Consider the following 116,964-nt stretch of genomic DNA (forward strand, 5'->3'; position numbering starts at 1 on the left):
CCTTCCTACGGGACGGTTTGCTGGCTTGCCAGCCAGCCAGCCGCGCGGGAACACGACAAAGATGATTCGTTTCGCCTCCAAATTCGACGTCCCGTAACGTCATCGTTTCGCCGTGTTGAAACGCGAGACACGTTTCGTGCCGCGTCTCGACGTCCGATTTTGACGGATCGTTACGGAACGAACATCTGGACCGGTTATAGAGGATGGTGAATCGGTTCTGGGGAAATGTTCCCATAGAAATAGAAGCAGGCTGGATCGTTTCGACGAAAATGGTTTTAATCGATTAGGTTCAAAAAGAGTATACAGAGAAATGGTGTAGACGAAATTTTGGGAAAAAGGAACTTTTGGATCTACTAGCTCTGATCATGGTTGACACAGAAAAAGGGTCTTAACCCTTCGATTTTCGGTTCCTTCGAACACAAAAATGTTTTTTATTATGTTTTTTATTGACATAGAAAGAAAGGCTCAGAGCTTCAATCCTTAGTTCAATCGACTGGTCTTAACCACCGTGATCGCGATGCCCCCAACACTTTCTTTATGTTTCCTCCTTTTCTTTAAAGAGATAAAGAGAAGGATTTACTGTATGTCTCTGGGAGAAGGTACGACGGATTCCGGAAGCGGAATGACCGAACTGACGAACCGATGTGTGTATCTCTAAATAAAGCAAGCACGACTTCGGGTGTACTGTCGATTGCAGTCGGTGGCCTGTGTCTAGTCCCCACATTGAATTATCTGTTGGTCTTGGAGCACGGCCAATCGCCGAGGAAAAAGTATGGGTGAAAATAAGATTGATGCCGTGCAACCGACTGAAACGAATCGTTTCGGACGTGCAAAATTAAGTCGGTTTACATTCGATTTTCTTACAAAGTAGGTAATGACCGCGAACGCACGCTGAAACAGCGATAGAACAATAACGTCCGCGACGGGACAATAAAATCTGGATCGTCGAAAATGGATAACTATGTATTTGTCCTTTTAGACAACTGAATGCATATCTCACTCGTGTTTCTAGGTCCTAATTTTTCTTTCGGTTTTTACAATATCTTCGTATGATTCTGCATGGACATCAAACGTTAACTATAATTGATATTATTTTGAAACTTATGTAACTCTTAATACAGAAAATGTAAATCCATTTTTATTTTCATTACTAGTCTGTGACAGATGATTTTTCATGAATATTCGTAGCATAATAATTATTAACGCCTGGACTGATATTTATTCATATATAACATCTCCTAACCTACGAAACGAAGTAAATTAAAGATTTCAATGAAAGATAATACAATTCATTATTCATGCATTATCATGATTCCATATGCTTATTATTAATACATATGTTGAACTCCCTAACACAAAAAGAAAAATTCTGTCCAATTTTACTTAATATATTCGTGAATAATTGCGAATTTATATAAATTCTAAAACCATTAGTAAAAGAACATTAATTACACTACCAAAAAATGTGCGTGCCATTTCGCTAAAACAAAATGGCGAATCATCTATTGGTACACGCCTAACAGTTCGTATAATAGAGGCTTCTATTGTAAATACATACAAGGAAGTCATGTCCCGTTCCAATTTGTCCATTTGATTTAACATTGACTACGTCAAGCAAAAATATTGACCTGGGAAATGGATATTGTCTGTTGAAAGTGGCCGGAAACCAAAGATAATAATCCTCAAACGGACTGTGCCATCTTTCGTTCATACGTGGCACACCTTTGTTCGCCATTGCACGTAAAACCGCGACACAGGCGAAGTACAGTAGACACTCGATAATTGTCGGTGCGTTAATTGATCACTGTCGCCCAGCACGTCCAGAACGCAATATACATATACGGTGTCGCGTTTAACTCGCATACAGTACCGGACAAATGTTTTCAGGCAAAAATCTGTATTATTTGAATTAAGGATACTACTGACGTTACATTAAATAATCAATGCCTGTCTTATATAATTGTTGTTTTCTTAGATCGACCACATTCGATATATTTTCTAAATGTCCTCCTCGGACAAATTGTTTATTTTGTTGAATATACCGTCTATTTAGGGATGTACACAGATCGAGAAACTATGGATGATGGCGCTCCATTTGAGCAGTCTATGATATTCTGTTTTAAAATTGTTGGTGAACTTTTACCAAGTACCAATCAATAATGGATAAAATAATGTGTATAATGGAGATGACTGAATGTCGCCGCAGCTCTAAACAACCTGAATGCTATCGCATAACCGTCAAAATTCCGTCTTGTTATCCCAGGACTTCCGTCTGTGAACGTCCCGCGCCGTGTTGCGCGCGAAATAATAAAGAAAATCATGGACGAAACGTGAAAAACTTCAACATAAGACATGATTTAAATCCCAGTAATCTTACCCAGTAATTAACCGGTCCATCCCCCAAGGTGAATTGCAGCGACAATGAGGAACGCGAAAATGGATTTTAAAAATCCTCGACAATAATCTTTTCACTAAGGAGGTTATAAAAATGTAAAAATTGGATCAAAGAAGGGACATTTTTGGAAATTTATTGAACAAATTACTATTATGTATTGTTTCTGTATTAATGTTTTAGGCAAAGAATGTTTACGCAAGTTCAAATTTTCGTAAACTGTTTTACAAAAGGATTAACGTAGTTGTTCTGGTAATGATTCTGTCAGGCATAACAGACACGAAACATCAGTTTGAAATTTTTATTCCATTGTATTTCCTTCAATTGTAGCCAACGGTAAATCTGTATATCCGAAATTAATAATTCTATATAGTTGACAGAGAATTGATCAATTTTCTAAAGTTTGTTTTGTTCTCAGTCATTAGTCAAACGTAATTGTATTATTTAGTTAAAATATTTTTATTAATACTGCTATTTACTATTATTTACTATATTTCGAACGTCTATAACGAAAATAATTCATCACTGAACTCAATTCCTCTACCTCATATACCCTGAATAATCAATCCTTTCTGCAACGAAATCTCACATGCCAAAACATTATTCCACAATATTCTTCTAAATATAGTGACCTATTATTAATTTCCCTCGCGTATTTTCCAGTACAGAACTATTCCCAACACTACAGCCTTCCACCAAACAGCAGGAAAAAATGGCCGACACCGAAGCAGCCTTTTTATATCAACAAAATTCCCACTTGTCGTTTCCGTGACACAAGAACAATACACACAGGACATTATGGATCAGTATATTTCAACGTATCAGAAAGATTACGCATGGCCGTCCAGGAAGATGCAGCACACGTCGCCAGAGTTGCGCGATGGCGGCTCCTGTCGCTGCAAACCGCGGCCCCCTGAGCTGAAAGTCACCAAAGTATGCGGGGACCAGATGGAGTGGAGCCGCCAGGGTCCCATGGGACGATTACTCGACCCGAAATTGTACCCAGCAAAAACTGGCCCCCACCCCGAATCGGAAGCGACGAAGTTTGACCAACCGGACACCTATCTGAAAAAGGTGAATCAACCCAGGGTAAAACTGTGTTTCGTATTTCTCACATGGTTGGATGAACGTTTCAGTTGGAGGAGAAGCACCCAAATCTCTATGGAATTGTACAGAGTACGACCGAGGACGAGGTAATGATGCGTGTAGATCAGGATCGACTGAAAACGACCTATCAAGTGGACTATGGCGGGGAAAAAAGCTCACAAATGTGTACATGTAAGGCTACTCGTCGATTTCGATGGTTACGAGCACATTTTCCTCGCAACAAATATTTAAAAGTGCTGCATTCGAATTTTATAAAATATTAGGTGCACCAATGAGTAATCTACTATTTAGGTGTACTAATAAGTACTCTATTATTTAGGTGTACCATTAAGTAATCTATTATTTAAGTGTACCAATAAGTAATCTACTATTGTTTATAACTGTTGCAACACAACGCAGGTAGATGATGGTTGCAACGTTCGTCGCGAGTTAAAATCTACGTATCAATGGGTGAACCTTATAGTGTAACAAAGACGACGTTAATATTATTATTTCTGTAACATTCTTAATCTAACTATTTTGTCTGTACCTACAAACTAAAGTTATAGTCCTGAAAATTCCTTATATCACAAGATTTTATTTGCCTGTTATCAAAATTAATCACAGAAATAGAATAATTTAGGATACTTCCAAACGCTAAATTCTTTGTTAGAGAATATTAAATGTAACATATGTAAAAATATGTAAAACAAAGTTCATCCAAATTTTTAAATCATTTACAGCAGACGATAGCACACTAAAGAGATCACAGAAAGAAGAAGTCAGCCCGCGATTGGAGCATATAAAAAAACAACGCGAAGAGAAGAAACACAAAAGTAAGATGAAGAGGAAGGATGAGGATGAGCCTCCGGAAACACGGATACCAGCCTGGCGTTCCGAGTACCAAGACAATATTAGTAAATTAGGCGGTGCCATAATGAAACACAGGTTACATCAGAGAAAAACTGCAGCGCCATCTTGGGCGATGGCGGTTTAATTAGGAAACAATATTAAATTTGATTACCCCACTGTCTCAACTGCATTGAATAAAGAATATGGAGGAACCCCTTCATCCTAATTTGTTAATCTATAATTTCAGTTTATCATACTGCCTCTTAAAAAATGTTTAAAAAACAATATTTTAGTCAGATACAAGATCGTTACAAATATTTTGAATAAATCTTTAAAAAATTTAACAACTTTTTACAGTCCGTATACTTTTATTAACTTTCCCTGAATTATTATTGTACGAAAAATTACACATAGGGTACATTCATCTATGAATGAACACTTAAAGAGATTCTGTAACCATTAAAGTCGACTTTTAAATGATAATAATATTAACAGATATTTAGCACATGAAAATTAGATTTTTTAATATCTATACCTTTTTATAACGTATAGATTTCAATTTGAGAAATTGGAAAAATATAATTAATTAAATCAAAACAAATAATACAGATTTTACCAGTGAATGAACAATATTAATACAAAATGAACATTTCTAACCAATGCGCGAAAATTGTTTCAATATGAAACGAGGAATTGAAAAAAAATCAATATTTAATCATTTACTTATTTGAATAACTTAATTTACTCGTTTTTATATATAACGTTCATTCACTGGTACGTGTTCATTTACTGGTGCGTCCACCCTATACAGATTACAAAAAAAAATTATTTTCGAAACACAAGTAATTGTACAGTCTACTAAACCAATAGTAATATATTATAAAAAATGTTTTTCACAGAAGAAAAGAGAATGATAAATGTTTATTTTATAAAAATTCCTTTCTGATTATTGTCTTAATAATTCGAATGAATTTCTCCCATGAAAATACGTTTTGTGCCAAACATCAAAGACTTTGAAGTTGCCCAAGTATCTGTGCCTTGTCGATTACAGTACGACGGATAAACAAATTATGTGAACCGTAAGTGGACCGTGTCGTGTAAAGAAATTCTACGTAATAATGCCCATATCGCTGTGCGCATCTCGACGGCGTGTCTCAAGGGGTGAATCGAAATGACGACCTTACCTCCGAGCCGTATTCGTGGCAAAATGTCCGACGAGTAATTGCTTTTCTTAACCCGCAACAATTTCTTACCACATTCGCTGATATCGTAGTGATTTAAATCGACCACGATAAATAATGTTTAACAACTAGACGTTAATATTTACGATTTCGTAAATTATAGTTAACGTTAAAATGATGGCATAAGTACAGTAAGACTTCATTTGTCCCAACTAATTTTGTATTTTAATTTATTTACCGAAGGAAAAAGCTTGTGATTAAATTATGCATTTTTAAGGAACTTTCTATTATGTTTCCTGTTTGCGTGATGTTCCTTAAAGTAATTTTGAAACATATTTCTGCTGCTTCTACAGTAGGTGCTATGTATATCGAGAGTTCTGCATCTATTAGACATTTATTATTAAACTACGGAAGTTTATGCATATTTACAATTTTAACTACTTGTACTTAAATGGTACAGAACTTTAAAGCCTGAATACTTAAGAAGTATCAATCTTTATTAAAACCTTCATTTTAAAGAGTTTTGCAAGTTAGAATATGCTATACATACATAAACATTCAAAGTCTATTCATCAGGGGTACTAATTCTACATTATCTATCGTCTTGCTCAGAACATCTAACATAACTAAGTTTTTTAAAAATATAAAAAACAAAGTAACATTCGATCCACTTTATTGTTTCGAACATTACTTATTATTCTGTAATTTCAAATAATTTACATCCATTTCCACCATATCTTACAATTAATACAGGCAACTCCCATACAACACAGTGGTTAAGTTCCTAAGAATTTCCGTATTACGAGAAAAGTCTCCAAGACTTTAGAAAATTTAAAAACTGTTTACAACAATCATTTTGTGTATCAATAATTATTATACTGGTCAAATTAATACATTTGGTGTATGTACACGGAAGTGCATATCAGAAACTACCACGGTAGATAAAATCTTTGCTATTATAAAATCCCTTTACACAGAATAAATAAATTTCCCCGTGCCTCCAGTTTTTGCAAATTAATCTGCAAAAGTACACAAATTTTCATAAGTATCTACGGTTTACCTATATTCCTCGTGACATTAACCGTCTGTTGGGACCAAGATGGCCGCCGAAGCTGACGGAGAACCGGCGAAAAACGTCGTCGAACACCACCACTCTCGTGGGGAACCATTGGCCGAGGGACACGCATCCTCCGTACGCCCCATCGAGGGCTTATCGACAAGGCGGTGGCAGCGAGTATGAGATCAAATATGTGAATGCGAGGACTTCCGACGAATCTGTCGGCGTGCCTGAGGACACCTACGTTAATAAGAGTCACGTATGCTTAATACATGTTTATTTTAACGTTTATACCAGTGTGACCACCACTAGTAGGTATTTTCGTACTACATCTAGTACTTTTTTTTTAATTTTTAATGTTCTAGTACGTTCACCAACCAATCTAGTACTTTCTTCCTTCCAAATAATAATAATAGTAACAACAATAACATGAGACATTAGTTTAATATTTTTCTCTTCTTCCATCCTCCCCCAAATGCCACATTAACACTTTGACTGCCACGTCACCCAAATATGGGTGACACGTACATTGAAAAGTGTCTGGATTATTTAAACACTGTTATAAAATGTTTGCATGAAATTAATATCACAGTATAATTTAAAACAAGACCTACAGCCTCTATTAACTAAACTCAAATATTTTCGACAATTTATGACTTAAAAACGAAATAAAGTGTGTCTGGCTACGTACGGCCTTTTTCACTGTGGCAGTCAACGTGTTAAATGAAAAAAAGTATGATTTCTTTTTTTTTCCTCTTTAACCCCTTTAACTCCCAGTGTTGCACCGGTCTAACACTCATTTTAAAGGGCGTCGAATTCTGTCACCAGTTAATATCTAACTTTTACATAGTTCAATCTAACGTTAATATAGATCACCACGCCTTCGGTTGAGAAATTCAAGTATTCCCTTCAAAGGTAAATAAAAAAACGAAGGAAAAATGAAACAAATAAATCTGTGTAATATCGATATTTTCGACTTCAACGTAACATGAAGCAACATATAATACCAGTCTCATAATTTTCAAATAACAATTTAAGATTCTGGGCTTTAAAGGGTTAAAGTTACATCCCTTACAATTTCGAAATCTGACGCAACACAATAAACAGACTGTAACTTCTTTATTCTTTGACATTCGACTTTCAAATTTCGAAAGCATATTGTTGAAACGTTGTACCTTTTATTCATATAAAAAAAAGTTTTTGATTTTTTGAACCTGTTACACGATAAATCCTCCCTTAATGCCTGCCACAGCGAATCTACGTAAACTGAAAGCTTCTTCCCCGTTGCTACAGAATCACCCAGACGAATCAGTGCCCGTGAACATCGTCCGGAGGCATGAGAACACGGGGTTACGCGATAACTACCAACGTTTCAACGACTACGCCGACATGTACGCGCCCGAAACGTTGCAGAAGTTGCGCAGGCTGAAGGAGCTGCAGATGAAACGGGACATAAACGAGAGATACTACTCGCAGGAGATCAAACGACTGATCGGCGAGTATTATTTCGCCAAGAGGATGCCCTCCCCTCTATTGAGGCCCCAAGGAAAAATGCAGAGCGCCAGCTTCCAGCATCATCCTGGACATCGAGCAAGAAATGTACTGAAACTATTGGGAAATGGCAGACGTAACGGAAACGAATATTTGAAACCTTTTGTGCTCGAGATCGTGTATCCTTGACATACTTAGCAACTAAAAATTAGTTAATTATAACCGTATTAAATTTTAGGAAAAACATAGAAAAAGAAAATGGGAATTAATCGACGGGAATTAATTCGTTTGCTACTGTAACATCAGTCGAGTACGGAAATATAGGATGATAGATTCTTTATTTTTCATATTTTCGAATAAAGGAAATTTTCAGGTACGGTAAACCAACTACTGAATGATCGAATTGTTGAATTTATAGATGTTTGAAAGTAACACTTAAATGTATTTATTTATAACAACGAAACAGCTGTTGAAATTGCTAGTACATTTATTTTTCTTGAAATTTTTATAAAAACAATTACTTATTCTTATCGTGATTTAAAAAAGAATCATTTGTAAAGTGCAAAACGTGTACAAGTCCAGTAATGACTACTACATTTCTGAAATATTCTAAATAACGTTGGCTGGCAGACTCGCGTTCCGATTGGTCGGGGGATTTCGTTAATATCTCGTTAACAATGCCTCGGATAACATTTTGGCTAAGGAAAAACTTGTTTCAAATCACCTCACGACTCTCCCGTTTCCGGGTTCTCCAACATTTTTCTTACACCCTGTATACGATATCAAAAATCCCGGTAATAAAACGGCCAATTTATGTGCAACTACTGAAATAATCACGTTTCAGAATATCGAACCGTGCGGCACCATGACGACAATCACGCGGCTGGATTGCGGGTGTATTCAAGAGACATCAAGGCCGATTTTCACGACGGCAAGGGGTCGCGTTCAACGGAGGAATTGCAGCCAATCACAAGACGAGGTGCTTTTGAAATTGACGTCCTCGAGCCCGCGGGAACACTTGTCCTTGACGATCGATCCGCGAAACGATCGTCAACAACGGGTACAATCGAAGAACCGGTGTACGTACGAGAAAATTACGCCGAACGGCGACGGTGGATTCGTGACGGAAACGGAGAACGGGAAACAGAGCGACGACGAGGAACAGAAAATTGAACGAGTCAGGAAAAATGGGACGCCTAATCGAAAGTTCAGCGACACCTCAGCGACCACTATTCATTGATGTTTTAATTTTTTGATTCTATATTTTGTACTTTATCGGTAGCAATAAATACATCTTGTATCTTGTATCATCGATTTTTTTTAGAGATTGTCGACGTAAGACTGTTTTGTTAAAATTTTAGGGGACATTGAATTTTAGCCCTTGACGCTAGAACTAACTCGGATTAATGAGCCTTTAGCCGAACAGTAAAGGCAATTAGTCTTTGGAAAAATATGGACGAATAATTTGTATATCTGTTTATTTATGTTCACAATTATTTTTATGATATTTCGATTTCAAGGAATAACACGAAGATTTGATATTAGAAATACCAAGACAGTAAATTTTGTAATAGTGCATTATAAAATTTACTGCCATCGTGTTCCTAGTATCAAATCCTTGTGCTATCCCTTGAAATTAAAATATATTCTAAAGTAACAGTATTCTGGCGTAAAAAGCTTAATACTTTTTTGTAGGGAACGACGAACTGCATTCGTTAAAAAATATATGATTCTCTTTAAAAGAACAAACTCGACCTTCACATGTCCTCTAACGGTCTACCTACAAAACAACTACTGCCGTTAAATTATTTCTCTCGCGAAACCATTCAACAAATTATTTGAAACATTTTTTTTATATCAACAACGGTTTTGAAGAAATTCGAGGGGATCGATTTAAATGACTCACGCTGTATAGAACGTTAATCGTAAGTTCATTTCAACAAACGTGAAACTATCCAACATGTATCGAATCCATTCATAACCCTGAGGTCAAATTTTTTTACAAAGAACAGTGTTCTTTTATAAATGTCGAGTCGATGGATAGAGATAATTTTGTCGAATTTTGGAATCAACTACAGGATACTTCGAACATCCTTCTGATGTGGATATATGAGTTACTGGCAGTGACTTCATGCCTTGAAGATGAACGGCTTGACGCTGACGACCGATTCTGTCGTCACGTGTACCGGCTATCGTGTTTTGAAGAACGACGCAAAGAAACGCTATGCTGGTTTTTTTTTCGGAAAATGACGAAATTCGGTGATACACCATCCATCTTTGCCATGTGACGCTCAGTCGCTGTTTTCTCGCAACAAAATTCCCGGTGAGTCCATCTTTGAGCAATTCCGAAATTACCATCGCGTTCATTTTTGTAACATCTTCCGTGACGCTCAAAATTCAACATTTTAACGAGCACATTAAACATTAGGTTTAATGCTGGACAACAATTTTTGTGCATTGGCATGCAAACGTTCGAAAACAAGAGATTCTGAGAATGTTTAATAAAACTGTTGTTTCACTTTCCATTTATTAATCCGATTTCCCTTCTTCGTTATTGAAAATGACTTTATTAAAATTAAAACTTTATTAAATATTTTACCATACTCGATTTTAGAAGATAGTTTAGGTTGGGTCATAAACTATTATAAATGATTTTACAGTTAACATTAATTCATCCTATATCCACGATCTCTATTAAGCTTAATAATTGTTGCTGAATTTAAAAATGTTTATAATTATAAGGTTTTAATTACAACCCAGTCACAATCAATTATGAATAAATTCGTAAAATTCGCATTTCAGTTGTAATATCACGGGTAGACATTTAGTAAAATTTCAATTTTATGTTTTTAATGTAGAAAATAAATCGATAATATCGGTCGAATAATTCTACAATTTTCCGAACAGATTTCTAGAAATTCTAGTGTCACGTTCGAGCCGTAATCGAATTACCTGACCCGCGATGGCCGCTGCGTTCGAAAATTTCACCACTACCACTCATGATGCCTTCATCTGGCCTTATCCGGTGCCGTTGATAGCAAAACCGGCCCAACCACCGATGAACACAGGATTGCGCGTGTTCACTCCTAGAATCGATCCCGAAGATTGTCCGTGTGACGTTCACAGCTATGAGAAAAGCAAAAATAGGTAGATAAATCCCGTCAGAACACGAACATCCAAATTGAAAGTTTCCATTGCCCGATTCGAAGTTTCTGAATGGTTCTAATAGACCTCGGATTTGCCCCTTTGAACGAAGCAATTTCCGTCTGCAACATTTCTTTTTATCTCCATCCTGTATTTACATGTTTTTTTTTTACGCAAATCACCCTGTATAATTCACAATGGAATAAATAACGATGTATTTGATGAATACTTGTAGATACAAATATCTAGCTGATAAGGAACGACAGATCGTGGATCAATTGGTAAAGGTTAACCGGGAAATGACCAATCTGGCGACGGCCATGTTGGACAGTAATTGCGAGTCAATGGACGAGACGATGAAGAGCGTTTATAAAACGGATTACTCGAAAAGAGGTACGAAATAGCTGTTAACGAGGCAAGTACTTTGTGTGTACCTGTTTATTTATTATAATTAATCTGTTTAATTATTGAAATGATACACGTTTCGATGTATTCAGGTTTACCGATCCAGGTGTACAGGCAGCTAAAAGCCGCGGTCGATTCGCCATATTGTTCACCGATTAAAACGGAAACTTTGGAAATAAAACGAGGATACAGGGATCCAAATAGGTTTCGATACTCCGCCATTGAAAGACCCCACATACAACCAGCTAAAACTATTAATCTTTTCGAAGGTGACGAATTTTTTTTTTCACGATAAGTTAATTATATGTATATCATACTTTGGATCTAGAAATACTTCCAGAATATAAAATATGTATATAATTTAAAGAAACATTGATATTGAAATGGTAGGAGTCATTATGTGACTCGTAAATTCACACTTCATCGAGCAATTTATGAGAACAGAATGTGAAAAGTTGGAAATAGACTGATGTTAGTTTATTACATCTTGTGACATTAAGCTTCAAAATATTTTCTTATGCATCATTCAGGCAAACAGTACAGAATTTCATTGTCAGATTTCAACTGTGTGTAAATGGTTATTCAGTTCCAGAAACTTTCTCTTTGTGGGAGGAACCTTTTACCAGTCGCTCGGAATACACGGTGACCATTAGTAAGATGGGTCTTAGTAACATGAAGAATCGTCAGCAATATCTTGAACCAATACCTTCTTCGAGAAGACGATTCGGCGATTGCAAACTGTGAGAACTCTAGCCCGTTAAATAAAGATGACTACGTAAAAATATAACTCAAATCTTTAGATACTGAATACTTAAGCAATTTTCCGTCTTCATATTCTATTTTGTAAAAATTGCTATAAATGTTTATAATCCATAATCTAATTACCAGCCGTCCCGACGAAAAGTCACTTTCCAATCGTAATTAAATTCCGCGCCAAAAATCAAATCGCGACAACTCTGTTTCACCGGCATTTGTTTTACCCAACGTAAAACATTCGTTCTTCGTTTCCGGTTTTCAAAGAGAATCGATCCACGGCGTTTACATTTAATTAGCGCGTATCTCTGAAAGTGATGTAGAAAGTGAAATTTATTGTAAATAGTCAATTTGCACTTTTCAATTTTTTGTATCCCATTTATGTAAATAGTAATTAAAAAAGTCGTTTTTTGTTTTATTGTACCTGAAATTTTATTGAATAAGAAGAGCCTACCGGAAAATAGTTGACGCCGAATGTTAACGTATCATTAACTATTAACGATGCTGTGGGAGCAATTTCAGATTCGGAACGAGCAAATTGGGAGCAATATTTTGAGATATAAATCGGTAAGATACGTTTACATTCGGCGCCAACTATTTTCCGGGGAAGAGCCTCCCGTCTCGAAGATCGTAGTCGATAAAGAAGAAATTATTCTTATCCCGTCGGAATACGCCACACGTCGAGTACGTAGACGCCATCTTTCGTTTATTGACTCGATAACCAAGTAAATTTTAAGTAGAAAAATTACAGAAAAGGGAGTTACGCTAATAGGATTATTAATAAATTTTCAACAATGCCACATTCTTGCAGATTGTTGCCCACCGAATACAGCCGGAATTATTTCAAAAGAAGACCAGTACCCGCGGAAATGTGAACAATAATTTTTTGTTAAATTTTATTTTCATGATTCATTATAAAATTTAAATCACACTTGCTGCAGAATCCTACCGAGAGATCGTTTCTCTGAGCGCATAGAAGATGGAGAGATCGATCCTCGTGTGGCATCGATCCCATCGAAACTCGACGGGGCCGCTGAACAATTAATCCACAAACATATTCTCGATCACCAACGAACCGTTTATCAAGTCAGCTACAAGAATCACTGTGAGCCGCGATCTTCGAAAAATCTGCTATACTTTATACATACACGAAATCGAAAGTCGTGAAAATAAATCTACGTTCAGTCACGATTTATTTGTGATTACAGGGGTTCGTAAGAAACGATCTCGAGAGGAACAGTCGGATGAAGAAACAGAGGTCAAGGAAAAGGATATCCAAAACGAATTATTAGCGTACATTCGTGAACTATATTTCAATCCTCATAACGAAAAAGTCCTCGCTCCGCCCGTTACGGCGAAACGAAGTAAGATTCATCGCGAGGAACTAAATATAATATATATTATGAGTAGACTCTGAATTTTATGCGTTTATAGCAACGTGGAATATACAAGACCCCAAAGTATAGATTTTAAGCATATTTTGGTATCTAGATTTTAATAGAAGCAATAATTAAAAAAATTAGTTTTCTATTTTTAAAAGTTTGAATTTAGGTACACATCCGTAATTTATTTACGAGAAATGTCTATCAGATATAAACAAAAAGAATGATTAAATATGTATACATTACTCTTTTTGCAATTTATTGTTTGAACAAGAAACTGGATGGCTTTGAAATCTGCTTTTCATCTTTCTGTACGAAAACAATATATTAACCCAAAAGGTGCGCCCTCTAAAGCATTTCAACTTAGCTTTAATAATATTGTTTTAATATCATGAATATTTTTGAAAGTATTGAATTTTCATGGACTATGTACCTAATCGTATACGATTCTGTCATCTACAAAAATCTTGAATTACTAATATTTTCCTTAATTATATCTAGTGCTTGGATATATAAGACCGAAACTATTGCATGCAACCCATTCTACGTACCAAGACACGTTTGGCCGTACAGGTGCGAGAGTTATGCTGGAAAATAACGATCAGATGACATTGGGAAAAGTCGAAACGACGGATACTGTGAAAAAGAACGATCCATGCGTCGAATTTAATACTAACAGCAACAGGAACTGAATAATTAGAAATGATCAACAACGGCGAGGAACGTTCAACAAATTTGACGCATACATTTCACGTATTACAACATTTTTAATTATTACAAGTTTGTTAATTTATAAAATTTTAAGTGAATTAAAAATTTATAGAAGTGATGATACGAATATAAAGACTTGGTTTTGCTACATATACTCTATACATTAGAAATCATTCTACATGTTTCCCCTCCAGTTAATGTGCAAGTGCTTCCCACTTACATATAGTTATATATTAGAAAGAGATGTCAACTCCTCCGAAAACTATCTACCTCTTTCTAAAGTTGGGACGTCCGTTTCAGGTTGACGCGCAGTCTATACTTCTATGTCTATGGATAGAACATTCTTCAAAAATATTCGATTTTACATTCATTCTTATAACTAGAGAAATTAATTTCAAATTCGCAGCCATTAACTCGGAAGGAAGTATTACAGAAATATTTCGTCGTTAGTTTGACAGATGGCGTGCCTGTATTGCAAAAAATCCGAACAATTAAACTTTTAAATTTAATTGGAAAAGATTATCTGTATCGAAATAGATAAAATAAATTCATGAACTAAAATATCGTTCTATATTTTACGAAAACAAAATGTTTAATTGATAATAGCTATCCACGTTCATCAAATCGTTTAGTGTCAGTTAATCGAAAAAGCCGTTCAAAATTTGAAATTGTATCCCCACGATTAATTAGAAACTGCATATTTTGTCCAAATCCAAAGTAATCACACATGCATTTTAGATATCTTCGTGACGTCAAAAGGAATTACTTTACTTATCTGTCTTCGGTATTTTAAGCATGCCTCCGATGCCTCCATTCCGTGCAGAAACTGGCAGATACGGACTTTCCCTATAACACGACGATACTGCACGATACTGCACGATACTGTAAGGTCAACTTATGTATTGCGTAGTGAAGTTGACGATTAAAAAATGTCACGGAATATTATAATACATTTAATAATAAGTGCTATCGGCGTTATTGTAGGTGTATCGGCATGCATTGTTTTGTTCGCTGTTTACAACAATCATGATGTTGGATTTTGGTCGATCTTGTCAGGTTAGCAATCCTTATAGAACGATAATCATTTCAATTTACCGACTATGCGAATTTTATATGCAATCGCTGATAACATAGCTTGTAATAAAAACCGCTAATTCTTCTGGCTAACATTATATATGGGAAAATTAAAAACTTTTATAGGAAGGAAGCATTATTTACTTGTCCATTGTACAAATCATTTTTGTTTATATTACAATCAACAATCACTATTTCTTGTTGGTATTTGTTATAATACTGATTTGTTACCTTCAAATATTGGTCACATATGATAAATAATACTTTGTTTTTTGTAAAGAACATTTCATTCTATGAACCCATATGCTTGTATATGTTGCTCAGCAATTTTAGCTGCAGTGTGTTTTCACTTGCACTGGGTCAGAGGAAGGGGAACTTTAGAAAGATGGCATACTAAAGTCACATTAAGAAATCTAAATATTATTGGTTTTGTGAGTGCTGTTGTCAGTATCACAGCGCTAATTTGGTACCTTTTTCTCACATGTTACTACCAGATTCGTAAGTATATTATTTAATTCTATAATATTCCAAAAAATATAATAGAAAATTAAAATACATATAGATTCTTTAAATTTCAGCCATTCATCCAATTTCAGAAAGCACTGCAATATCAGCTGTGTGGTCTATGATTTGTGGTAAATGGGGTATTTCATTAACATACCATACTTACAAATATGAATTAATTATTCAGGAAGATTCTGCACCAATAATGACAGAAAGTAATGCTTAAGATTTTTTATATTAACAAAGACAAACTGTTTTTTATAGACTGAATTTGATAAACGTTATTATAAAATAAAAGTAGAATCTCATATTAGTAAAAATATATTTCCATAAAAATATAACTCAAAATCTGTTACATGTATATACATTGTTCCTTATCCCAGCCCTTTATACAATGAATGAACTCCTTTTTTACTTTTATGTACTACATAATACGTTTAAAAAAAAAAAAAAAAGTTTCTTTAAAATTCATGAAAAATAGATCAAAATAATATAATTTAAATATCACAGTGATATTGTTATTAAATGATACGTAATATGTACGTTAACGTATAGAATACTTTATGACCCATATAAAAATGCTATATAGCTATCAACATATCATTTTTTCTTTAATTGAAAGATTTTGCTTGTGCACATATGCATATCATGTGTGTAAAAATGTAATACAATGTACAATTTAGTCTTAACATGGTGTTAACTTATACAATGGATGAATTATTGTATAAAGACCTACGAGTGAAGATATAATACCAAATATACCTATAGTTCCAGGAGTAAATTTTGTGAACCCCAATGCTGTCAATGGAATAAACAAATCACATCCGTTTTTAATTGTATCCATTACAACTTCTTTATGGTTTTTCAATTGAAGTAACACTTTATATTGTTTCCACGCATTAAACGAAACATTTGATGTTTTCAATAATGCATTCTTTCCTTCGTTCTCCAAAATTTTAATAATCTCATAAACGTCTCTTATAAGATTTATAATAATATTTATTAACCAATACTTATTAGCCGTTTTGCTCCACTTCTCTATGTTCACTTTGTGCAATCCCACACGACCAATCCAAATTATATGGTCTGTTAATAGAAATAAAGCATTAGCAATTTTTGATGCTGTCAAAAGGACCCTGATAGCGCCATCTGGATACTTCATCATTTTTACGGCTGCATATAAACTATCCAAACATCGCCCTAGGCGTAATACTAAAATAAAATTGAAGTAAATCATTAGTAACTGTGGTGATAGCTCTACAGTCTTCTTTAATATCAATGAGTGAATACATTTTCTAAATGAACTAAAGGTATACTCCAAACTTCTTAAAATTTCTGCAGAATGTTGTGTAGTACGGACATTTTGAGCATAGTACCAATAAGCACGACTTCCATATTGAAGTAACCTGTAGAATGCATATTTGAAAAGTTTCTTGCTTTAGTATTTGTATCAAGACCCGTCATTGTTATTAAATTATAATTTTATGAAAAAGGACATAATTTTGACTATTCTTTAACTGTTCGAAAAAGTTATAAATGCCGTGCATAAAGTATAAAACCGCATATTTATAACAGCAAAAATTAACTAGCAAGTTATATAGGTGCCTAATAAAAAACACTCAAAAATGTTCAAGGAGGTATAGTTATATAAATTACATACCTTATAAGTCTGTCTCTGCCTGCTGTCTGTTCGTTTAACTTTATTATTTTATCCATGATTCTCTTATGGAATATATTACGAATAATTCTTGTAAAATAGAAATTGAAAATTCTTCGAGTTAATACTCCGTCAATAGATAGTTTGTTTAAAATTATACATTTATAATCAACATAAATAATACCGAACAATAACAGACGGACTTAACCCAACTGAAAAACCGTATAAAATAAGTGCTTGCCACTTATGATTATTAAAAAGACTGTATTTACAACTACTCATGGCATAGTCACAAATTTCTTGTCATTCTACTATCTTGAGTATGGACTGGTGTGGACCAGGACAACAGTTCGGTCAAGGTGCGTGTATGATAAATGATAAAACTCAGTGTGTGCTATCAGCGCCATCTGATATACGTCACGGAATATATTTACAGTATTTGACTTAACCAGAAAAAATGAAGTAACTGAATAATTCAACGATTTTTTTGTTTTGCTGCTTCTTTATCTAACGGTTCTTGTATTTTAATGACGATCATAAATTGGTCTTGTAAATTATGCCCGCCCTGTGAAATTTATACACCTATAGCAAATGTAACTGAAAAAAAACAATGAAATATTAACTTGAATAAAGTTTACTGTATAAAAATGTCATTTTGCATAAAACTTCCTCAGTCCAATTATATTGTATTCGAATTTTTTCTGAGACTGATACATAAAATGTATCAAATCGGTTTTATTCATCATTAATTGTGTCTATACACATATTCAGGGTAGGAAATTATCCAGATAACACATTAAAAATTCTAAATAACATAGACATTATAAATATACTTAACATTTTATAATGTGTTTTGCAATACACATTACATGTAATAAAAATACATTAACGACTATTGAAACAACTTAAAATACTAAGAAAATTACCACAAACATCTTATTACTTGAGTATTATTTCGTTAACTTAAATAAATATTGGTAAAACACTATTAGCTAGTAATAAATAAGCACTTTATTACTAGTGACAAATAAAGAAACTATGTTATGATAAACAAAGAAACACGTTATAAATTAACGTTAATATTGACGTTATATAAGAACATTAAAAATGAGTTAAAATATCACATACTTTACACAATGACAAAAGGAAGAAAAGGCATAATTCATTTTTATGATATTTATGCTTCTTAAGAGCAGAAAGTCTATTTTTCCCTAGCTCTGAATGAGTATATAAAGTGTGCCTTTGTCTCTGATAAAAAGTTTTATAAAGAATACAGAGAAAGAATGATTGTACATACAAAATGAAGATTATGATTTTTTAGCATGAAACAAATAATCACGCACAAATGTTATAGCTGACATTGCATGTCCTTTATGTCTGAATCCTGGCAGAAGTAACAATGTGTTCACTGGAACATTTACACAGAGTAAAATTAACATAAAAATTTATACGCTGTAAAAGAAATGTATTGTATAATTAAGCAAACTTCTGAATAATTACCTGCAATGTAAAATAGAAGTAAGTTATTGATTGTACTGCCAATCCACATACAAATAACAAGACAAGTTATTATTCCTGCACAGTACTAGAACACAAAAATATACAGATTAAAGTAAGCTGTTTGTATGTATATTACAGATAATGTATCATTATTTCAGTACTACATATGTGACTTATCAGCTTACAATATTAGGACGATCATTTCTTATTTGTATCATTGATCCCCAAAGACTTTGTAACTGTAAGATTGTTGCAGACAGATTTTGACAAATCTCATTCAACTTTTTCTCCTTTTGGCCTGTCCAACCATTAGCAGTGCACAAAAGAGATGTCACTGGTGGTACAAGATAGTCAATCAAAGCCCACACAAGAAGGAATACAGATATTATTGTAAGAAAGGCAGGTTCCAACACCCACATTAAACTATAAAAAAAGAGAATTTAATGAATTAGAAAGCATTGAAAGACAATAATGAAATATTAAAAGAGTTCATGTTATAAATACATTAATAAATGTCACTATAAAAACTACAGTGACTACAAAAGATATATGCATAGAATTACTTTCTTAAATAATTCTTTAAATTCTTAGATTGTATTATATAAATTTCTATGATTCTGATAAGCCCTTGAATGGCTTTGAATTTTCACATAACAGATTTCTCACCGCTATATATCTTTTGTCTTTGTCAAGGTATTCATTAAAGCAATAGTGAGAGTCAAAATACTTTTTGTAATTCACTGTATATAAAAAGTGAACAAATAGTCATTATTTGTCAGGTTCAAATAATTCCTAAAGAAAAATAAAGAAATGTTTAATGAAGTATAGTTTCATTACAAGTAACAGTTTCACTTACAAGAATATTGTGCTTGTTATTCCAAGTATAAGCCCAGGGTACCAAGATCGTTCCCATAATAGAATGGAATTCAATGGAAGTATTACTTCACGCCAGCATTCCATTTGACGTTTTAATTGTTTCATGTGTTTCTCCTACAATAAATTAATATTGTGAGTGAGCAAAAATGAGTGTCACTGTCATTGATTTTTCTGTTTCAGTGAGATTGCATGTTTAGTGTTCAGGACAATGTCCGGTTAACAATTAAACATTACGTTAATTCTCTTCTCTGTAAATAAAATATAAGTAACATGATTAAAATCTTACTTTTTCTACCGCCGCAGTGTCGGTCATCCTGTCTGATGTTTAACGGAGTATTTAAATTCGCTCCGGGCGAAGATACGGCGTATTACGACGCAACTGTGTGATCAAGTGACAATTATTAGAGGTCAGAACCGGGGTTTGCTCGCATTATCTAAGCTTATGCTTCCTCAGATACGATCATTTTTCGATTCTTTAATTCGATTATTATTACGTCTCCTCGGAAAAAGTCCAGGACGCCGGATATCTTTTCGCTTGAAAACACACGGAACGGACGAAGAATCGACTTCTGCCTTCGAGATTGTTGGTAACTCGCACGCGATTGGCTGTCAGTTCAAAATGTTGGTTATTGCAGGCGATGCTGTGCTGATGTTGTGACGTTAAAGATTTTCTAACAGTATACGTTAAACAATCGCGTTCCAGGCGCGTTTAGTTGATATCTTCCTCAAAATTCGTTGAATATGGCTGCTGTAAGTTCTGTGAGTATTCAACGACGCATATTATTTTGTAACTGGGAACATTAACGGCGGTGCTTCTTGTTTATCTTCTTGTCGGGAGAACGGATATTTCCATCGAATATCGCCCCGCCTGTGTGTTCAACTGTGTAATTATGGTTTACATTTCAGAAATCAAATGTCGAAAATTTATCACCACAAATTATCCGGCGGGTGGCCAAGGAAATGAGTGAATTGGCTGCACAATCACCCGAGGGTATTCGTGTTATTTTGAACGAGGAGGATGTTACGGACATTCAAGCAATTATTGAAGGACCCTGTAAGATTAAAGCCCTCGTAATTGCTGTTCTAGTAAAATCTAGATCGTATTATATGTATTATTTCAACAATTCTACAATTATCGAATCACATAACCTATTCAGATGTCAGTTATACATGTATACGGGGTGGCTCACTAACTCTATTCACCCAAAGTATGTATCTGTGATTTTACATAACAAGAAAAATTGAAGTTACAAGATTTCATGGGGCAGATAAAGTGCCAAAATCAAAAGGCACTATAAATATAATTAATTTTGTTGTCCAAAATACCAGAGGTGTTTCGAATGGAAGAGTTAATAGACCATCCTGTATGAATATGTATGTATACTTGTAGGTTTGTTTTCATACGAACTATGTGAACAGATGTTCACATAATATATCAGATATTGCTTATATACAATATTTCTAAATTTAATTTGTAAAATGTAGCTTTTAAAAATCACATACACCAATCGAGGAACCATTATTAAGACTTTAATGAAAAGAAATATGGAACTAATGATTTTTTAACAAATTCTAGGTTTTATATATGATTTTTTCTTTGGCGTATTTTATATATTTTATGCGTATTGTAGTATTCATTGATTAAAATATGATTTCTTTATAATACTAGCTGGGACACCATATGCGGGTGGTTTCTTCAGAGTAAAGTTAGCTCTTGGTAAAGATTTTCCCCAAGGACCACCGAAGGCATTTTTCCTTACAAAGATTTTTCACCCAAATGTTGCGAAAAATGGTGAAATATGTGTTAATACGTTAAAAAAAGATTGGAAATCGGATCTCGGAATTAAACATATATTATTGGTAAATTCCTAATAAGCAAATAAATGTTTCGTTGCTTTCTATTAATATTTTCGTGCAGTAATGTTAAATTAATGAAGTCAGATACTAACATTCAAAATATAAACTTCAACTTTCAGACCATAAAGTGTCTCTTAATAGTGCCAAATGCAGAATCTGCTTTAAATGAAGAAGCAGGTAAATTACTTTTAGAAAGGTACGATGATTACTCCGAGCGAGCAAAAATGATGACAGAGATACATGCACAGGTGAAGTAATATTTAAAACATTAAATCAGTTCACACACGTACCCAGTAATAAAAAATGTGTGATGAACTTATGCTTCAGGGAGGTGGAAAAGGCAGCAAAGCAGGTCTGGAAAGTTGTGCTTCCTCTGAAGTCGGAGGACCACTCCCGAAAAAGCATGCAGGAGATAAAAAACTATCAGCGGAAAAGAAAAAAATGTTAAAAGATAAGAAAAGGACACTGAAAAGATTATAAGAGAGATCAACGTCATTCGTCTATCTTTTATAATTTAAAACACTGGTGTGGTAATGTTGCCTCATATTGTACACAATTATTGCATAGTAAAAGTTTATTATCTAAACTCGACTGATCTTATTATTAAGTATTTAGAAAATTAATAATTCCAGAAGCATTGAAGAATGACTTCCTAAGATGCAAACAAGTACAACTCTGTAGTGATCTACTTTACAATCAGGAGTGGAAAGTAATTTAGTCCACTCTGGTATCTATTAGCAAATATTTTTACATATGTACAAAATACCTCGTGTGATTATTTAAATAAATAAAGAATGTTCTTCGAGTAAACGTTTTGCTTTATAAACCTCAGTCTCACAAGCGGTGATTTAAGTAGGAAAGTCGAAATGACGATTAAGCATTTTAAAACAAAGCAGCATTTACGAACGAAATCTACAGTTAACAAAACAAAGGACAAAAGTAATCAAAATCCGAATCTTCGATTAGGTGGGAAATAAAAGTTATTTCATTCTCAAGATCAATGTTATTTATTAGGTAATGACTCGTCAGTTCGTTTGCTTCAGTCTTGCACCACTGCATTGCCATTCATACGCTGCATGATCAAAAGCGTATACATTATCTTACAAGCCCATTACTGCACAGTAAAATATTTCATTAGTTGTTGACTAGATAACAGTATGTCACAGCCTTATTCCACTATGAGCTATTACTACACATAGTGGTAAATTTCATGGTAAGAAAACAATTCAGTAAACATAATTCACAAAGGTATGTTACTATTAATATAGTAATTGACATATAGTATATAACAGGATGTTCTACAAGGTGTAAACTAAATTTATAGATGGATGTCTTTAAATTTTTCATTACTTCATGAATCATAAAGTAATTAGATTGAGGGCTAGAAGCACGTTCTGTACTTTGATAAACAACAACTTTTAAAGATGAATTTTACTGTATTTTTCATCTGATAATCACACACGCACGATAGTACATACAAATCCATACAGTCTTTACATCATAACGTTTTTATTATTCTTTCTTTTATGTTTGTTGCGGTACCATAAAAAAAAATCTACGAACTCCTATAAATCATCTTTCGTAAGAGCCTGTAAAATTTTGGTATGCCAATTTCCAGAGAAAACGTCAAAAATAAAAAAGACCCATTTAAAAGAAATTTGTTATAACATTTTGCTAATGATATACAGTTATACTTAATTTTATGTATTCTCATGAAAATTACGGAAACACATTGTATCGTGTTAAGTCAGATGAGAACAAAATCTTAAAGAGTGTGAAAGGTTTTGTGACGGTGTTACTTTACTTCCTTTACATAAGCTTCCAATTCGGCATCTAGTTCTTCAGCGGTGGGGGTTTTTGTTGCTTGTCGACTGCCTCCTCTGCCACCACGCCGACCGGTTCCACGTCCTTTGAATAAGAAGATTACAGCCCGTCAAGGTTTTCCGTTTCTTAAATACGTATTCATCTATTTCGACATGATTAAATTACATACCTCTAATGGATCCTGCTCCACGATTACCCCTAAAGCGGGTCTGAGGTCTCTGTGTATAACTACTGCCGGTAAGTCTCGGGCCTCCGCGGATAGATGTGACTGGTATTTCAGAGGTAGCAACTTGTATGTTCATTTCACGACCTGCCAATGTATATCACACATTGCAATAATAGATGCGAATAGTGGTGCGTAAATCATAATTCACTAGAACTTCTTTGAAATTGGTTTTTCTTTTAATGTCATCCCATGTCAGAGTGTTTATGGAAGAATAAAAGAAAAAATGCTCAAACTGTATGTCGTTAGGTATAAACTTGAGACCAGATTAATTAGTGATACTGAAACCCTAAATATAGGCGGAATTTTATAATTAAAAAGAGACATCCAAAGGAAAGACCGTAGCACAAATATAACTTCAACTACACACCATCCAAAGGTACACCGTTGTATTGTTTCATTGCTTTAATAGCATCTGCTCTTCTTTCAAATATAACATCTGCAGATCCTAAAGATCGACCTGACCTATCATAATGTACTGCTGCTGATTTCAAAGGCCCAAATTCACTAAATAATTCCTGAAAACACAGACAAACATCGAATTATTATAAATTTTTATGTTTATTCTGCTTCAATAAAAGGGATAATACTAATTTGTTTTTAACGGTATACATGTGATATTACACTATTGCGATAAACTATAGTGTTTGTAATATTGAACTTATATTTAATATTTGAATTTGAATGAATGATACAATAATAATTTGATATTAATGAATGATACAATATTATGTGTACATAAAAATATCAAAAGTGGTAAATAATAGTACCTGAATGTCTGAATCTGATACTCCAAAGTCCAAATTAGATACAAGAAGCTTGGTTGTTCCTGCACTACCTATTGCACTTCGGCCAACCTTTTTTACCCCATCGAACATGTCATGTTTCCATGCACTGTTTACATCACCCTATGAATGAAAGTGGCATTCGTTGCTTATTGTCTCAAGAATAAAATGATTTATTACAATTAAATGTCAGTTAGAGATGTATTTTTATAAAGTGAAAACAAAATATATAACAAAGATAATAATTATATCATTCAAGCAGTCATTTAAAAACAATACCGAAGTATTTTCCTTTCACATAACAGGAGAAATTCAGAGTGTTTACATTACTGGTCCACTAACATCGACCAAACGTATAAAAAACGATACACCCAGTCGTCCTTAAAATCCACCGTCTAATAAATGTGTTACAAAAACGCGGAATCACGGTAATTCTTAAGGATTGTCGAGGGTAAATAAAACGTTCCCGCCTAGAAATGTAAATAAAACGTATGAATGATACTCAGATCTCGCGAAATTGTTTTGCTTTGAAATACGATCGTTAATCCTACCCAAGTTCAAAGTATTTCATACATGAGCGTCTAAGGCGGAAGTAATGGGATACGAGGTTCTGATATAGAGTGCACGTGACACGGTATACACGATACGAATGCGAAAAAGTCGACGGAAAAAACAAACGAGCTCGATTTTCTTACCCTTGTGTACGGAAGAGAACTCCGTGTAATGCCACCACGATTGCGTCCCCGCATGACGCCACCACTAACTCTCTGAGGTCTGCGTGCTCCTCTACGAGGTGAGTTACCGGCACCTCTTCCGCGTCTGCCACCGCCGCCGCGCGGTCTAGTCCCTTTGTTTTGCTTGATAATGTCATCGAGGCTCATTTCTATCTTATCCACCATCTTCATTTGTGCTGGCTTTCGTAGAACGGCACTACCACGGGAAATTCAGTAAAACCAACCTCTTTCGTCTTCGTAATGATGGCGGCGAACGAAGACGAAACAAGCGCGCACAGAAACCTGGGTAGAAAGACCGTTGGTCATAAACCGATTCTATAGAGATGCAAATCGTATGCGGTAACGCCTTTCGAATTTGCCACCAGAGGTCTGCGAACAATAACAGCTTTTTACGATTGGCAAAAATATCAATAATAGAATATCCTCAATTGAGTATCATTGAAATAAAAATTTCTTTAAATAAAGTTTCGAATAAATTTTTATTTGAAAATTATTTAAATAAAGTCTGTATAAATCATATAAACCGAAATTATTAAGTTAAAATTTAGTACAATATTTAACAAGATACATGGCCAGATAATACGAGTCTCACAGAAGCTAAACTGATCAAATATTTATCTTTAAATATTGTTTTCCAAACATAAATCTTTCAGCCGGCGGACCGAGCTGTCCTTCTATGATGTTATTTAAATCTAACGATCAAAGCGCTCCCTATAGATCCATTATCGAAACAATTCGTTTTAACCGTTTATTTGAAATCGAAAAATGAGTGTAACGACTTTTGCAAGGATGTGTTTACGTCTATTCTTGATATGCATTACTTGTTATTCTTTGATTTATTGATGTTTGGTATTTAGCTCATCGGTCTTATAACGTAAAATCGGCAGTATATATTAAACATATATTTATTTTTCTTAAATGTACTGTGTATTTTATACTGTTATACTTTTTAGTTCCTTAAAATAAATGTAACAAACGTGTTAAGTAATGTTTAAATTAGTCATCTTTTGAATATCAAAAGTTTATTGACACAAGTGTATCAGTTTTCTTTTCTGTATAATATTATAATTCCTCATGTTCCACATCTGTGCCTTGCTCAATATCTTCATCATCTTCATCAGCAAAGTCTGTGTGGTTACAGAGCTTTGCAATATTTGTGCACATCTGGTGTTCGATATTATCTTCTTTACGAGTAAATAATGAAATTATAGCATCTTCATGTTCTCCCACTACACTTTCACACTGAAAAATGAAAAAACAAATAAGCTTCTCATTACATTTATCAATACAATGAACTCTGATTGGATAGAGGTACTCACATAAAATTTTAGACTTCTATTTAAATCACCATCTTGAATAATATCAACTTCAGCCATTTCACGATTCATAGTACCAGAGGGACCCATTAGATTTATGATTGTCAGTCGACCATTTGATTTATTGGTTGCTCTTACATAGTCTGACATTTTCTCACAAATAATGTCCAACACATCGGATATGTATACTTCAGATTGAACAAGGGGTATCTTCAATCAAAATATTATATCAACATATTAAAAGTCTTGTTTAGAGAAATATCTAAAATTAATCACTACCTTCTTCTGAATAGAATTTCCCTGTGCGTCTACTATGTAACTACCTATTTCAATTTCTCTTGAAGGATCAACTTTTGCTAATTCACCTTTAATTTCTTTTATGGTGGATCTGCAAACTATACATTATTCATATTAAGTTGTATTTGAATTAAAAGCAGTTAAAACCTTTCATTTATGTGAAGTTTCCTTACTCACCCAAGCATTTTAAATATTCATTACTCGCAACAGTGTATACATATAGAATAAAATATAGCACTATTAAACTCTTCATCTGTAAGAAAAATATATGTTAATGAACTATCACTAAAAAATGAAAAGTAAATACATTAAAAATATTAGATTTTAATGTATACTTACATTGTATTAAGTAAAAAAATAGCAACTATTCACTTGACTCACAAATCAACGGTATTGTAATCAAACGTCTACCTGCTAAACTCCTCTGAAAACGGGCACGTGTATGCATGCCTGATGAGCATATGTGTGTATGACATGTATGATCAGCAGTATGTATATGTATATTCTACAAACGTCACAATTGGAAACAATGTGCGGAACACGAATAAAAACTCAGCACGTGTGTCGAGGAAAGTACCAACATAAGACAGGAATATGTTCGGCGAAAAAAAAAAAATTTTCGGCTAACTTCACGGTCAAAGTTTGATCACTTAATTACAAAAGAACGCGTGACCACCAAATGTTCTAATTAGGCCATCAATGACCACCAAACGACCACCAATCGATTGGGTATAATGAAACGTTAAAAAGTTAAAGTTGTCCGATTAACTTCACAGAGGTCAACCAATAGGGTGTAGTATCACCGACGAGGTATAGGATAGACCTATCATCTTATGGGACTTCGTGTCTCATGTTCTGAAATACCGATAGTGTAAAAAGTCAGGGATTTTCTGCTGCCCTCTACGTTATGAGAACGGTGAATTTGTGAACTACGTTAAATCCATTCGAGCTCAACTAGTTTAACTTCTACAGTGTTGTCAAGTCTAAAATACAATGTTGTCAGATCATGAGTGTTCGGTACGTCGGAAAATCATCGAAGGGACCATGGTCGTGAACGGATTCTCTTCCGTCCGTTCACTGTAAAGTAGACGTATTAGAAAGGAGTCTTCGGTTCCAATCCCGACGGACCTATATTAGTTTTTCTTCGCGTACAAAAAAGTTATTGCGTTTAATATTGTTTTTATGTATATGTATATGTATTATTATGTACATTGGAGTAAATTATTTTATTATTCCATTGTTATTACAACAGTTTAACAGTGACAACGAACGCATGCATATTTTCAAATATCGGACTAATAGTATATTTTTATTCTATATTATTACATATAAGTGTAGTACACCACAAACATCGCATAAAAGATATTTCGTTATATTGACTTTTGTAATAATTGTGGATGTTGCAAGGAAATCAATATTATTGACATTATGGAACATATAACGAAATATCACTGTAACACTTTAAAAAGTTTTAAAGTTCCATTTATATCATTGTCCTGTGAAAATGTTCATACTTCCAGCAATATTCATATTCCAATTAAAGAATTTACAGAATAAGGAAAAGGAATCTAAAGTAATTTTCAGTAGTTCCATACATCTTTATCTCGAATACTTTTCTAAAACATTCAAAGTACTAGACATTTTTACACTTTGAATCTCATATCGATTTCTAAAATAATCCTAGTTCGACAGCCATTAGCTCGATATTGTCATCAGTTTAAAGTACTTTACCGATGATAATACCGATTGCCCAGGCCTCACCACGAGGAGGTTGCTGCGAGTGGAGGCCCAAGGCAGGTAGATGGAATCACAAGTTCTACATCTTCCCACCTTTCACAATAAACCTTATAAATAACTTAAATCTTAACTATGTAATACTATCGGTACTAAAATCCCTCGGTGGATGACTTCTTTCATGAGCCTAAACCTATAAAAAACTAAGTTCCCTCGTCGGTTGTCTTCGTTCTTCAGCTTAGAACTAATATTATCTTAATATTCTAATTAATACGAATTAATGCTATTATTGCTCCCACCAAATCATATTGTATTGAATTCATGCTTTATCGGTAACGTCGGGTATTGACACTAAAATGGTAACAGGGCTACGTAGCCCTATGAACGTGGGACAGAAAAAAGCATTGGATGATAGGTTCCTTCGGTGATTTTAGCCTGAATTAAACGAGGGCCTATGTATGACGTTATACCTAACCTGTATGCAACAACATTGTTTCAATTGCTCCTTGTTAATAGGTTGTTATTAAGATATGTGACCATTAAATATTATAAAACAACAAAGTTTTGCATTTTCATTTGCGAATATCTTATTAAATATAATAGTTGCGATGGGAGCAATTTTAAATTCCGAGGGAGCAAATTGGGAGCAATTTTTAAGATGAAAATTGTTAAGAAATACTAATATTCCGCGCCAACTATTTTTCTGTGTTGCCGCTCCATAAGAGAGGCATAAATAATTTTACTAATACTGGGGTTCTGCAGTATTGGGTCTATAGATTGAGCCCGTGAGCCGTCAGGAACAATTTAAGACTAATGATGTTCATTTTGAACGCCTAGATCCTAGATAATTACATACTGAGATATTGTAGGTTCCTACTATTATACCGAAATTGGCCACTTGATGCATACACACATTCGGGACAACGAATTCCCGAGCGTGAGCACTCTCATTTCCCCTCTGCATGTATGTATGTGTAAATAGAAATCTAGTAATAACAAGTGTTTTCTAGGGGAAAGAGACAATTTTAATCGCTATATTTTTAATATATTTAAACATTCATACTTTCTATTGTCTTGTATTCATTTTTTAAAAAACCAAAATATATAAATAATAAATAGTTTATCAAAAATATATGTTGTACAATCATATTTAATATTTATGAATGTTTAACACGCATTGCAATAATAATATTAGTCCAGAGGGAGTCACTTGACTAGTGAATACTTTAAAACTTTTAAGGTTATAGCGATTTTCTGCAAGGACAACATTCGTAGTTTTATCGTGATATAACAATATTTAAATAAGAAATCGTCCTTTCCTTCGGACGAGAGGTAGAGCCCTTAAATTAATTGTGTGAGCAGTGATAGCTCGCGGGTTAATTCTATGTCGATGATATGTCGGCTCCAAATAACGTTAAAACAATGCGGGCGCACAGATTGGCCTATCTGGCCGTCTGACAAATATGAATTTGTGGCATAATTTCGTAACTTTCATAATCGAACATGGTCAAAGAGAAACCAAATTCAATTCGTATTTACGATTCGGAAGGCTACAGGCGTAGGGCTGCATGTATATGCGTGAAAAACGATCTTGAGGATGAGGTAAGCCAGCAGATGGCAGCTGATATTTTTTCCTTTAAAATAACAGTATTTTTTACTTTGTTATTAATCGCTATTTTTCATTTTAATGTGCAAACCAAATATGAATAAACATTTTATGTGGCTTATAATGTATTAAAGGTACTTTTGGTTACATCAAGTAGAAGACCAGATAGTTGGATAGTGCCTGGTGGTGGCGTTGAACCAGAAGAGGAACCTGCAGTAACTGCATTAAGAGAAGTTAGGGAAGAGGCCGGTGTTTTAGGACAATTGGGCCGATGTCTTGGCATATTTGAGGTAATAAAATATATTGTACTTTGATCAGCATTACAATACTTTCTCCATAAGTGCTTGGTTAAGTTTATTCTACAAAAATTTCTATTTCATCCCCACTAATGGGAGGTATCCCACGGAATCAGTCAAATGAATAATGTGAGTAATATCAAGGGAGTTGAAAGCTGAAACTTTGGGAGTAAAAAAAAAATTAAAAGTCCTTGTTTTGCTAATACAACTAATGCAATGATAAAACTGTTTTATTCTTGATTCCTTGTTGTTAATGAAAATTTTATTAACTTATTGATGAGATTGTTTTGGTTAAAATGAGACTAAACATGATATAATTTGGATCATTTCTAATTTATCAGAAACAACAATGAAAGAATATATGTTATTAATTCTGTTAAATTAGAAATGATTTAAATTATATCGTGTTTGATCACAGTTTAATCAGAAAAATGTCACCAATATGATAATAAAAGTTTCATTAACAAAGAACCAAGAATGAAGAAATTTCATCGTTGCATTAGTGTTGTTTCACTGGAATCGTATGCATTGGAATCTATATTGGCAACCTTGACCCTTGATCCCTCTTTCTTTTTTCACTTAATGCCCTTTTCTGCGACCGTCACTGCTGCCACAAACAAAAACAGACTGCCAAGGATCAGTCCAAAATTTATGATGTGCGAAAATTATTAACTGGTTCCAGACCTGATGTTGGAATAGTAATGGAGAAAATATTGTAAAATGATAAAAATACAGTTAGTAACAGCGAGTAATGATAAACAATATAAATGGTAAGGATAATCTTCCTTTATAGAACGTGGAACATAAACATAGAACACAAGTGTGGGTTATGCGGGTAACAGAGGAACTACCAGAATGGGAAGATTCACGTGCTATTGGTCGAAAGCGAAAGTGGTTCACTATACCAGAGGCCTTACTTCAGCTTGCTCAGCACAAACCCGTCCAGCGTTCTTATATACACAGCCTCCACAACACTAATCCACGACATAATCCCAGTATCTCACCACCTCACCATTCACATACTACTGTAACATCCATTCAGTTAATGAATAATTCTAGTAACAATCCCCATCTTAATAAACACAGCTAATATTAAATACCATCCATTTGCGTGAACGATTGCCATCAAATGTTAAATATTTGTTGCTGCTCCTTTCCCTTTATGTGGCTATAGTAACCACAGCAGTTGTATTTTATATGTAAAAGAACACAGCTTGTATCTTGTCCCCTTTTTTTTCTTTTTTTTTCTGTTGTTAGTAGTACAATTGCTATGAATCTTGTTATTATAACTATTAGTACTAGTACTACTATTATACAATTACTACTACTATTACTATTCTCATTAATATTGCTACTATACTATTAATGCTATAATTATTACTACCAACATTGTTACTACTATTATCACAATTGCTATCATTGTCATTACTATTACCCCCATTCGATTCGTTTATATACATTAATTGATAAACTGATCCACAAAAGGAGCAGTTTTTCCAGCTCGAGTTTCATTTTTCTCATGATTTTACAAGGGAAGCAAATGCTTATACTAAATAAGTAAATAAGTACATAATTTTCATACGTTAAGTGGATGGTATTTCATGCAAAAAAAAAGATTCCAGAATTAGATTACCTCTCTCATGTTGTTTCCATATACTCAAAGAATGTTACAAATGTCATAATGAAACATATCTATACCTCATGAGTTTTTTTTCTTTTAAACACAGTTTTTGATGGTATGTGATACAGCTTTGTATTGGTTTCTGTAATCATTACAACTTTTTGCATACTACGAGTCGGTATGTAGTTTACAGACTGAATTGTTTAAAGAATCGCAATAGGGATTGTTTAGAATATACATTTGAAAAAAAAGCAAGAGTTTTCTCTTTATAAACCATGAAAATAATTAGTACGAAAATTATTTAATTGTAAAACGAAATATAGATACATGGTAGCACCATGGATTTTCTACGTTTTATTTCTTTTTTTGTAATTATGTATTTAAATTTTCTATGACTTCTCGAATGTTATCAGTCAAATATTATTGTAATTTCATTCTTATCATTGTTATTAACTTGTATTCTTTCAAATTGAAATGATTTGATTTCGCACAAAAGGTTGCCAATAAAGTACAATGAGAAAAATACTATCAGCACAAAACATTTTCGTATATAGAATTATTGAATAGAAATGCATACTTATGCAACTGTTTACTTTTGAGTGTGTACGTGCGTGCGTTGATCAGACATTGTGTGTCCACGTGCATCAGCTTCGTTTATTTAGAAGGTAACTTTCAAAACATTTTCTGCGATAACAATAAGACGTTCAATTTTATAGAGGTAATGTTTCTCATTTATACATCGTTGACAATGTATTTACACTTATACATCTTATAAAAAGATATTTTTATCAATATTAAACACTTGCGCAGTATAGAAAGTTAGGTTATGTATTGGAAAACTTTAATCATTTATATCTTTTGCTATTGAAACGTCACTTATGCTTCCATTATAGATGTACCTTTATTAAGATGACTATCTTTTATAAAGAAATTCCTGAGAACATGGAGCACGAACCAATGGATGGTATCACTATTGAGGATATGGATGAAAGTAGCAATGATAGCGATGAAGAAGATTCCATAGACAATGGAGATATCGAAGAAGAAGAAGAAGAAGAGGGTCAGGACAATAAACCCTCAGTGTATCTTCCTGGACAACCTTTAGAAAGTGGAGAGGAATTAGTTGTTGATAAAACAGCATACCAAATGTTACATCATGCACAATCTGGTGCACCTTGTCTTAGTTTTGATGTAATTTTGGATAATCTAGGTAGTAACAGAGAAGATTATCCTTTAACTATGTACCTTGTTGCTGGAACACAAGCTGCCAGGGCACATGTAAATAATCTTCTTGTTATGAAAATGAAAAATCTTCATGCTGCTAATGAAGATTCTGAAGACGAATCTGATGATAATGAATCAGACAGTGAAGATAACAAATCTCCAGTAATGTCTATTGCACCAATAAGACATCAGGGTTGTGTTAATAGAGTAAGGTAAATATATAAACTTCTCAGTTTAAAAAGGAAAAATTTATCCAAGTTACACTATATGTAATACGTGTAAAAAGTATATCACACAAATGGTGAAATATGGTCGTTTTTTTTTTGTAAACTCAAGTATAATTAGTAATTAATAAGCATGAAGTTAATAAATATTGTATTTCATAAATGAAACAATATTGATAATAGCAACCTAGCTTCTCAACTTGGAACGAAATAACTTCTACATGAGATCTCACATGTTACAAATGTTATCCTGTTATAAGTAAAAAATGGAAATTAAAAAGCAAACTGTTCATACACACTGTAAAAGGAATGTATAAATGTTACCATACTGGTTGGCCAATAGTAAATAATACTACCATTTGATTTATTGTCGGTTATTAAGTAAAATATGTTTATGGATTTCAATAGGTATACAAAAATTGATCAAACACCTTTAGCAGCAAGCTGGAGCGAATTAGGTCGTGTACACATTTGGAGTTTAAAGGAACAATTAGAAGTACTTGAAAACGAGGAGCAGCTTCATGCATATCGTAAAAAGAGTGAAAAGAATGATAGTGGCATTAAGCCATTATTTACTTTTAAAGGGCATCTTGCCGAGGGATATGGCCTCGATTGGTGTTCAACGGATACAGGTACCATAGCGTCCGGTGATTGTAAAGGAAATATTCATATATGGCGCATTGGTGACAATAATGGTTGTGCAACATGGCACGTGGATCAGAGACCCTATAGTTCGCATGCGCCATCCAGTGTTGAAGATCTTCAGTGGTCTCCTAATGAAAAACATGTATTGGCTTCGTGTTCTGTTGATAAGAGGTAATCCATGTGTTTATATCCAAGGAAAATACAATACTTCTACATGTTTTATGTAATAGTATAATATTGATATAACTTCAACAGCATTAAAATCTGGGACACAAGAGTAAGTCCACAATCTGCCTGTATGTTAACAGCAAGTGGCACTCATACTGCAGACATTAATGTTATCTCATGGAATCATAAAGAAAGTCAATTTCTTGTATCTGGCGGTGACGATGGTTTGATTTGTGTATGGGACTTGCGCCAATTTGGTCCTAATGCGAGGCCATTGGCTATGTTTAAGCAACATACTGCACCTGTCACGACAGTAGAGTGGCATCCTCAGGAAGCCACAGTTTTTGCTTCCGGCGGGGCTGACGACCAAATCGCGGAGTGGGATTTATCAGTAGAAGCTGATCAGTCGGAAGAAGTGGAAAGTAGTGAGCTGAAAGATTTACCTCCACAGTTGTTGTTTATACATCAAGGTCAAACAGACATTAAAGAACTACATTGGCATCCTCAATGTCCCGGTGTTATAATATCAACAGCTCATTCGGGATTTAACATATTCCGTACAATTAGTGTATGAAAAAGTTTACCTCTTTCGTAATATACTATTTATAGAATACTTCATCGGTCTAATATTATTTTACTGTATAAAAAAGTAATTTCGATTTTATTTACATTGGCTTTCTATATCGTTCATAAAGAATATTCATTAAGTTAAATATGATTAAAACCGTCTTTGTTATTACATATAACTTGTAAACTTTCTTTTCATACTGAGACTCAATGTTAAATGTTGCTTATATTTAAAATAAAATATTTTGTTTACTATATTAAAAAAATTGTATTCAGAGTATAATTCATTTGTGTGTAAGATGTAAAGATAACAGGTGCCTTATGGTTGGTCTACCGTGAGGACAACTCCAAGGATTCTCCATTTGTGCCATTTGCAATACTAACTTTTGCATTTCATTGTTGTTAAGAGCTGTGCCTATCATAACTGCACTGCGACAGGCTCTGGAGGCTAACATTTGTCTTACTCGAGATGGACGATATATGTGGTTTTCTTTATTTTCTATACCTCCTTCTCTAATTAGAAAAATTAATTCTTCTATATCGTCTTGTCCGAATTGCCAATAACCACTGACCGGTATACCTGTTAGATTTACACGATGCCCACATTCGGCTGAAATATAAAGTATTTGTTGTTACACTTGATATAATTGTATTACACCTTCTTAAGCATAACATTTTCTTAGTGAAAATTCCACAAGAAACACCTGCAGTTCAGTTATTACAGTTTAACAACATTTTAAACTTATATTTACCCAGAGAATCAATATTGAATGAAAAACCGTTGTCTTCAAATGTTTTCTGATGTTCGATTAATATTGTTTCATTTAATGATGAAAGATTTAAAGGTTTGGGAACAATTAATTTCTGCGTTTTCAACTGAGTTTCGTTATTTAATTTTTCAAAACGATATTTTTCATCTGTAGCATGCTGATCAATGATAAACAGATCCTCGTTTAAGCAAGCTATGATGAAACCAAGATTAAATTGACCTATAATCTCCATCTGTAATTAATTAATTTTCTTTTTTTAAGTTGTTCTTCAAAAATAGGTAGACAAATACAAAATATCATAAATATTACAACCTTATGAAAACATTCCTTTGTCAGTTCTCGTTTCAATTCGTTTTCAGCATGAGAATTTTGATTAGATTCCATTTTCGCTTTATATTTAATTCTTGTACTTGTGCTCGCATATTTCGGTGATACATTCTTACTTTCTTGAAGTTTTTGTTTTACTGTTAAAATATTGATTGTCATATCTACATCGTCTAATCTTCTTAGCAGACTTGTATCATTTTGTGTATCATTACTTTCATTGCCATAATTATCATCATATTGTACAGTCTTCTTTTCTTTACATTTTTCCTCATCTTTTGTTTCACTGTATGATTCAGAGTGTAAAGTTTGTAATCTTTTTGCTAGTGGAGCTGTATTCGTGGGTGAAATTGCTCTTTTTATTCGTAATTGTAATTCAGGTACTGTTTTTACAGTTAAATTTCCTTGTAGTTTATCCCATTTTGTTGTTAAACTATATTTTAACGTTGCTAATATTAGACTTTCTTGTATACAGAAAATAGTTCTTTTATCTGGAGTCACATTGATATCGGTCGACTGTTTGTTTAATTTTAAATTTAGAAAAACAAATGGATATTGTTTGTTATTGTATTTATGATAAATATGATTGATTAGTTTATTGATTTTTATGAGATCACACGGTCGTCCATTTACATAGAAAAATTGCCTATCAGGAGTAGAGCGTCCAACACCGTGTTCGCAACTACTAACATAGCAGTCCCATTCAAAGTCCACAACTACATTACTCGGTAAACTGTATTCTTGCGCTGTGTCTTCATCAGGAGGTAGCAATTCAAGTTTTACAAGTCCATTAGAAGACTTTTTACCGAATACTACATTAATATTATTCAAAATGTCATTAGAAGATACAGTGCTGACTACAAGATTAGAACATTTACCCGACACAGAATTGGAACATGTTATCTTTGTTTCAGTAGAAACCAAACAATAACTGTACAACACCTGAATAGCTCGAGCATATTCCCTTTTCAGATTTTTCTGAAATTCTTTTGCTCTTACTGGAAGACACTTAAAAATGTTTTGAACATGTATAGTAGTTCCAACTTCTCTTGCACATGCTTCTTTCTTTTCTAATATACCATCATGATCAAATTGTAATTTGAAACCATGTTCACTAGTCGCATGTCTCGTAATAATAGTTAACTCGGACAAAGAACACAGGGAACTGAGAGCTTCTCCACGAAAACCAAATGTGATTACTTCTGTTAAATCCGAAAATTCTCTAAGTTTAGATGTGTGATGTTTCAATCCTGGTTAATAGAAAAAGAATGTACTTTATACAAAAAACATATTTTCTTTCTTCTTAAAAAGTAATAAAGTCATTTTATCAAATAAACGTTATAGTCATACAATATACCTAATCCTTCAAAGTCCTTTTCTAAAACACCACTACCATTATCACTAACACTAATGCAGGTTTTGCCATGATCCTTTAATTTAATATCAATTAATGTCGCTCCACTATCTAAGCTATTTTCTACGAGTTCTTTTACAGCAGTTGCAAGATCTAGAACCACCTAAAAACAAGTAATGTTCATAATAAATTTATCTTGTACTATAGGTAGTATTAACAATGGATCTTAAATCTTACAATGTATATAAATATATTTCATTATGCTAGAATATGCTATTATCTATATATGCAGTATTTAATTCTAAAAAGTTAAAGGATCTTTAATGTTTTATATATACCAAACTTTATAAAAATGAAAGAAAACACTTTTTATTTATCTTTATACAGAAATATCTGAATTCACATAAAGCAAGTGAGGTTTTGTATTCATTACTAGTCTTTTAAAAATAGTAGTGATAAATAAAAGGTATGAGCACATAGTAAAATAAATAAATTTTTAATTTATTAAAATTTTAAAAACACAATATAGATATCAGTTCTATAAGTTAAAGCTCATGGAGTAAATAAAAAATAACAATATCATTTGTATGCTAATTTTTATCCAAGACATGAAGAGATATGTCAATGCAATGTGTTAAATGCATTAATATGTTTCAAAATCTACTTAACTTCGTTTATTAAATTTATAATATTGACTGTTAATGAACAAATCAGAATATTAATAGGTTAATCTTACCTGTCCAGAACAAATTTGATGAACTGTTTGTTTGTTTATAGCATTAATTTTCTTCGATTCTTCTGTTGTTGGAATTGGTTCTGTCATCGTTAATATTTCACTGTAAGTATGACAATACGTGAAAACAGAAATATTCGTTTTTTACGTTGTAAGTATAATCATTTCATATCATGCATACGTTTTTATTACAATAGACGACTATCTGTCATGCTAGACATCTTTTTAAAAAATCTGATTTTGCTTCAGTGTTTAGAATTAAATATTTTGAATTCACATTGTAGTCGAAAGTACTTTCCTTTAAGAGCGCTTCATTGTTTACAAAATTTTTAAATCTGATGGGTTGACATTTTAAGGGTGGCACACCCCATTTCTGTTATGGCGCGAAAATTCAGTGTAAACGATTCTGCCTCTCTGGAATCTGGAAAACACGTGAGTGCTGGAATTATTATTACTGATTGTTAAGTTTTTAGTACCAAGAATAAGAATAATTCCGTATTGTCGTGCATACTTATTAATTTAGTATATTCTTACGCGATTTTAATATTATTTTGCGACGACTACTATGGTAGTGAGCTGTCTGAACTTTCAATAAAATATATGCGTTCACAAATTATAATTATGAAAGTTGTTTTATCTATGGCACGAATTCAATGTTAATAAATACTTTTTTATTGTTTAAGTATCTATGTGCATTAAATAGGACATCTGAATGTATCCTATGGAAAAGTAAAAAATAAGGCTGTAAAATAATGGTTAGTGTCAAATATTTTCACTGTTCTATATTAATTTTTTTTTCTACTACTATCCACTTAAAATGTCACAGTGATTTTTAACGGAATAAGGGAACGTAGGATACGATTATGTTTTTCACTAGAATGTAATCAAATTTAATTTATAGTGTTTACAATGTTTTCTGCAGTCAGTTTCCACAAAGAATAAATGCCATTCACGAATGTATAACATATATCAAAATGCTATATAACATTATTACAGTTCCCTTCGTATATGCAACCGAGCACTTGTAGCATTTCAAGTGTTCGATCGAAGTACAAGGACTTCAGGAGGCTAACAGAAATTTAACGACAAAAATGAAGATGCGTTTGTTTATTATTAACCTTATGTAATATCGTTTCAAATTTTCAATTACATTATTATATATAAGAAAAATAAAAATAAAAATAATAATAATCGCAATAATCGTAATAACCGTAATAATTATAATTGTAGTAATAATAATAGTAGTAGTAGTAGTAGTGGTAGTAGTAGTAGTAGTAGTAGTAGTAGTAGTAGTAGTAGTAGTAGTAGTAGTAGTAGTAGTAGTAGTAGGAGTAGTAGTAGTAGTAATAGTAGTAGTAGTAGTGGTAGTAGGAGGAGCAGGAGTAGCAGTGGTAATACCAATAAAAGTAAATGGTAATAATTATAATAAAAATAATCATAAAAATATTAATAATAGTAATAGTAAAATAATAGTAGACATAGCAGCAGGAGGAATAATAATAAAAATAATAATGCTAATAGTTAACAATAATAATAATTATAGTAGTAGTAGCAATAATAATATAATATAATGAAAATGTTTACAGGGTACATACAACGTTTTTTTTTTTCATCTTGTATGGAGGTTTGTTAAGTATTTTTCATCTTAATAAATCGGTTTCTTTTAGTTCAGTTTGTTTCTCTGTATTCATTCCTTATATTTTTCATGTCGGTCAGCGTATGCGATCATCAAACGAGACCCTCGGACGACGACGACAACAACGACGACTCTCTCCATCTCACACACATCCCGAAAGACGCTCGCATCCCGCGTAACAGACATTATTATCAGTCGTATTATAGTATATTTTCTGAACACAATGTTTTTACACATGACGTTAGGAAACTTATGTTATTTTAATCCGGCTATGATGTGTTCCAAAGAATTCGAATCGAAAATTGTGTGCATATCCTCATGTCTTTATTGGCAGATTCGAATACTTTATCTCTATTCTCTGTATAAAAGAACAAACAAGTATTACACATTTACGTTGAGTCTTTAAAAAAAAAAAGAAAATAAAAAAAACGAATCCTCTACCGATCTCTCGAAAGGCGGTAAACACGCCGTGGATTATTCTTGTCGCAAACACACCGCAAAAGGGGATTTTTTTGTTCACGTTACTCCTGAAATGACAAATAATACACACATAAATTTGTTCGATGACGTGTCAACCGTCAACAGAAATTTCCATACTTTATTCAATCTTAAAGAATGTTGTTTCACATTGGAAAGGAAATTATTTGGAACACAAGCCGGCTCCTTATGCTATTTTAAATGTATACATCTCTGTTGTCTGCTAATTGGCATAAATACTCTGCATTTTGCGACAATTGTTAAGTGGACAAATTTTTTTCCCCGGGGGTACAAAAGCTATAAGAGAACGCGTATATATGTATGTATATATACGTTTTATATATGAATTGGGGAGAAATACGAAAATATCTCATGAACGTAGCAGCCTCTGTAAAAAGTTTCCGTATGAAAAATAAAAAAAAAAGTCTATCGGCGCGTTTTGAAAACAATCCAATCGCTTGTATAATTACGAATCTCCGTATATCCCGACCGAATATTTTCAACGTTTTTCGTCAACTCGACGCGTTCCTTAATCATGTTTCCTTTGTTTCTCGTGTTTTTTCCTCCAATTTTTCTTTTCACTTTTCTACGATTAATCAACCCCCGCGCCATTTCCATTCGAGTATTCGTCGAGAATTTTTTATCTGCAAAATCTGATCCAGTTTCGTGAACTACTATGTGTATAAACGTTTTCCCCTTGTTTCCTGCTGCCAGTATATCTCGAAAAAATGGAATATATTCGAATTCAAGTCTCGCGTGACGATCGTCGTTTTCCCCCCCTTTTCAAGGGGAGGTGGGCGCGATTTTTGTGTTACACACGTCGGAAACAGTACGATACAAATCCAATCTCGTCTCGCTGCGCGTAAACAACGTACGCATAATCATCGTTATCGAAAAAAGAAAGAAAAATCAACAATCGTCAGATGAGAAAATGCTTCGATAATGCGTTCGAAAGAAAAAAATGGCCGCGATGCGCCCATAGGTCGATCTTCTGAATCTTCTCTCTTGTTCCCTCTCATCGAAAGAAAGTTTTAAAAAAACAATGCTTGCCAACCCCTTACGCTGCGCAACTTTTTTTTCTTTTAATTTCGTTATCAAAAAGCGAAGTTTCTCGTACCAAAATACACAAGTGGAAAAAAGAAAGATACATATATATACACATAGGGAGGGAAAGAGAGAGCAAAGAAAAAAATCTGACCTCACGAAACGGGACCGATGAGCGCAACGCGGACGCGAATATGTGAATTTCGGAAGAGGGCACACGTGTGAGTTATCACACACTTTTTCGTCTACGTTTATCGAGCGTACTGATTTTTGCCGTTCAACAAGATCAATCGAAATTCGTCGGAATTCCCCCACACGGGGATGGCCTTCCGACCGGTGATACCTTCAAATAATCTTACGGTTTTTCATCGTGCATTTTTGTATTCTTTGCTATGAAAAATCATATACGTGTCTCTAAAGTTATACTCTCTCTTTCTCTCTCTCTCTCTCTCCCTCTCTTATAGCGACCTGAGAGAGAGAGAGAGATGTCGAGATAAAACGTTAGACGTTATAAACTCATGGAATTTTTGAACAGCTTTCCTCCTGATCATCTATGACTGTGACACTTCAGTTTACACACACCCCATTTTTGCGACTGTCTCATTTCTCATTTATTTTCAGCTTGAACAAAAAAAAAGAAAAGAAATCGTTGTACCTCTTAAGATTTAAAGTATTTATACGTTAACGTACGCGTTCGTACATTCGGGACGAAGAGAAATTACTCTAATAACGCAAGTGTTTGTTTTTTTTTCTCCTTTTCGTTACTCGAGAGCGTCCAATAAGAATCCGAACGAATATATGTCGTTTCGCGAGTTGTTAATTCTATCGGTGAATACTTAAAAAAAAAACCAAAGAAAAAATACAATATTCTAAGAAGTCCATCCCGAACAAAAAACAATTCGCTGTTAATTCGCAGAAATAAGATTACACGTTGTGAGACTGACTCCTTGAGATGCTCGAGAAATAAAATAGTTTCTTAATGGTTTTCGTACATCGAGTGAACCTAGTTTTGGTATAATAAATTGTAACAATACGAATGAACGAATCCATCACTGATACCATTAAAAAGTAGTGTATTAAAAATTTAATCGATGTTAAAAAAACACATGGTGTCTCATATGCTCGTAGTAAGGTAAGCTGAAGGACAAGCTGACAATACTTGTATACAACAATAAAACATTTAAGTATCCGTTTGAATCTATAATGGTAATAATTCGTTTCATATAAAACAATACAAAACCGTCAATAAAATACGATAAAATAAGTTTTTTTTTTTAAAAGTTCAGCCTGTTTAGTACATGCGCGTCGCAACAAAAAAAAGAGAGAGCGACAGAATAAAACATGCAAGATATTTCAAGGATCGGTTATTTGTTGCGCTGTATATGTTGTTGATAAGTATCGAAAACTTTTTTTAGATCATCCGTCGTGTCTTGTCTCGATTTTTTTTCCTCGCTTTATATATTATCTTATCGCTATTGATACAATTTATTTGTATTTAATGTTTCGCATTCTGGCATCATATCTGTGTACCGTGATACTTTTTTTTAGCAGGACACAACTAAAAATAAAGAGGACAAAAAAAACATACGAAGGAAAATACTTCTTAAAATGACCTGTGTTAGTCTAATAATCAAGATATTCAAAAAACAAAAAAGATATGAAGAAGAAGAAGAAGAAGAAAAGTACCGAGATTGCCAGAAAACGATTACGAACTTACGCCGAAGGTGTAACAATATTAATATAAATAAACGCTACAATTATCAAAGTGAAACGGCAAAAATCAATTACGACCGCCATTGGAAACATATGCATATGAGTACGCGCGTATCGTTTATTATAAAGTATCTAGGTTTTTTTTTTTTTGGATGATTATATCATTCTTGATCGATCTTACGTGTATACTGCTTTTTTTAACTTTCTTATTACTGTGTATTCTTTTTCCTTCTTCTGTATAAATATGTATTGTTGTTGAATCATGCAAACCTCGTTTGTTTAAAGTCCGTTGTTTGTTTTTTTTCTTTCTCTCAATCAGCAACAAACTAACGTTTGCAACCATCCTCTCTCCCCCCCTCCCTCTCTCTCTCTTCTCTATTCATCAAAGTAAATAAAAGAGTCGAGTGTACAATGTCAAGTGTCCTCTCTTCTCACACTTAAAAACTAAGTCCTAAAGCTGCACTCTTATCAATTATCTATGTATATTGTACAAATAACTAGCATTCGACGCGACTGTTTGCTAGCAATTACTTGCTAAACCGTTTACATTCGTGACATTGTGTATAAAACTCTATTGGAGTATATGCTTACACTGGTAATTCTTACTTTTTTTTCCTCCTGTTATTATTTTTTTTATGCATCTTTATAATAGTAATTATCACGTTTTCGCTCTCTAGGCCACACAGTTTTGGTTGCCAAAATTTTTGTTAACGACGTTTCTCTTTTTTTTTATTCTTACTCTCTCTCTCGCGCGCGCTCTCTCTCTCTCTCTCTCTCTCTCTCGCTCTCTCTCTCAATCTCTCAATCTCTCTGCACGCGACATAAAGCATTCTTTTTATGGAGTGTTCGTAGAATCGGGCAGGACCCGAGAGGCCAGCTGGGTTCATCCTCACTAGACCATGTTTTGTCCGTCCGTGCTCAATAAGCAAAGTATCTCATAAGCTTCAGCGCGCCGGACGCGGTGTATCCGTGCCCAAATGTAAGACCAGTCGGCTTCTTAAGATAGACAAACAGAAGACTAAGAAAGGTAAAGAAAAACAAACGGAAAATAGGAGACTTCCCTCGTGTTTTCCTTTGCATTCCTTCGTGATACTCCTTTTTATTTTTCGAATCGATTGTTCTCTTTTTCTCGGTCTTTTATTTCCTTTAGAAGCCGGCTCGTGTACTCTATGTTTTTTTAAATCCCTCATTCTCATGAACGAACGAACGAAGAGCATCTCTCTCTGCACGATGAGCTATCTCTTTCTGGTTAAGCCCCCCTCCCCCTTTGTCAGCCAGTTAGCATGTGTCTGTCCCCATTTTGAATAATCGAAACAGTATACTTTTATATACCAATGTCGATATAGCATTCCTAACGTGACACTTTTTTTTTCACGCGGTGACAGCAGCATCGTGTACACACGTTCTCGTATTGCTACTTCGAGGATATCGTTCGCGGCGCGGCCGACACTAACGACGAAATGCAAAGCAACGCAACGGGGAAGGACCTTCAAATTCCTAACTGCCCGTTCTCATTGCTCTCTCCCTCCCTTCCCCTTGTGGTTTCTTACACTTCTCTCCTCCTCTGTTTTCTTTTCATAACCAAGTTACGATTTCTCTCATTTTACCGCGGTATCGTCGTGAACATCATCATCATCATCATCACCATTATCATCATCATCAATCGTATATACAGTATGTATAATCACCCTAATATATATTTTGTTGACGGTACCGCGCGCGATCGCGGCGACAGTACGACGTGTATCTCATCTATATATCATCGACCGTCGTCGGTAGCTTCGTGTGTTCGCTCATATTTTTCTTTCCGTTCAGTGAATAGCAACCGGACTTTGCTGGACGCATACACCGACCATAGGACTGTCCTCCCTTTCCGGGTCTCTCTGTTTACCGGCCGAGACCGTCGACGGTTGCCTGACTATCCCGTGGCCGTCGCCGGTCGGATAACCGTAATTGTAGAAGTTCTGCTGCTGTATCATCGGCGAGGTCATCATCGCGGGCAGATGGGGTATACCAGGGAGAATTAGGCTATTATACGATCCGAGAGAGCTTTGTATCAGGGAGCTGTCTACAGACTGCATGGACATTGGCCCGGATGCAGAGACCCCGGTGGCCGAGGTTGACGGATAGCTCGTTGTCACGACACGTCGACTGGCCAGATGCCGAGGCGATGACTCGCACTCCATCGGTTGATAGCCACCAGGGAGACTTGATCCTTGCATCGGATTGCCACTGTTGCCGCTTCCTTGTCCTGACATGGTTACCAGTCCTGGGACATCAAGAAAGAAAGAACCTTGGGTCAGTGAACGACAGTGTCAACGGGTCCGTCACACGCTAACCCAAATGATCATCCAATGAATTACTAGGCTCTTAACGACAGAACATCACTATGGGAGAGTCAAAAAACACATGAGAAAAAAAAATATATATTCCAGAGAGAGTAAAAAAAAGATGTACTACAGGGATATACAAGTACAGGCAACTTAATCGTTTTCACTTTCAGTTCATTCGCCGGTTTTCCCCCCTTTCGGTGTTCTACCACAAGTGACAAACCGTTCAATTTTACGTTTCTACACTGGTAACTATGAAACTGAGGTATATACCGGGTAATAAACTACTGATATATAATCAGGAATTTGCATTTGGTAAATTATTCATTCTAGCTCCGATATATATTTCTTTGTATATGATGTCAGTTTGTAATTATGGTCTATTGCGAATAATTAAAGAAGAAGCATTCATGATGATCCAATTTTGAGATTGCACATACAAACATAGTCGTTGGAAGACAAGAATAGATCTGATGAACTTCTACATACTTTTCTGAATAATCTAAATTATTATGACATACCCTTTATTATTTAAAATTATAATTAAAATTCTGTATAGAGGATTGGTTATATAGTCTTATGAAGAAGAATGAAGTCCTAACCAACATTTTTAGTTACAAAATTGAACAGATGGATTACAGAAAAAGATTATACTTTTAAAAACTAAGAAAAAATGTATTCAAATGATCAAATTTTCATTTAGAATATTCTTTTTTCGATAATCTTGTAACACTCCTTACTCTTTTTATCATATTATATTAATATATTAACAACAAGTATCAGTACAATTGCTGAATTTTCTTGAGACAAAGATGAAATTTTAGTAAAATATATCGAGTACTAAAATCCACAAATTTGTACAGAGTGTCCCGTTAGTAGTGCAGCACCTAATAAAGAGGGAGCCATGTAATTAAAACAATAGAAAATAATGGTTTATAAATTAAAACGAATCTAAAACAATTGATTAATACTGAAAGAATAAAACAGATATTAAATTGTGAATTAAAAATAAATTGCAATCCTGGGTATGTGCATCCATATTTAATTACAAATGAATTATCTTGAATAACATCCTGAGATTCCTGACTGTCCTAAATTGTTATAGCTTTCGGGACACCTTGTGTGTAATTACTACATAAAATGAATTTTATATACCATGATAAGTAGTGAAGATACTCTTGATTGCATATACTGTTTTTTTACCCTTTAAAACAAACATATATAAAAAGTCAAAAAATTATTCGAACAAAATAGAATATGAAGGGATGAATGTGCAGACTATGGGTAGACGAAATTCTTGCGTGGCACACAAGAATTCTCACTTTAACGACAAAGTCTAATGTCTTGCATATTTGACGAAGATGCACTCCTAAACGTGCTATATGCAAGCAGTTAAAACATGCATGAAATAAAGTACAAGACAATGAAGTAATCGCTCTACAGAATAAAAACTTAATTAACACATATATGCAATTCAAATACTGTCCAGTTGGAATATGCTCTTTGAAATCAACTGACTAAAATGTTACATATGCATACAATGGAACACATGCCATAACGGCCATTACAATTGTCGTATGCTTCATAACCTATATGTTGGAAAAAAAAGCATATTCCAGCAATGATATTTGATGTTTACTAGTTTTGTAATTCTAATGTAGCACGTCATATCGACAAGAACATTCTTAGGTAACTAAGATAGTAATTTTATTGCAGATGTATCAAATATTGTAGAGGAATTATTGTATTGAAGTCTAGAGGCACGGGCAATCAACGTGAATCCGTGTCTCGTTTCAGAGAGTTAAAAGTGCGAGTTTCGTTTGGTCAAGCAAGCAAGGTTTTTCGCATATTACATCCGAGGCCAGGATATGATTATCAGGGACATTGTTAGTCTTTTTTAGCTTGTAGGATTGTTTGTTAGACAGAACTTACTTATGTTAGTAAGTAAGATTAGGGTTGGGGCCTAGGACAGGTCGTCGCCGCCCCGCGGATACGACAGTCATCGAGCCACGTACTGTCCCCCCATCATATCTACGGGCAACAACAAGTATTGTTTAGTTTGCGCAGAAAATAAAAGATATCAGTAAAGAGTGTACTATTAAAATAATCGATTATTAAACACTTTATAATTTGATGAAATCAAATATTAACAAAACGGTCCTTGCGCTTGGCTATTATACGATCAAATGATCTCTTTACAAATGTGCAGTTAACGGCCAATTTTTTAATTACTCTCTTCGCAATTTATTAGTAAACCAATAGTATATAAAAGTGTCTTATTTTCTGCACAAATTAAAACCTGCCTAAATCTTCAATACAATGGAGCAGTTCCATAAAATGTTGAGTTGTAGCTGACTTGATCTGATACTAAACTGTAGAGACTCAGGCGAGAATTATTTATGTTCTGACTGATTTTTTGTGCAACAAACATAGTCATATAAGATGAGAGAATTGTAATAAACTGTGTAAAAAGTACATAACTAAGTAACGATTAATTTTTTGAATATCCTTAACATTTTCACTCTGCCACACTAATGATATTTTTAATCTATTAAAATCATAAAGCTATGAAGTTGAAAACTCGAGGATCTTAAATGGTATGAAAAAGGTGGTATATGATATAAATAGAATCTATGACAAATAAACCCAACTGATATATGGCATCATATTAAGATCTATTCATATTTTTAATATTCAGACACGTGGTTAATAAAACTTACATATACCCTACAACATTCTGAAGTATGTATGTATTTTCTTTATGAAAAATTCCCTTAAAGATGATGGTATCTGCATGAAAATAATGATTTAATATTTCTGTCGATTATTAGATAATATTATTGTTCTTCGATCAAAGAAAGTTACGGAAACTACAGTACAGTTTGAACTGTAACGAGAACGTATGAGTAAGAATTTATATATAAAGCATGTTAATTATAAATAAGGACCATCAGTAAATCGGTCAAAATCTCGAAATTCGAAGGATAAAAATGATCTGATATGTAAAATAAAATGATACTTTATGTGTATCGATAGGTCTGTAATAACTAACCGTGATCCTGGCTCATCGACACCACTGCCGGGCTCGTGTTAGCACTGTTGGCAGCAGCAATATTTGTGTTGGTCCCCTCGTCGGCTGTACGCTTAAAGAAATTGTGCTGAAGTGCGTAATACGGCGTCACCCTTGTTTTCGGATCAAAGTCCAGCATCCGTAGAATCAAGTCTTTGAATTTGAGGTAATCGGAAATTGAATGACCAGGTTCACCTATCCTTCTACCACCAGGGCCTCCACTCTCGACGCCCAAGATATCGTGCAAGCGCCTCGTACCGGGAGGTTTGTACTTTTTACCGTCCTTCAATTTTTTCAGCACATACGAGCCATCTATGGGGACTTTATCAAAGTATTTCCGCGCTTTGTGCGCTTGGTCCAATATATGTTTCGGTGGCATTCCTAGTACTTCTACGATTTTATTCATTTGATCGATCTGAAAAAAATGGGAGAATTATATAAATCCGTAAGATTGAAACCGTTATTGGAAGCTCAATTATTGACAGAGAATATAAAGGACATCTCGTAAAATGAAGATATAACTTCTGAGGAAAAGTTTAGCATAAGAAGATTGTCATGTTTCATTCTGTCTACGAGTTATTGTTGTTACTAGTGTTTTAATCGACTTCATGATTGAACCTGCTAACGCAAGTAAATATATGTATATGTGGGTATTTTAATAATACCTTATGTGAATATATTAAACGACTGATATAACATAGGAAATATAATATTACAGTAGTATTTTCTACCCTTACATATTGTGAAACACATTACATAATACTATCGAGATTAGTGTTAGATATCATGAATGAAACGTGCATCGAAGAGCTATGCACTGACCTAAGACTCTCAGAAATAAAACCGACAAACTCCAAGAAATAAAAATATAGAATATTCGAAATGTAACCTGAACTACACGAACAAACAAATACACAGTAAATTATTCAACATATAGGTTTTATATTACAAGATACATTAAAAACCTATTCAACGCGATTAAATTTCTAAAATTTACCAAAGATGAAGTTGACCAGTTCATCTTCTGAGAGTCTTAAAAAGAAAAAAATATGTTTTACACTATTTCGGTTACCTCGTTGGCCCCACTGAACAGAGGTTCTCCTGTATGCATTTCAACTAAAATACATCCTAGACTCCACATGTCTATCGCAAGGTCGTAAGGTATTCCTAACAGGACTTCAGGTGATCGGTAAAACCTCGACTGAATATACTGGTATATCTAAACGCAAAACGGTTCAGAATTAATCGAATGAACACGTTAAAAAAGAACATTGTCAGACGATGACCGACACTCACTCTCTGTCCAAGCTGACACGAACTACCGAAGTCCACTATTTTTATCGCACTTCGTTTGGGATTGCACAAAAGTATGTTTTCGGGTTTCAGATCACAGTGAATGATGTTCAATTCCGGTGTAGACAGGAACAAAAGGGCAGTACACAGTTGCTGTGCAAACTTCCTTGTTAAGTTCAACGACACTCCTCGAAAATTCGTATTTCTAAGTAGATCGTACAGATTATACGATAACAGTTCGAATACCAGACATAAGTGATTCCGCCACATAAAATGCCTTTTCAGTTTAACTGCAATTGGAAAAAATGGTTCTCGTAACACGAATCACATTTAATTTACGATCGACTATGAAACAGAAGAGATTGGTAATTACTGTGTCGGACACAAACCTATATAATATTTGTTTTCGGTATCCGCCCTGTTCATCATTTCCAATAGCCTCACTTCGATTTGCGCTTGATTTAGAAAAGGTTTTTTATTCTTGATAATTTTTATTGCCACTTGCGTTTGTTCTTCGTGATCAAACGCTTTCACTACTTGGCCGAAACTGCCTTTACCTGCAAGTTACATGTTTAATTGTGATCGTCTGGCATTTTAACCGTGAGACTTTATCGGTAGTTTGCTAAAATATTGTGTATGGTTTGCTGGCATAATATACCAATATAGCTTAGTTTTACTAAACATAAAAGGTACGAGTAATTTAGAATTATTTAAAGTTCTGCCTAATTATTCTACTTATTATATGTATTATCTTTTTTAATATTCTATTTACTTTATTACTTTTGGAGTATATGAATTGCTAATTCGTTACGTACGTCTGCTCATTTGTCTGTTCTTTACCGATTACTTTTACGTATGTTACTGTTTATAAGCATCATTTGTTTTCCTGAAACATTTACTATACACAAATATAGTAGAATCAGTTTATAATCGATTTACCTATTAACGAATCGATCTCATAGCGATCGAGGAACTTTTCCCCATTCTTGATAATATAATCATGATTATCGTCATCCCAGCCATCGTTGTACAATTTTCTTTCCTTTTTATGAGAACCATCTTCTCCTTGCATTTGTTGCGCCCTCCTCTTCTTCTTAGCGTAATAAACCTGTAAATGGTGAACATGAATTAATTAGTTACAAAAAAAATAACACGTACAAGAATGGTATCAGAACGTATTCATTAAAACTTTTTCGTTCCCTTTTTTCAACTTTTAACAATCATCGAAGTTTGTACCTATAATTCTGAAATACTCTATGTAGACCGGTTTTTGATGACCGACTTTTGTACCGGCGAATTTCTATTTGCGCTACATTTACTATCCGGTATGGAATTCTCCAAAGTAATACTGAAGATCTTGCGAAGCATCCAGAGCATATGAAGCTAAATACATCGTTTGAATTTGATTTAGAAAACATGTATTCCTTCCCAAAAGGTCATAAAATTAAAACAATATGAATTCGCATAAATGTATGCAGTGTAATAATAACTGATAAATTACTTGTTTAGACATTTATTGAAAATGTGTAAGAATTACAACTGTCGCATTAATATATATAGTGTGTAAATAACATATTTTTAAGCATATTATCTGTCAAATTTCTTTAATTTCAAACGAATCTCTTTTACTCCCTTATCTGACTAGTGTCATAATGTTTTGTTTATGCCAAGTTTTTTGGTTTCAATGAGTCTTCAACATTTCGAATTTCTATCATTCGAGCTAAGGTTGTATTTCAAACGATTAATCTAAAATCGAACTTAACTACGAATCGATGTGAACTACAATAACGAATACATAAACAATGCCCCCCTAAATCATTGTCTTTCTTTGAATAATTCTCCGCGTTGGAACTAGGTGATAATACCTCACCGATCGTTTAGGCGTAAAGCATAAAAGAAGAATAAAAACAAAAGTAACTGAATAAATGTATGTAGAATAAAAAACAAACATCGTTTACCTCATTGATGTGCTTGTAAGTTTTGATGAGATCGACACTGAGTTTCCTAAGGGGTGCGGTGGCTGGATCACGAAACCTATGGGGTATCCTGGCTTGCATGGCGTGAATATCCGCGGGAGTTTCTTGGGGAACCCCACCGGTTCCGCCGCCGGCACCTGCACCCCCGCATACCGAGGGGGGCAGGGGTTCCTCTGCAACCAGACGACCATAAAGAGGTGCGCCACCTCCGCCTCCGCCCGTTCCCGCCCTCCCGCCTACTGAAATTCAAACAACATAGAATTAGTCATAATCGGTAAAAGCTAGAGGACAATTTTATTGACTTTCAATTACACCGACAACCCTTCGGCTACGAGTGACCTCTATAAGCAGATCACACATGACCAAAGGCCTCTATAGTGAAACACGTGTAACGAAAGATCATCAATAGTGTGCTATGGGCCACGAAAAACTTCAATAGTGAACCATGTGCTAAGATATCCTTCTATAGTGGACTACGTGCCACGAAAACCTTCTACAGAGGATTATGTGTTAGGAAAACCTTCTATAGTGGATTACGTTCCACAAAAGTCTTCTATAGTGGACTACGTGCCACGAAAGACCTCTACAGTGGACTACGTGCCATAAAGGACTACCATACTATTGTAATTAGTGGGTAAGACATAACGAATTAGTAACATTTTTTGTTATAACCGCAAAGACCTTCATCATGCATTAGGTCGACCCTCTTTAGAGAAAGTTGATATGGATAGGCCTAAAAGCCCCTTCAGGCCCTTAGGAAGCTCCAGTATAATTCAGCCCCCGTTACTTTCATCGTGAAATATATTTTTCTTCCCTTATTGCATAGAAGCCTAAACTATAATAGAACAGTTTAACCGGCTTGTGCACTATCCAAGCCTAACTTCTGGCCTACTTAACTCACATCTCGTGAATGGTGTCGCCCCTTACAGCCAGTTCAGACGATACGGTTTTTTGATCAGTTCGGTAATTTTGCCGAATCGGTAACAGCTGAAAGCAGCACTCACACGTACAAACAAAGGAACTACATGTACGCATGAAAGATGGATTTTGGGTAAAAATACGGAAACGTACAAACGCTGTTTTATTATCGATTTGGCAAAATTACCGGATCGGTCAAAAAACCGTATCGTCTGAACTGGCTGTTTAACTTTACAAATCTGCTAAACCTTGTCCCTCAGGTATAACACATTGCGTACGGATCACGAAATATTCCAGTTTAGTATATTATTTTACCTAGATACCGATGGTTTGCCTAATCGTAACAATTTAATACAACACTCTGTATTGTTCTAAAGTCTTACGATTCGTTGAATGTTGCATAAAAGTTTCTAGGAAGTCCTGCTAATTTCTCGAAAGGGTAAAGGGGTTAATTTTGACGATAGAAGGTGATATTGCAGCTTGTTTATTCCAATACTACTTCTAGATCATTTAAGACTGGCTGCTAATAATCGTAATTCGTTACTGAAATGCAGATAAGCCGTCCAAGCGGATGCATCCATTTCGCTCGGCACACGGCTCGTTGCGCCGATTTAGATTCGCTCCCTCCTTTTAAGGGGTTAACTGATCAATTTGGTTCTTACCGCGGTTTAAATCGTTAAAGAACAATGTTAAGTCGCGCTACGTGTTTTGCGGCTAAGTGTGTGTGCGTGCGTTATGAATGCTTTATAAGATTGGAAAATGCATTGGTGTCAGAAGGAGTTGAATGGTGGTTTTTAACCCCCTGCGCTTAATTTACAACGTTCAGGTGCTGTAAAAGTGGAGTATGTACTGTGAAAATATGCGCGTTGTCTGCGGTTTGAATAATAAACGGACTGCGGGTATTTACGCGAATTCGCATATTTTACAAAGTAATTTACATAGTCAGGAATTAAATATAAAATTGTTTCCTGTATTAAGAGCTCTGTTTGACTGAAAACAAAATAAAAGAATGGATCAAGCTATATCAGAATTATTTTATTAATAGCCGCAGTCTAGTAGTATAATATAGACCTACTACTGAAACTTGTATAAATCTGTTTTATTAAGTTTACGAAGTTTAATACTTGTTTCGAAAAAAACCAGAAAGGTATGATTCCAGAAAGGATGAAAAAATAAGAACAAAGTACGAGAAACAAATTTTTTTCATTTAAGACTTAGTTTTCAAGAAAATCGACTTCGAAAATTAATCCGAAACACGTGCGTTCATCATAGTAGTAAGTAGAAACAGAATGCAATGAACAGACGCGCTAGCCCAGTCCTATTCAATTGCACCCGCATCTATCAGATTGTCAAAGTCGATTTTCCCGAAAACTACGAATTAAATGAAAAAATTTATTCCACATTTTGTTCTTATTTCTTCATAAGGAATCACTTCGTACCCGCTTGTACATATTGTATGTATCTTGTTACTTTAAAGTCAAAAACATCGATATTAAACACACCTATTCTTTCATTTTTTTTAAATTTATTTTTCGATGGAATACTCCTCAACTGAAAACCTGGAGATCTACTTCACATCAGTGAAACTACGTGTCAGTGCTGACAAAACTTAGACGTTAAACGACGACAGAATTTAACGTACTTTTCAAATGAGTGTTGCACCGATGCAACACTGGGCGTTAAAGGTTTAAGAGGCTCCAGTGTCCACTGAAAAGTTTACCAAGGGCCCGCGCAGAAAGGTGGCGCGTATGGTCACGACGGTTACATACGGTGCATGTGCTTTGAGTATCCACGCAACGGGGTCACGAAGACCCAACACACGGAGAGCGCTGGTTGCGATAACCAGCACGCATTCCGCTTCATTCATGTTTCCTGATATAGACTGACTTTCACCCATATATACATGCACAACGTGGCGATTCCTCTAAAACTGCCCCCCCCCCCCCCCCCCCGCTGAGTATTTGTAAACGCGACGTCGGCGGTTGGACGTTCCTCGTACGGCTTCACCGAGCAGTCATCGCCCCTGCGCACCGGGTAAATGAGACACGTCGCGACATTTATTTATAGACGTTTGTTATGCAATAAGGGCCCTCGCCGTTCGGCCAATAAGTTTCTCGCGACGGTCAGACGCGCGTCGACTGTAGAAGAGTCCGATTTATCAAAAGTCGCCCCCCGATCCATTCCCCTATTCTGTACTACGATGTTTAAAACTATTTATTTGTTCGCAGGTAACACCACTACTACCACTGATGCACTGCCGGTAAAGGGACAAACGTGCACTCATAGTATACATTAAAAAAAAAATCGGAAGTCGCCCCTCGATCCTGGTGGTCGCATGCTCTTCCCAGCCTACCCCCTTGCTCTTTTCTCTTGTTCACAGTCCGCCCCCCTAGTTTTTTAGACAGTTCTTTTAATTTTGTTAATTTTTCAATTTTTCGATTCTTTCAACTTCAATTTGGCAAGTCTTGACTTTCAGTTGTCGACGTATGTAACTTCACAATTATCCATTGAACTACTAACTTTCATTGGTAAGTTTCCCCTATTTATATTATTCTAATATTGTTTATTTTTAAAGTTTTAAGTTCAGTTTTACTAAACTATCGTTTCAATTTAATAACTGATTACTAGATTGCAGACTTTATGGGTTTATAGGATATCCGATTGTCTAACGCCCAATAGAGTAAGAAGGTGTAATGTACTCGCCCCCTTATCTAATCGTCATCTAGTAATACAAGGTATAGTATTATATATATATATTACAATAATTTTTGAGTTTTTCGAAAGTTTTACACAAGCATACATACGTCACGTGAATGACGTAGCGTCTCACTGTTTACCACTCCGTTATAATCAAGAAGAAGTTAATGTATGATAATAATAATAAAGACAATTAAATAATAAAAGAAAATCCAGAATGTTAAAGCATCGTAAAATTGTTAATCCATACTTGAAGATTATTGTTTTCTAGTTTTACATTATATAAGTTGTTTAGACACGAAAAAAATTGGGTTACCAGCGTAACTTTTCGAGCTTCGATGTTCATACTGGCACGATTGAGGACGTATGAAAATGATCTGATGCAATTTCCTCTGCAAGAAACGCGTGTAGGAATGTAACTTGTACCAGTACAAGTGTTTCGATAGGACTGAATGAAAGATTCGGTGGGTGAATGAATAGGAAGGTGAGAAACTCACAGAAGGTATAATCAAACGTGAATGACGAGTTAACTGGTCTTTCCCAGTCAACAGGTGACGAGGTGATATCTACACGTCAGACGAAGCGTAAGAAAACATACCATCTCTTAAGCGAACTTTAAGTGAATTGTGCAACGCTTTAAGTGATAATACTGGGATTGAAAATTGCAGATAACAAAAGGTATAGAATTATGAAGCAGTAATGATAGTATTGATCTATTTTTGTTGAAGAAGACGATGACATAGATGAAGAAATGGCGGGAACATGTACTGTCCCATTACACGACGATTATGGATATGCGTTAGGTACTGTTGAAGTAATTACACGATTGCTTATAATTACATATTTGAACAGCTACTGTATTTGAAGCACATGTAATATTTCAAAGAAACATACACAGTTTATGTTACATATTATTAATTGTACCAATACGTAAGCCAATCCACTATGTTTTGTAAAATTGAATACTTATTTTCGAGAAACTGTTCCACTGATATTTTTCCTCATTCTTCAATGTTCGCCTCCATTTTGATAGAAAAAAAAGGGTGGACGGATGTTTTAAATTTAAATTGTGTTACAAGTTTATTAGAAAGATATAATAGATTACTTATTCGTGCCCCCAACATTATATAGAACATACGTACAAAGTGACTCAAGTATGAGTTTTAATATTTTAATTAAGGGATAACACGGAAGCTCAAATGGAATGAAAATTGTCCTATGATAATGTGTCCAATTTATACCACTTTACTAAAATAAATTCATGTATCAATGTACATTAAACATTTTTAAATATTTCAAAACATTATCCTATCTACTTTCTCGGTCACTAAAAATCGAAAGGTGGATTTCACCTTCATAAATAAAAACACTAAAAGAAAGATTCACTCCTGTATTATTGATTTTATCCTTCGAACGTGCCCAAATATAAGAAATATACGTTCGAAGTGTGATCCGGATCAGCAAGAACTACTTTTATTTTATAATTTTCTACAAATACTTATATAAATTTGAAATTCTATTGGTAACTGTACTGATGGATCATTAATTTAAGAAACAAAGAATTTATTTCCCGTTCTGTGTCTTAAAGGCGATCCTCAAGCCAGGAATTCCGCGTCCCGTTCGAACCGCGCGAACAAAACGAATCGAAGCTAGAGGAACTAGGAAACCGCTATTTCTCATAAAACGATCGGCAACATCCGTCGCATTTAAAATTGCTACCTCAGACCGTTATGTACGTACAAGCCAGTCGATATTACGTACACAATACCATTGTTGAGATACCAGAAGAATATATACGCGTTCAATGGGACGTTCATCCGGTTAACGTAGGCATTTTCATGAATGTAAACGGTCGCGTATCAAGCGGACGTTCACGTCTGTTTATTGAATCGTCGCGTCGTCTCGTGGTATCGACGCCCGTTACAATCTAATCAAATTAATTACAAATCGACGTAAATTACAAGAGCCACATCTTGGGGGTGTGCTAATTACAATGGCGATAAATTCAAACGATTATACCACTGCTCCTAAGTATCGTATTTGCCGTCTGATCAGAGAAAAGTTTACCAGTTTTCATTTGACATTTCACTATGAGAATTTTCGGTAACTGAATTATTCTCAATTTTAAATGTGGTCTGATTTGCATTGCAAATGAATATTTTGCACAAATTTTAGTAAAATGTATTTAAATGTTTGGAAATTTTTGATAATCGATTCTGAATTTTAGTTTTTTCTCTGATCTTCATTGTGAACAGAAATTTCGAAAAGCAGTGGTAGAAATTTTAGTAAAGTGAAATATAAAATTTATTTTTAAAGCGAATATGTGTATGAAGATACTTGTGCGCTATAATGTGTAAGAATAAATAATCAATGTCTGATTAATCGTAATCTTTCGCTGAATCATTTTTCATGTTGCAATTAGATGTTTCCAGTCATATGAATTCAAAGAATGTCGTCTAATGTACGTTCCTTGCGGATGATACTGTTATTATCTAGTAGCAGAATTTATAGTGGGAGGTGTTACATCTAAAATCATCTATTGGATTTTATCTGTAGAACTATAAAAACAAAATCACACTTTATGGGTTTTAATTGTAAAATGATTACAAAAATTGTGTTGAAGGAATTACTATACTGGAAATATTCCCTGTCGTTGTGTTTAGAGAAGTATTAAACTAAATTACTCTTATCTGACGTAAACAAGAGTTCGTATTGTCATGGTCGTGAGCTATCTTTTCTTTTAAAGGTAAAAGCTAAAAATTAATTTAATTCTCGATGAATTTTTTAAATAAAATGAGATTAATAATTTCCTAAGAAATTTAATTTCAACTGGAATCTTTGAAGTTGAATTAAAATTTATTTGGGTAAAAAAAATTACCGGGGTTAATAAAATGAAATGAGAAACCAAAAAACTTAAAATTGTTGATTAAAGGATCTACTAAATCTTTCGCGAATTGTAAATACTACAAGTCTTTTAACCTTATAATGATTATTGAAGAATTTGTTTAATAGTGATGTTTCAAAGGGCAATTTATGCAATTTTGCTGTATTAAATTGTCCACAATTTCAATGGCAATACTTAAATAATAAGGGTGTATCGTAATGGAAGCGGTAAGATCATGGTTGGTATTACGGTAAACGTGGCAGTCATGCATCGTATTGTATGTACTATAATCAGAAAAAAAAGGTTTCCTATATTGAGGTAAACTAAGGAAACGGTTCCGCTGCACAGATAATTGCATCGTTAGGGCACCGTTTCTCTACGTGTTCTTCAATGAACGATGTACATATCTATATTACATAAAATATATATTTATTAACAACCGTTCCCATAAAAACAAATCAAATTTTGCTGTACAGGTTCTGTCTACCAAAAAGTAAAAAGAATAAATTTTATACATCCTGAGAAATTGACAGCACACATATTCAGAAACTGTAAAATCCAATTGACAAATATTCTTTTAAAAAAATTAAATTGCTATGTGATTTACTGTGTATTCTTTAATGTATTTCATAAATAGCCTAAACTTTCACTACAACCTAATATTGTGTCATCACCCCATAAATTAAATAGTGTTTCTAATAGTAGAATTTAGAACAATGTACACTTGAATGATAGAGGGAGGAAATTCTGCGTGTTATGCGAGTTTAAGAAAGGAGTTAACGCATCCGCAGCTGCGAAAAACATATCTCAGGTGTATGGAGAGTTTATTAGAGTGAATCAGTGCTAAAGACATTCCAAGAAATTTCGAGTAGGCGATCCACAGGCTCAAAGGTGATCCTCTTAGTAAGCTGCAGTTCTTTACGAAGATATTTTACAAATAACCACTGAACGAAATTCGTTGGTAAATACTGAAGACCTGTTTCAGAATTTGAAAACATATTATTTATTAGTTTCTGGGGAAAATTTGATTATTAGCTCGTGACTTATATATTGAGGAAATAGTATTACTTCTGGGATACCTAATATACTAGTATTACACGATTGACAGTAAAGATTACTTATCAACAGGTTGATTACCAATAACTACTGTTTACGTTTTCACTATCAAGAATATAAATGTTTTACGTGTTGTCCAGTAAACTCATTATTTGGTTCATTATCTTCACTACCAATTATATTAACAATATTGTGAATGTTACTGTTCAGAAGTTAAAAGTTTTTTCGTGTACAACGTTTGTCAACCGTAGATATTTATGCAAAATTCGAAATCTTACGAATTAATCTGAAAAGGTTATTAAAGAGAAATTTGATTTTTTATTAACAGTTCCATTGGGTTCAAAAAAAAAGTATATTTACTAGTTAAATATAAAATGTTTTTCTACAACGTTATACGTACAACACACAGTGTCGTTTAAAAGTACTCGAACTTTTTTCTATTACATTCAACACACTGCTTTTTCGACATCTTTAGTTTATTTGCAGTATAACCGATCGAATAGCCTACACCACAAAGAACACACACGCACACATTGCAGAACGTTTTTCAAATAAGATCACTGCAACTTTCGAGACTTTCAGCACGTTAGAGCGAATGTTGTTTCGCCAAGGTACGAACAAGAAATGATTCAGAAAAAGGTGAATTTCGTATTTATACGACTCTTGTCCTAAAGAAACAATAAAACGGAAAACATTTCTCTATACCCCCATTCAACGGGCCGAGTCGAATCAGTAACTATAAACAAAGAGAGGTGACGGCCATTTAGGCGGGACAGGGACAGAGACAGTTGCCAGCCAATAGCTGAGCTTAGCACACGAATGTTTTCCTTATTTTTACTGACTCGTTGAACGGAGAATAGTACATTACGGTTATACGTGTATATACGAAATTAACAGAGAAACCCAACGGGCTCGGTTTCCTAAATAAAGATAATACATACCATCGGCTAATGGCCATAAACTACCTGCTATATATACCTAAGTAAACATTGTCACGAACTCCAGAAGTCATATTGTTCGAATAATTCTGAGCGATAATACTATATTTCATGAAATCATTATCATGAAAAATCGACCTATCAAAAATAACATAAAACAAGCACATAAATACTACAATGTCCAATGTAGAATCACCAGGCAAAATACCCTAACCAACAGTTACAGAAAAAAGTTCTAATTCCAAAGCCATCCAAGAATTCCAATTGTGTTCAAATTGTGATCTAACAAAATAAAAATAGAAAAATCTGTTATATGAATGTTCATCGAATCTATGTATACAGTGTCAGAATCTTCACCTCCCCCTCAATCTCCAATCATTCCACCATTTCGATTGCCACAAGAAACTTCTCCAAACAGTTCCACAAATTCCGTCGAATCCCTTTCTACACGGTGTCAAAGTGAGATTCAACAGTTTAAAAAAAAAGATCCAATAAATGAACTCTAAACTCATCCAACAGAGAATTCCAAACGAAAGAATCTCCGAACCATGATCTAATAAAACAAACAAAATCTATCATAGAATAATCATCGAACTTATGCACAGTCCAAATCTTCACCATCCCTTGATCTCTAAACATCATTCCACCATTTTGATTTCCATTACAAACTCATCCTTCGAATAGTACCACAAACTCCATTCAATCTCATTATACACCGCTTCCAAGCGAATCCCCGTTGCAACCTAGAAGCTAACCATCCTCCACATGCGACCGAACCTTAAAGGAAAAAAAACCTGCAATGAAGTATTCCCGTGCGCAGCCTCTCGTCTACAAGAAAATCGAGAATCTGAGACATCACCGGGCCCGGTGCATGCAGCAGACACACCGTCATCGACGGTGCAGACGGTGGCGACGCGTTGCGGGGAGGGAAGGGAGTACGCGCGAGAGGAGCGCGATTTCGGGTAATCGTTTCGAACCGGGGGGCCGACGTGTGCGCGAGGAAGAAAGGGGTAGGGGAAGGTACGGGAAAGAGAGGCAAGTCGACGCGACGCAGGATCCTATCCTGCGGGAGAGGACGGCACGCGTGAAAGAGCCCCCCTCCCCTCTGCCAGCCGACAGGAGGCAGAAGGAGAAGCGGAGAGGATAAGGGCAGGCAGCATAGCAACAGAAAGACAGCTCTCCGAAACGAACAGTTGAGAGCGGCTCCGACTGGCGAGCCATTCCACGTCCGAACGCATAGAACTGCAATCATAGTCACTGATTTTTTTTCAAATTTACAGCATTTATTAGTAACCAGGAAAAGATAAACTGTGTAAAAATTTGTTTTCGAACCTAGAATCGGTTCCGAGATATTTAACGGTGAATTTTGGAAAAATTGGAGGAAATCAACCGACCTGATAGCACTTCAATATTTCGGTTATTTTTAAACGTAGAACTTTCATTTTGGACTCATTTTAAAGCTGAAGAAATGCTTTTTCCAAATGTATTCGGAAAATGTTGTTTATTGTTAATGGATATAGTAATAATTAATGTTAAATTTTCGAATGCCGATTTGACACTGTTCCCACCCGTGGATCAATTTGGAAAAATTACCATTGGATTCATTGAATTTTCAGCTTTAATATGCACTTTCTAGAAGGATGGAACGATTTCGGGAGCGTTTAAGAAAAAAAAAGTAGTCGCGCAGCGTGTGCAAACGGCCGCGATCAGACAGTTGCCACGCGGTCGTACTAATAGCATGTACCGCTTTCCCAAGATAAACTGTCAACATGTCGTTCGACTGTTATCAGCAATTTGTAGGTTTATCACCTATCGTAATATGGAAAGATATATGTACAGTTTACTCTACCTAAATTTTATTACTTCGGTAATTCATTAGAATCAAAGAACGCCATTATTTACAGACTGGCATTTTAAGGATACTATTAAAATCCCATTGATATGATCAAATAAAATTGGTGCCTCATCTTTGACCCTTTTTTCTTCTGCTAAAAAACGTGACATGTAAAATCGTGATATCTCGTAGGTAAATGCATAAAAAAATTGAAACTTATAATTTTCAATTTTTAATTGAAATTACGTCAAAATTGAAATGGAGTCGCCGTATTATGTACTTTGCGGTGAGTTTAACTACAAGTTTCAATTTATTTTCTAATTTACCTACCGGATATTACATTTTGAAAATACACTTCCAATAATGTGAATTTTGCAGAGGACCTACTTTTATGGTTATGTTTAACCGCTTGGAATATCGTCGAAAAAAAGGTCGAAGTCGAAATTCCAATTTTATCATATTATTATATTTTAATAGTTATCCTAAAATGTCTGCAGATATTGACGTTCTTTGATTCCCAATTGAGTTCATGTATTTTCGCTAATTACAAATGCAAATCAATTACCGAAGTAAGAAAATGATATTAACAAATTACCGAAATGGTCATACGAAATGTTCACAGACCATCTTGGGAAAGCGATACCATTGTCGTCCAGACGGTATCGGGTATAGTATGACCGCGTGGCAACTGTCTGGCTGATCGCGGCATCTACACACGCCGCGCGACGTACATCCTGATAAACTTTATTTTTTCCTTACACTGTTCCCGAATTCGTTCCATCTTTTTGAAAAGTGCATTATAAAGCCAAAAATTCCAGAAATCCAACGGTATTTTTTTCAAATTGATCCATAGGTGGAAACAGTGTCAAATCGGCATTTGGAAACTTAACCATAATTATTACTACATTCGTCAACAAAAACAAAATTTTTGCACACATTTAAAAAAAGCATTCCTTTATCTCTAAAATGAGCTGAAAATCAAAGCTCTACGTGTAAAAATGACCGACGTTCTAAATTATTGCGATCAGACTGACGTCGTGTCAGCTGATTTCCTCAAATGTTTCGAAACTACCATTAATTATCTCGGAAACGGTTCGAGATTGGAAGCTAAAATTCTACACAGTTCATTTTATCCTGGCTACTAATAAATGCTGTAAATTTAAAAAAAATCAGTGACTATGACCGCCATTCTGTGCGTACTGACATATGGATCATCGGGTGCTGTTGCTGGCGGTGTTGCTCGCTCTCGGTGTAACCGTTACCGACTACGGGGGCCGTCGACTGCCGCCGCGACGCGTGCACTGGACGAGGAAACCAGCCGCGCCGACTCACTCTATCTCTATTTCTCTCTCCTTTGCTCCATCGCGCAGGTGTGTGCGTGCGTGTGAATGAGATAGGGGGTGAACGCGATAGCGAAAGAGGAGAGTCGCGTATTGATCGTGTCGCACGGGGGTGGAGCAACCGCCGACCGACTGGCTGCTCTGTCTTCTATACCGGCGCGAGCTGCGTCGAGAGAACGAGACGATAGAATGGGGCGAGGGAGAAAGAGAAATAGAGAGAGAGAGAGAGAGAGAGAGAGAGAGAGAGAGAGAGAGAGTGTGGCCGTTCGAGAACGGGCCCCTGACTGTCTGTGTATCAACACCGTTTGGAGGATATAATGGAAAGTATCGAGGACGGACACACAGGCGGGCGAAGACACCGGGGGAATACCCGGCGTCGCCTTGAAATCAGGTGACCGCGAGTTTGTGCCTGTTCTTTTTAACCGGTCGAGATCAGCGTCCCCCGCCGCGGCGCGGCCACACAGTGGTCCAGAATCGAAATTTAGCTGTTCAGGTTCTTTTGCATAAACGGAGTAATTAATCATTCATGAACCAACAACGAGAATTATTACATTTGAAATTAAGTAAATAATAAAAATATATTATTTTCTGTGGGAAACGGATGAGAAATATAGTCAATTGGTTGCACGATAAACTAAGATATTCTATGATGATCTTGGGATTTTGGAAATAAAAATTCTCTAAACAACTTTGACCTTCTCCTTCAGTCGACTATGGGGAACATAAATAGAGGAAGCATACTTGGCTAGATGGAATGTATCCTGTGACGATCCACGGATTTTGGGAATAAAGACCTCAACAACTTTGACCTTCTCCTTCAATCGACTATGGGGAACTTGAATAGAGGAAACATAGTTGGTATGTGTCCTGTAATCATCCTTGAATTTTGGAGATAAAGATCGCGTGGGCAAAGCACACCGATGACGTCTTAACGTCGCTTAGTCAGACTTCGCCAGTGATTCTCCCGATCGTGGATTTCCGCGTACTTTCCATCGCGACATACAAGATTGAAGGGAATTATTAGTTTGCTGGAAACATGATAGTCGAACCGTGATACATTTGTAAGTGAAGTAGACAGAAATTGCATAGTACAATCAGGTATGCAACCCAGTAAGGTATGCTTCCCAAAGGAATGTACAGTAATGTCTCGATGAGTGTGACGTACCTGGGTCCACTTCGGAACATTCATGGTAAGGCGGAAAGATTTTCAGTCCTTCATAAATTTGTTTTTTATCCGGAGACGAGCCTCTGCTTAGGTTCTGTTTACGCTGTTTTGATTGATTTCAGAGGGGGATCCCCCCAGTCGTGGGAATAATGTTGTTGCTCGTGTCGCATCACACATGGTTGGTCTGAACATCCAAGTGTCGTGTATCGAAGGATTTGTTATTTATCTAGCTTCAAGAGAATTATTCTATTACATGTGATCGAGTCATACCATATCAATATTATAGATCAGTATTATAAATAAGATACATAAAAGATAGTATTCACGAGAAGGAAAATTCACACTGCTTTACTATACGAGTTCAAACATCGAGAGCATCGAAGACAGATCGGAATGTACGGGATGCGGTAAAATTCGTGGTTCAACCAAGAAACAGATAATTCTATGTACAAAAATTAATCGAAAAATGTCAGAATATCATTTTTGTGTGCATAGAGTTTCGTTTTCGAGATAACTGACTTTGAAGATCTATTGGATACACATGGTATTGAGTGGACTTGGCTAACGTGCCTGTTCATTGCTTACAATTTCTACTTGTAAGCACGAATACATTTGCATCAGATATAGAAAAAATGTTTCATCTATCTTGACTAACACAAATGCACTATGCAAGGATATTTATATTAATACACATATTGTAAATGGAGAGAAGATAAAAAAAACTGTATATTAACATTGTTAACGTCGTAAAATACACTGTATTTTTTTTTTTTGCTAGATCTTTAATGGGTTGATGAACGAAATATCCTTTAGGACAAAGAGAAATTAAACAAATTCGTTTTCTTATCAGTTCTATAAGAATGATAGAATAAACAACATTATATTCTAACAAAAAGATATCAGAAAGTATATCAAGGTCGATATATTAATCTATATCAAGGTATACTATATATTTCTCTAGGAAGTACATCAAGGTCACAAATGGTAAAATTTATTTCACGCGCCCTCTTATCACGCCGTAACGATGTCATAATAACTCTATGAAGGAAAATGTGGTTCACTGCACTGCACGCAACACGTGCATTACAGAGGGTGTCCAGAGCTATAAGTACCAGCTTAACAGGTCAACAGAGACCAACAGAAAGAAACAAAAAATTACGGATTCGTGAAGCCATCGATCTCAAGTTCTTTGATTCATAACACCATTGATATATTGGATTATTGTTAAAATTTCCATACAATTTATCTCGAACCTCTTATCTCTCTACGAACCTTCTTCAAATGGCATCGAAACATTAGAAAAACGGTATTACTGTGATGTGACTACTAGTGCCATTATTTATCATAAGCAAACATACTGTCTCTAAAAAAAAAAATAATAAAAAATACATTTAAAAATGTTTTAAATAGTCTTCAAATGAATACTGCTTTTTGATTTTATGAACAAATATGTTTCTGTACAAGATACCAAAAAGATGCAGTGAGCGGGTTAAGTTGAAATCGAATTGGCCGGTCCTCGTTAAATTCTCTACGGATACTATTGAAACATACACGAATACCGCAAATTGCCTCGATTATTTGCTCTTTTTTTTTTTGCACAAAATAAAGAAGTCTTCCCGATTTTAACGAGGCACCTCAGTCGCTCACGTGCTGCACGCAGCGGATAATTTTCTATTAGAACGCGCCACAGCTGAAGGGTTAAGAGAAAATATATGCACCAGTCGCTATAATAACGCGATGCACGTAAACGATTCTTGTCAAGTTAATTCACAAATTTCTGCAACAAACAACATAACTAAAAATCGAATACGGTTTCTGCGTCAAATTACACCGAGCAATGCAGAATTATTTTAAAGGAACTTTTAAAGGAACTATTAAAGGAACTTTTCTTTGGCTGGTTAATTATTGAGACAGTATAGCGATACAAAATATCTGGTTAAGTTCTTTCTATTAAATATATATTGGGTTGGTAATATTGTGGAATTAAATTGTTACTATTTTAAAAATTATTCCTTTCTTTTTAATGTCGCATAGTGAGAAAACTTTCCCACCAACCCCAATACATGCTTACGTACCGAACTGTATATTAATTGTTTGGATTGTTAACTGAATATTAATTATATTTAACACTAGAACTACCAAAGGAGACAAAATGACTGGTTAGTACGCTCATATAACGATATTAAAAATGTTATAACAATGCATTTTCTCATATCATTTACAACTTCTATTGCAATATGAAAGTGAAGAAATTACTTGATTTATAAATTTGCATATTTTCAAAAATTTATCATATCCATCGGTAATTCCTAGTGTCAAAAGACTGTAAATATTGTTGCACAGAAATCGTACAGTTTTATTTTTCATATAATTTAACCCTTTCTGACCGCAGGATTCCACATTTGATAAACTTAACTCATACTATAATCCTAAAAATTCAATATGGCATCGTATTGTAGAGTTTAATTGTTTACCATTACATGGATACACATTCTCTAAATTAAAATATTTATGAATTGTTTAATGAACATTCGTTTTTGTTTATTAATAATATTTTCTCGTTTTCCTATTTATCTGACATTCAAGAAATATGTATATGGAAAAAAAAAGAAATATTTTTATTTGCCTGAAAAAAATAATTCAGGTCGGAAAGGGTTAACGGCACCAGTGTGACCGCGACTGCAGTCAGCAGTGTTAAAGCTGACCTCGCGCAGGGACACAATTGCTTTTCCACCTTACAGGTTCAACGGCTTTGTCGGGCGCCTCAACCGAGCGATACAAAATGAAGTTGGTGGAAAAGAGAGAGACAAAGAGACGACGGTAGGGGGGGAGACAGACTGCCAAGTCGAAAATACATATCAGTCAGTAGCCGACCGAACAGTCCAGCGACTGAAGTTCTTTGAATTTTTCGAGAGTCGCCAATCAGGCATCAGTCCAAAAATGGATCCCACTATACTACTGCCAACATTGATTCGCTGCTTATAAATCGGCCCTCCTGTTCTTTCGATCGTGTTATAGTCTGTAAATTGTCAGAAAAAACGCCACATGTCACATGGTTTTCACATCACAGATATTGTCTATTAAAGTTCTGAACACCAATTCTTCTAATTAGCAATGGTTCTTTGTTTTCTTTTGACGATCATAAAGTTCCTTCGATTCGCGTAATATTCTTTTGTGGTTAAATTGTATTATTTTTCGGAACATATCGAACTTTTTCATGCACTTTTTTCTGATAAATTCATAAATCCTATATTTTACAGGCCAACTGATGCAAAAATTGGAATTTTTGAATTTGTGACATATGATGTTTTTCCTTATAGCCACAGATATGTTTATTTGTAATATTGACACGTTCCTTCTTTCATCATTTATTCTATTCCACGATACAACGATGTTCTGTTAATTAGAATTAAAGTGATTGTTAGAATGTAGAAGTTTATGCAAATACAGAAATTTTGATGGAGTAATTGGTAGAAAACGATGTCGAATATAATCGTATTTACTCTTATTAAGAACTCTATCTAGTTCTAAATAATATTAGAATTTCATTGATATTTATTAAACTTTTTAGCGGGCTGAGAATCAAACAACCGTGTATGCGATAAATTGTATAAAATCTTAATTGTATAATATACTTGTAGATATATACGAATCGAGATTTTTATTATTTATTTTGAAAGGAAATGAACGCAGGAATTCATTTCTACTGAGGGAACTTTCTCTTGAATTGAAAGTGATACAATAAACCTTTGTTGGGTTTCGTTAAAGTCTCCGTTTTACTTGAGATTACCATATTCTATATAGAAAATGGTAGAGAATATTTTAAGTAATATCTTAGCAAAAATTATTTTGAAATTAAAGAGACTACGAATTACTATAGATGAGTTTCACCACACGCTGCCATAGAAGAAATGGTAGCTAAAATGGCCAAAATTGAATTGCGATTGTTTCCATTCTACAGAGAACAATCAAGTGATACTAACTACTTCTTTCGTATCAATCTACTAAAATAAAATTCATTCTCTACTGTACGTATAGGAATAACAGAATTTAAAAAATCTCAAAAATAGACCCAAATGAACCGAAAACTGTAAGTCGTGGCAAAACAGTTTTGGTAATTGATTCTCTAGAAGTTATCGATACACAGAGATATATAGAAAATTACTACGTATATTAACCGTATAATGACCTAATTTTTTTCTGAAAACTTTCCCCGCTGATCATCGTATAAAAGTCTAAACGATTATTGCCGTGCATGAACAATTAGCTCACGGTCTGACCAACACGAATCGTTCGAGCACTTCGTAAGACTTGAAAAGAAACGACCTGTAAAACTATATTAATATAAGATTGTCGATACGATTAGCAAGTAGAAACGGTAATAGAGTTTATCCTGGCAGTTTAAGAACACCCCGTAGAGTGGCTGAGGTTCGCTGAGGGTGCCTTCGGGCACCACTGGTGCTTTTCCATTGCACGCTCGTTTCTGAAGCCTTCCAAGCCTATAACTCCGCAGTATTCGCTCATAGGACCCCTAAAGATTCCCTGAGGGATGACCGCAAGTGAGTACCGGGTGTCTCTAAAAATGTCTGGTCATTCCCACGATTTGGTCTGGTGACCTTAAATCTGTTACTTTCGCGACTCTATCAGAGACACTCAATCGCTATTAAATCTAACAATTGTTACGATTTCCTTACTAACACCATTTTATCATCGTTCAGTGAGTTACTTATCAGCAGAAATGATTTTATTATTCAACCTATTATATTTTCACGTTAACCCTCATATGTCCAAATACTTTGTTTTTTAAAAGTATACTGGTTTCTTCGTAACAGAATGACACAAGGTATCAATTTATGCAAAAACAACCGTAATGTTCCATTTAAAAGAAAAAGTGCAATTGCAGTTTGCAAGTGCACCGATGCATATAAATAATACAGTCGGAAGATATAGCTTGTTGAACAATGCAAAATTGTCCTCCACGTTCTATTTTCTAACTTCATTTGGAACTGTAGCTCGGCTCAGTTACTAGAATCACCCTCGTATAAATCATATTCGATTAAAACTGAACTTACTCCTCAGTCTTGAGACAAACCACACGTAGCGTCCCTCCTCTTCCCATTTCACACGTGTACTGAACACTATTATCCATGTACCTACCACTAAAACTCCCCCCTCTACATTCCTCTTGTATCCTGTCCAATAATAATGACCAGGTATCGGGCAGACAAGGGGTTCGAAGCCACTCGCAATACAGAAAAAAAAACCTCGAAACTAGAGCACAACAATGGAAACAACGAGGACTCGCCGAGGTTAACCATTAATAGCTGTTGCTTCGTAAACGCAACATTAAACTTTAATTCTTTTTTAATTAGAGTAAAGGCAATATTTTGCGTTATACTGTCATAATTGTGTTCCTAAGTCTTTATAAAGGCATAACAAATTTTGTTTGCCAATAAAAATATGATCTTTTTATATTTATCAATTTTTCAATTGATTCTAAAATTAGGATAAAAGTAAGGTGTATCGATACGTCGTCGCCTGCTGTGAATCGAAAGTGAGGGTCATAATTTTCTAGAGGCAGTATACATATATGTCTATACATATATACTCACATTGTTGCTTATGCCTGGATTCCATAATGATCATTTGTTCGTGTTTGTGCCATGCAGCATCGGTAGTATCTGTCCCCGCCATACCCCTCGCGGCAGCTGAGGCTGGTTGGACACCCCCGCGGCCCCCCCCGCCTCCGCCCCCGCCGCTTCCATACTCCATACCAGCGGCACCCTTACCCTTCCCTCCCTCCCACCCTTTCACTTCTGCCCCCGGCAGTCTTCAGACGCTCACAACATGGGGCCACGCCAGCCCTCTCAATACCGCTTCACAGCGCGCACACACCCTTCCTTCCCCTCCTTCTCCTTCACCTCACTTTTCCTTCTTTCCCTCTTCCGCGAACCACCCGCGCACTACCCCCACCACACTTCTCTTCCTTTTCTTCCTCTCTCTTCTTTATCCCTGGGTGGCGTTTTCGTTTTTCACGGCCTCTCCTCCTTTTTCCTATTCCAGTCTTCCGTCTCTCAATTACTACACCCGTCGTCCCTCGTCCTCTCTGGGTTCTTCTTCTTATTCCCTCTTGTTTCTTCCTTCTTTTTTTTTCTTCTTCGCTGATCTTCTCTTTTCTATATTGATCTCTTTCTTTCTTCTTTTTACATACGTATTACTTATCCCCTTGTTTGTATATAATATCTATCTTTATTTATTTATTTATTTATTTCTCTCTCTCTCTCTCTCTCTCTCTCTCTCTCTCTCTCTCTCTCTCTCTCTCTACTCTCCGCGAAGACACTCTCAGTTCATTCGACTAACAACGCTGATCACCTGTTTTCTTCAACCTACCCCCTCTCCCTCTCGCGTGATCTCCAGTAACACCTCTAGAAGCGGAAGAAACGGGATTGATTTTGACTAAAGAAGAACGCAGAAACGGGACCCATTAATCGTAACCCTGTATATTATAGATAGATAGATGTATATATATATATGTGTGTGTATATGTATATGATGTACGTTATCTATTCTTTCTTCTTGTCCTTATTCCTCGTCCCGTGTCTCGTCGGGTCACCGGTACACCAGCCTTTCCTGCGGCACGATCTTCTTAAGAATGGGAGAGAGAGAGAGAGTGAGAGAGAGAGAGAGAAAGAAAGTCCTCCGAACCTTCTTTCGTTCAAGGACCTCGAAACAACGTTTTCTTGCTGATTGCACCTCCTCGTGCCGGCGTCCGTGTGTTATCGTTTCTTCTCTCATACGAAAAAAACAAATTTAACTCTTCCTTTTTTCTTTGCTTGTCTTTTTTATTTGGAAAACGAAAAAAAAAATAATGACCGCGATGATATCCTTTCAGTCTTTTCTTTGTTTCTTTTTCACTCTCTCTCTCTCTCCCCTCGTTTTATTACGCGATCCACGGGTCGCGTGCACAACCAGGCACCCGGTCACTCCTCCTAGCTGATCTTGCGCGTCGTTCACTTCTTCCACCGTCCTTTTCGGTGAACTTTCCGTGTGTTTCGTCGGATCCTCCACGCGTACGGGCACAACACACCACCACAACGATAAGAGGTTCCCTCTTTTTCTTCTTTTTCACCTTCTTCTTCCGTATCCCGTCTGTTTCTCCACCGGTGGTTCACTTCCTCTCCCTCCTCTCTCTCTCTCTATCGCTACGAGATGCCGCGACGCCGGCTACCACGGGCCCCTTCTTCTTCTTCTTCTTCTTGCCACACTCCGTGAATTTGTTCCTTTACAAGAGAACGCGATCCCCTCTCACTCGGTCTCGCTGTCAACATCCATCATCCCCGATGCTGAGTGCCTGAAATCAAACGCAGGAGAAAAGTCTTTAGTTTTATCGTCCACGTGGTGTGACAAGTGATGTTTTAAGGTTTAGGGCCGATTGTACCCAAACTTGACAAAAAAAAAAGGTTTTATTTTATTTAAATAACCTTGACGTTAATAAAATGTAAGACTCAATTGACAGAAATAAAAAATTGATGACAATATATGATTCCCACTGCCATACTGCGGATGTTTCTGCAAAATGACATTTTCTAAAGTAATTTATAAAGATAAGAGCAAATATAGGAATTTCTGTCTCCTTTTAAGTATCTTCTTCCGTTCAGAGTAAAATAGAAAACTCATGGCATTTAATAAAAGTTCTGGTTTCTATTGTATTTCACAGAGTATAGGCTGTGATTGCATATAAAATCCGCAGTCCAGGCATCAGTATATGGATACTTTTCTGTTTTACGTATTTCGAAGATAACGTTCGATGCACCTTCGATTGGAACGATCGATTTCTGAATCGCCTCGATGTACGGGAAGCTGTGTTATCTCATGCGCGTGCTTATAATCCAAGACGAACTTGCTACTAAATTTGTTACACGTTCATCCAACTTTAACCCTTACAAGACGGACCCAGAATTACTGGTGACGCGTCCCGGAACCGTGTACACTATCGGGTCTTACATCTTCGAGCCAATATTCCCGCTTTGCATAATTCCCCATGTTCTTTTTCGATGATCTGCTTTTCGCTGTTGTTGCGATTTAACATCAGAACTACCAGAGTTGGATGTACGCCACGTTGAATTGTATAATGTTTTAATATGTGCAATATATAATACAATATAGCTTAGTATAGTATAATATGAAATGTATGATAACTACTGCTACTGGTAGTATCCTAGATGATGGCATTACAAATAAAATATAAGAAACGAAACAATAATACAGACTTAATTGTAAGTAATTCGATTTTCTTTCATTGCTATTATTTTAACATCGCGGAAATTGTTTGCAAATAATGTATAATATACAGAATCAGATATGACTATCGAGTGACGTGATTAGACTGCAGAAATTTCTAAAAATTCCCGATTTTTTTATTATCTCGGTAACATCGGAGTTAAGTCAATATTTATTTCCTTCTTAAAAAGTCTATCGAGCAGCAAAGAAAGCATGAAAGCTTCTCTAATCTTTATCGACGATAAAGTTTCTATTTCTAGGTTCTATTACTAGACACAACACAAAGGCAACATTTCAGATCAATTCTGTTTCACTGAGAAAGACATTCTGTCGAAGTCAATTTCCTTTTATTTTAACAATCACGTAAAAGGGATCGATATATTTTTAAATATACTACAGATCCTATAGCTGCCATTTTATAGACACTGTGTAGAATTCGCTGCAATCAATTCAGTGTAATTTAAGCCTGATCAATTTGCAGCTCGGAAGCGGTCTCATTCGCAGAAGTCAAACTTCGAAGGTTTAAGTAGTATCCTATCAAAGACTTTCCTGAACAGTAACAAAACTCGTATCGTACACTGTTCCCTAACATATAAATAAGCAATATCCTCCTTCAGAGTTTAGCTGGATTTACATGAACGTAGAAAACGTAAAAATGTTTGTGTTACAGGTATCCTAGGTATATCTACCTCTGTGTGACTCAAAAAACATTAACCAGGATCAAATCACTACACCCGAGAATTTTAATTAATTTTAATTTCAATTACATTCCAATTAAATATCACTGAACTACCCCATAAATAATTTTTTAATATTTTCGAAATACTTTCAATTTCTATTAGTTATTCTTTTTTTTTTTTATTTAATTTTTCAATACTCTTATAAATATTCTCACTAGTTTTTACGTAACATCTGAATGTTGAATGCAATGTAAGATCATTACCAATAATTTGTGGACAAGAAGTGTCTAAACAGGTAAGCATACATTTATTATTATTTGAACACAAGGAGGAAATGCAAATACATAATGAGTTCCATGTGAACAATTTTTTATATAAATACAATTAATACTTTTGTAATATGTCTCGTAAGTAAGCTACCCAATAAGTCGACGGTAAACGTGTCGTCTATTATTAGATGCGTCGTTTCCGCATACGTGCACGCAGGATGCGTTACACGTAGTCTTATTCAGTGAAAAGAAAAGTGCAGGAGCCACCGAATAATCTGGTGTTTCGATCACACCCTTAATAACACTTGTAACATCATGAATGGACTCACAGATGTTTAGTGGAAAACTATGGTACGCTACAGTCCAGAGTTGTAATGTGTTGTTTCTTTGACAACCAATGTATCTTACAAGAAGAAAGACTTTTTTTTCATTTTCACGTTAACATTGTTCACTGATACATTGGTAATGATTAATAGAAATTTCGTTTGATTTGTGATAATACAGAAATGGTATCGTAAATGTAACAAGTCATTTCCAATGTTATCATAATGAATGTTTCCTAAAGGAATACGTGTTGTGTGAAGTGTACGTGAAATATAACTGTCTGATCTGTTTCCAAGATTTGGAACAATTAATGAAAAATATTCACTTATTTGTTTAGAATGACAAGTTTCAATTTTATGATACTATATTAGTAGCCCTATGTTTCTTTAAGACTACCCTATAAGAGTTTCCGTACTTTTCGAGCTTGACGTATAATTCTTTGTAGTTGTATTATCAAATTCTAAATTGTAATGATTTAAGACAATTCAGTTCTTCTATATAGACTGTAGATTTTACACTTTTATAACACAAACCATTGTTTAAACTTCAGTTTAGTCAAATATTCCATACAACATAACAAAATTTTAATGACATTTAGAGTCTGATGGAAGCCTTAATATAGTAAACAGTTTTCAGATTGATTCTAGTTACCACAGATTAATGTCTAAAAATCAATATTTGTATAAACATCCACAGTCTAGTTACATAAATTGATAAGCGACAGTTCAAATGACGCATGTATGTGATTTGAAGTTGTATTTCTGAAATACTGAAATATTCAAATTTGATACATTAATGTATAAATTCTGATAACATACTAGTAATGTAATTCAGTTGTAAATATTGAAATCATAAAACAATACAGAAAAACTCAACTAATCATGTGATAGCAAGTTGCATTCATTATAATCAATTACAAAACTTATACAGTTAACTGTTTAATATTCTGTATATACATAAATGTACAATCTGAAGTGAAAGACAGTTGCGAATTATATGCATTTCGATATGTTCAACTCTAATTTATAGCATATAAAAATTGTTTGTTACAGACATATTTATTAACAGTTACTTTGAAACTCATCATATAAATGTTCTGCATTTTATCAATGATACTAAAAATTATAATCACTTATGTTTATGTCAAATAAATAAAACATAAAATGTTAATAATCTAGTTTTAAGAAATCACGAACTTATCTATATATGTTAGTTTATGTATCTTGGAATTAATGTAACATAATTCAAGCATTGTTTTATATTTTTATTTCAATTTAACTTTAAGTTACATTATTTATTAATTATTGTACATTTATAAAATTCTTCATTCTAACAAACTATCATACGATCTTATAAATTCATTTAGTGAAGCAAATAAATTTCACTATTAAATAATGTGCCTATGATTTCTATAATAAATTTAACTACCGGATGAATGTAACACAACAATATTTTGTATAAGCAAAACTTGTTTTTAAGCTTGTTGCATGTAAATTTAATTGAAATTTCATACAAGATATATGCAGTATAATGCCATTAACAATATAATGCAATTCAAAGTCTATTACATGTTCAATCAATTTCATAAAAGTACAGAAGTAAACAGAATACTACTTTCATGCATGCATTAAATCACATTGAAATTAATTTTAGTAGTTACGAGTCAGTTTTAATCCAAACTTATAATTGATTTCATTTATGAATTAAACTTCTTATTGTTCCATTCACTTTTATATACAATATAGATTTGTGGTATATAATATAGATTACAAACTCATTCCATTTGTTAATTGAGCTTTATATCTACAATATAAAACAAAGATCAAGTACAAATATAAATACAGCTACACAAGAACATAGCACACAATACTAACATGATCATTGTGTGTGAAATACAGCTCCATCCAAGTTTTTTTGAATATTCATAAATATGTATCTTTATCAAATTTTAATTTGTATTTTACACGTACAGGTATACTTTCCATATCATAATTTAAATTAATCTGGAAAAGATATTTAACAATAAATAGGTCACATTTTCTGAAGACCAATTGTAATAGTCTTGTCTATTTTGACATTTTTAACATGTGTCTATGTACCAAAATATTGCGTATTTCATATTAAATATTCAAGCTAATATAAAAAATAAAACATATGTAACTATGGGAAATCTTTTTCACGTTATATAAAACCCAATACTTAGTATCCGACCGAAAAATACAAATTTTCAAACGATGACAGATCTAATGCTTAATAAACTGGAACTTTTTTAAAAGTATGTTTAATATGTTTTGTGATATATACTCCTTTAATATATGACCAAGAAGTAAAATAAGAATGCAAAGAAAAACATTTGTTAATGATAACCTGGATAATTGTAACATAGAAATAAATACAATTTACTATGTTTTTTATAAAAATCTTTAACTCAACTAGAACTGTAAGTTCTATACACTTCTAATAAAGTTAATGACATACTAATATAAAAAAAAAATGAACTAATTAAACCTATTACATATGAAACCTAAGTATTAATATACTATACATGTAATTAACATACTATAATATTTTATACCTACAATATGTTAACATCGTTAACATTATTATTGGCAGCAATCAATTTATATTTGCATATTTCATACATCACATAAAGAATCTACTAATAATGTTAAATTGAATATTAATGCAATAACTTTTTATCACATTCACATTACTATTTGTTAATAAAAAGTTAATTGTAATTAATAGAAATTTAAAGAGTTGTATATATTTAAGCGGAACAACATCATACATAAAAAATTTAATAACAGTTTAGAAAAATTAATACACAAGTGTATGTGTATAAATACAAATACAGTTGATAGTACACGTGTTTCAAAAGTTGATCGTTTCATATATAATCTTTAAAAACCATAAGTTCTTTTGATTCAGTTTTATATTTTACAATAAATTTCTGATAATCAATTTTCAATTCAAAAAGGTAATATTTATAATGCATCTAGGAATGTCAAATAAAATTTATGACTTAGAAACGTCACAAAATATTTAAATTTTAATATATTAAATATAAGTTATTTTATAAATAGCTAATCATAATACAAACAATAACATTAGTGATTATTATTTCCTTAAGAGCTAACCTAATATACACAAGGTACAGCAATAAACATATTTGGATGTTTATAGCAACACAATCATTTAAAGTTTATTCAGAAGAATAAATTATTGTTTTGCTCTTTCAATGTTGAAATGACCTTGAATAAGTTTATTGCATTTGATTTTTTTTCAATATCTAATATTGTTTATATAGAAAACACAATTGTATAATAAATAACGATACTTTTTATCACATTTAACAAAAATAATTTTTGCTTAAAGTATTTATAACAAACAAATACCATGTAAAAAATTATTCATTCATTAATACACCTATTTCTAAAAAGTGATTCACACATTTTCTCTCTAATCATTAATACAAAACTAGTAACATAAATAAGTTTAGATTGAATTAAATTCCTCTTTTCCATTATTAACACACACTATTCTATGTAAATAACTAGTACAAAGAGTAAGCAACAGAAAAGAAATAATCCGTAACAATTTTTGAGGTTAAGTACTAACGATAAGTAACCTAACCTAGAAACAGACACATATCGTATGATATATAACGTTCTTAAAATTGCAAGTTTCTAACAACTGAAGAGCCCCAAAATACAAAGATGAGTCAGAAAAATCGATTAACATAAATAAATAAATCCAAGCACGACAGAATGTATGATATATAATATACACTGTATTCAATTCATTTACCTTCTTGATGCCATACGTACGTTTCAGAATGTACACAATAATCCCACGTTTGAAAAACTTAACCTCACGTCTCAAAGAACAAAGATAAACCGAATAATTTTCTTTCGTTCACAAATACGTTTAACTAACAATGATAATTCGGAGTAGAAACGGAAAATACACTTCTTCCGTTTCATCTACTATCCCCCCCTTCACTGTCCTGTTTTCTTTCCTTTCCCTCTCCTTCTCTTTGTCTCGAATAACTGTTTGACCATATTAAATGTATAAAAGCTACATATAAAACTTTCAACTCACCAGGTGTTTGGAAAAGACTAGGTGTTGTACGCGCTCAGCTCCTAACCCCTCTCCTCTCACACACAACACATACATCCAAGTACATACGCTCAACGGTCCAACTCACGCACCCGGGACGTGGCGCCAACGCGCGTTCTCTTTTGGGAACTACTCGTGGTGTTCCCCTTCTCTCGACTCTGTCTACTTGTCTGCCGAGCAGTATTCAAAACGGATCTCACGACAAGCGGACATCTTTCCTCACATTGCGTGAATCAAAGTGTACTTACCGAAGCATAGATCGCTTTAATTATTGTTTTTTCTTGTTCAAACTATTAGTTATTTCATGTTCAAGTTATTGTAGTACTGTTTGTGTTAATTTTAGCATTAAAGTGAATAAATATCGTAAATACGTGTGCTTACAAACGTACAACCACGTGTTGCGTCGGTTTGCCCGGCAAATCTCACCTAAGTTTCAATCACCTTTTCCACTCACTACCGCCACCAGATATTCCTCAGGATCCTCTCAAAACAATTTCTGGTCCTTTGAGCCGAATTTGGTAGTGTTTGGAACAGAAACTCTCCGGAAGATCTTGGTTCCCGTGGGCCGCCATACTGCGATAATCGACGGTTAACGTATTGTGCAGTCTTTTTCACTTTCAACCTAAATCAGTGGTTCGGCCTCTCTCACATTTATTGGGATATTCTAGTACTGTTTCACAGATACAGTACGATCCTCTTGCTGCATTACTGGAAAGGCATGCCGCCTGTTTTGTCATTTAAGAGCTGTCAGCTGAGGAGGAGAACCGACACTCGCTCTGTCTCTGTCACACACAGACTGCTCAGCACTGGTAGCTACCAGCTGTTAAACGACAAAGCAAGTAGCATGCTTTTCTAATAGTGCAATGAGAGGATCGCACTGTATTTTTCGGGCATTCTAGTGAGAAAACAGTACGGCCTCGCTTGCTCTCACGCATACAGTATTGTGCGGGCGTACACTCGAAGGCGTTTCTCTGGTTTTTACACGGACAATAGATTGTGGTTACACAGTGCGGTCTCTGTCGCCTTTTCGCGTCGCAACTCAACGAATCGTGCGGTCTGTCACACCCAATCGGATAATCTCCGTTCACGGGTCCATCCATGAATCGGTAACGTTGGGAAGTGATTCAAGGGCAACATGGCGAACCTCGAATCTAGGATTTCTCTGTAAATGAATCGTTTTACGGTTCATTAAAAATACAGCGGAAGAATCAGTAGAGGACGTATTTCTAACCCTTGCATTTGCAGGTTATAAGGACGGAATTTGAATTCCACGAGAACAACTGGAAGAAATTCCACGCAACGCATGAGATGTTGCATGAGGTCAAATATGACGTATTCCTAAAACTGAATCATATATGCAAAGTGGGATGAACGATCTGTGTTTACATCTCTATGCACAGGCAAAATTGACATTGCTCACACAACGGGACAAATTGAAAAAAGACAATCTGCATGTTGGCTATTAGCTAGCAGATGTTTCCGCGACCATTAACTCCACAACGACTCGCACAATAATCGAAAACACCCGGGGATCAACGCAGAGAAAATGCACTACCTCAAAACCAGTATCAGCATCTCAGGCGAGTCATCTTATCAAGGTCAGCAAAGGAACTAAACTCATTGTTCAACGACGGAAGCACACAGTGCCCTGGAATTGTTGGGTGCATCTCGATTCAACAATTGGGCCTTATCGTTACGCGCCTCATTGTGAAGATGCTAGACCCCAGAACGAGGAAAATTTGAGAAATGCAGCGTGACTCATCAATCGAGCCTTTATCTTTTGACCAGCTCAAGAGTTTCCTCGCAGTCTCTAAAATCTACAGCTCTATAAGTCTCAGACTTCGGTCTCGCCTCAATGTAGCGCAAGCTCACAACCACGGAAGGAAGACCACCCACGTTAATGGGCAGATGTGAGCTCTGTGGTCGAGAGAACTTCATTGTGCCTTGCCCGGAGTTCCGAATAAAAATACCTCAGCAACGGCGGGATACGGTAGAGTCGATGCAACTCTGCTACCGTTGTATAGGAGAGATTCTGTGAATTGCCACAACTTAAAGCGTTACCAGGAGTGCGACAACATGCATCACGCGATACTTCACCTCTCTCCCACTTATCTACAAGTCTACTCACAATCATCAGGGACCAAAATCATGCACCACTCACACGCTCTAGTACTACTCAGCAACCACAGTGGGGGGTTGCTCCGTACCGTATTTCGGGGTCAACTTGGGTGACACCCACTAGGGGCTCAACAACGAGAACTTAATCTTGGTCCACTTCCCTATCGGACCCTCATCCCACTACTACCACGTTTTCTCCTCACTGACTTAATCAAACAACATGTCAATTTGCTCGTTCACCTACTCTCTCTCTCGACTGGTAGTTCTTCTGGCAACTAGTCAAGGTCTGATAAATTCATCGTACGGTTCAGCTATCAAATGCGAATGTTAATCGATCCTGGTTCGGAACCTCACATTCATGTCAGGGAACATTTGGCAATCCCAATCACCGATATCGTATCCATTCGACTTATCAGGTGACAGCGTCGCCTACAATCACGGCACACGTTTTGAAAACGCTCACTATGTAGCTTACATCATTCTCTCGACGCCAGATCTCTGGTGGTCACACTTTCAAAGGCTACCTCTCGTCGATTCAGATTTTCTTACACCCAGTGCGATTGATATCATTCTAGGTGCTGACTCATGTGGGCAATTCATCGAGTCAGAAATCATCAAGGGAGAATCTCACAGGCACTGGTTACTGCCTCGTACAAAGTGGCAGTTGATCATGACCTCCATGAGCTTCTCACGCAATTTTACGGTCGACTCACAACTGCTACGCGTCGGGACGATACATTGTTCGGTTATCTCTTAAGTCACCTGCAAGCCAACTCAGTGACTCTAGACATTCTGCGCACGGTTCGTAATCATTCGTGAGTACCAAGAGCTCTCTCACCGGTTTACTATCTTCCTCATCACAGCATTTTCAAGAAACAGAGCCTCACAACATCAGGTGTATCCGCGAAGGTGCAGATTGACCTCTTGGACATTCTATTCTGGGTACGACGGCATAAATATTTCATCGCAACGGACATCATCAAAATGTTCCGACAAATCAATGTGTGCACTCCAACAATTCGGATCTTCAGCGCACTCTCTAGGTAGATCAACAGCGAAATATCATCCCATATCAACTCACCGCGGTCATGTACGGCACTCATCCAGCCCCATTCTTGAGTGTTCGAATTTACTTGCAACTTGTTCAAGATGAGGGACACAAATGTCTCTTGGCGGTGCCCTCCTCTCACCAACGGAAAATATGTAGACAATATTTACTGCCACGGAATTCGCCATTCGACTCATTTTGGCATATCTCTGCAAGGCTTACTGAATGGTGGTCAAACTTCAATAGGATCTCATATTCTCCGCTACATTCGGCATGGTCGTCACCGGAGCCGTGGGTCAATTGCCCTCATCTTGCATCACACCATCTCGCCCTTTTCTTAATACTGGTGTTGACTACGCAGGCCCAGTCACAATCGAAACATAGCGAGAAGCAAAAACTCACAAAGGATGACTCACAACTTTTGTCTACTTCTCGATTTCTGCGGTACATCTCCAATCCGTTACTCATCGCAGTATTTCAGCGCTTCGCAGGTCGGCGAGATATCTGCAAAACTATGTCCAGCGACTGTGGTATGGACTTCCTCCCGCGCAGCTATCAATCTCAAGAGACAATTTATTTTCAGATCAAAAGAATACAAGGAACTTGTTCAACTCCTGGCCAATAATGATACTGATTAGATCTTCAATCCATCCGCAGCTCCCCATTTTGCTGGAAAATGGGAGGCTGCGGTCAAATCGGTAAAACATCATCTACGGCGAGCCATAAGAAAGACTGTCTTGATGACCTATGTCGAACTTACAATTCTTCCGGTCCAAATCGAGGCAGTTCTCAATTGACGATCTCTGGAGCCCCTATCTGGTGATCCAGAAGACCTCAATGCTCTCACGCCTGGACATTTCCTCATAGGAGAAGCACTTACAACCATTCCGGAACCCATCACTCTCATTGGTAACGGTGTCAAGACTTATCCGTTGGCAAATCTCTAACTGACATTACCCATTAAATCAAATCAAGGAAAATTCTCTAATGCTCTTCACCGATGAATAAATTTCCACCATCAAAATGGCCACTTGCTAGGGTTATCTCCCTCCATCCCGGTTCAAACGGTCTCACTCGGGTGGTAACTGTCATGACAGCAATAACTACCCTGGTTCGGTCCATCTCCAAACTTTCAGTGTTACTATTATCAACGGACAATCATCGTTCGTCAACGCTGTTAGGCGAAAGCGGGCGGAATGTTTGGAAATGACAAGATGTTGCACGCGCTCAGCTCCTAACCCCTCTCCTGTCACACACATGCATCCAAGAACATACGATCAACTGTCCAACTCACGCATCCGGGACGTGGCGCCAGCCTGCGTTCTCTTTTGGGAACTACTCGTGGTGTTCCCCCTCTTTCGGCTCAGCCTACTTGTCCTACCGAACAGTATTCAAAACGGACCCCACAACAAGCGGACATCTTTCCTCGCATCGCGTGAACCAAAGTGTACTTACCAAAGTCTAGCTCAGTTTAGTTATTGTTTTCTCTCGTTCAACGTATTATGTATTTTGTGTTCAACTTTTTGTAGTATTATTTGTGTTAATTTGAATATTAAAGTGAATAAATCTCGTAAATACGTGTGCTACAACGTACAACCACGTGTTGCGCCGGTTCGACCGGCAAATCTTACCTAGATTTCAATCATTTTTTCCTATTCACTACCACCACCAGATATTCCTCAGGATCCTCTCGAAACACCAGGTATTTTCATTGTCACGCGTTTGACCGCGTATTGTCAGACACTTCACAAAAAAGTACAAAGCACAGAACTGTCACTATACGTATTGCCTTTTGAAAATCCTTACACTGTTATTTAAAAAAAAAAGAACTTTCGTAGATGTGAGTTCGACGTATGATTCTCACGCCCCTAAAGTACCGACTGTGTTTCACACGTGGACACTTGGGTCTTTTCGTGAATACGAGCGGTTAAAATGTCGGACTCCCACGCCACCACCTTCAATTACACGTAACGGTTGGCACTATACCGACACTCTGTACCAATGACACTACGCGTACAATACACCACAGCACGACTATTTCAAGTTATCACCGGTACGAGAGTACACTGAACGAACGTGAAATAGTATCCAGTCCACCTAGTCACCTGTTATAATTAAGCAAGTTGACCCTCTTTTCAGTTGAAATTTTATTTACGGATAACCGTCGCTGCGATGCAACACACTTCCGACACATGAGTAAACATTCCTGTCCTTTGTGTGATAATGTTACAACGTGTTCTTTATTCAGCATGAAACACCGGAGATTAAATTGCGCATACATGAGAAACGATGAAAAAATGTCAATGGCCACAATTTGTTTTCTGTCATTCGTTCGTTCGTTTGCTTGATCGTTCACGTACGAACACCGTTGAATCGGGTTTAATCGGGTCAAATCGGCTGAATTCAGGTTATGGCCATTGGGGTGTCGAGCATGCTTTGCATGACGCGGTCCAACGACAGGTATGTATATCACGTGGTTCGTCGCGCGTCCCTTCTCAGTCGCAACGTCACTGATACAGTCCTTTTCTCGAGCGACTTTTGTTCAAAATATCCAACCGCGGGGTCAGTGTTCCGTCGGCGATTTCTCGCTCTGTGTGTATGTGAATAGGCGCTTCAACGTGTCCGATTATTGGTTGCGATCGGGTACGTACACTAGTAGACACGCTGCATATACCGACATCGTGTTCTGGCGCCGTCGGCGCTGCTGCTGCGGACGGAGAAGGCCAGAGTAATAAAACTGGCTAACACCCCCGCGAAAGCGCTGCAATGAACTCGCCCGGTTCGAAGGGTCAAAAGCACCGCGGCAAAATAATAACAGAACGCAGCCGCCGCCGCCGCTATCACCACTGTCGTCGTCGTGCGAGCTGAGGGGTCAGCAGCGTCACCACCGTTACCGACGTCACGAGCGACCTTCTTAAAGCAAGCTGTTGCCGTCGGTACTGTTGTCGCGTTGTTTCTGCTGTTGCCGCCGCCGCCGCGAGAAAAGCGGCGCGACGCCCCGACGCGGCGGATAGTTGTCAAAACAGCACGTCGCGCGTTACTGCTGCTTCTGCCACAGCTGCTGCTGCTGCCGCTGCTGCTGCTACCACTACTACTACTACTACTACTGTTGTTGCTAATACTGTTCCACCTTCTGCTCCTCCTTCTCCTCCTCCTTTTCCTTCTCCTTTTCCGTCTACTGCTGTTGTTGTTGCTATTACTGCTGCTTTTGTTGATGGTTGTTCGCGGTCGCGGGTTTTGGCGGGTTTCCACGAGCGACGAGCGCGCACACCACTGGCACACACCGCGGCCGCCGTGCATTCACCTCGTCCTCACACCTTGCGCCACTGCTCTCGTCGCCGTCACTGTCACTGTCGCCGCCACCGTTTTTAAAGTTATTCCTCGTCCTGTCCGTAATATTGTCCTTTCCCGTTCGGTTTCTGATATGTTTCCTCGCGCGAATTTTGCCGATTCGCACCGCCGTGCACGGCTCCCTTGTAATTTTCGTCGTGCACTGCGGCGAAACCGTGTGTCGCTTCGCCACGTTTCTCTCCGACACGCGTGGAGATTACACACCCTTAAACTAACCTTACCGCCTCCGCGACAACCGATTGCAATTATCGATTCACGAAATAATGCATACAAACTAATCAACGTCTTTTCGCTAGATACGAGATTTGTATCCCCTAATCGCGGAGATACCGCATCACTTTCACGGGCGAACATGGAGCCCGATCCATGCCGAGTGTTTTATGAAACATCCGCAGCTCCGTTTTGCGGCGCTTCTTATATCTGTCGTTCCCCTCTGCCTCTTTATATGTTCTCCTTTTCCATGTGGTCTTCGCCAGCTCGACAGGTTTACCAACTCTCATGTGCAGCGCAAATTAATGCTTTCAACTATATACCATTTCATTGTTATTTAAAAATTAAATAGCTTTAAGTATGACTGTCGTTATCTTCCGAACTAGAATTAATGATTTATCTTCACTATTAACAAAATGCAAATAAGTTTTTTTTCAGTTTTTTCTTTTTTGCTATTTTTGTCTGCCACTTTGTTAATTTTGAAGATAAATCATTAATTCTTGTTCGAACGGTAATGAAAATCATACTAATCAAAAATCCGTTTGGATTTTTTGTTTCAGATAAGTCTAACAGCTGGAATGACCAGCGCCAACGAAGTATCGCACATGCATCTAGATCACCATTTTAAAAACACTAATTTTATAACTTTTATATTTTTTATTTATGTAGAAATGTAGTTTAATAAATAGAAAAAAGTTTTATACCATTTACATTAGTGAATGAACAACTTTTGTTTCAAAATTGAGTGATTTCCATTGTGTTTGTTTCTTAGCGGATGGCCAACGCTTAGTTGTAATCTAAAATGAAACGTAACAATTAATAACAATACTAGTAATAATAAAATAATGCTGATTTCCATACATTTATCCCTAATCTCTAATGTAGGTCTTATGAGTATAAATTAACAGATATTAATTAAATTTACCTCGCATGAGGGTCAAACACGACTGGAAACAGTACAACAATAACTACGAATACTTAAGCTACCTTCATATGCTGCAGTACAAAGGCGGATTTGCAACGCCGTAAAATTTTATAGAGGTATCTGATTAGCTGTGCACCTGACTAGGGTTTTTCATTCTAAACTCACTAACATTTGTATATAATAAATACACATAAATGATAAATTATTGCTTTAATATACTTTACTTAAAAAAGTCGCAAATATTTTTACTATGTGATACGAAGAAAATTGCAAATTCATATTTAAATTTGTAAGGATTAGGGTGCTTATGCTTATGATACCTAATGATACCTATTTAATTTGAATAACAGCGGGTACATTTTATATGCGTGCATATAAGTATACTAGGTATTAATGCATACGAACAGGAACATTTGTTTTCAATCGGACTACCTTAATACCGGTAATTGCTAGTCTTGTCTATTGTTTTCGAATACCGTTTAAGAACTTAAATACTGTTGTAATAATATTATAATTACAATTTTATATTTGGAGACTTAGCATTGATAATGGATGATTCTACTTTAGAAAGTGTAAAAGAAGTCTTTGGTACAGATTTTCAACAGTATGTACTCATTTTGGTTGTAGTTGTCTCTGTTATATTTTTTTATCTTCCAGTTTAATAAACGTTGTCTTTTACTTTTTAATTAGATACTGCAAACGTCATAAAATAACATTGAAAAAAGATAAATGTGGCACTTTTATGGTACCTAATGTTAACATTCTAACAGAGTGTATAGATATTCTTGATAGATCTAAATTCAAAATAAATGATCGACTGATGAAAATACAGAAGCCTAAAGCATCTCTAAATTCTGGGGACAATAAGAAACAACATTTTAAAAGTATTATAATTTTAAGATTCGATACTACTTGTTTTTTCATACAATTTTGATTATTACCATGAAAATTGCAACTTTAGTTTATGTTATTGAATTTTCTCAAATCTGGAGATATTGAAAAAGTTCATATATAAAAATATTCATTTTAGGATTACCTAAAGATGGCAAAAATAATAACAGAAAGAAGCAAAATTTTTATGAAAAAACCAGAGATATTTCCCCCAATTTATTTCTTACTAATTTACCATTACAAATTTATGTATATGACACATCATCCATTTTACCCAGTCACACAATTCACACAGTTTCAACAGATTATATTTTAAACACAGCAAAAACTGGAAATGAAATATATGAATTTATTGTGAAGGACACAATGAAGGATGTGGTTATTGTTAATTTTGAAACTTCTATTTCATTTATATCTTCTCTTTTAAAACAGTTTCAGACAAGGCATAAGAGATTTCATTACAGTAGTGTTTTACAACATTTAACTCAGGAACATGAATCTAATAAGGAATTAAAATGCAAATATGAAGTTTCTAGGAAGCAATTATACTCATTTTTTGATCTTATATTTTCAAAAGTAGTTCCTCTGGCTATATTTGGAAAATTAAGAAACCTTAAGAAAATAAAAAAAGCCATGCATCAACTTTTAAATATACCACGTTTTAAATCTTTAAATTTGATGCTACTTATTGAAAAACTAGATGTATGTAATCATTGACTGAGGCTATTATTAGTATTAGTCTATTAGTAGTGAAATTTAATTGATTTATATATTCTAGATTTCTAGCATTACATGGTTAAAGAGCATCCAATCTCTAGAGACACAATGGCTTGTCTTAGCAAAATTAGTAAAGTGGTTTTTTACTGGATATCTTCTAAAAGTATTACGTATTCAGTTTCATATAACATCACTTTCTGCAGCCAATAATGAAAGATTATATATTGCTCGTTCAAATTGGAGTTTCATTCAAAAAAAATTTATTAAGAAGAAGATATCATCAAACACCTTACAACCTGAAATCGAATGTACTGAATGGAATCCACCAATAGGGATCTATAAATTACGTCCCAAACATTCTAGTGTACGTCCAATATTTCTGTCAGAGTGAGTAAAATAATTTTTGTTGTAACTTATTCAAAAAAAGTGTCTATTAAATTTTCTTCTGTCATTTGTTACTTATTAGGTATCAAGAGAATGATAAAAACGATTTAAATACAGTTTTTAAGTTTTTAAGGCAATTACATATTACAGAGTATGGATTAACTAATTTTCAAGAAAAATGGAAATCAATTATTCAATGCAAACGTAAATCAAAGACTGAAAAGATGTATATTGTATCTTGTGATGTAATAGATGCTTTTGGTTCTATAATACAGAGTATAACTTCTTTTAATATAAAATATTTTATGTATAATGCAATTCAATAAATTGTATTGTACTAATGCTAGTTACAATAAAATTTATTGTGTCATATTCATGAATATATATGTCAAAATTTTTATTCCACATTCAGGTCAGTTATATGATATTATAAAGTCACTCTGTAAAAAAATTCCTGAAGTTCTAATACTCAGTTCCTATGCAGTTAAATGTGAAAGGAACAAGACTGATAATACTTTGTGTTACAAAAAGTACTTTTCTAATGCCAATTTACAATTACCCTTGCCATTTGGAACTTTGTATGCATGTACAAGTAAAGGCAATTCTCAATGCGTACGAAAAAGCTGGTTACTAGAAAAGATTTGGAAATATATCTTTTATCAAAGGGTATATAATCTAAATTGACACTAATCTAAATTGATAGTTTTAACTACTTAAATATTTAGATCACTGAGAATACATACATTTCTCTTGAAACGTTAATATTTTAATTGGTAGGTGAAAATACGTAAGAAGATTTACATTATAGGTAAAGGAATAGTTCAAGGGACAATGTTGTCACCTATTTTATCAGACATTTATTATAATTTTGTATTACAAAAAGAAATGTCTTCATTTCTAAACTGTGGTGAAATTATAAGATATATGGATGATATTTTATATGTTACTGCTAATGAAATTCTTGCAAAAGAGTAAGATATGACACTTTTTGTAATTTATACATACGAAATTCATAAAAATTTTGTGTAAATGATATTAATTTATACATTTTGTACAATAGGTTCTTAGAGCTGATAAAGAAAGGTATTCCACAATATAACTGTTATTTTAAAGAATTAAAAACACAAAGCAATATTGTTGATATTTCAAGTCCAGCTGTACACAGTATTACTTATATTGGTTACAAAATCAATTGTGATACATTAGAAGTTGAGCCTAAACATGCAGATACAAATATACGTTATTTAATATCATTTTCTTCAAAAAATGATTTAACTCCTCTAGAGTATGTAAATCTTTAATAAATGTTTAATACATTATTCCATATCAATTTTAAAATCACAATTTTTTTAGACTTTTAAAAAAGCGGCTACATAATGTGGCTTGTCTGAAATTATCAAAAGTTGTCTTAGACAACGAAATTAATTCTGAAATGACTATGATGAAAATATTAAAACAGACGTGTTTAATACAAGCAAAACGTGCAAAAGTGTTAGTAAAAGAATTATTTAATGATGTTGAACTGAATTCTCAAGACATATTTAAAGTCTTAAAAAACAGTAACAAGAAAATTGCAAGACATGTTATAAAAATTTTATTAACATGTAAGGTTTTATGCATTCACAATTTATTCATTATTCTATAGTATAACAATATATAAAACAATTATCGTATTATGTATTTATTTCAGTCGAAGAAAACATGAGCGGAAAAGATATTCGTGAATGGAATAAGAAAATTCTTCGTGTTTTATGGATATCCTACAAAAAGATTTTTAAGAAAGATAAATTTTGGAAAAATATTTTATAAAAGTTTATATACAATAAATAATGTTAATTATGGAGTTGCAGATATCTACTTGTCTTAACTTTCTTTCATACAATAAATACCAATTGAGTGAAATTATATGAATTTACAAAAAAAAAAGAACAAAACCATGTGACTAACTGGTGACTTCACAGAGGTCCTCACGAGCAAACTCTGCTTCCGGTAGAGGAAAAAGTGATGTAAAGGAAAGACCTCCTACCACTTGATCTTGGAGTTATTGAAACTTATGCGAAATTAACATTTGATTTAACATTTATTTCAGTATTTGAAATAAATTTACCAAGTAGTAGGAGGCCCTAACCCCTACATTGCTTTTTCCCCTAGTCGAAGTCGAGTTTGCTCGTCGGTGAACAATGATTCCTCGATGAATGCGGCACGAACAACGGCGTTATTACCACCACTGGGGGTTTCCCTTCTGGAACCAATCGAAAAAGAGTAAACAGAAATTAAGCAAAGGCTTGGTTTCATGGAAAAAAACAAATTGATGTGGGCTCTTTCAGCCTTGCCACGAATGCTCCGAAGCGGACCCAAGTTCGTCGCACTTATCGAGAAATTACTGTAGTTAGGAACACAAAAAGATATTCATACCAGTTCCTAAACGCAAACTAGAACTTATCACATTTATAGGTTTGGTCACCGACGAGGTATACTTCAATATACTTCGTCTGTGGTTTGGCATAAGGCGGATGATATATGCACACATATACACAATTAAATAATCAAGTTGTAAATTTGAAAAAAAAAATTCAAGGAAGAACAATCGGTTCTCAATTTTTAGAATCCGAAATCGATTCGTAGAAAAATCAAGCAACAGAGAATCGATTCAAAAGATCGACCTTTTAACTAAAAGAATCGAATCGGAATCAAACATTGATCGAACATCCCTATATGCAAGCACTAAGTACTTACGCTTGAAAAATATCCAGTCCGAAAACGGAACGGAATAATAAACACATACAAAAGGTATCTGTGTGATTATCCCCCATCGAGTGATCCCTACAATAGTGGCTTATAGTGACGGCGCGAGCTGCAAAGTATTGGACAGCCGATATTGTTGCATATGCATATGTACATATGTACCATACGTCCTATACACAGAGCATACACATTACTACCATATACTACTTTCCTAGCATGCGGTAACGTGCACATATAGTACCGTATTACGTTCACCACTTATGTATAAATACGTAGAAATTGAAAGTAACGTGAAGAAGCGTAGGTTAAAGTGTTATAATATAATCTTTCATTTCTTGGTTAAAAGAGCATACATAAAATTTTTATTATGTTCCGTTTGATTTACTCTAATGTTTAGTTCGAAGGTTCGTTATAAATATGTACAATTGCTTTCATGATAAATTATTTTAAATTAACGTTTGATCATTTTGAAAAATCAAATTTAAAATAAGACTGTTTACAGGTTGAAAAGCACATTAAATTAAAATACATACAATGTTTATCATATTGTCCTATGCTGCAGAAGAATTTATGGACATAAGCAAGTAACTTATGCTAAATGTACTTCCTTAAGTATATTGTTCATTGTACATGAACAGTAATTTATTAAAAAGAAATGGTAAACAGTAAGATGTTTTTATTGTGGATAATAGTAGCAGAAGTAAGAATGTTTTAGAATTAACAATAAATGACTATGAATATTTTTAACAGTATTGAACTTTATACATTACATGATATTTATTTTAAAGCATAAGAGACAGCAAAAGGAAACATTCATTTTTATAAGCAATGTTTATCTGTTTTGCAAAAGAAATGAACTCTTTATGAAATATATACAAACTTATTGTACAAATATTGTACAAACTCATGATAATAGAAGGGGGAAATTTTTATATTCTCCTGTGACTTTTGTTGATAAACAATATCAAGAAGAAGAAGAAGAAATTAAATAGAATATTCATAAATTAACTTTGAAGAATATCACAAAAGTTCTGAGACATAGTTGATAATGTCAAAACAGTGTGATGTGTGTTCAATGACCTTCCAAGATGAGTATGCCTTGCAAGGTCACCTTGGAGGTAAAAAACACTTGAAAAGAGTGGAACAATCAGAGGTGATAAAAAGATCAATTTTTGTATCACCATTACCAAAATTTATTTCTGCGTGTGATCTTATTGACTTTTTTCAAAAGTATGGTCCAATCAAATGGCATAAATTTAGTAACAATTATCTCATTATTGAATTTGCAAATAGGTAAACAAATTTTTGTTACAAACATTTATTAATAATATATAGTTTATTTTTGAATTTATTCTGTGCTTACAATTATAATCAAACATTTGGTGTCATAGGAATTCTACAGAAGCTGTATTAAGGAAACCTGTTTGGATAAATAATGTAAAGCTAAACGTAAACAGAAGAATATTACACACACGTAAGTACTATTACATAAGATGTGTAATAGACAGTTAACAAATTTGGTACTTTACATATACTGTAATATTTATTTCAATACTGCTACTTGTTTGGAAGTCTGGACAATTATTGTGGAAAAATATCAGGTCATGTGAGATTAATTTAACAAACATAAGATTTACAATATACTTATTTTCTTTCGCTTACTTAGATTTCCTTTCAAATAACAAGAATGAAATAATTTATTATTAGATTTCATTTTCATCAAGAGTATCTATTCAATATCTTAAAAACGTTATTATAAATATGCAACAAGCATAAAGGTTTTTACTTTTATTTTCGCTTGAATAATTCTCAATTGTTCTTAGCTGCCAAACACTTTTAGTAAATAAATGAAGCATATGATACGAGTTCTATTTTTGATAAAATACCAATGAATCTGAACAAGAGTTGTAGAATTGAGAATATAGAAAAGTAATTATAACAGTGTTTGAAGCCATGCACTCTGGGAATAAGTACTACAGTTAGTTGCTTTATAACGAATCTCTTTAAAATTATAATAATTTCTTTTTTTAAGATATAAAAAAGCCAAAATCAATAAAGCAAAATAGTCCAATCGAAAATGCAGGCCTAATAAGTTATAATAATATAAAGCATATATTTGAAAAAAATACTATATTTGATAATCAATTAGTAAGATTTTTAAATGCAATTAAACTTACTGATGCTGAAATTGAAATGCGATACGATTCTGTTTGTACTCAGTTGGATAAGATATTTGAGGTAGTATTTCCCAACTGTAAAACATATAAATTTGGATCTACACAAACTGGACTGGGCTTTAAAGAATGTGATTTAGACATATATATGGACATTGGTAAATTTCAAAGTTTTGTTTTCAAATCCTTTTTAAGTGCATTACAATATTAAAGTTTGGTAATTCACACAATAACACATTTTTATTTCAGGCGAGCCAATATCTGAAAGTACAAATGCATCGGCAGATACGTGGACTATGCAGAAGATTTTTAGGGAAGTGAAAAAAATTATGTTCCGACAGAATTGCGTTTTTTCTAACATAGTAATGATTCCAAGAGCTAAAACACCGATTATAAAATTTTGTTACATCCGATCGAATGTCTCTTGTGACATATCATTTAAAAACAGTTTAGGTATATATAAAACTCATCTGATAAAATACTGCATGTCTCTTGATAGTAGAGTAGGGCCATTAATGATACTTATCAAGTATTGGGCAAGAAACTTCAAAATATCTTGCACTGGAAAACTGTCAAATTATGGCCTTGTTTCGTTAATCATTTTTTATCTTCAGCAGCCATCAGTAAAAATTATTCCTCCCTTGTTAGAATTTCAAAAAGATTGTCAACCACAAATTATAAACGGCTGGCAAGTTAATTTCAATGAAAATATAGAATTTCCACCTGTTACAAATAAGAGTAGCATTCCACAACTTCTTCACGGTTTCTTCTTTTTCTATGCATCCTTTGAATATAAGTGTCATATAATTTGCCCATTAGATGCAAAGATATATACAGAATCAGAATTTAAAAATGTGGAAAACCTACCACGATACATGGATAGGTACAAAACATACGTAAAAGAGGATGAGAATTTTAAATTCAAACAGAATACAGCCATATGTCTCCAAGATCCCATAGAACTTAATCATAATGTTACAGCAAGTATACAGTCTTCTACATTGAACACTTTTGTACAGTACTGTACAATTGGTGCTGAAATCTGTACGGAGACCAGTAAAAACGATTATAAGGATTTATTAAAACTTCTTTTTAGTACAGTAATAAAAAAGAAAGTTACTGGGAGCACGTTTAAAGTGAAAATTTCTGCAAGTCAGTTTAAGTACAATAAAGAAACGAATAATGCGGAAACCCGTACAGATGGTACAAAAGAATTGAAGCATACAGAAAATGATTGGTGTTTCACGGTTTTCAATTTAGTGCAAAATATTTTTGAAAAAGTTTTCAAAATAAAAGTAGAAGTTCTACCTGGTAATGTAGAAGCAAAACAACAGAAACTTGAAACATCATCAAATGTGCACACAGAGAAGTACCAAAAAGTTACACTTCATTGTACTGGTTCTCATTGTGTATGGCGTAATAGGAAAATTAACAATGTTGTTTTGGACCCTAGCCTGAATTGCTTGGAAAAAGAAGCTCTTTTTTCCGAAAAAACGATAGAAAACTCTGAAAAGGAACAATCAACAAATAGAATAAATTTGGATTTTACATGCACATTTGAAAAACAAGCACATCCTTTATCAGTTACCTTAACTGTAAATAATAAAAAATCTGACGATCATATTTTCAAGGAGTTTGCATATTTTGCGAAACGTAAGTTACTCGAGATAATAAAACAAACATTGACGTACATGCAACAATACAACAAATGTTACTAAAATGTTTATGTATATGTGTGAACATATAAGTGCATAATTACGGACCAAAGATATTGTGTAACTTTCGGAAGTTATTGCAAATTATATCTGTGACCGTGATAGGATGCATGTTTTTTTTTAAAATGTTACGATTGATCTCACATGAATTCTAATTTATCTTCATTCCCTTATCTTTTTGTGACTGTCTATACTGAAATGGAAATAAAATTCCTGATACAGTTATTCTACACACTTTTTATTCTGTTATATTTTTAGTGTTATAGTATTCCTAATATAGTAGTAACATTATGTTTATATAACGTATAAAAGTTATAATAAAATGTTTTTAATATAACTGTTTTAAGATAGATATTAATCTTTTTATACATAATTAATAGATGTAATTCACTGATATCCAGTACTTCCAGTACTATTAAGTTTTCAAGTTAACATTTAAGGAATATTCACAACTTATTTATTGGTTTGCAACTATTGCCAATTATAGTGGTTTAAAAAAGTTCATTGAACTGTCTTAATAATTATTATAATTAATACTTTATAAAAATAAAATCTATATAAAAACCCTTATAAAAATTTAGAATATTATGACGTTAACAAAAAAATTTAAATAGGCATAATGAATATTATATCATTCTTGATAAGCAAAAATAAAAGTACAAATATCTTTCTACTAATTTCTTCTAAACTTTTCGTTATAATTATATATAAGAATATACATATTTATTTAAGTAGTTTCAACCAAACAGAGGAAGTACTATACAAGATAAGGTATATAAGAATAGAATTCAAAATAGTATTGTTGGGCATAGTTGTTTGAAAACATAGTTTAGTACAGAGTTGATTCAAGGGTGAAGCATTATGAGAAAAATCACTTTTTTCTCGAAATTACAATCTCCGGCATTTAAAGATGTCTTACACTTCTTTCAATCAAAATTTATATTTCTAATATAGAAAAAAACATAGTGAAGTCAGTTCTATCATATACTATATAATATATGACAAAATTTTTAAGTAGAATATATTTAATGCTGCATTAAAAAGAAACTGTTCAAACTGATCTGTTAAAAAACTGCAATGGAATTACGTAATACATTTGTCACTAAAATCTTTTTAAATGAAATGTATCTTCTCTGAACCATTTTTATTTGCACCGTTAGAAACGATAAAGATGTTTCAAAACTTATTTTTGTGCAATTCACTGCGTATATTAATTATCATTTTGTCACAGAAGAATGGGTTCTATACACTTCTTAAAAGTTATTATAATTACATTACAATGTTCAGATTAAGATTACTCATGCTTTCAATAATTTAACGGTTAATATTATGTTCTGAATATATTCCGTACTTATCTCATAAACAGTAATAAAGAAGAGAAAATATTGGAATACAGAATAACATTTCTGTATACACTTTCTTATCTGGCATATTACATGACAATTGTACCTTTACATTCCAATCAAACTTAATAGTTTTAGTTAACAAAAAATGATTTGTTTCTTGTTTTCCCTAAAACATATTTCTAAGTTGTAACTGTGAGTTTCATTTTTCTCAATTGAAATACCATGGAAAATAAATTGTCAGTGGTTTTAATTGTTAATTGTATTCAATTGATTCAGTTATACATATGCAAATGATTTTTATGCACAACAAGACGTTAACGTGTAAGGCGCATAATGCATGAAGTTTGTACAATTATCACACGGTTATACACATCAGGTATTCTAGTGCGATCCCACAAATAGCAATTTTCTTTGCACTACTGTGTATTGTCCCATACAACGTTTATTTAACAAACGTTTGTGCAGAAATTACCATGCATCAAAACATGGCTGTACAATACCAGTGTAACCATTGTTTGACTATTATATTTTTGTGTTTTTCCACAAACTCTTGCGTCTTATGTCATCTTCATATTTAATTTGCATTTCAATTATACGCTATCGAACGATACACAAATTTAATTCAGAAATAAAACAAATTAATGTTCGTGTTGTTCTCTCAATTATTCTTTTGTAAGAATAGATAATAACGTTTTCAATATATTGGTATATTTGATTATATAATTCTACAATGTTGTAAATTTGTGCTTTACACAAATCATTTTAGAATTTTCCACGATATCCGCCACGGCCACGATAAGGTCTCCCTCCTGAATGCTTTCCTCTGTATATATGCGGTTTTACCAGGGGGCTTGATCTACCTCTTATAATTTTTCCTCTTCCATGCCAATCCGAACCTCTTTGGAATGTATGCTCCAATTCTAATTCTTCCGCCGAATCTTCTAATATCATAGGACTTTCGCCACGACTATGATCGCTTCTATTATCATGGAACTCATCACGTTCGTTTAAAGAGTGCCTGTAATTGGGCGAGTATCTATCACGACTATAATGATCTCGCATGGATCCCTTATGGCTGGAAAAATTATCCCTGTTCCTTATCGGGGATCCCAGTTTCAAGTTTCTCGGATTATGATCCATAGAAGACACGGAATCGACGTGATCACGATCATCGTTTCGTCTGGGTGGAGATGCTGTTCTGTTCCAAGTTCGTTTTTGAGAGGAATTACTTAAACTCCACCTCAAATCGTCCGCTTCTCGATATTTAGGTGTGCAATCGAATGTTTCGCGCACGTTCCAATCCAGACGATCCATGATTGGTTTTTTCTCCTCTTTATTAGCTTGTTGTAGATGTTGCGGATAAACTTGCATTTCGAAATCCACCATGGTGACAGTTGCTTGAACAAACTTCGCGCTTGTCTCTACCTCGTCAGTCTGACAAATCTTTTGATGCATCTGTACGTTAGGTTTCACCGGGGTATGGTGATGTCCTTCCTCCTCTTCCCAGCATATTTTGCTTTTGCTTCTTTGCAAAAGTATAGAATTCGACGAATATTCTTCTTTCTCGTTCTGTACACTCTCCTTCGAGGGATCGTAGAAAAATCGCCCTTTCATCTTTAAACGAGGGTCTTCGGTAGGAAGTTCGCGCAGAGCGTGTTCACAGTGGCGCATTATTTCGGGTTTGAATCCTATTACAGTAAGAAACATAAATTTACGTGGAATTGAGATGTCGCCATGTTCAGAATATATTACGTGTACATTATTTTCAAGTGGCAGCGTTATTGAAATTATGCATTTAACTTTTTCGTTTTTATTCTTTCTTAAGATGCAAGGCACCGAATAGAATTCTATGACTTCAAACATTTGAAATGTTTCTTACCTGGATATAAGACTGGTAGACTAGCTGAATCTAGAAAAGGATGTATAACAAAATTAAAAGAAAACCATAATAATATTGTAAATGCGAACTTCAATAACAGCTAGGTAAAAAAAAATATATTCGCACCTTTTGCGGAAACAGATGCTTCCAATAGACTGGATAAACTCGTCTTTTCAAATTGCTGCAAGATCAATTCATAAAACAAATATTAATTCCTCCGGGTAAAAATACAACACTTAACTGGAGACTATATGTGACAAAGCAGAAAAAAAAACATCGGACACTATATAACAATGTAAAGCAAGACATGTGAATATGTAAAAGGAACACTTTGTTACGATATGTAATACAATTACTTTTGTATCAGAGATGACTGGTGGTTCAGGTGTCTTTAGTCGTTCTTCATTTGTGAGGTGATATCCATTATAGGAATCTCGAAAGCTACGCTGTTCCCTGTAGTTCGGAGAGATTTTATCCTTGGGTTTACTCGAAAACTCGAAATTCTGTATCGGTAGGAATTGGTGCCGGAAGAAGCGGTGGTCGATGAGGAGGATGAATCGAACCCGTATTTGGTTGATTGTACATTACTGGCCCGGAAACGTATTCAGTTTGAGGTAGTGGTAGTAACGGTACAGGATCAAAATTCATCGGTTGAGGTGCATTTTCAAAATTTATGAACGGCGGGCCACCCGACGACATTGGTGGCGGCGGCGGTGGCAATCCAGATTGATGCATATAAGGTGCCATTGGCAATGGTGGTCTTGGCTCAGCATCTTGTGGATATGGAACGGGATTTATCAACGGTGGTATGCCATCCATCGGTTGGGGTGGCGCATAACCAGTATTTATATGTGATGTAACTATTGCTTCGTTCCTTAGTTGTCTCGTAAGTTCATTGATAAAAGGTGACCGCTTCCTTGTACGACGTTCTACCGATCTACTTCGACTTCGACTTCGACGTCGAGGACTATAACGTCTAATCGGTGAACGGCTGACTTTTCTCCTAATGCGTTCCACACTGCGGCTTCGTTGTCGATCCCGTGATCGACTTCTTCGGCTTAACAATTTAAAAGTTGAGTTAAAATATTCTACCACAGAAACGTACAGATTTATTAAAGTTTTTCTTATAATATAATAATAAGAACATAAATCTTACATTATGTTTGGATAATATGAAAGACATATTTTACAAGAAAACTTGACGAGGTATTATGTTCTTTTTTTCTACAATCAAAGCAAGAAAGAATATAATGTACATTTTAAAATATGGTCTTCTCACCGTTCGTGTATATTCGTACGTCTTCTGTGTCGTTCAGCGCTCCATCTTCTATCCGCACTTGTTCTTCGTTCCCAACTTAGTCGTCTGACGGGGCTTCTTCGTCGATCCGGGCTGAATCCAAATGGACTTCTCCGGACGCAGTTAAATCTTGGGCTTCTTCTTTTCTCGGGACTGAACCGCATTGGACTTCGATGTTTCTCGATGTTCATCTTGAAAGGACTTCTACAACGTTCTGGTGTCATCAACAACGGTGACTTTCGACGAGGAGAATTTAAAGAATTTAATCTAATCCTATCCGGAGTTCTACGTCGTAACGAATTTCCACCTTGACGCTCAAGACTTCTACGTCGTTCACGGTTTCTATGGACATGCATCTGTGCCTGCTCTAAACTCTGTTTCTCTGCAATGCTTTGAATGGCTTCAACTTCTGTACCCGGAGGTACAACATTGTCAGAATCTAACAGATGCTTAATAGCTTTCTCCTTCTCTGCCAAAAGTTTACTTTCATTGTCCCTTTTTGTACGTATTTTATCCCTCTCTATGTCTTTTGTGCTTTTGGAAGGATCACGTCGTGTTTCTTCATGTTTCTTCTCTTCTCTCTTTGCTCTTTCACGATTATTCGATCCTTTGTGGTCACGACGATGCCTGTCCCTATAAGTAGGCTTGTAGTCATTCTTACCTATACATTACTAATGATTTAAGGGATATTTAAGTATATTTGATAAAATATTGTGATGATATAACATACTGATGGAAATTATATACAATCGAAATGTAATTGAATCTAATTTATAATATTCTGATATTATTATAAAAATATTACATAATAAATTTAATTCTACAAAAAGATTAGTAACAATTGGAAGATAATTCTACATTGTGATGCTACCTAGAAAGACGTTTCTGTTCTTGTTCCTTGGTATGAGAGGATTTAGGATCAACTTCACGACCTTTTTCTTCATCACCTTCCCAAGCATCAACAACATCTAAGCCTTCCATGAAATCTTCATCGTCAAGGAACTCTTGAAGTTCTTCATCCGGAATTTCTTTTAAGCCTTCAATTGCACGTTGTACATCTTCGTTTGTACTCTTTAATGTAGACTCTTTCTTATTAACACTTTTTTTTTCCAATGCTTCATTTTTCACATTGCTTTTGACACTAGTATCTTTCATTTTTTGGGATGTATCACACATTTTTCTGAAAGATTAACTAAACTGCTGCATTAATTAAACAAGTCACACAAAATTGAATAAATTTTATGCTTTTCATAACAAAAATCGTATTTAGTATTTTAAAAAAAAATTATTTTTGTAATCGTCAAAGAAGAAATCGATTAATAATTTGTCAAAAGGTTACCACAATGTTATTGTGTTTTATCTCTGATTTTGTAACTTCGTGTAAGTGGTCACAACAAATTTATTTCAGTTAGACATACTTTTCGATGGTAATATATTAAACCACAGTAAACTTACACGGAATTCACATTATTGAGACTATTTAATCTCTTTCTTTCAATTTTACGCTGAACAAAATTATACTGATGTGTAGTATATCGAATACCAAATAGTAAACGCACCTCTTAACCTTTCAATGGAATATACAAAACTGATATTGACACTCTCATTACGTAAGTTGTATCTTCTTTATTTAGAATCAATATTATTTAAAAAATTGCACGTTCCTTCATTTTGTAAACAACGCATATAATACATTCCTTTTAAAAACTGAAATTAGTTGTTTGCTAGAACTCTGATCTAATGGATAACGTATGCACTTATTGTTAATAATACTTAGTACAGTTAAGTACACAACGTGTGGCGTTAATAATAGTTGAAACGCATATCAATAATAAAAATTAATAACTAACTTGATGCTTTTTAAATTCTATTATGCAGCAATACTTGAATCCGAAAAGTCCGGAACTCGCAAAGACAACATGTACCTATTCCGCCATATTAGTTACTAGTAACAGATTTGAGGTAAGGTACGGATAAAATAAGGGCAAGCTTATATGTGCCTTTGTACGTAAATAAACCAATAAGAAAACAATTCAAGATTACGTATTTTCAGCGGAAAAGTTTTAAACTAATATTTGTACTATATTATTACATGGTAAACGTATTATATTTAACTGCTATTTTTAAATTATTGAATAATAGAAGTTGAAGTTTATTCCTTATTAAAAAATAAGATTTAAGAAACATAAGGACTTTCAATAAGTGTATAAGATAATATAGTGACTCTATTTGCAAAAATAATCTGTATATACTATTTTTATCAATAATTATACATCAAAAAGTCTCTATTTAAAACATTGTATACTAATACAAAATCATTAGTTTATTGTATTTAAAAAAATTGGTAGTATATTAGTCTAACAAGGAGACGGGTTTTTACTTGTGCGAAAAACGGAATTTGAACAGTATTTAGTATAACATCGAAAAAAATAAATGCGATTAGTTTCAACAGAAATATCAAGAGTAAGAAAATTAATATAAAAATAAATCGCGAACGTACTATATTTAATACGATGGACGAAAATAAAAGGAAAATAGTAACTACAGGTTAGTAATTTTCATGTAATTTATAATAAACTTTGTTCATTTACTTTGATAGATTTACTTCTTTCTCTTTCAATCAATGTAATATTCATTGAATAAAAATCTAATTTAATTTGAGGCACAAATTAATGACAATAAATTTGAATGAATATAAATGACATTGTCCATGCTATTATTAGATCTTTTTTACTTTTAAATTTCATTTGTTTCTTAATTTACTTAAAAAATTTTCAGAATTAAGGAACATAAAGTGTGCATGTAATAACAATGATACATGTAAATAAACATCTGTATTTATTATGTTGCAATGTATTATTAAACAATATTAATTAATGGTAAACGACAATCGTAAATTATACCATACGTTTCGTAAGTTCTTTGTCGCATTTTTATAGAACATTCGCAGCATTACGGAAGGAATGCGATAAGGAAATATCTAATAAAGGTTTAAGTCCATCAAATGGAAGTTTAACCATACACACGCTTCCTGTCAATAATCGACTAGGCCTCTAAAGAAAAAACCACAGAAAATCAGACAACAGTTGTAATTAGGTAGCTTTAAATTCAAATTTCATGGTGTAAAACAACTGTTTTTTATTTTTACCGGCTACTCCTTGGACTCAAAGAACGCATTGGTGAATCTCTGTATCTTCTTCGAGATTCAGTTCTAAACTTTTCTCTATCGTCACGCCTATCTCTTTCTCTGTCCCTTTCACGGTCACGGTCACTCTCAAAATCTCTTGTATCCCTTTCTTTTCTGTCTCGGCGAACAAGTCGTGGACTACGTCCAGGACTCGGCGTACGTGACACGGAGGAATGTGAATCAGAACTATGACCTTCATAACGATGTCTTCGTTCCCTTTGTCTGAAAATGATTAATGTCGTTAATTTCGACACACAGTCATAGAATTGAAGGTCAACACATCATATACGTGTTTAAATGTATGATATCGTCTGTAACAATATTGTAACAAAAATACATAAAATTTAAAAAGTAACGATAATCTTGAAATCTCAAAAGAATATACATTGAAAAGTAGTTTTTTTTAATAGAGACATTCTTTCACTGACTAAGGAAAAAGACAAATTTGTGGACTAAAAGCAATGTAGCCTACTTTCTTCGTAACTTCAAAGACATTTCGCGAATTTCATCTTCTCGATCTTGCCGTTGTTGTTCCATTTTCTCAATCCTAAGTTGTTCAGCCTTCTTGTCAGCTTTATCTAATGAACACATTCATAATATTATAATAATGCAATATAAATTAATAATACAAACAGACTGTCCTTACATTGCTTGTTCAATAAAGCCTGCATTTTCTTCTTAAGCCGCTCCTGGGGTGTGATTTTCAGTGACTGAAAAATGTAACTCTTAAAAATCTGTTACCAATTAAAAGAATTTCTGTTAAAATATATGTAGTAAAACATGAAACGTTTCTGAAATTTTAATGTAAATTTCGCTGTGCTGGGATATAACTGCCTATAAAAGATCTTACAATAATATTGAACACAACGAAATAATTTAGAAATGAAGTTTATATTAATATTTCAGAAATTTGTTATGATATGGTATATATTCTATCTACTTATTCTAATATACAAAAAGGATATTTCGTTATAGGATATTCTCCATAATGAAATATCCTTTTATATTAATGTTTATACACGCGAAGAAAGTTGTACCACAAAAAATATGATGTCTATTCTGATAATAGTAACATTATTAGTTAAAAGAAAATAATTTTTCAACAAGAGTCCGAAAAAACTTGTTCATGGCAATGAAATTTATGATTTCAACAAATACTTTCATATGTGTGAGATTCAAATTCTTTGTGGTTTCTTATTGTTAAGTACACGAAAAGAAAAAATCAGAATGAAATAATAAAGTATGGAATTTAAACGCTTAAAAAAAAATATAATGTAAACGCTTTATATTGCCCAACAGAATAAAAACAAGTAGCACTTGCTGAAGTTCTTCGTTGAGAGGGTAGTTATATATAGAGAGTATATACTGTCTTTTATTCTCTGTGCTTTTAGTGACTAAGTAAGCGTTATGGTTCTTACTGACTTTGTGTCCGCCACCAGAATTTGTACTTAACCCTGCTTTTGGCTTGTTCCTGAAATATTAAAAGTAATACATTGTCTCTACATTGCACGAAATATTAATAATGTATCGGGTAATTTAATTATGTTATCTTACGTGCTCGAGGTATTATTAGCCGACGGTTTTGATACTGTCGTCGAGACTTTTTCTTCATTATCTGACAGTTCTAATTCTAAGCTTGATGATTTTCCACGACGACCATAGTATCTAACATTATTGCATGAAAGAAAAATATAAGGAAAAACTGTATACACAGGGAAAATAATTTCAATCTTACCGTGGCAGTGCCGGTGTTTTATTTTCAATGCTTCGGGACCGTTTGCATCTCGATTGACTCCTGGATCGTGATCTTGATCTAGATCTAGACTCCGATTTAGTTCTAGATCGAGATTTAGATACTGACTTCGATGGAGAATAATGTCTTCGGCGATAACTGTCTTTTGAATGGCTTCTGTTGTGCGACTTAGATCTTGATCTCGATTTCGATCTGGATGAACTTTTCGAGGATACACTCCTAGATCTTTTTACACGTGAACGAGACCTAGACCTCGTTTTTGATCTTGAAACGGTACGCGAACGAGACCTACTGAAACTTCTGCAACGCGACCGAGATTTACTTCGACTTCGCGGTCGTCTGGAACGACTTCTCGTTCGAGATCTCGTAACTTTTCGATGCCGTGATCGTGTTCTTCTTGATCTGAAGACGAAGGCACATTATGAACAAAGGTAACTTATACAGTTCGATCGTATCAAACAATTAAAAATTATCCATAATGATCATATTAGAGGTGACACTCAATGTATATGAATAATATAGAATATGCATGAATCTACCTCATTCTTGATGGACTTCGCTTTCTGTCTCTATTCCTATAGGATTTAGATTTATTAACAGATCGAGAACAACTTCGCGACCTTGATTTTGTAAATTTTCTATTTATTGTTCTTTCATTAAGCATCGGACTTTCTGATCTTCTTCGTCTGAGATGAGAATAATTGACTTTCCTTGAATTGGACGAAGTAACGTGGGACGAGCTTCCATGAGTTTCTTCTTCGCCACCGAAACTAGTAATATAAGTAATCTGTCCAGCATTTACAGGTGATGCAGACCGTGAACGAGACTTGGACGAAGATTTTCTATAGGGGTTGTATTCAGGACTCTCTCTCGCCGCATAACTAACAACAAATTAAATAAGAAATTAGCAAGTGTATTTGCTATATCTTTTTACAAATTTAATAATATAAACGTTGAAAACGTAACCAATTACCTGGGTGGACTCATAACTCGACCAATCATTTTTTTCTCTCTAAATGCACGTCGTTCTCTGCGTGATCTTCTACCCTATATAAATATGTTATAAAGTAATTGTAATTAATTTTTTTTTTTGTGTATCTTCATTGTATTACACAATTATAAGCAAACAAAACTATTTTACCGAGTACATGGCTTTTTCTTCTTCCTGTTTACGTGCTTGCCTTAATGTCTCAGCTTCTTCAAAATCTTGTGTTAGGAAACTAAAATAGTCAGCTCCTAAAAGCCCGTATTTTTGAGCTACTAAATTCATTTCGTGTGCTTGTGATGGTTCAATTTGAGAAACATCAACACAAATATCTGGACAAGCAAAATGGAATATGTAGACCAATAAATATGCATAAGACTTCAAATCATTCATCTACAGAATATGAACAATACCTAAATCAATGTCACTATCTTCATCGTCTCCTTTTTCTTCAGAACCAACAGTATCTAATGACTTTACTGTTTCTGGTATAGGTTCTTCAGTTTCATAATTGTATCCAATAGCTACATTGTTGCTGGATTTTTTCTTATCTCGCGCAGCATCCAATTTTGTCGACGAACCAAACTGCTCTTCCAGATGTATTTGGTGCAGAAATTTTTCTTCCGTTACTATATTGTACGATATTATTTACTAATCAGTTCCAAAAATAAAATATAAAAAGCATTAAAATAAAAACAATGCCCCACCTCCTAAAAATTCATTTTGTACGATTATACGATAGCGTTCATAATTGATATGTCTATCTTCACTAGTAAGAGCGATATCTACATCAATAGAATCTGGTGCTTCTGGTATCCAATCAAGGTGAGCACGTACATCAAAACGGTCAATAAGATTGTCTTCGTTTCCTTGCCATGGCATCCTATTTATACAATATAGGTATTGTTCTTTCATATACAATATTTATATATTTCAATATTCATATACAATATTTATATATTTCAATATTCATATACAATATTTATATATTTCAATATTCATATACAATTTTTACATAAATATTGACACGAGTCATACCAATAGGGGACAAAATTAAAAGTAATAATCTATTTCAATCATTTGAGGCAATTTCCATGTACATACTTGTATTATTATTTTAAGTTTACCCATACTTAATGAAGTTACTTTATTCAATTAAAAATTAATGTGGAACAGTGAGTGGGACGAATGTGAAATTGTTAAATAAACATTTGTATATAATTTTTACAAATATAATAAAGGAAACAGCACTGAAAGTTTTTTATGGAAAAACAAATTTTTCTGTTTATATGTGTACAGACATGTTGCTATAAAGAAATGTTATTTTAAATTATAAAATTTATATTTTTTATTTTCAGTACTTTTTTATTGATGCTTTAGTTTAAATTGTATTTTAATTTACTTATGCATAAAATAAATATGAAATGTTAATATTTACAGTACATTAAATACATTTCAACTTACATATTTGCTGGACTATCGCCTGCTGTTGCTATTGCTGGATCCAGATGTATTTTGCAAGGCCTTCCATGTAGTTGTAGAAATTGCGTGGGATCTGATTTCTACAAAAAAAAATATATGTATATACATTAGAAAAGTAGCATGTTTTCATATGTCTTAGCACAAGAAACATGCTACTCTTCGTAACACAAGTTAATATGGACTTTGATCTAAATCATGTGTACATGCAAACCTTGTACTTTTTCAATGTAAAAATTTTAAAGAATAACGAACTATCTTACAGGTATATTGTTACATTTACATGTAATTCTATATTCTATGACTAAACTATGAATGTTCATGTAAATTCAAATTTTTATGGACTAACTTATGGTAATGAGAGTTAAATAGAAATTTATATTTTCAATCGATGGTTTACTAGGTGAAGAAGAAAATCAAGTTTATGTTAAACATGATTAAAGTAGTCATGTTACTCTTTTTACACTGAGTATGTTATAAATATATAGCAACCTTGGTCTTTTTCCAATATTTTATTAAGCATACTGATTAAGAATACACTCTGCTTCATGAAATTTAATATTCATATTAAGAAAACAGAAAGCTTGTGCAATTTCAATAATATTCATACTTGTACTTCTAAATCCTTGCCATACAAAATAAAGAAGGCAGGAGGATATGTCGAATTTAAACTACGTTACCAATTTATTACAAATGTAGTTGATTATTTATATGGTAAACCTAATATTTATAGTACTTCCAACATCTACTAATTATACGACTAAGTAAAATAAATGAAGATCAAGATTTCAAAAGATTGAGGTTAATAAACCAAAGAAACCGTGAAAATGAGTTTGGTGGCAGGTAATGCTGTCTTCCAAAAACGAAATAAAAAGTGACCTATGATCGTCGTTTAATATTATATCTTACGATTTTTTCATAATAATCCCGTCGACGTTCAGCTCGGCGACGATAGTCCACCAGCATCCCACGAATTTTCTTTTCCTGTTTTCGCGCTTCATGCCACATTCTACCACCTGTTTTTTTCACGGAAAAGCTCATTTTACATGACAAACAACCAACGAATTACCACCTCAGCAAGGAACTTTCGTGTAGTTTACGGTTCTACACGGAAAATCCAAGAAATTATTAATCAACAGACTTCTCTCCCGCGAGGTAGACATATTGCATTTTACCACAAGCGCCTAAGTATCCCTATCCGAAAAATACGATCCTCGGCCGCCGAACTCACGGCGCAAACTAGCGGCCAGCGGCGAGGCTTGCGAACGCTGATTGGTGCTGCCACACATTCAGGTGTTCCGTGGATCAGGATAATTAAAACTGAAAATATACGCGCGGTAACTACTGAACACAAAAAGTAGATGTATTTGCACAAATTCGAATTTCTCAAAAGGATCCAATTTTGGGAAAGACGAAAGAGGATAAAATCTATATACCTTTTTATTCTATGTAATTATACGAAAACGTGAATGATGCAAAGTCGTATGATTATGCAAAAATTAACTAAACATTTTTCGAAATATATTGGAGCAAGAAGCTTAAAGTTTTCATCGTGTAATTTTAATATGTTTACGCTTGAAGTGGACTACAATGAAGCTCGTAGTAATTACTTCAATTCCAGCTAAAAATTCCAGTTTTGCTGTATCGTATCCTTTAGAACAGTGTTATCCACAGGTGGGACCTCTGATGCGCTTGTATACCCCTCTCCCCGTCGTATGCTATTTGCTAACAATAAATAATATTTATACATAATAAATTTGCTATAACAAATAAATAATAAGTACATAATAAATAAACAAATAATAGATAAAAAATAATAAAGAGTAGGGGAACCAAGAGTGTTGAACTGCGGGAAGAACTGTAAGCTTCGGAGCTAAGTTGAACAAAGCTGGTCGAGAGATCACAGAAAACGTGTCCGTCTCTAATACATGTCGTCATTTTCCGATCTAAAATCAAACTTGTTTGCGAGATCATTCGGGAGACGTTTATTCAAATACAAAATGAGGTAACAGATCATTTCGATTCCGAATCAAGCGACACCGAAATAATTGACAAGAAAATCGTTTGCTCAATCGAGTGAAATATAACGTGTAACCATTTTAAAACAATTGCCAACCACGAAGAAAGAGTCCATATTCGTGGCTCGGGCTGAGGTAATACAACAACGGTGGTGATTTTTCGGCAACTCCGCCATAATATGGGACAGACAAAATAATAATCTAAACGCATATAGAATTTGAATTCAAAATTACATTTTATTATTATCTTAATATGGACTAGTATAATATTACCATGTACACATTCAGTAGCTCACTTATAATTTATAATTTATAATACACTCACAAACATTGATAAAGGACAGTCACGATATCTTGTAGCATGTCTCATGACTGATGAAGCTACAGCGCAAGCTCTATTTATGTATAAGGTATATTATATATCACTTATCGACGTTACAAATGGTTGCGTTTAGATTATCTTACCAACGATTTGCTTAAGGTAATGTTGCGTCTATCGTTCGCACTGACTTTGCACGATCAGCGATCGCTAGGAAATTTTCCGTATTTCCCACCTTTCATGTTAACGTCCGGTCGCATTACACAAAACTCCCCTCGGATCAGCAGTATATACCAAAAATCAAGTGATTCAATCAACGTGTATAATGTAACAATTTCCTTGATCAATATTAATCGTACTCAATTGAAAAAAAAAAAAAAAAAAGAATCATTCCTCGGTACTATAGAAATTTCGAGAAAATCTCAAAGTCATTCTAACTACAGTCTGACATTCATAAAAAAAAAAAAAGAGGTGAAACAATCAAATTCAAACTTTACATTCCATGTTCTTCGTGTGAAATTACTTCAGGACTGATCGACGACCTCTGAGATTCATTCGTTAATTTCAATAGAACTTATGTTATCCGGTACAATATAAATATATCCTCCTAAAGAAAATCTCGCTGCGTGTTATAAGGTTTTCACCTACGACCTCGTCGTGCTCGTCAATTCAACTGTTCGACTTTATATAAAAAGCTATACATAATCGTCTCGATTTCGTGGTTCTTATTAAAATTAATTCTCGTGCTTCTCTCTTATTGGTAATCCCTTTGTGTGTCGGCGTGTGTGAGTAATCTCGAGCATTGCCACGTTCTTTATATACTTTTCTCCTTTTTATATTATACGAGCCGTATTAAGTTCACGAACATCATGTGTGTGTGTGCCCTTTCGACGCACAACATACAACTGTACTTATCCATTACACTTCATTACAGCACACGGGAGCACGTCGATTGTTTTCGACACGTTGCATTTCGATTAATCTTACTTTTTTTTTTACAACGATCGGTTCGATGGGAACACGTCCGTACCTCGCCCGCGACAACTGAAGAGTGTGTGTATGTGTGTGTATGTGAAAAGCGTAATAAAAAGGGTGCGCTTCGTCCTTCATTGTTTTGTTTTTTTTTTCGTTTTTAAATATGAATGTTCTATAGTACGTTCAATGTATCAAAGCCCCTTACGTTAATGCTCGGAAGCGAATACACGTTTTAAATACGCGCGTTTTGCGGGTAACACAGTAATTCGCGTCGGGGAGTGGAATCTCTTGCGGCTCCATATACATGTATATATTTATTTTTGTTAATATATAGTGTGTTTTCCTTCGTTCTTTTCTTTTTGTATATCGTACAAGCGATCATAATAAACATCGTTCGTTTCTGAACTTGTAATGTTTTAATTAGTAGTTATACATTTTTTTCCGACGATTTTCTCTCGAAACAGTTTTCTCGGAGTTACACTCTCGCGACGGTTTGCAATAACACGACGTGATGCACACGCGGCGGATATTCCTACCGTGTCAGGATGTGGTTTACCAACTCGGTGTGTGTGTGTGTGTGTGTGTGTGTGTGTGTGTGTGTGCACAGATTACGCGACGAAAATTCGTCCGACAGTACCACATCCTCGCGATCTAATTTTAGAATTTCTTACGTGAACGATTTTCTCTTGACAGAAGAACGGAAACAGGAGGAAAAGCGTGGCCGATTTTCTGTGTCACACGGTGACGTCACACTCACAATAATCACGCAAGGTCAGACCGACAATAACGTTGCTCGCGAATTGTTTATATTTATTTAAAGTGTGGCTAGACACGTTCAGTCAGGGTGGCTCGTGAATGGCTGAGTATTTCACTTTTCTTTTCTTTTTTTTTTTTTCTTTAAATTCTCGTCATCCGTCATTTATATTTATATCTTGTATTTATAATTTATACTCGTATTTATATTTATATTTATGTTCATATTTATATTTGCATTTATATTTATATTTATATTCTGTACCTATAGCGCCCGCCGTACATAAATACGTATTTATGCGCTCTCGCCTTCCCCCACTTATACGTACACAGATTACGTGTATGCCGTGTGTGATCGTCTTACTCTTAGCGTAATGACTAGATAAATTTCGGCCACCCAATATATAAACAATATTGTTTGATCCCATATAATTTATCCGTACCATTCTATTCGATCGCCAAATGTATATATGGATAAAAATTTCCATGCCAAAATTCATTTTCATTACTATTCGTTATACATACATATGATTTACCTCTATATTCTATAGACGCCATTTTGTTTCTTCAACCGTTTCGAACGCGTCACCGACGACCCGAGAAGCATTCGTTCCTCTCTCGGTCCTTCGTAAACAGTTTCTTTGCTTTAACCAGCACACGCGTGTACAAGCTTTTTAATATGCACATATACAGGGTGTGCAAAATAATTTCCGTCGAACTTTAAGGGCCGAAAGACTGAACCTGTATACAAGTCTGGAAAGGCGTTGCTGACCTTATGTGCAGTGATTTCGCATAAACATACGCATTCTGTGTAAGGTGAACCAATTGATTATTGGCATAGAATGCTATGTTTGACGATAAAAAACAACGTTAACATATTGATTATTCAAACGAAATTGCTCTTTCGGTTATAAATTACAATGATTTGTGTACCCAAGTATGTTACGCCTTTAGGGTTCACGTCGACGTGTACTACAAGCCCCTGAACCTCGACACAATCTTTTTTGCAGACCCTGTAATGTCAATTCATAACAATCTATCATTAATATATATGTAAATTGCGATTGATGCAGAAAACAGTTCACTATATGAGTAACATTTAAGATTCGGTAACATTTCCACGTCTCCGAATGGAAACACGAGAATACCGCAAAGCATTAAGAGCGATACTTTCATGGTTCCATCGTTGAATGGCGGAGGATTACGCCGCAAAGAAACGTTTAGGATTCTCCCCAATAAATTCGTTTACAATCTATCCACGTAGTGAAGAGAGTCTGGCAGTTGCTCGCTAACTGTGTAACATCGGAAATTTATCTAAACGATTATCTAAACGAGTGCTTGCTAGAAGAAAGCATCCGAAAGGGTTCTTACTTGATTTTCTCGTGGGGAATGAACAACGTGCTTTTTATTTTCCATGATATTATAAGTGCCGTACACCTATTTCGATCTACGTTTCACTATGATATGCGATATGTAACACGCTCTGCCTACGCTTTTATCGATCAAGGATGAACTTTCTGAACTCGTTTAAGGTTTTTCTCTCTAATTATCTTATGAAAGCATTCGTGGAGTTTTTTGTTGGAATAAGGCGATCTAAATTTCATGTATTGGCGCCAAAAAGGAAGTATGGTTGCGTTTCCGTGGATATGGATATTCATTTAATATTAAGTTTGTTTATTATATAATAAGAATAAAGTGTGATAAAGAATCACCAAAAATAAGTTAAAAGCTTTGTTTCTTCATGACCTGATGCCAACAAAGGTTATGGGCCCAGAGAGCACGTGTCGGGAGAACAAAGAGTTAGTGATAAAAGTGAAGACGTTAAAGTAAAAATAAAGAATAACGGTAGCCGAAGAATAAAACTAAAAGAAGTAAAAGGATTATAAAAATGTGTGCTGCAATGAGCAATCAAAATATTAGCGATAGCATCGAGAAATTAAAGGACGCGGATGGATACCCATTATGGAAGTTTCAAGTAGAAATTTACCTCGATGCGTCGGATCATCTATCTATAGTGGTACAAGAACCGACAGAAGCAGAAATGTCGAAACCAGAGTGGAAAGGTAAAGATGCAAAGGCAAAAAGGATTATGGTGAGTACTCTAGAAAAAGAATCTTTAATACACATAGTAACATGTAAAAATGCGCATGATATGTGGCAGAGGCTGAAAAGCATTTATGAAAGAGACTCACTACAGCAAAAATACACTCTGATGCAAGAATTTTTCGAATATAAAAAGAAAGATGAGACTGATATAGCCACATTTATATCAGACTTAAAGGTCTAGGTGAGGAGATCAATGAGATGATGATAATATCAAAAGTTTTAACAGCGCTACCAGAGAGCTATCGTTATTTCATAAGTGCATGGGAGTCGTCACCAGCAGCTGAAAGAACGTTGACAAATCTGAGGGCAAGGCTCCTAGTCGAAGAAGGTAGAAAATGTCATAATGGACAAACAAAAGGTCATAAATCTTCCAGTTGAGAGAGTAAAAGAGACTGGGAAAGACCCAGTGAGACCCACTCCAAAAGAACCAAAACAGGCATATCGTCCTAATACACTTGGTATGGGTGATGAAGAGACAAAAAGGAAAGGGAAGAAAATCGGGAAGTCAGCATTCGGAAAGAAAATGGCGCAACCAACTAGAGAGAACGATCTGAAACAGTTCTTAATAGAGAGCATATCCCTGAGCAGAATAGATCCCATGGGAACTAAGACTGATCTAAAGATCAATAGATCAGCCTATAGTAGAAGAATCATGCAGGAGCCCATACTTTCATCATGACTCCGTTGCAGTAGTGAGTTTAGAAAAAAAAAAAAAAAAAATGAAAAAGGAAGAAAGTCCTAAAGTAGCTTTCTTAATGCATGCAGCCACTGAAGGGGTTGGATGGATAGTGGACTCCGGTGCAACGATATATATGACAAACGACGTGCAGCTTTTGAGGAATAAGAGACCAGTGAACAAAGAAATCAAAGTGGCAAGTCAAAAGGGTGCCATGATAGCTGAGCAGATAGGAAAAGTTGAAATGAAGCATTGTGAACTAGAAAACGTGCTGTACATACCTGAATTGAGAGGAAATTTAATGTCAGTAAGTGCAATAGACAAGCAAGGAGGAAAAGTAGAATTCTATAATGGTCAAGTAAAAATATGTAAGAACGAACGCGTTATCTTTAGAGGAAAGAGAAATGATGGAGGACTGTATGCTGTAAAGGAGATAACCGATGAAGGTAGTGTATTAATGACTACAAAACATAATTCTGTTAGATTGTGGCATTACAGGTTAGGACATCTAAGTCCAAGAAATATGATGAAACTTTTAAACATATCTGAAGGAATCAAGTTAACAAAAGAGGAAATATTTCAAGAATTACAAAGTTGTAATCGATGTTTAAAAGCTAATTTAAAAAGGCTACCATTTGACAATCAAAGAAGTAGGGCTAGTCAACCATTGGAGATAATACATACGGATATATGTGGCCCTATATTTTTATTATAGATTATACAAATTTTGTGACTGTGTATCTGATGGAATCAAAAGAAGAAGTCTTAGCAAAAATGAAAGAATTTATAGAAATGGCTGAAGTAAAATGGGAAAAGAAAACCAAAGAAATCCGATGTGATAACGGGACAGAATATACAAATAATAAGTTAAAAGCGTGGTGCAAGGAAAGAGGAATACAATTGAACTACACACCACCCTATACGCCGCAATTAAACGGCAAAGCCGAGAGAATGAATAGAACGTTGGTTGAAAAGGTGAGAGCAATGATAAGCCAGGATGAAAAGAAGTTGTGGGGAGAGGCAGTAAAAGTAGCCGCTTATCTGCATAACAGAAGTCCCACGAAAACAAATACGAAGACTGCCTATGTAATCCTTGAATCACCTACGTACGCGTACAAATCATCATTTTTAATTTTTTCAATGAATACTTTGAAATACTTTCTAACAAAAAGGTTGCAACGGGTAAACAATAAATCCCTCTGAAAATTGCATTAAATAAAAGGATGAAGAGAACAAAGCGGAATTGTTTTAACAAAGAAAGAAAAAATTTTCTTTAAACAAAAAATAACCAAGATAAAAATATAATTACACATAGTAACAATTGACGAAAGAAAATGACACAAATAAAAATCCTTTGTTTGAAGTACCAGTGTCCAACTGTAAACGGTCATCCTCTATACTGAACTGCCGTACCATTTCAAGACACACGGTCAGATATTACATCCTACGAAAACGTTCATGCTCACGAAAAGGACAACTGCGATTAATTAGAAAGCTGAAATGCACGACGAAGAGAATTACAAGTGGTGTACGCGCTACCGTACACGGTCAGGAATATCAGGTGGTCCGACGCAATCGTCGCCTTTAAGGTCTCGCTTAATGTACTTTGGCATTGAAATTTTATCGAACTCCTGTGTTGAATATCTGTTAGATCGTAAACCCCTCGACGGTTGAAGCAAAAAGTGACAAACATCCAGCACAAAACAGATGGGAACTTAACAGAGTTAATACAATCCTCGGTATTTACATAGAAGAGAACTCCTCTCCGCGCTAAACACATTCGCTTGTCACTGTCGAATCAATTTCACGGATCTCTCATTCGCAATATTACGCAAAAAGGACGAGATCGGTTAACACACCTTTTCCCGCCTCTTTTTCTCTCTCACCGTTCAAATTTGATTACGTATTCCGACACGCTGGAGAGTAATTTCTAAATATAGTCGAGTGTAAGAACATATTTCGTCGAGCGACAATCGTAGAACGTTTGTATAATTATTTTAATTGAGATTGCTCTCGCTTGGTTTCACAGTTTAACGACGAAAAAACAACGTAGCAATATTGCACCGCAAATTTTCGCGTCTTACAACCGACGATTCCCCCTACGAACATCATCGTTCGATCAGTAATAAAAATAAGTGCGTTCGATTCCACGCAGTATGTTACATACAGGTGTTGCTTTGTAGATCATAGAATTACTCCGATAGTTATCCATAGAGCGTTTGGTATAAGTCACGAGTAAAAGGGTAGCCTCTAACATGGTAGTCGGAACGAGCCGGAATCGTTTAAACGCACGTCAACAGTTCTGTTTCGCGTGACGAACGTCGAATCAGAATTTTCAGGATTTTTCACAGTTAGATTATAATTTTAGTCTTTTTAGTGCGCGTTTTCAGAACTACGGTGGGGACCCGTTTAATGATTACAATTTTGGACTAATGAGGAGCATTTGGGGAATCCTTGGTTAGTGTTTTCTTCCAGGGAAAGTGACGAGACAGTTGAAATTGACTAGGAATTGAATAGGATTCTAAAGTAAGCAGCAAATGTTGAAAATTTTTATGGATAGTTCTTAAACTCTATGACATGAAACACATCCCCCATTATTTTCAACATTAGTGTGAGATGAGTTGAAAGAATCATCATGCTCGAATTAATTTCCATGAAACAGTTGTGATAGCTCACAATCATTTAACGGGTCCCACCTAACATTAAAGTCAAAATTGTACGAAGAAACGTTATGTGAATGGATGAACCAATGAAAACACTTTTTATGATCACATGACTGTGGCCAATGAATGTTGTTTGTAAACTTGTCTTAATTGGCGGTAACTCGGTTCGATCCAAGTTTATCGTTAACATCCGTGGAAAGCGATGTTCTGTCGATAGAGGTTGTCGTACAAAAAAAATCACTGTAAAAAATGCTTCGATAAAAACGAAATATCACGGAGAGTACTCTTCCGTATAACTACCGTGATGCTTATCAACGAGACGACGCGTTGAAAACGTTTAACTAATCGATAAATGGGTCTTAATTTCAGTAAAAAAAATTAAGATAAAAAAGATTAAACAAACGATGTAAGTTCTTTCACGCGGAGCCGACAACGAAATGTACGAAGGCCCTTGTAGAAACATCCTACGTTTCGTTAACTACGTAATGTACAGAGAGTTCCAGCCCTGCTCTAACGTTGGTAAAGAGCTTTGTGCTATGTATAATCGTGTGCATTGCATACTTTGCTTCTCTTACCGGGTACAGAATGCGATTCTCAATGCTGATATTTCACCTAAACGGACGATCTCCATTCTGAATAAATAAAATTTAATCCTACAATCTACGCCATTGATCTCTGATCTTCCTCGTGTGTTTGCCTTCAGTTTCTATTCATCATTTTAACCTTAAAACAAGACAGAATTGTAAGTATTATATTGTGTTACTTTATGTCGGTAAATACTTTAATGAGTCTATGATCCTTATGATTCAATGATCTTTTACTTGGAAAAATAAAGTT

At 34.7% G+C, this 116,964-nt stretch overlaps 16 protein-coding genes and 1 pseudogene across 19 annotated transcripts; 8 read left to right on the forward strand and 9 right to left on the reverse strand.

Annotated features, from left to right (window-relative positions):
- The first annotated feature begins 3,190 nt into the window (after positions 1 to 3,190).
- On the forward strand, positions 3,191 to 4,475 carry LOC107185750. The gene is given in 3 exon segments (XM_015573507.1): positions 3,191 to 3,494; positions 3,497 to 3,670; positions 4,222 to 4,475. Coding segments are annotated over 3 exon segments (732 nt in total).
- Positions 4,476 to 5,501: 1,026 nt separating this feature from the next.
- On the forward strand, positions 5,502 to 9,299 carry LOC107185752. Its single transcript, XM_015573508.1, has 4 exons — positions 5,502 to 5,548; positions 6,611 to 6,879; positions 7,821 to 8,167; positions 8,904 to 9,299. The coding sequence occupies exons 1-4, from the start codon at positions 5,502 to 5,504 to the stop codon at positions 9,297 to 9,299; spliced, it is 1,059 nt and encodes a 352-aa protein (XP_015428994.1).
- A 1,722-nt stretch (positions 9,300 to 11,021) lies between these two features.
- Positions 11,022 to 16,258, forward strand: LOC107185753. The gene is made up of 9 exons (XM_015573509.1): positions 11,022 to 11,206; positions 11,439 to 11,596; positions 11,701 to 11,877; positions 12,195 to 12,348; positions 13,173 to 13,232; positions 13,303 to 13,466; positions 13,570 to 13,725; positions 15,853 to 16,026; positions 16,107 to 16,258. Exons 1-9 carry the CDS (start codon positions 11,022 to 11,024, stop codon positions 16,256 to 16,258), a joined length of 1,380 nt encoding a protein of 459 aa, XP_015428995.1.
- A 412-nt stretch (positions 16,259 to 16,670) lies between these two features.
- LOC107185888 (peroxisomal membrane protein 11B) lies at positions 16,671 to 17,904 on the reverse strand. Its single transcript, XM_015573662.1, has 3 exons — positions 17,693 to 17,904; positions 17,323 to 17,438; positions 16,671 to 17,244 (listed from the first exon to the last, which is right to left on the reverse strand). Exons 1-3 carry the CDS (start codon positions 17,746 to 17,748, stop codon positions 16,718 to 16,720), a joined length of 699 nt encoding a protein of 232 aa, XP_015429148.1. The 5' UTR covers positions 17,749 to 17,904; the 3' UTR covers positions 16,671 to 16,717.
- Positions 17,905 to 18,929: 1,025 nt separating this feature from the next.
- LOC107185827 (ADP-ribosylation factor-like protein 6-interacting protein 1) lies at positions 18,930 to 20,658 on the reverse strand. The gene is made up of 5 exons (XM_015573594.1): positions 20,352 to 20,658; positions 20,046 to 20,179; positions 19,375 to 19,612; positions 19,190 to 19,274; positions 18,930 to 19,097 (listed from the first exon to the last, which is right to left on the reverse strand). The coding sequence occupies exons 1-5, from the start codon at positions 20,376 to 20,378 to the stop codon at positions 18,997 to 18,999; spliced, it is 585 nt and encodes a 194-aa protein (XP_015429080.1). The 5' UTR covers positions 20,379 to 20,658; the 3' UTR covers positions 18,930 to 18,996.
- Positions 20,655 to 22,440, forward strand: LOC107185826 (ubiquitin-conjugating enzyme E2 S). The gene is made up of 5 exons (XM_015573593.1): positions 20,655 to 20,824; positions 20,972 to 21,119; positions 21,735 to 21,925; positions 22,042 to 22,170; positions 22,250 to 22,440. Exons 1-5 carry the CDS (start codon positions 20,807 to 20,809, stop codon positions 22,400 to 22,402), a joined length of 639 nt encoding a protein of 212 aa, XP_015429079.1. The 5' UTR covers positions 20,655 to 20,806; the 3' UTR covers positions 22,403 to 22,440.
- Positions 22,441 to 23,338: 898 nt separating this feature from the next.
- Positions 23,339 to 25,767, reverse strand: LOC107185834 (THO complex subunit 4). Its single transcript, XM_015573600.1, has 5 exons — positions 25,450 to 25,767; positions 24,740 to 24,877; positions 24,340 to 24,487; positions 23,916 to 24,056; positions 23,339 to 23,830 (listed from the first exon to the last, which is right to left on the reverse strand). The coding sequence occupies exons 1-5, from the start codon at positions 25,657 to 25,659 to the stop codon at positions 23,718 to 23,720; spliced, it is 750 nt and encodes a 249-aa protein (XP_015429086.1). The 5' UTR covers positions 25,660 to 25,767; the 3' UTR covers positions 23,339 to 23,717.
- A 742-nt stretch (positions 25,768 to 26,509) lies between these two features.
- LOC107185814 (protein canopy homolog 2) lies at positions 26,510 to 27,483 on the reverse strand. The gene is made up of 5 exons (XM_015573576.1): positions 27,441 to 27,483; positions 27,279 to 27,354; positions 27,084 to 27,199; positions 26,808 to 27,014; positions 26,510 to 26,730 (listed from the first exon to the last, which is right to left on the reverse strand). Exons 2-5 carry the CDS (start codon positions 27,352 to 27,354, stop codon positions 26,551 to 26,553), a joined length of 579 nt encoding a protein of 192 aa, XP_015429062.1. The 5' UTR covers positions 27,441 to 27,483; the 3' UTR covers positions 26,510 to 26,550.
- Positions 27,484 to 30,065: 2,582 nt separating this feature from the next.
- LOC107185815 (diphosphoinositol polyphosphate phosphohydrolase 1) lies at positions 30,066 to 31,940 on the forward strand. Its single transcript, XM_015573577.1, has 3 exons — positions 30,066 to 30,437; positions 30,576 to 30,731; positions 31,531 to 31,940. Exons 1-3 carry the CDS (start codon positions 30,339 to 30,341, stop codon positions 31,825 to 31,827), a joined length of 552 nt encoding a protein of 183 aa, XP_015429063.1. The 5' UTR covers positions 30,066 to 30,338; the 3' UTR covers positions 31,828 to 31,940.
- A 1,052-nt stretch (positions 31,941 to 32,992) lies between these two features.
- On the forward strand, positions 32,993 to 35,214 carry LOC107185812 (glutamate-rich WD repeat-containing protein 1). Of its 2 annotated transcripts, none has more exons than XM_015573575.1 (4): positions 32,993 to 33,023; positions 33,287 to 33,794; positions 34,215 to 34,622; positions 34,707 to 35,214. In XM_015573575.1, the coding sequence occupies exons 2-4, from the start codon at positions 33,301 to 33,303 to the stop codon at positions 35,191 to 35,193; spliced, it is 1,389 nt and encodes a 462-aa protein (XP_015429061.1). In that variant the 5' UTR covers positions 32,993 to 33,023; positions 33,287 to 33,300; the 3' UTR covers positions 35,194 to 35,214. The 2 variants fall into 2 exon arrangements, with proteins under 2 accessions (XP_015429061.1, XP_015429060.1); XM_015573574.1 differs by having other exon boundaries at positions 33,009 to 33,023; positions 33,252 to 33,794.
- Positions 35,215 to 35,470: 256 nt separating this feature from the next.
- On the reverse strand, positions 35,471 to 38,605 carry LOC107185811 (mismatch repair endonuclease PMS2). The gene is made up of 6 exons (XM_015573573.1): positions 38,549 to 38,605; positions 38,371 to 38,470; positions 37,638 to 37,797; positions 36,269 to 37,530; positions 35,939 to 36,188; positions 35,471 to 35,796 (listed from the first exon to the last, which is right to left on the reverse strand). Exons 2-6 carry the CDS (start codon positions 38,455 to 38,457, stop codon positions 35,471 to 35,473), a joined length of 2,085 nt encoding a protein of 694 aa, XP_015429059.1. The 5' UTR covers positions 38,458 to 38,470; positions 38,549 to 38,605.
- Positions 38,606 to 43,983: 5,378 nt separating this feature from the next.
- LOC107185905 (serine/threonine-protein kinase minibrain) lies at positions 43,984 to 70,551 on the reverse strand. 2 transcript variants are annotated; one of them, XM_015573680.1, is made up of 8 exons: positions 70,351 to 70,551; positions 51,889 to 52,145; positions 50,870 to 51,038; positions 50,320 to 50,487; positions 49,934 to 50,220; positions 49,710 to 49,856; positions 48,620 to 49,052; positions 43,984 to 45,506 (listed from the first exon to the last, which is right to left on the reverse strand). In XM_015573680.1, the coding sequence occupies exons 1-8, from the start codon at positions 70,508 to 70,510 to the stop codon at positions 45,049 to 45,051; spliced, it is 2,079 nt and encodes a 692-aa protein (XP_015429166.1). In that variant the 5' UTR covers positions 70,511 to 70,551; the 3' UTR covers positions 43,984 to 45,048. The 2 variants fall into 2 exon arrangements, with proteins under 2 accessions (XP_015429166.1, XP_015429167.1); XM_015573681.1 differs by lacking the exon at positions 43,984 to 45,506 and adding an exon at positions 47,526 to 47,598.
- A 469-nt stretch (positions 70,552 to 71,020) lies between these two features.
- Positions 71,021 to 85,248, reverse strand: LOC107185906 (annotated as a pseudogene).
- A 1,365-nt stretch (positions 85,249 to 86,613) lies between these two features.
- LOC107185754 (telomerase reverse transcriptase-like) lies at positions 86,614 to 89,845 on the forward strand (the record flags this gene model as incomplete). Its single annotated transcript, XM_015573510.1, has 10 exons — positions 86,614 to 86,669; positions 86,756 to 86,949; positions 87,096 to 87,658; positions 87,735 to 88,060; positions 88,140 to 88,333; positions 88,470 to 88,723; positions 88,835 to 89,028; positions 89,118 to 89,342; positions 89,411 to 89,661; positions 89,748 to 89,845. Coding segments are annotated over exons 1-10 (2,355 nt in total), but the record flags the coding sequence as incomplete, so codon positions are not given.
- Positions 89,846 to 91,850: 2,005 nt separating this feature from the next.
- Positions 91,851 to 94,733, forward strand: LOC107185784 (speckle targeted PIP5K1A-regulated poly(A) polymerase-like). The gene is made up of 4 exons (XM_015573542.1): positions 91,851 to 92,095; positions 92,194 to 92,276; positions 92,835 to 93,134; positions 93,226 to 94,733. The coding sequence occupies exons 1-4, from the start codon at positions 91,851 to 91,853 to the stop codon at positions 94,692 to 94,694; spliced, it is 2,097 nt and encodes a 698-aa protein (XP_015429028.1). The 3' UTR covers positions 94,695 to 94,733.
- A 2,023-nt stretch (positions 94,734 to 96,756) lies between these two features.
- On the reverse strand, positions 96,757 to 100,726 carry LOC107185755 (serine/arginine repetitive matrix protein 1-like). The gene is made up of 8 exons (XM_015573512.1): positions 100,669 to 100,726; positions 100,085 to 100,405; positions 99,196 to 99,846; positions 98,436 to 98,973; positions 98,273 to 98,392; positions 98,043 to 98,097; positions 97,917 to 97,946; positions 96,757 to 97,725 (listed from the first exon to the last, which is right to left on the reverse strand). Exons 2-8 carry the CDS (start codon positions 100,387 to 100,389, stop codon positions 96,800 to 96,802), a joined length of 2,625 nt encoding a protein of 874 aa, XP_015428998.1. The 5' UTR covers positions 100,390 to 100,405; positions 100,669 to 100,726; the 3' UTR covers positions 96,757 to 96,799.
- Positions 100,727 to 102,040: 1,314 nt separating this feature from the next.
- Positions 102,041 to 107,805, reverse strand: LOC107185816 (CLK4-associating serine/arginine rich protein-like). 2 transcript variants are annotated; one of them, XM_015573579.1, is made up of 14 exons: positions 107,527 to 107,805; positions 106,603 to 106,700; positions 105,846 to 106,021; positions 105,552 to 105,767; positions 105,295 to 105,470; positions 105,127 to 105,200; positions 104,693 to 105,034; positions 104,136 to 104,555; positions 103,955 to 104,065; positions 103,823 to 103,871; positions 103,047 to 103,110; positions 102,873 to 102,978; positions 102,362 to 102,622; positions 102,041 to 102,266 (listed from the first exon to the last, which is right to left on the reverse strand). In XM_015573579.1, exons 1-14 carry the CDS (start codon positions 107,656 to 107,658, stop codon positions 102,248 to 102,250), a joined length of 2,244 nt encoding a protein of 747 aa, XP_015429065.1. In that variant the 5' UTR covers positions 107,659 to 107,805; the 3' UTR covers positions 102,041 to 102,247. The 2 variants fall into 2 exon arrangements, with proteins under 2 accessions (XP_015429065.1, XP_015429066.1); XM_015573580.1 differs by lacking the exons at positions 102,041 to 102,266; positions 102,362 to 102,622 and having other exon boundaries at positions 102,919 to 102,978; positions 103,819 to 103,871.
- Positions 107,806 to 116,964: the final 9,159 nt, after the last annotated feature.

The sequence above is a fragment of the Dufourea novaeangliae genome, unplaced genomic scaffold (assembly GCF_001272555.1).
Source record: "Dufourea novaeangliae isolate 0120121106 unplaced genomic scaffold, ASM127255v1 scaffold56, whole genome shotgun sequence".
NCBI classification, from domain to species: domain Eukaryota; kingdom Metazoa; phylum Arthropoda; class Insecta; order Hymenoptera; family Halictidae; genus Dufourea; species Dufourea novaeangliae.

What these genes read in the sequence shown, in the direction of transcription:
- LOC107185826 (XM_015573593.1), top strand. An exon ending in AGCAATTATTGAAGGACCCT is followed by an intron (nt 21,120 to 21,734) that starts GTAAGATTAAAG and finishes TTATAATACTAG; the next exon opens with CTGGGACACCATATGCGGGT. An exon ending in GAATTAAACATATATTATTG is followed by an intron (nt 21,926 to 22,041) that starts GTAAATTCCTAA and finishes TTCAACTTTCAG; the next exon opens with ACCATAAAGTGTCTCTTAAT.
- LOC107185814 (XM_015573576.1), bottom strand. Translation starts at nt 27,354, where the DNA reads ATGAAGAGTTTAATAGTGCTATATTTTATTCTATATGTATACACTGTT. An exon ending in TGAATATTTAAAATGCTTGG is followed by an intron (nt 27,200 to 27,278) that starts GTGAGTAAGGAA and finishes AATAATGTATAG; the next exon opens with TTTGCAGATCCACCATAAAA. An exon ending in ATAGAAGTCTAAAATTTTAT is followed by an intron (nt 26,731 to 26,807) that starts GTGAGTACCTCT and finishes TTCATTTTTCAG; the next exon opens with TGTGAAAGTGTAGTGGGAGA.
- LOC107185755 (XM_015573512.1), bottom strand. Translation starts at nt 100,389, where the DNA reads ATGTGTGATACATCCCAAAAAATGAAAGATACTAGTGTCAAAAGCAAT. An exon ending in GAACAGAAACGTCTTTCTAG is followed by an intron (nt 99,847 to 100,084) that starts GTAGCATCACAA and finishes GCCTACTTATAG; the next exon opens with GGACAGGCATCGTCGTGACC. An exon ending in CACCGCTTCTTCCGGCACCA is followed by an intron (nt 98,393 to 98,435) that starts ATTCCTACCGAT and finishes AGTAAACCCAAG; the next exon opens with GATAAAATCTCTCCGAACTA.
- LOC107185815 (XM_015573577.1), top strand. Translation starts at nt 30,339, where the DNA reads ATGGTCAAAGAGAAACCAAATTCAATTCGTATTTACGATTCGGAAGGC. An exon ending in AAAACGATCTTGAGGATGAG is followed by an intron (nt 30,438 to 30,575) that starts GTAAGCCAGCAG and finishes AATGTATTAAAG; the next exon opens with GTACTTTTGGTTACATCAAG. An exon ending in GATGTCTTGGCATATTTGAG is followed by an intron (nt 30,732 to 31,530) that starts GTAATAAAATAT and finishes CTTCCTTTATAG; the next exon opens with AACGTGGAACATAAACATAG.
- LOC107185827 (XM_015573594.1), bottom strand. Translation starts at nt 20,378, where the DNA reads ATGACCGACACTGCGGCGGTAGAAAAA. An exon ending in ATAACAAGCACAATATTCTT is followed by an intron (nt 19,613 to 20,045) that starts GTAAGTGAAACT and finishes CTTTTTTTATAG; the next exon opens with TTTAATGTGGGTGTTGGAAC. An exon ending in ACTTCTATTTTACATTGCAG is followed by an intron (nt 19,098 to 19,189) that starts GTAATTATTCAG and finishes TAAATGTTCCAG; the next exon opens with TGAACACATTGTTACTTCTG.
- LOC107185888 (XM_015573662.1), bottom strand. Translation starts at nt 17,748, where the DNA reads ATGGATAAAATAATAAAGTTAAACGAACAGACAGCAGGCAGAGACAGA. An exon ending in GGCAGAGACAGACTTATAAG is followed by an intron (nt 17,439 to 17,692) that starts GTATGTAATTTA and finishes TGCATTCTACAG; the next exon opens with GTTACTTCAATATGGAAGTC. An exon ending in CTTTAGTTCATTTAGAAAAT is followed by an intron (nt 17,245 to 17,322) that starts GTATTCACTCAT and finishes ATTTTATTTTAG; the next exon opens with TATTACGCCTAGGGCGATGT.
- LOC107185811 (XM_015573573.1), bottom strand. Translation starts at nt 38,457, where the DNA reads ATGACAGAACCAATTCCAACAACAGAAGAATCGAAGAAAATTAATGCT. An exon ending in ATCAAATTTGTTCTGGACAG is followed by an intron (nt 37,798 to 38,370) that starts GTAAGATTAACC and finishes ACTTGTTTTTAG; the next exon opens with GTGGTTCTAGATCTTGCAAC. An exon ending in AAAGGACTTTGAAGGATTAG is followed by an intron (nt 37,531 to 37,637) that starts GTATATTGTATG and finishes TCTATTAACCAG; the next exon opens with GATTGAAACATCACACATCT.
- LOC107185905 (XM_015573680.1), bottom strand. Translation starts at nt 70,510, where the DNA reads ATGGAGTATGGAAGCGGCGGGGGCGGAGGCGGGGGGGGCCGCGGGGGT. An exon ending in CTTACAAGCACATCAATGAG is followed by an intron (nt 51,039 to 51,888) that starts GTAAACGATGTT and finishes CACCATTTACAG; the next exon opens with GTTTATTACGCTAAGAAGAA. An exon ending in TGTTCAGTGGGGCCAACGAG is followed by an intron (nt 49,053 to 49,709) that starts GTAACCGAAATA and finishes CATTTTTTTCAG; the next exon opens with ATCGATCAAATGAATAAAAT.
- LOC107185834 (XM_015573600.1), bottom strand. Translation starts at nt 25,659, where the DNA reads ATGAAGATGGTGGATAAGATAGAAATGAGCCTCGATGACATTATCAAG. An exon ending in GTTCTCTTCCGTACACAAGG is followed by an intron (nt 24,878 to 25,449) that starts GTAAGAAAATCG and finishes TTTCATTCATAG; the next exon opens with GGTGATGTAAACAGTGCATG. An exon ending in TATCAGATTCAGACATTCAG is followed by an intron (nt 24,488 to 24,739) that starts GTACTATTATTT and finishes CTGTGTTTTCAG; the next exon opens with GAATTATTTAGTGAATTTGG.
- LOC107185784 (XM_015573542.1), top strand. Translation starts at nt 91,851, where the DNA reads ATGTCAAAACAGTGTGATGTGTGTTCAATGACCTTCCAAGATGAGTAT. An exon ending in ATTATTGAATTTGCAAATAG is followed by an intron (nt 92,096 to 92,193) that starts GTAAACAAATTT and finishes TTGGTGTCATAG; the next exon opens with GAATTCTACAGAAGCTGTAT. An exon ending in AGACATATATATGGACATTG is followed by an intron (nt 93,135 to 93,225) that starts GTAAATTTCAAA and finishes TTTTTATTTCAG; the next exon opens with GCGAGCCAATATCTGAAAGT.
- LOC107185753 (XM_015573509.1), top strand. Translation starts at nt 11,022, where the DNA reads ATGGCCGCTGCGTTCGAAAATTTCACCACTACCACTCATGATGCCTTC. An exon ending in TATGAGAAAAGCAAAAATAG is followed by an intron (nt 11,207 to 11,438) that starts GTAGATAAATCC and finishes GAATACTTGTAG; the next exon opens with ATACAAATATCTAGCTGATA. An exon ending in AACTATTAATCTTTTCGAAG is followed by an intron (nt 11,878 to 12,194) that starts GTGACGAATTTT and finishes ATGGTTATTCAG; the next exon opens with TTCCAGAAACTTTCTCTTTG.
- LOC107185752 (XM_015573508.1), top strand. Translation starts at nt 5,502, where the DNA reads ATGACGACCTTACCTCCGAGCCGTATTCGTGGCAAAATGTCCGACGA. An exon ending in TACCAGTGTGACCACCACTA is followed by an intron (nt 6,880 to 7,820) that starts GTAGGTATTTTC and finishes TGCCTGCCACAG; the next exon opens with CGAATCTACGTAAACTGAAA. An exon ending in CTGGACATCGAGCAAGAAAT is followed by an intron (nt 8,168 to 8,903) that starts GTACTGAAACTA and finishes ATCACGTTTCAG; the next exon opens with AATATCGAACCGTGCGGCAC.
- LOC107185816 (XM_015573579.1), bottom strand. Translation starts at nt 107,658, where the DNA reads ATGAGCTTTTCCGTGAAAAAAACAGGTGGTAGAATGTGGCATGAAGCG. An exon ending in CGAGTTATGAGTCCACCCAG is followed by an intron (nt 105,035 to 105,126) that starts GTAATTGGTTAC and finishes ATTTGTTGTTAG; the next exon opens with TTATGCGGCGAGAGAGAGTC. An exon ending in TCTTTGAAGTTACGAAGAAA is followed by an intron (nt 102,623 to 102,872) that starts GTAGGCTACATT and finishes AATCATTTTCAG; the next exon opens with ACAAAGGGAACGAAGACATC.
- LOC107185812 (XM_015573574.1), top strand. Translation starts at nt 33,268, where the DNA reads ATGACTATCTTTTATAAAGAAATTCCTGAGAACATGGAGCACGAACCA. An exon ending in GGTTGTGTTAATAGAGTAAG is followed by an intron (nt 33,795 to 34,214) that starts GTAAATATATAA and finishes GGATTTCAATAG; the next exon opens with GTATACAAAAATTGATCAAA. An exon ending in TCGTGTTCTGTTGATAAGAG is followed by an intron (nt 34,623 to 34,706) that starts GTAATCCATGTG and finishes TAACTTCAACAG; the next exon opens with CATTAAAATCTGGGACACAA.